At 37.0% G+C, this 144,179-nt stretch overlaps 2 protein-coding genes across 7 annotated transcripts; one reads left to right on the forward strand and one right to left on the reverse strand.

The window, feature by feature from the left end:
- Positions 1–8,158: 8,158 nt before the first annotated feature.
- Positions 8,159–62,604, forward strand: LOC149772762 (leucine-rich repeat-containing protein 34-like). 3 transcript variants are annotated; one of them, XM_089947327.1, is made up of 11 exons: positions 8,159–8,202; positions 12,259–12,384; positions 16,845–16,859; positions 21,885–22,074; positions 22,449–22,532; positions 27,784–27,912; positions 33,460–33,591; positions 42,215–42,333; positions 44,568–44,723; positions 55,852–55,978; positions 58,902–62,604. In XM_089947327.1, exons 2-11 carry the CDS (start codon positions 12,269–12,271, stop codon positions 59,130–59,132), a joined length of 1,299 nt encoding a protein of 432 aa, XP_089803453.1. In that variant the 5' UTR covers positions 8,159–8,202; positions 12,259–12,268; the 3' UTR covers positions 59,133–62,604. The 3 variants fall into 3 exon arrangements, with proteins under 3 accessions (XP_089803453.1, XP_089803456.1, XP_089803455.1); XM_089947329.1 differs by lacking the exon at positions 8,159–8,202 and adding an exon at positions 8,341–8,464; XM_089947330.1 differs by lacking the exon at positions 16,845–16,859.
- Positions 62,605–62,714: 110 nt separating this feature from the next.
- On the reverse strand, positions 62,715–79,089 carry LOC149772763 (uncharacterized). 4 transcript variants are annotated; one of them, XM_089947332.1, is made up of 5 exons: positions 78,949–79,089; positions 74,338–74,409; positions 71,001–71,100; positions 64,415–64,549; positions 62,715–63,188 (listed from the first exon to the last, which is right to left on the reverse strand). In XM_089947332.1, the coding sequence occupies exons 1-5, from the start codon at positions 78,988–78,990 to the stop codon at positions 62,731–62,733; spliced, it is 807 nt and encodes a 268-aa protein (XP_089803458.1). In that variant the 5' UTR covers positions 78,991–79,089; the 3' UTR covers positions 62,715–62,730. The 4 variants fall into 4 exon arrangements, with proteins under 4 accessions (XP_089803458.1, XP_089803457.1, XP_089803460.1 ...); XM_089947331.1 differs by having other exon boundaries at positions 71,001–71,103; positions 78,949–79,088; XM_089947334.1 differs by having other exon boundaries at positions 78,958–79,076.
- Between the last annotated feature and the right edge of the window lie 65,090 nt (positions 79,090–144,179).

Here is a 144,179-nt window from a genome sequence, read left to right on the forward strand (position 1 = left end):
TTCCTTTGAACTGAAAAATGTCAGGAGGCTTTTGACAAGTTGAAAGCCATACTTAAAAGCGCGCCTGTTCTTACAGCTCCAAATTTCAGCCAATCTTTTAAACTGTCTGTTGGTGAAAGTGGTGTTGGGGTTGGAGCAGTTTTGATTCAAGAAGACGAAAGTGATATTGATCATCCAGTGTGCTATTTTTCCAAGAAATTAAATAAGCACCAAAGGAATAATTCAACAATCGAAAAGGAATGTTTGCCTTTAATATTGACATTACAACATTTTGAAGTTTACCTTAGTTCAGCTCCTTCCTCGATTGTTGTATTTAGTGACCATAAACCCCTTACTTTCATCGGCAAGATGAAACATAAAAATCAAAGACTACTAAGGTCGAGTTTATTGTTACATGAATATAATCTTGACATCAGGCACATCAAGGGAAAATATAATTAAATAGCAGATGCACTTTCCCTTGTATAGAAATGTATTATTTCAAATACACTGTTTGTAATTCATAAGAGTAGTACTTATGTTTTTCTTAAAACTCGCGTAATAATCTATGGGAAAAAGAAAACTTTATCATATAAATCTTTCTTTTATATGGAGGAAGGTGTAACGTATATTTGATTTAATCATGTTTTTAATTTAATTGTTTGTCAGTTTTAAATTTTTGTTCTATTATAATGTAAATTTATTCACTGGAGATGATATAGTTCAAGAAAATTGGTTGACCTGAATCATTCTTTTCATAAACCTCTGGTGTTGATCTAAATTCTGACCTAGATTCAAAATTAGTAAACAAAGTTCTATTTTATTTTAAAATGATTGGTTGTTCTCAAGGTCATTATGGTACTATGTGGGTTAAGAAGTAAACACTTTTTTTTATTCTGGGAATAAAATCATTGGTCTAATCGAGACCATATTCTGTGTATGTGATATAAACATGATCATGTGCCCCCTCCCCCCCCCCATCTGATTTCGCAACTTGGGGGAAGTTCGAAACTGCGTCTTATGATACAGTATAATCTTTGTTTTGAGAGATTTCTTAGTTTGGGGGCTTTTTACACTGATGTCAATTTAGTTTGTTGTAGCCAGATTTTAAGTTATAAGTTTCTTCAGAACAGTTGGATTTCAAAAGGATTAATTCTTTATTCTCTGGAAATATTTTGAGGAGTGCTCACACAGAAATTTTGGAAAGACATTGCTTACAAATTTATTTTGTATGTCAAACACCGGAGTGCCATTATTTGTAATTCTACAAGGAACTGTAGATAAGCACAGTACTGACTACAAGCATACGTCATCGTCATCCATCTTGGATTTTCCATCAGGATTCGAACTTGAAATTATTAGAACATTTATTACTAGGACTTTTGCAATTTAATTCGTGGATTATTCTTAGATTTTTTGGACATGATTCTTGAAACCGTAAGTTCTTTTTTTCTTCATTTTTACAGAATGTTCCAGGGAAAAAATTATTTGTTAAATTTTACAAAGATTGTTGTTTTCACTCTTTCTGTGTAACTGTTTATTCGAGCTTAAACACGTAACATAGAAATTGGGGGCACGTCTGGGAAATTTTAATTTTGGCTAAAATATTTCAGAAAACTTTGTGTTTTTTAAAATTTGAATTCCTCTAGTTTTTGAAATCTTTAGTGAGATCGACAAGCGTTTTCTAAAATGGTATAAAAAGTGGAAATCTTTCTTTCAAATCCTACCCAAGAACAATTAGAGCTTTTCAAAAAAGATGACATGATTCTACTTGCCAAAAACTAAGATCAATCTGAAGTAAAGGCTTCCTTAACGAAACAGGAAATAAGAAATATTTTGGTTCAGTATTTGGTAGAAAAAATGTTTTGTATAAAAGTTCTTTGGTTTCAGTGAGTAAGTCTGTACCATACTCTGACACAAAAATGAAGAAATTAGAATTAAAATACAAGATGGATATGAAGTTTAGGAAGCTGGGACTTCAGAAAAAAGAAAGAGAAAAACAAATGCAAAAACAGTTACAGTTGGAGCAAGAGAAAGAACAAATGAAATAACAAGCTGAAGAAAAAGAAAACGAAAGACAAATGCAAGAAAAACAATTGCAGTTACAATATGAGAGAGAGAGAGAGAGAGAGAGAGAGAGAGAGAGAGAGAGAGAGGAAGAGAGAAAGAAAAATAAATGCATTTGCAAGCAGAAGAGAAACAGGAAGAAAAAAAACAAATGCAGTTACATTAAAAGCAATTTTCCATCAGGATTCGAACTTGAAATTATTACGCCATTTATTACTAGGACTTCTGCGATTTAATTCGTGGATTATTCTTAGATTATTTTTGGATTTGATTCTTGAATCCGTGAGTTCTTATTTTTCTTTAGTTTTACAGAATTTTCCAGGAAAATAAATTATTTGTTAAATTTTAAAAAGCTTGTTGTTTTCACTCTTTCTGTTTTACTGTTTATTAAAGCCTAAACACGTAACAAAAGATATAGGTACAATCTGGATTTATTTATTAAAGATGTCACATTTTCTAGACGATTGCACAAGTTACCCTGTAAGTTTCGTTTCCTTTTAGGGAGTTTCTAAACATTTACTACCTGTATGTATCAGTACGGTTGCAGGGTGGGATTTTGTTGTTTCACATTCAGTATGAATACTACTTTCTGCATCACCTTACAACAAATGCACCTTTCTTTTTTCATCTAAGATCTTTGCCACATCTTTCCTGTATGTGCTCCAATCACTGGCCCTTACATGAAATGATCAAGTGTTACATTCCATGAGCTTTTTAAAATGGCTTAATTTCTCATCTGCAGTAGTTTAGTCTGTGCCAAGGTATTATTTTGAGTGGATAGGCTACATATCATGGACAATCTGTCTAAACGTTAGACTGGTATTGGTATTTTGGATAGGCTACCTACCATAGACCATCTGTCTAAACGTTAGACTGGTATATGTATTTTGGACAGGCTACCTATCATAGACCATCTGTCTAAACGTTAGACTGGTATACGTATTTTGGTTAGGCTACCTATCATAGACCATCTGTCTAAACGTTAGACTGGTATATGTATTTTGGACAGGCTACCTATCATAGACCATCTGTCTAAACGTTAGACTGGTATACGTATTTTGGTTAGGCTACCTATCATAGACCATCTGTCTAAACGTTAGACTGGTATATGTATTTTGGACAGGCTACCTATCATAGACCATCTGTCTAAACGTTAGACTGGTATACGTATTTTGATTAGGCTACCTATCATAGACCATCTGTCTAAACGTTAGACTAGTACTCGTATTTTGTATTTCTTTTTAAATTACAGTTTAGAACTACGTGAATAAATGATATTGCTGCAATATCTTGTTAGCTATGCTCGGGATGAATGTTTTATTTATATTTTTTAATTTTGTTTTGACACATTTTGTCTTTTTAATGTTCGTTGGGCTGACATTACTTTGCTACATTAGTCAGTAGATGAAAAATGAGAGGGAAATTTAAGATAAATTTCTTCATTAAATTTCATAATTAGGAAATTATATGCACCTCCTTTGTTCGGAGTCCGCGGCAAACAGATCATTCCATGAACCGATAAATCTTTTGGTGTTATTCGACCGAGGAACTGTCATTGCACCTGCCTCTGGGACAGTACCCGATTCTGGCCTTTCTATATATTGATATTTTTTAATTTTGTTTATGTTTTTTTTTTGGTTGTTTTTTTTTTTTTTTTTTTTGTTTATTTTTTTTTTTTTTTTTTTTTTTTTGCTTTTTTCGTTTTCAGATTGTGTTTTTCTCTAAATATATTTATTATTTTGGTGGGGGCAGCCTTCTCGACATTTGTATCCCTTTTGGCACTCTTGTTATAATGTATGTGTCTTCTATTAAATTAACCTTTGGTTTGCCTTTGTAATTTTGTCGTTTAGACACTGTTATATGGCTGTTATGCAATTTTTTGAGTTTCAAAGTGTGACTGCAGTGTTTATTTTTAAATTACATTTGACACTCTGTATAGCACTCCTTTTGCATCTGCCGATACATCTACTTTTAACCTTTGATTGCAGACCCATGCATTCTTTAATAGTTCATGCGGCAAGGGATTGAAAGCAAACATAACCTCTTACCTGTCATAAACAATTCTTAATATATGATTAAAAAGCTCTTATTAATAAAGTTTCAGCTATCCAAAAATATCGTCTTTGCAGCAGAAATTGAGGAAAGGGGGAACATTGTGTCATTGATGCCTCTTTTTTCATAATCAAAATCATGAGACGCATTTATTCAGTTATCTACATAAACATTTCTTGCTATGCAATATTCCTTCATAAGTGTAGATTATTATCATTATGTTTGATTAGAATATCGCCCCAATTATTGCACTACGTAGTTGGTATTTATGATTGTCAACACACAAAAACTGTACAAAATTGACGTTCAGTATAGATATCGGAGCGCTACTTGTTATAAGGATAGAAAACCAATCCACTGGAAGTGTTATAAAAACTAAAATACTAAATGTTTTTGATATGCAAACGTCGACTAAGGAGTGGATATGGATTAAATATTTTTCCATCATAAAATAAAATGTTTATTTTCATTATGACATTCTGTATTTGATTTCCGACTGACAAAATATCATAATGACTCTTTGTGCAAGGGTGTTTATAAATGAAAATAATAATAATAAAGTTCATGGTGAATTTGATAAAACCTGCATCATTCACTAATTTTATGACAGTGCATTGCGACAACATTCACCATTAAAAGATTTCACTGGGCAAGTGATGAATAAATTACATTGTTGAAATAAACCTGATCTAAAAACAGGATAATTGTGAAGTGGATTTGGAGATATTGAGAAATAATACCCTCTTACTCCAGAGAAAATAATTCCAGATGAAAATAATTTATCTCCCTTTGGACAGAACTGTTTTAATGGTTACAAATGCACCACACTAAATGTTTATAATATGTTGTGTATACTGAAGAAAAACAAAACAAGTATATTATAGGGAAGGTTAAACATAGTTTTGCATTTAGAAGTGGAATTAATGAAAATATACAAAACTGTCTTGTTCAAATAGTAACCTCGGCATTGAACTGAATACGAGGTTCAGATAAATTACAACAAATGAATATTGATAAAGACTTCCACACATTATTGAATAATGATAAGTTCCGCTATGGAAAACCTCAGAAACTGGACTAAAGAGAAAATGTTCAGAAAAATTAAAATGTCAAAAGATCTATCGTTCGCCAGCAGAACAATTATTGGAAATGACTCGGTGAAAGTCGGTATGACAAGCAGCAAAGATCGAGAACGACAAATGTATAACTGGTAAATTCGCAATACTCAAACTATCCAAATGGTTGAAGCATGGTGTCTGCTACTACAAGCTAAAGCCAAATTATGGAGAAAATATAAAACTTGTGATGATATATCAGATTCTCCGTATCTCAGCATTAAATGAGACAATTTGTTATTATTAAATCACAGTAGTAAGTACAAACAAGACCTGTACACTATCAAAAGGAAAACTAAAATCTAGTCTTGTTCAAAGCCTGTACTTTGTGTTTTGCTTAAAACGCAAACATCTCTCCATATCATTTCGTCTGCAATAACATGGTTTCTTCAAACACTGTTTCCATTATTTCAAACAATGTTTCCATCACTTTTGTAGTCGCTATACAAGATAAAGAAAAGACCCGAAAAAATAAGAGCAAACAAAAAAGCCAAACAGGTAAATTCTTTAAAATTTTATAATACAGACATCAACTTTAATACGATCACCCATATTTCAGGACGTTTGTGAATAAAATCTAGTCTAGTTAGAATAGATGCTTTCTTTTTTATGTCATTCCGATTCCCTCAGTCATCAAGTAGAAACAAAATATTAGTTATCTGGTACATATTAATGAGAAACTCTAAGCACTATATGTCACGATCACCTTTTCATCTTTGAGTACCAACTTTCCGTCATGACACTATTTAAAACGTTTGACAGATGAGAGCCATGTAGTTAAGAAAAACGAAGTGCACTAAATCTCTAATTCCCACAATTAGTTAGACATTGAATGATCCTATCATAAAATGGGTTTTTTGTAGATCCACTTTTGCATGCCTAACCTGATTTAATCTGATTGTTTAGAACATTATAGAATTTGCGAGCACTAACAGTTACATCTATGTCAATTTGAAAGTGCATATATTGCTGGACACCGATAAATGTAAGACCATTACCATTCAATTTGTCAGCATGCTTACTAACTGGATCAATCCAGATGCAATAAATGTCAATAGTTTAACACGTATATTACCAATGTATGTGTGTACTCATCGAAATAACTACTGTGTGCAGTATGGTGCCAAGATACTAGACACCACTATAAACTGCCAAACTGCAGACATCGTAGCGATATGACTAAAAGATTGTTAAAGCTACGTTAAAAATCCAAATCACACTCACACATCACAATTTGTTTCATTCCTTACTGACCACGTTATTTTGTTTGCTTCAGTATTGTTTTATTCAATAGTATCTCTAGATGTCATAAATATTTTAAAAAATATTATTTATTTAATTGTTTGTCAATATTGTTTTTAGCGTTTGCAAATTTTCATGCGGTCTTTAGCATCCGAGCATCTGATCGCATTATCAGAAATGACAGTAGGATGTTCGTCATCATAAACCTTTTTTTCTATCTAGTTTTTACTCATTTAATCTTACTTTTCATCCATTTTTCTTGTATAATCATATGCTGTCTATTAGGGTCTCGGGATATTGATGTTAGGATTTAACCCAATTTTAAACGAGTGATTGAATTTCTCTGAAGTAGTGGTGCATCCTGCAGTCAATTTCATGACCATGTTATTTACTATTAAAACAAATAAGGTCACCAACAATACAGTCTAGCTTTCCTTTTGAGTCTGATGTGTCCTGTTAGGATTTCATGACTGTGTGTTCATGTGTGTCACAACCATGCTGACCCAATACACGTAGATACATTAGCTTCTTAACATTGATGATTTTAAAAAATGTGTAATACATGTCATATTTTCCACATGTGAACCAAAGATAAAATTACATTTGGTCTAATGATGTAAACTTGCATTAACTATAATTCTTAAGCTAACAGAAATAAGTATGTCTGTATAGTAGTTTCTTCTTTGTCTATTGTACAAATAATTACCTCGAATGCTAATGTTGTCTTTTTCTTAATAGTATATAATCCATAAGTATATTTACGTTAGTAAGCCTTTAACACAACAGCAGATGGAGGCTCCCCAAAACTTGATGATCAGTTTGATTTTTTTCTGGTCCATTTTGGGCATTTTGGGGGTTGTTTTGTTGTATTGTTTTTTATACTTGCGGCATCGCCAGTAAAAATGCAGTATACTTTAAATGTTTTTAAATGCCATTGTTATTTATTTGCGTTCAGTGTCATCTGGAAAAGGTATTATACATTCGGACTGCAGTTTTCACATATGGATTTGACTAGTTTTGGTATTACACTAAAGAAGTCATACAATCAGATTCAACCATCAATACCGCCCACTTTAAATTTGTTTTTCTTTAAATTTAATGTCACATTGCGATTTGTATCTTTCCGAAGAGTCATTGTTTTAAATTATCAAGTGTAATTATCACAATGTTTAATGGTTTGCATGCAATGTCAGTTTTGATATAGTATATTTCTATTTCAATAATTTCGTTTCATGTTTGAAAGTTATCACGTTTAAGGCATTATGGTGAGTTGCAGAGATATAGTAAAGTGGTATATTTGTTAGCTGTATAACATTTATTGGAAATATAATGTTAACATTTATCCTATCTAATATTTAGAGAAATCCTTCAGAATCTAAAAGAGGGATATATGATAAAACCTGAGAAACCGTGTTTAAAAAGATTGGAACAACCATTATTCGAATCTTGAAATACTGCAATTTAGGTATTGAAGAAATACAAATTCTTGCAAATTAGTCACTCTACTAAACAACACTTTAGAAGAAAAACGTAACATAATATCTCTCTCTCTCTCTCTCTCTCTCTCTCTCTCTCTCTCTCTCTCTCTCTCTCTCTCTTGTGCAAGTCCCGGCATCGGTATTCTATGTCAATATTTGACCAATATTACGCTATTGACTGGTTTTCTGTCTATCAATCTTCCAAGAGAAAAAAAAGTAGATAAAGGACACCAGTCTACATCGGTGACAAGTTGTTGTAGCAACAAGCGGTAATAATTTTATTTTCAAATTTTAGTTTTATGGATTTATATAACTTTTCTTTTTAAAATTATAAGACATAACGAGTGAGGTTAACTTCATTGTTGAATCAAAATGAAAATCTTGTTTAAACTGTATTTCAGTCCGGAAATTTGTTGGTAGATCACCCCGCCACTTTTTTAGTTGGAACGATTTATTCGTACTGCAGCCGTGTCGGCTACTGGATTTTACAAAAGTCACATCTTTTCTGTACCCATTGTAGCACTGTGAAAGGTGAATACATGTGGACGAAATCTTTAAATGGCCTTGCATCATCAAATCATATAGTGACACACGGGCTTGTTACAAATGAAATTATGAAATTACATCGGTAATAGATACTGTAAAGGGATTGATATTGTTACAGGTTTGAACCCCCCATTCCTTTCCTCCATCAACCGTTCCTATTTATTGCTTATGTAATGAGTGCCAGTGAAATAAAGGAGTGTAACATGGTACCAGTTTTAACTACAGTGATTTTCAAAATTGGCATTAAAGGTGCTCAGGATCGTGGAAGAAAAGACTAAACGTATAATTTTCTGATAATGTTAGTTTAAAAATATGAAAACTTAACTTGATCGGGTAATTATGCAACTGCTGTGTGGATTTTGCCAGTCCAATAAATCAACCCCCAAACATGTAATGACACTAAAGGATGATTTGGGGACCTTATATTGCCCATCAGTAACATTCAGGGTTTGGGGCTGATTTATCAGACTAGGACTAGGCTTTTTATTCAGATTGCCCATCAGTAACATTCAGGGTTTGGGGCTGATTTATCAGACTAGGACTAGGCTTTTTATTCAGATTGCCCATCAGTAACATTCAGGGTTTGGGGCTGATTTATCAGACTAGGACTAGGCTTTTTATTCAGATTGCCCATCAGTAACATTCAGGGTTTGGGGCTGATTTATCAGACTAGGACTAGGCTTTTTATTCAGATTGCCCATCAGTAACATTCAGGGTTTGGGGCTGATTTATCAGACTAGGACTAGGCTTTTTATTCAGATTGCCCATCAGTAACATTCAGGGTTTGGGGCTGATTTATTAGACTAGAATTATGCTTTTTATTCCCACAATTACTACACAGCCATGCAAATACTCCTCATGTATCAAGCACTTGCCACTGTTATAAATAACTTTATATACATGGTGGCAGTGCAAGGTAAGTCTTGTGAATAGTCACATCGAGTCCAGTGGCCATGCAAAAGGATTTGGCATTTTAGCTATTTTGATGCATTTCCTAAGCTTTTGTTGGGTTTCATAAGCGCATTGAAAACTGAGACATAAGTACAGTGGATTGAGACGAAGAAAATATATCGTTTATTTTGGTTGCTTTGTGCATGTAGATCTAGCAGATTAAGAAAAGGTTGGTAATATCTCATACTGTCCAGCATATATGGTACAGACCCTTTAGTCTGATTCTCTGTCAATAAATCTAACATCAAGCAGTAATATTTTGCAGAAAAGCAGAAAAAAGGCCTGAATGTATTTTTTAGAAAGGAGAAATGTTAAATTTAAAAGAAGTTCAAAGTAAAAGGAGACAACAAAGATAACAGATTTTAAAAGCTCAAAAGATTTGATGGCTTGAAATGAACAGTGTTATAAGCATAAAGTTTATATTTGCCTGTTTTGATTGTGTTTTTCCTGTCTAGTTTCTTTACACAAATGTACTTCCATTTGCTAATTAATTTCAAAGGTCTAACTCAGAGGTCTTAGAAATGCTTAATGACATGTATTTGGATGTAAATTTCTTTTCTGGGACAAAGAAGATTATGTACACAGGAGCCCTCGGTACGCACACAATATCTTTTTGTGGCAAATTCAGTATGGTTTGCCAGTCTTGCTTCAACCACCTGCTGAGTGAGAAAATATGTTTATCAATTGATCATTTCAGCTGTGCTGATATTTACAATGAAAGATTAATTCAGTGGCTGAAAGATCCACAGATCTACATGTTGTCTTTATAATAGTACATCAAAATAATATGACACAATAGCTAGGTGGCAAGTTCAAAGACCTTGACTAGCTACTGAGTGGTGAGAAAATGTGCAGATATTTACAGTGGCTGAATTCAGAGGCAGAAAGACCCAGAGATGTACATGAGGTCATTATAAGAGTACATCAGGTGAACAACTTTAGCTTTCATTATCTTGTGCATATGACCTCAAAATCAAGGCATGTCAAGACTTAGACAAAATGCTGTTTGCAAATTTGGATAAGTATTTTGGGGTTAGGGTAAATTGATGAAGATTATTATGAGATTCAGAAGAGTGCTAAATTTACTAAAACTGTTGGTTAGAATGGAAATGTTGCTGAGTGTAAGAAAGTGTGTGATGCCTGGCTTAGTGTTTGGAAAAAGGCCTTTCCTTGAATTGACAAAATTCATTCTGATTCTAATGGACAAACAAGAGCTATATGTCAGTGGTGTAAAGAACTTGGAAAATTAAACTCAATGACAACTACTGGTTCTTCTCATCTGGACATTTAGCCACTTCAAGTATGCACAGTATACTTATTGGAAGGAACTGCAACTTTTGCTGGTGGGACTCCTAATTTTACCTAAATAGGAATCCTGGCCTCCTAATTGTAAAAGTCTAGCAGCTTTTTAACTATTAAGTAAGGAGCAAAACAAACAGGAACAATTAGCTCATCCAGTCTTTACTGATTTTATACAATCTGTACTGATTATATGTAGCGTGTACTGATCATATGTAGTGTGTACTGATTATATGCAGATAACTAAATGTTTATACAGTATTAATATCTAGAATATGGAGTCAGGCTCAGGCTGTATTATCCCGACACTTTTCCAAACTTGCTGTTTTAGTCTCATGCCCACAAGTGATTGAAATTCTTTAAGATCACAAATGTATATATCCCACAGAAAGTTTTTTTTACAGTAGTACTAGGAAATGCAATGAATTCCAGAGAGGCAGGATCACATTATGCCCAATTTTTGTTCAGAAAAGGTTTAGGAACATTTATGATGAACAATAGGATGATAATTATTGTAGCATGTAAACTAAACACAGGGTTCATAGGGTCTTTGAAGGTCTTTGATAGTCTGTGAAAAATGATGTAGCATTTTCAAGGCCTTGAAAAGTTGGGAAAATCGAGCAGATTACCCTGAGGTCTTTAAAAATCTTTGAAAATTGAAACAAATTCAAACATTTTAATATCTTTCCATAATCACAAATAAAATTGTCCAAGGTTGTTAGATTCGGATGTAGTCATGTTTTTCTAATTTCTTTCTTTTGATGACCTGTTCAGTTTCATTTCATCTTTAAACAATATTGTAGTATTTTTTATTCATTTTTTTTCTCATATAACATAATTTGTGTACAAAATGTTAGCAAAAATAGGTCTTTAAAATCTAAGTTTGTGGCCTTTGAAAGTTTTGAAAAAGTCTTTGAATTTATCATTCAGAATTCTGTATGAACCCTGTAAACATGTTTCTAAATCCTTCAAATATTCACATAAAGCAGTAAAAAATACAATTATGTAAGATAAAAAACAGTTTTTTTCTTCTGATATCAGTTATTAAAAAATCAGTGCATTTAATACATAGTGTGATACAGATTCATAAATACATGGAATTTTTTTTTATTATTCTCAAAATTAGACACCCGTCATGCTGGTTTTAAAAAAACGTGCCAAATATATGTCAAAACCAGGTTTAAAATTTGCATTAACAACTAGGTCAATGTTTTCTAATACATTTTTTAATTATTATACTTATCTGACAGTCGGTTCATGACGGCAGTTAGAAATGTCCTGATCACAGTCCCTTGCTTCTTATATGGCTCAATGTTTGAAATTTAAATCAAAACATGGACTTTTCTCAAAATTTATATCAGCACAGTTGCCAAACATGTTTGCTGAAATCAAGATAATTTAGATATAATCCGTTTTTAGATGGTTCATTTTCAGCATGAAGCTTTTCATTATTTTTTATTCTGTGTGTCTGTGTGTGTGTGTGTGTGTATATATAGCATGTATAATTGAAAAATACATTGTATCTGCAGACATCTCAAAATGACAGACATCCTGACTACAGAGATACGTTATGAGTCTGTGTGTGCTGAACTGGAGGTGCCTAGAAATCCATACATCATCAAGATGCTTCAGAAAGAGAAAGAGGAAACTATTTTGTAAGATTACTACTGTGTGGATACACTTAGAGAGCAACAACAATGAAAGCTTTTCACAGTCTATTCTTAGTTGCAGAGTATTGGCAGAGTTGTGCCTTAATAATATAACAATATTCATTATTGGAATATTAATAATATAATAATATTAATAATGATAACCATCAATCTGAAAATAGATATAGCATGGAAATAGATATAGCATGGAAATAGATTTAGCATGGAAATAGATATAGCATGGAAATAGATATAGCATGGAAATAGATTTAGCATGGAAATAGGTCAATTTATTCTGAATGACCATGATCTTGATGGCTTGAATATCACAAAACATTTTTGGTAAAAAAATAGAAATTAATGCAACAACGCTGACAAAATCACACAAAAATGAGAAATAAAGATTTTGAACAAGTTCTTATTTTAAATTAAATGTACAAAACTTGTGGTGAAATTCGGTATTTTATGACCCTTAGTGTTTAATATTAAATATAATAAATAATAATATTAAATGTATTCAGTCATAAATTTTATTTTGAAAGTAGCACAGATTTACAGTTGTATTTATCAAATGAATAACTACAGATTTTATTCACTGAAGCCGCAGTATAATGTGATCACTCTCAAACACTTTTGGATGCCATGGACATAATGCATTTGTGGTAAAAGCATTATGATGCTATTTGTGATGCCATGTTGTGTTATTATATGATAAATATTGAAAGAAAATATCATGGATTTATTAACTGGAACAACATAGTACTGTTGTACGATAAATATATTAAATACAAAAATGTAAAGGTAAGTCATATAAGGTATATTATAAGTCAGTATGACTCTTGTTTTGCTTTGAAGTGTTGTGCCAAAGTGTGCATGAACATTTTCAATCAGATTACAAATTTTTAAATATATTATCCCCATCAATCAGAAGCATGGCTTTTTATTAGGTCTTTTTTAAGCATCTGTATGTCAAAATGTTATCAGTCTGTCAGTGATTATTCTACAAGGGAATGGATACTGCAAACTTTGTGTTAAAAGAAAAGTTCAGTTTGAATTCAAGATCCATAAATATTGCGATGGAGCCTACATTTATAGGTATTATGCTCTGGATGGTACATCAGACACAAAAATAGATTGTGTTGATTTTTAAGATTTTTGGTATTTTTACTCTTTAAAAAAAAATTAATAATGTCATATAAAATAATATGGGTTTGCATAAGGCTACTGGTTATCAAGATAGTTCATTTGTATTTATTCAGATGCTATACATCTAGTCAGTAAAAATGTTCATTTTCATTTTTAGTATTTTATTAGGTTCTGTTTTTGGATCATTGTGTTTAACCTTTGATTTTTTTATCAAGATGATCAACAGTGAATAATATTAATTTTTATTTCAACTTGGTTATCTAAAATGAACTGAGAAAGTATTTAGATATTTTAAACAATTGGTTGCAGTGACATATTTCAATGAATAATTGCATTAAGTGACTCTGTGAAATGAATCCAAATTATTATCAATCTAAATGACAAAAGTTGATGATGGAATAACAGTCTTCTGATTTGTAAAGAAGGGTGTTACTACCGTGTTATATTTATTAAACCCTAAAAGTATTAGAACTATTGAATCTGACATACCATAAATAATTGCTTATAATTCAGTTCTAACTGCAAACTACACAGACCCAGATATGTCATTGCATAATGCAACAACAGTTTTGGATTTTTGTACTTTGTTCAGAGTAATCAGTCAAACAATCAGCATAGACCCTGATTGTTGGTACATAATGCATTGGCAGTTGATGTTCTATGTTGTTTGCAGTTGGACTAAACTTAAAAACAACTTTATTAGATAAATATTTATTATAAGCAGATTGGAAATTGACATGTCTCTATTTTTGCATTATTTCTCAAATATGGCTTAACATCATTTCTTTGCCAGACAGTTGAAGAATTTGTTAATAAAAGATTCTGTACATAAATGTTGCTCATCTGGTACATTAATTTCATTACAAGTAGGCAATGTTAATTTCATAGCTAGTTGGCAATGTTAATTTTATAGCAAGTAGGCAATGTTAATTTCATAGCTAGTTGGTACTGTTAATTTCATTGCAAGTAATTAATGTCAATTTCATAGCTAGTTGGCAATGTTAATTTCATAGCAAGTAGGCAATGTTAATTTCATAGCTTGTTGGCACTGCTAATTTCATTGTAAGTAATTAATGTTAATTTCATTGCTAGTAGGCAATATTAATTTCACATCAAGTAGACAATATCAATTTCATAGCAAGTAGGCAATGTTGATTTCATTGCTAGTAGGCACTGTAATTTGCAAGTAGGCAATGTTAATTTCATAGCAAGTAATCAATTTCATTGCAATTTGGCAATGTTAATTTCATAGCAAGTAGACAATGTTAATTTATTAGCTACTTGGCAATGTTAATTTCATGACAAGTAATCAATGTAAATTTTATTGAAAGTTGTCAATGTTAATTTCATAGCTAGTTGGCACAGTTAATTTCATTGCAAGTAATCAAGTTGGCAATATTAATTTCATAACAAGCAGGCAATGTTAATTTGATGGCAAGTTGGCTGTCGTAATTTCATCAAACTGAAAAACCACAAATATAGTACATTTACAATTTATAATGTCTTATGTGACAGTTATATTTATATGACAGTCATGTTTGTGTCAGTTATGTGTATTTGACAGTTATGTTTATCTGACAGTCATGTTTATATTTTTTTAGTGCTTTGGACTTTGTTGGATAAACAAGTGTAGGCTGTAGTTGAAAATAGCATTTTTTGTTTAATTTTGTTGCCATTAACATCACTCACAAAATGTATTTTTAAATCCTTCTTGCTTGTTTAATTTTCAAAATGTAAATGGTAAAAATAAAATTATTCATGGTTTTGTGGAGAAAGATCACACGATCATATTGTTAACTCTTTCAGTACCAAATATTGTAAATAGGGTAGATCAATCTGTCTATAACTTGCATAAAGGCCCTTCAAACTTTAGTAAGCAACTCCAAAAGTATCATCCAATTCTCTAACTCAAAATAATTTTGTTGAAATGTTTTTAAAATTTTGAACAATTTGTTTGGATAAACAGAAAAGTAAACATACCATCCTGCAAGTTTTGCATTACACTATGGCAAAAACGTTCCAGTGTATTTTGCTTCAGAGCTTTGTTCAAGCTTTTTAAGTTTAGCAAGTCAACATCAAGTCAGAAAAGTGTCTTTATATCAAAAATTCTGTATTCATTGGTGCATGATTTATTAATTATATATTTAGTTCTGATATATATGATATATAAAATTTTATGATTTAAAAAAAATTAATTTGCAAATTTGCATAAGAAAAATGTTCTCTATGAAAATTGTTTGTGAACAAAATTAGTGATTTTTATGAACTGATGTGAACATATACTTAGAGAATACTATAAACTAGAGACATACTAGTCTTGTCCAGTAAAAATGAGTAAAGATATAAAATATTGTCCTGCAATATTGATTAAAGACATGATAATATTGTACAGTAATGCTGATTACAGACATGATAATATTGTACAGTAATGTTGATTAAAGACATGATAGTATTGTACAGTAATGCTGATTAAAGACTTGGTAATATTGTACAGTAATGCTGACTAAAGACATGGTAATATTGTACAGTAATGCTGATTAAAGACATGATAATATTGTACAGTAATGCTGATTAAAGACATGGTAATATTGTCCAGTAATACTGAGTAAGTATCATGATAATATTTTACAGTAATCCTGAGTTTTATTTCCATAATTTTGGCTAAATCAGTATTGTTGTCCAGGGATAATGTCGAAAGTGTGAGGTTGTTGTTGTCCAGAGATAATGTCATCAATGTAAGGTTGTTGTTGTCCAGGGATAATGTCATCAGTGTAAGTTTGTTGTTGTCCAGGGATAATGTAAACAGTATAAAGTTGTTGTTGTCCAGGGATAATGTCATCAGTGTATGTTTGTTGTTGTCCAGGGATAATATAAACAGTATAAAGTTGTTGTTGTCCAGGGATAATGTCATCAGTGTAAGTTTGTTGTTGTCCAGGGATAATGTAAACAGTATAATGTTGTTGTTGTCCAGGGATAATGTCATCAGTGTAAGATTGTTGTTGTCCAGGGATAATGTAAACAGTGTAAGGTTTTTGTTGTCCAGGGATAATGTCATCAATGTCAATTTGTTTAAAGTCAAATACACATTATCTTTTATTGAGCTACAAGTGTTTTTATGTATATGCAGTACAATATCTAAAAACAAGGTGTCACAGACAAATAATGTTTGCAATACTGTGGGATTTCAGTTTTGGTTTACTAGCTAGTTTTGCTTGCAGAAAAATAATTGCTATTGTTTTGTGCTAGTCCATCAATGTCTTTTTTTCCATTCCCCTGCATATACTGGTGTTGTGTTGTTGCTGCACTTGGCACATGCACAGGTGGCAAAAGACACGGTAAGTATTAAGTTTTATTATATATAATATAAATGCTTTTTATGTTAAAAATTTCATCAGAGCATAGTTATTCAATTTGAGATTACAAAATGTATGTTTTTGAAATGAAAAATCATTATAATAGTCTTTCAATATTTCTGTAAGGGTTGACTAAATTTATTTTAATTGCGTTTGTATCAATTGTTTGTGTGTTCTAAAAGCTTTCACTGTGATGTATGCTAATCATTATTATATATGTTAATTCTAATTTCAATGGATGAAACTTTTTAACAGTAGGATACTTTTTAACATATAAGCATGTAATTTTAATTTTCTAACATGTAATTTAAATCATGCTATCATGTCTGCCTCAAGTCTCAGAATTATCCTTGTTATTGTTGTGATTTCGTAAATGTCTACATCTTGCAAGTACTGTCATTAAGTTGCTGAATATACTTGTTTATGAATCACATCCAGCTGCATTAACATTGACCTAGATCTGCTCTCACATAATGTACCAGCAGATCAGGGTCTATTTTGTTTGATCTGCTGATTACTGCTAACAAACTGCAATGATCCAGATCTGCCAGCACATTATGCAACAGCAGATCTGGGTCTGTGCAGTTTGCATTTGGACTTATAAACGACTATATATGGTATTAAGTCCTGCTTTGGTTCATATTTTAAAATCAGCAAATTGTTAATAAGATGATAAATCATTGAAGTGCAGAAAAGGGGATTTTTTCACTACTTACTTTATGCTTTTAACACGTTTTGTTATAGGGTATGACTGATACATGGGTATGAACTATTTATGTCAATGAAATTTTCGCTTTTACCAGTATGGCACAGTTGTTTGGAATATTTGTATGCACATTGTTATGATTGGAGAAAAAGAAGATACAACACACCGGATTAATTCACACTTAATTTATCATGTTTTTGACTGGTTATAAGTTGTTTTTATTATCCTACGTAGGAAAACATTTAATGGTGGAATCTCTCTGACTCGGGATTTGTTTTCATCTTAGACCTCAATAAATGTTAGTGAATTTTGGAAACATTATTAGAAAAAGTAAACACTAATCTTTTCAATTTAAAATATCTGTAAATATAAAACATTCCTCATCTCTTATATTAAGCTTATTTAAGGAATTGTAAACTGTGACTAAAGATAAATCATGTCAGCAATTATAAAGGAAGAATGATAAACGGCTTGATATTATAACATGCTTTTCAGTAGAGTGAACTCTTGATGTTCAGAGAAGAGCTCGGACAACAAGTGCTCAGCGTCATTACTAATTAATCTTACAAGATATATCCACAATGCTTCTGCTTATATATGTCATTATATACTCTGAATTAAAAAATGTAGTCAGCTAATGTGAAGTAAGGATTATTAGAATGATATCATAGCAATACATACTTTCCAAAAGTATGATAAGTTATAGCCAACCTTAAATGAACAAGTGTTATGGACAAATCTGCACTTTATTTCATTCCGTCTGCAAGTAAATATTTAAATGGAGAATAGAAAGTACTTGAAGCTCAGATTTACACCTTAGATTTTATCAGAAAATCTCATTCTGTGAATATTTTGTAATGTTTTATTTTTTAGGGGAGAAATGATAGATTTCTGCCACCTATGTTGTATCACAGACTGATACAACATTATTTGTACACATATCGGCTTGATGGGCTTTTCATTTTTTGAATGTCTCTAACCGGTAGATTGGTGCTGTTTTATGTTTTGCTGTATTGGTTGTCTTTCTAGCATGCAGTTTACAGACAACACCGACCTATCATCATCTGTTCGTATGCCATTCTCATCCTTGACAAGATAATAAAAAGTTATTTCCAAACAGACTACCTGTTTGGTGTCAGTGATTTTTATTCAACCTTTTAGGCATTTCAGCCTGCTCCATTTGATCAGGTGCAGGACTCATCTACTGGTCAATATTCTCTTTGTTTTACAATGCATGCACACTTTTAAAATATTTTATTGCCAATTTGAAGTCTTCTCTAATATTTGGAACGTGTTATGGTGTTGTTCAAAGTGGAAGAAATAAATAGTATAGTTTAATCATGCAAGTAAAATCTTGTCTAGAACAAGTCCAATTATGGAAGTGGAGATCACTAACAACCAGATCCTTCACGTTTTACTTCCTGCAGATTTAAAACAAAATTGCTGTTGATAAAGACACCCTTTTCTATGAGTGACAAAGAAATTATTAACAACACACCAAAGTCTTCTACTGATTAACAAGAAAACTCTAACACATGTGGTTTGGAATCTGCCCCCTTTTCAGTTCTATGCTAATTGTTTTTTTATCCCATCAGCATATTCTGCCACTGATTACATACATTAGCATAAAAGGAGAATTTCTTGACTTGTTCCTCATGTACAATTTAAGTATTTTACAGATCATTTAAAAGCTACTTTTGAGTGAAGTTTCTCTATTTTTGTGTATCGATTTAGACTGAGTTTGGATGTCAGTACTTCTGGTGACTGACACACAGTGATTAACTTACAGTTTCTTTGATTTGTGGTTATTTGTTTTACTTGGGAGTTAACAAACAATAACCACAAATCAGAATTGAATGTAATATATTTCACCACATGACAGTGTAGCCCTAATGTTCAGCACATGTAAGCAAAATGTAGAGCAACAGCAAAACTTCCTGTAAAAGTGGTTATTAAATGAGTCAGTAAGTACTTAAAACATACATGGTAAACAAATGTGGAATACCAGTATATTCTTTATGTTGATATATGTTATCAGTGATTGAACATGCTAATGGAATAAACTAATCAGGAAAGGGTGGGCAGATTTCAAACCATGCGAGTTAGACACCTTGTGTTTCTTTTGTTTACTATTTTGTAAAATGTGAGCAGGTCTTGTCAATAGTTTATCTTTGTTGCTGATATATATAACTACATGTGCTTGCTACAGCCGTCTCACTAGAATTCTCAATTTAAACAATAAAAAGATAAATAACTAATATTTATTCCTGACTGCTGTAGATTAAAGTAACTTGTATTATGTAAGTATCATTTTGTATCAATTCTTGAAATGATATGAGTATCAATGGGGGGAAAACTTCATCAGTTTATCAGTTAATCATTTCATCCCTATTATTTATAAACGATATTGACCTTTTAGAGCAAGATTTGAAATTTAAAACTGAAATAAAAGGGAAAAAGGTATGCAAGCCTTTCTTATGGACAAAATGTATTTCAAGTTATCGTTATGTAGGAATATGCAGCATTATAATTCTTGTTATTATAGTTTACTACATTTGTATGGGAAAATATGAACCAGCTATATTGTTTTATGGCTTTATGGTCTTAAACTAAGCAACAGAAACAGAGTGAAACCTGGAATTTAAGCAAATTTCAACTATTAATTTATTTCCCTACAATAAAAAGTGAAAATTCAAATTTTCAGTTTTGTGAATTAATAAATCCTAAATAATCCTTAGTGTTCTATCATGTGTCTAAAAATATAGAATGATCTAAATGAATTCCAAAAGTCCTGAATGTTCTGATGTTGCAAGAGCCTTTATTGTCCTGATGTACCACAATGATACAATCTAGATCGTCTTTGAAATAGTTCTAAATAAACCTCAAGTATAGTTTTTGCCCAAAGTGTCAGGGAGCACTTTGTAATTCCTGAATAAATAATTTAAGTAAATAATTTCAATCAAATTGTAACAGAAAAAAATAAATATTTATTGATTTAGAAAATATTGTTTTTGAAGCATTATTTATTAAATAATGAAAATGAAAAACTAATGAAAGCAAACTAGTTTAATTTCTACTTATTCCATTGAAAAAAAGGCCATAAAGACAAATCCAGTCAAGTATTCACATTTGCATGGCACTGTGACTTGGTAGTGTTTGGTGGGATATAACACAATACAGTTTGGAGTAAATGTATGCAGTTCCAATGGTGTTGAATTATTAGAGGAAAAAAAATGAGTATGCAATAAAATAGATAAGAGAACTGAAGACATGCTTTATGAACTGACAATATTAATGGAATTCAGTTACTACAGTAACTGATGAATTTGCAGTTTGAGGCAACCAAATATAAATTAAAGATTTCAGAAATATGAATGAAATGTTTGCTGCAGTTTTGTCTTAAATTAACCATTGAATACATAGACAAACTATGCCTGTATAGAAGTTGTAGCTTTTAGCTTTATTTGCTTCCATTGCTAATTTTCATCATGTCCAGATGCAGCTGTTATAGTGGATGATAAATTATAGAAAAAGAAATTTATTAAATAGCATTGGAGATGGATTTTATTTTGCTCTCAGGTGGAAGATTTTCTAGAATTAGTTTTTTCACCTTCTGTTTATCTAATGTATATAGAACTTTTTATAAAAAAATTTACTTCTTTTAAAAAAAAAATTTTTTTATTATTTTAAAATTTTAAAAATACTGTAAGGCAGTTAATAATATAAAATTACTTACTGATGATCAAATTCATTGCTTACAATAGAAGAAAACAGTCACTGGAGTCAAAGAAAATAAAAAAGTTAGATTCAGATGTTTTATGGTTGTGGAGGAATTGTATTATTACTAAGATAATCGTTGTCTTTCCTTGGTAAGTGTGGTGAGACATGTCTTACCTGTGTAAGTGGGGTAAGACATGTCTTACCTGTTTAAATGTACTGAGACATGGTATAACTCTTCCAGTAGCAAAGCAGCAGTATCATTATGAAAATTTTATTAGTTCTTGCTGCAGTTTTTCAATTTAGATATACTTGTGGGTTGGGGGATGGGGTGGAATACATCATTGCACAGATGCAGAACACTTATTTATTTTAAGACTGCATATTATATTTAACTTTTACAGAATATTTGGTAATTTTCTAAATCTAAATCTCTTAAGGTAAAAATTAGGATCAAACTATAATGATATAATAAACCTAATTTATAATCAACATACATGCAGAATGTGCAAAGAAATCACAGAATTTGTAACATGATGGAGACATTCTAGTGTTGAATCTAATAAACATTTTTTGTTAATCAGTGATGCAAAAGACAGGATGCACCTGTACCTGGCAGGAAACAATCATCTACTGACAGACAAGCGTCTGGATGACAGTGACTGTGAGGTCATGTACAGATGGCTGCAGAACAATGTTTATGTGGAGAGCATTGACTTACGCTATAATAATATAACTGACAAGGGACTGGCTTTTATTGCCAAACTCCTGGAGGTGAGGACTTTGATATCTACCTATATTACAATTGTTGGATAATTTAAGTATATGTAGTTGGATTTATACTTTATTCTGTTACATGCATATCAGTGTAGCATAACAAAAAACAAAAGGAAAAACCAAAAATAGAATAGTGCCAAATGTTGAATATTGAATTCCCTTTTCAAATACTATCAACTCAAAGTGGGAGATCTCAAAAGATTAAATATCTCCAGTTCACTCTTAGTTCAATATTTGTATTCCAAAGTCAGCTATGGAAACAAAATGCACTGTTTATTGGCCTACAAGTTAAGGCATATTTAGAATGTCACTAATAATAATGGTAATTATTAATTTGTTTACTACATTGTGGATTTCTTTTTCTTTTTCAGGAAAATACAGAGCTGAAGGAATTGAATTTAATGTGCAATGAGATTGGAGAAGATGGAGCTAAGGTCCTAGCTAAGAGTCTTGAGGTAAGAGCACAATTTGAATTTTTTCAAGAAATTGCATAATAAACTCTTTGGAAAATGGTCCTGTATATAGTGAATTTTTTTGCATTCATTTTCTTTCTATCAAGTACACTATTTAAATATAACAAAATAATTCATACAATTGAAAAGTATATTTTAAAATGTGTTCTGCTTACCTGTTAAATTTGTAACTCTCATTTTTAATCTCCTGTAAGTATTTATTTGTTTACCAAACACAGATTTCTACAGTTAATCTTGCACATAATGGACACTAGTTGGTTTTAGGTACAAAAAATATGCAATATTTGTTTATTCTTATGTCAAACTCAAACCATGAAATTATTGTAGTTAATATGTTGAATTATTACTTATGACACAAATCATGATGCTTGGTTGAAAGAATCACTTGTACATAATTATGTGGAAATGAAGCTATTGTACTTGCAACATGACATAAAACCTGCTCATTTCACTTATGAATGCTAAATAGTGATTTACCACACACACACACACACACACACACACACACACACACACACACATATATATATATATATAGATAGATATATAGATAGATAGATAATTATGCACTTTGAACTCAAGTCCAGTTGCAAACTGCACAGATCCATATGTGCTGTTACATAATGCACCAGGGGCCCCGAGTGGCCGAGTGGTCTAAAGCGCTCTCCGTTACGGATCACTGCCATCTCACCTCTGTCTGCATGGGTTCGAGTCTCGGATTCGGCTAATGTGGGTATGTGAGAAAGCTTGCCAGTAGCTTCTCGTGGGTCGGTGGTTCTTTCCGGGGTTTTCCCAGGTTCTTCCTCCACCATTAATACTGGCCGCCATGTATAGCCTATCGTGTGCTGAAAAATGGCGTTAAACCCTACAACAATAACAATAACATAATGCACCAGCAGATTTGGGTCTGAATAGTTTCTTCAGAGTAATCAATAGAATAAACAACATAGATCCTGATGTGCCAGTTCATTACATGACAGCAGACCAGGGTCTTTCTTGTAGTGCAGTCAGACTTGACTTATAATTGCGTATATACCTTACTGGTAAGTATAGGTAACTGCAGTGTTTTCTCACACCAGGGAAATTGAAAACTTTTCATTGAAGACTATGCAGTATTGGTGCAGCATGATGCATTTGAAATGCATGTTAAGTTGTTGGTTTTTATAATGTTGTTGATTGAGATGCATGTTCAGGTGTTGTTGGTTTTATGATCTTGTTGATTGAGATACAATTTCAGGTGTTGTTGGTTTTATAATCGTGTTGATTGAGATACATGTTCAGGTGTTGTTGGTTTTATGATCTTGTTGATTGAGATACAATTTCAGGTGTTGTTGGTTTTATAATCGTGTTGATTGAGATACATGTTCAGGTGTTGTTGGTTTTATAATCGTGTCGATTGAGATACATGTTCAGGTGTTGTTGGTTTTATAATCGTGTCGATTGAGATACATGTTCAGGTGTTGTTGGTTTTATAATCGTGTTGATTGAGATACATGTTCAGGTGTTGTTGGTTTTATAATTGTGTTGATTGAGATACATGTTCAGGTGTTGTTGGTTTTATGATCTTGTTGATTGAGATACAATTTCAGGTGTTGTTGGTTTTATAATCGTGTTGATTGAGATACATGTTCAGGTGTTGTTGGTTTTATAATCGTGTCGATTGAGATACATGTTCATGTGTTGTTGGTTTTATAATCGTGTCGATTGAGATACATGTTTAGGTGTTGTTGGTTTTATAATCGTGTTGATTGAGATACATGTTCAGGTGTTGTTGGTTTTATAATTGTGTTGATTGAGATACATGTTCAGGTGTTGTTGGTTTTATAATCGTGTTGATTGAGATACATGTTTAGGTGTTGTTGGTTTTATAATCGTGTTGATTGAGATACATGTTTAGGTGTTGTTGGTTTTATAATTGTGTTGATTGAGATACATGTTCAGGTGTTGTTGGTTTTATAATCGTGTTGATTGAGATACATGTTTAGGTGTTGTTGGTTTTATAATTGTGTTGATTGAGATACGTGTTCAGGTGTTGTTGGTTTTATGATCGTGTTGATTGAGATACATGTTTAGGTGTTGTTGGTTTTATAATTGTGTTGATTGAGATACATGTTCAGGTGTTGTTGGTTTTATAATCGTGTTGATTGAGATACATGTTTAGGTGTTGTTGGTTTTATAATCGTGTTGATTGAGATACATGTTCAGGTGTTGTTGGTTTTATAATCGTGTTGATTGAGATACATGTTTAGGTGTTGTTGGTTTTATAATTGTGTTGATTGAGATACATGTTTAGGTGTTGTTGGTTTTATAATTGTGTTGATTGAGATACATGTTCAGGTGTTGTTGGTTTTATAATCGTGTTGATTGAGATACATGTTTAGGTGTTGTTGGTTTTATAATCGTGTTGATTGAGATACATGTTCAGGTGTTGTTGGTTTTATAATCGTGTTGATTGAGATACATGTTTAGGTGTTGTTGGTTTTATAATCGTGTTGATTGAGATACATGTTCAGGTGTTGTTGGTTTTATAATCGTGTTGATTGAGATACATGTTCAGGTGTTGTTGGTTTTATAATCGTGTTGATTGAGATACATGTTCAGGTGTTGTTGGTTTTATAATCGTGTTGATTGAGATACATGTTTAGGTGTTGTTGGTTTTATAATCGTGTTGATTGAGATACATGTTCAGGTGTTGTTGGTTTTATAATCGTGTTGATTGAGATACATGTTCAGGTGTTGTTGGTTTTATAATTGTGTTGACTGAGATACACGTTCAGTTGTTGGTTTTATAATCGTGTTGATTGAGATACATGTTCAGGTGTTGTTGGTTTTATGATCTTATCATCAAGATGAATCAGCACATATAAAAAGCTTCTGAAAAATGAACTGTTCGAATGTCTTTGGTGGTCTACAGTTTCATATTTGCATAGGGTTAAAATTTTAAGGAGAAAGAATTTCTCCAGGTGTCCTCACTGGTTGTACTGGCTATTTAAAATAAACCTGTATATCTTAGGTACTGTTTAAAGAACCTTTAATTCCCTTTATTTTTGTGTCTGATTGATGAATGTAATATATGTTATAGATTATACACCTTGGCCTTACTCCAGATGTGCACCTTTCAAAAAGCTGCTAGCTCAACTTAGTCATTTTCACTTCCTGGACTTCAGAGGTAAATTGTGTAAAAAAAGAGCTGGTAATTTTTTTACATTTTATGTATTTGGTAATTCATCCATTGCACTTTCAGAAGCTGGTGTTGTCTAGCTGGGCAGAATTCATTTTCCCTATTTTAATAGGTGTTAAAGATAGTGTACTTTAGACTAATTCAGGCTGATTTTTGTGGCCCAAGGGAGCAGTCATTTTAGTTAGCATTGTGCTTAGATCATGTACAATTTCCATAAGTACAATATCCAAAGAAATGTCACCCACATTACATCAAAGTAGCATAGAGGTATGCCAACATTCTCTCCACTGTGTGTTTCAAATGCAAACAACGTTGTCTAACATACGTCACTCACTCAAAAGTACATAATAACTGGTGAGTGCCCCCTTAATGAGCACATTGGTATTATTATTGGATGATTTAATTTTGATTGTATGACTGAAAACTTTAAGTCGCAAGCATCAAAACAGTCCTTTTGAATAATTCTCCAGTATTCCCCCCCCCACCTCAACAATATTCATTTGTGTTAGAGTCTCGCACAAGCCCAGTCCCTCCTCCCCCTTATGATGAAAAGTTAGCTATTTTAAAAATGCACATTACATTTTGTCAACATAGCAACTAATTCTAAACTGAAAGACAGGAAGATGAAACTTGCCAGAATAATTCCTGAGATGTTGCCGATAAATTGTACAGTTTGAAAAGGGATGGAACAGATGTGGTTGATGAAGGTCAAAGGTTAAAATATTTGCTTATCATTTAATATGGAAGAAAGTGAATTTGCTTGGTCTTCATTTTTTTTTATAAATTTCATTGGACATAAATGAAAAGAAACATTTTCACTATATATTTCTTTGTCTTAATGAAACAGGTTTAAATTTAATTTGACTTTATTCCTATATTCTAAGATTTCTAATTTCCCCATAATTAAGGTCACTACTCACACAATACTGCCTCAAGGCATATTATGTAAACAAGTGCAAAATAAGTATAATTAACTTATTTTCATGGATAAAATGTACATTTTTTCAGAACATCATACACAATGATATAAAAATAAGAAAAATAATTGCATAAATTTTCATCTTTGTATTACTTTCATGCTCTACAGTTTTGTATTTTAAAGAAAAAGAATTTCCCCAGGTGTCCTCACTGGTTGTACTGGCTATTTTAAAAAAAAAATTTATCTTAGGTATTGTTCAAATAACCTTTAATTCCCTTTAGTTTGGTGTATTATTGATAGGTGTAATATGGGTTATCAAGTATACAGCTCAGCATTACTCCATATGTGCACCTTTCAAAAAACTGCTAGCTCCACTTGGTCATTTTCACTTCCTGGACTTCAGAGGTAAATTGTATAAAAAAAGAGCTGATAACATTTTTCACTGTCCACATTTTATATATTTGGTAATTCATCCATTGCACTTTCAGAAGAAAAAGTTGATGTTGTCTCGTTGGGCAAAATTCATTTTCTCTATTTTAATAAATGTTAAAGATAGTGTACATTAGACCAATTCAGGCTGACTTTTTAAGCCCAAGGGAGCAGCCAATTTAATTAGACTTGTGCTTAGATCATGTACAATTTACAATATCCAAAGAAATGTCAGCCATTTTACATCAAAGTAGCATAGAGGTATGCCAACATGCTCTCCACTGTGTATGTTTCAAATGCAAACAACTTCACCTTACATACATCGCACTCCGGAATCGGCCAATGTGGGTATATGAGAAAGCTTGCCAGTAGCTTCTCGAGGGTCAGTGGTTCTTTCCAGGAATTTCCCAGGTTCTTCCTCCACCATTAATACTTGCTGCCATGTATAGCCTATCATGTGCTGAAAAATGGTGTTAAACCCTACAACAACAACAACAACATACATCACTCTCTCAAAAGTACATAATAGCTGCTGAGCATAATAACTGGTAATAATTCACAAAGGGCAATCACTCTAAAAAGGGTAATCACTCCTAAAGGGTTATCACATTGAAAACAAAAACAAAACATTTCTATCACCATGATCCTTTGTTTGTGATAGCTCGAACTCAGTAACTTGTCATACCCACTGCTTTCAATTGTAGTTTAATGAGGGCCTGAAGTCTTTGAAAATGAATGGCAATAAGATTGGTAACAAAGGAGGAATGTACTTTGCTCAGATGCTACTGGTCAATGCATATCTACAAGAGCTGGACCTTGGTGACTGTGACCTGGTAAGTATAGATGCTGTACCATTATTATAATGTTTTCTTCTAAATTATCAGTCGGACTCCAATTCCATTTATTCTGAAAGTGAAAGCACTACAACATTAGATATGCAGTAATGATGAATGGGATTGCTTAATTGTTTTCTTCATAATTTGTTTATTTAACTTTGGTTATTCTGCTTATGCCAAAAATTTACCTGTTTAACAGTTTAACAGATATTTTTTTTCTAAGGCAAAGGTTGCAGCATACAGTTTTTGATGAAGTAAAAAATATGAAGAATACAATATAGGGTTTTTCAATGAATTTGACTCCATGCAGAGATGTCCTCTCTGTAAGAAATATATTTAAAAAATCTGCATGGGACTCCAAACGTTTTTGATAAGTGTTACATAGATCACACTGGATGGGACTCCAAACTTGTTTGATAAGTGTTGCATAGATCACACTGGATGGGACTCCAAACTTTTTGATAAGTGTTGCATAGATCACACTGGATGGGACTCCAAACTTTTTGATAAGTGTTGCATAGATCACACTGGATGGGACTCCAAACTTTTTGATAAGTGTTGCATAGATCACACTGGATGGGACTCCAAACTTTTTTGATAAATGTTGCATAGATCACACTGGATGGGACTCCAAACTTTTTTGATAAGTGTTGCATAGATCACACTGGATGGGACTCCAAACTTTTTTGATAAGTGTTACATAGATCACACTGAATGGGACTCCAAACCTTTTTGATAAGTGTTGCACAGATCACACTGAAGCTCTTAATGTAATGCTTTCCAGCTATACTTACTTATAAGTCTGTCTAGAAACAATATAGACCCTGATCTGTTGGCACAGTATAAAATGGCATATCAGGGTCTGTATTGGTTGTTCGACTGATTAATCCTAACTGTGCAGACCGAGATCTGCTGCCCCATTATGCAGTGGCAGATCTGGGAATGTGCAGTTCCCATGTAGACTTGACATATAAGCACCTAGAGCCAGAGCTCTTGTTAGTCAAATAGGAATCTTATGATACAGTTATATAATGTTGCTTTCTCCACTGTTCTTATAGGCATACATACATCTTATGTGACATACAGGTACTGCACAAATGTAAATATTTATCTCAACAAAATGTGAACTAACTCAGAAATAGTGTGGTCAGCTGGCATATATTCTAACCTTGCATGATTATAAGATGTGATTATCAATGACGTTAAGATCAGTATGGCCATTACAGGCGTTAAGATCAGTATGGCCATTACAGGTGTTAAGATCAGTATGGTCATTACAGGTGTTAAGATCAGTATGACCATTACAGGTGTTAAGATCAGTATGGCCATACAAGTGTTAAGATCAGTATGGCCATTACAGGTGTTAAGATCAGTAAGGCCAATACAGGTGTTAAGATCAATAAGGCCATTACAGGTGTTAAGATCAGTATGGCCATACAAGTGTTAAGATCAATATGGCCATTATAGGTGTTAAGATCAATAAGGCCATTACAGGTGTTAAGATCAGTATGGCCATTACAGGTGTTAAGATCAGTATGACCATTACAGGTGTTAAGATCAGTATGGCCATACAAGTGTTAAGATCAATATGGCCATTACAGGTGTTAAGATCAGTAAGGCCATTACAGGTGTTAAGATCAGTATGGCCATTACAGGTGTTAAGATCAGAATGGCCATTACAGGTGTTAAGATCAGTATAGCCATCACAGGTGCTATGGTCAATAAGGCCATTACAGGCATTAAGATCAGTATGGCCATTACAGGTGTTAAGATCAGTAAGGCCATTACAAGTGTTAAGATCAGTATGGCCATTACAGGTGTTAAGATCAGTATGACCATCACAGGTGCTATGATCAATAAGGCCATTACAGGTGTTAAGATCAGTATGGCCATTACAGGTGTTAGTTTGGCCATTACAGGTGTTAAGATCAGTATGGTCATTACAGGTGTTAAGATCGGTATGGTCATTACAGGTGTTAAGATCAGTATGGCCATACAAGTGTTAAGATCAGTATGGCCATTACAGGTGTTAAGATCAGTAAGGCCATTACAGGTGTTGAGATCAGTAAGGCCATTACAGGTGTTAAGATCAGTATGGCCATCACAGGTGGTATGATCAATAAGGCCATTACAGGTGTTAAGATCAGTATGGCCATTACAGGTGTTAAGATCAATAAGGCCATTACAGGTGTTAAGATCAGTATGGCCATACAAGTGTTAAGATCAATATGGCCATTACAGGTGTTAAGATCAATAAGGCCATTACAGGTGTTAAGATCAGTATGGCCATTACAGGTGTTAAGATCAGTATGACCATTACAGGTGTTAAGATCAGTATGGCAATACAAGTGTTAAGATCAATATGGCCATTACAGGTGTTAAGATCAGTAAGGCCATTACAGGTGTTAAGATCAGTATGGCCATTACAGGTGTTAAGATCAGAATGGCCATTACAGGTGTTAAGATCAGTATGGCCATCACAGGTGCTATGATCAATAAGGCCATTACAGGCATTAAGATCAGTATGGCCATTACAGGTGTTAAGATCAGTAAGGCCATTACAAGTGTTAAGATCAGTATGGCCATTACAGGTGTTAAGATCATTATGACCATCACAGGTGCTATGATCAATAAGGCCATTACAGGTGTTAAGATCAGTATGGCCATTACAGGTGCTATGATCAATAAGGCTATTACAGCTGCACACATAATGCAACCTTGCTGTTCATCACTGAGATTTTCTGTTTACATCAGCTCCCCTTTTGATAAAAGTTTACATGCACTTAAGTTATTGAACAATTTGCCCTTCATGATAAATGGAATCTTTCTTTTTCATTCAGTTTTCACCTCTTTTTCATGTCAAGACTTGTTTATTTGCTTGCAAAGTTGATTTTTAAAATGAATGTAAATTGGCAGTATTTCGATAAGCCACTTAAGTTTATATTTGCATCCAAACATGGACATTCCTTAACAAATTTATATAATACGTCACAGATTACTTACTTTTCATGACAAGCCTAAAGTTGAAAAACTTTCATCTTGCTGTGTGGTCCATTTTCAGTCTTTATACTACAATTTTGAGTTGGAAGTTGTGTAATGAATTTTCACACATCAGCTATATTTTCTGTTAAAACAAATTAGTGTATCAACTTGTTATTTTTACAGTTTTTCTTGGTAAGCAGGCTCAGACTATAGTTGGACACTAGGTAGTAATTTTAAACTTGGTTGTGACAAAGTGTTCTTTTACAATTATGTAGGGTACACATTATTGGAAACTTGTGCAATGTTGGACTTAGAACCTTGCTGGAGATAATGAATATCCACACACACCCTTGTCACAAAATAGAAGTACGTACACTGTTGTATGTGGAAGCAAATGCCCATCCACATTCTCCTTGTAACAAACTTGGAAGTATGTACACAGTGTTGTATGTGGAAGCAAATGCTAATCCACACTCCCCTTGTCACAAAATAGAAGTATGTACACAGCGTTTTATGCAGAAGCAAATGCTAATCCACACTCCTCTTGTCACAAAATAGAAGTATGTACACAGTGTTGTATGCAGAAGCAAATGCTAATCCACACTCCCCTTGTCACATAATAGAAGTATGTACACCGTGTTATATGTGGAAGCAAATGCCAATTCTCACTTTCCTTGTCACAAACTTGGATGTATATATAGTGTTGGACTTAAAACTTTGTTGGATCCATTGCTTATCCACATACCCATTGTCACAAATTTTGTCATGATTTACTTGAACCTGAGAACCTCCACCAATTGTTTCTCTGTCACATGCAAGTGTGTATCTTCAACGATGTAGTGTATTGCAAAGTTTGCTGTTTGTGATATATTTTTGAAATATCTCTTGCATTACTTATGTAACAGAGACTTCTCCTTGAGTCCAATTCTGTGGCATGGTTTGTCTTTTTAAAATGTATTTATGTGTTTGTCATTTAGTTCTCATCAAGATTGTTAAGATCAGCAATCCAATCCAACTGTCATTATGCTGTATCATACATGTCTTGGGGCAGGTTACAACCACGGACTTTGGCAAGTGGGGTGGGAAGCTTGTGTTTTCCAAAAATATTACCTGCATCCTTTGACCCTTCTTCTCTTTCTAAAAACTGAATACATTTTGTCTCTGTAAACTTCCCGTTGCTTATTTTGGCTCATCCAATTCTGCTGATGACATTGCTAGGGGACTTTTAAAAAAATTGTCTGTCTTTCTTTGTTTGAATTTCCTAAATGAAAGCTGTAACGGGTTGACAGGGAATTGGCTTAGCATTATTACCCATTAAGATTCAGAGCTAAGTTTTGGAAATCAAATAGCATTTAAATTTCTACAATTTTAATTTTTTTAATATGGCCTAGTTTTTATGCTCCTTATGCTAGACTTTGCTTGATGTGAATCTCAATAATTATGTATTTACTGGAACAAAATGAGTGACAGCTTTCTGTTTTGAGCATTTTTCTCAATAAACTGAGGTCCAAACTGTAATCAGTCACTAGGTCAGTACACTAGTCACTAGGTCATTACACTAGTCACTAGGTCAGTACACTAGAATGCTTTCTCATGTCACAATTTTTTTAAAAATTTTGGTTATGACTTAGTCTGAGTTTATTAGTTTTAAAGAAATATTTGCAATATTGGACTTGTGACCTTGCTAAAACCAGTACATTCACACTTTCCTAAAAACAAACAATGTTATAGTTTAAGAAACATGAAGAACATTAGACTATTTGCACTGGTGCCATTATTGTCCTTGTCACTTAGATGTGGGTGTAATTCATTGGTTCCTTTTCTTGTAAGTTAATTTTTTTACTCAGACAAAGAGATTGATCAGCTTGAAATGTTGGGAAACTTTTTTGTAAGTGCACCATTTTCATTTTTTTATACATAATATAGTAACATCACTTTCTACAGGATTTTCACATGGGTGTGGATTCCCACCTCTGCCATTTTCATGGGGAGGTGGGACAGTTTTCAAGGGATAAATTTCTTATCTGAGAACAAACTCTATAAATAGACCTCTTACAGTATATTTCAACAAACATATTTGTGATAACTTTTAATGACTATAAAACATAAACTTGCTTATCTTCATTTTCAGAACAGTAGTGGAGATTGTCTTGTGACAATAGCATTATGTGATAGGAGATATATTGCCACTGACTACCAGAAACGTCATTTTCGCCATTGCACAACCTTGCCATGTGCAGTTGGTAAAAATATGCTCTGAATAACCAGATGATCAAGGAAAACATCTGGTTGCTTGGTTACAAAAAGCATCTGGTTGCTTGGTTACAGAAAGCATCTGGTTGCTTGGTTGCAAAAAGTCACTTAGTAAGCAACTGATTATGGTAGTTGAAGTCATGCACTTATATAATCATATTGATTGTTAATAATAATGAATTTTACAGGTTTTGTTATGCTCAGTGCAGATACTTTATTTATATTTACATATTGGGCATTAAATTTGAGGGTGCATTTGCACAAATTGCATGTCCTGCAGACCTTACATATTTTTGTCTCCTTCTTCAGAAAATTGAGAGTATAATAGCTTTGTGTACCATCCTTCTCCAAAACACCTCCATTAAGGTACTGAATGTCAACCGACCTATTCTCTTCACACATCAGGAGGAGACAACAGTGCATTTTGCCAAGATGTTGAAGGTAAAATTCATTTATAATGATGTAAGGGCTCATTGTTTTAGAATGAATCTACGAATGTCTAGTATTGCAAGTCATGGTTGTCCCAGGATTCTGGAACAATCTAGATGCAAAGTAGATTTTTCTGGGTGTCCAGTAAATTTTACTCTTTTTGTTCTCAGGATTACTGTAATCAAAATTATTTATCAACTCTGAATTTGTCTATGGTTTTTGCAATGAAGCTATCATTTACTTTTCTGTGTTTATGATATAATATACATGTGTATGTGTCTGTGTATATGTTTATGTGTATGTATATGTAATATGTGTGTATGATTTCAAAAGTCTTTGTCAGAAGAGACAACTTAAGTAAAAATCTTAACAGATACAATTAAGATTTATTTTTTATCAGCATTGTAATTTTTGTTGTTTAAATTTTCATTGAATTAAAATAAGTGATGCATCACTTTAGGTAATTATAATTTCAGTATGAGTTTGCACAGTAATTCTTTGAGACCTAAAATTGTATAACAAATAAACCAAGATAAACCACAAAGGAATACCATATGATTATTTACTTAACAAAATGATCATCATTCCTGCATATTGTAAATGTGTTACAAGTCAGCACAATAATTCATTTGAGCTCTTCAGTATAATAGTAATCAATGGGAATAACACAAGTTAGTCACAACTGCATTCAGTACTTTTAATTCATCAGAGTTGGTAGTAGTTACTGTGATTGCTTAATCAGATAATGAGTACCTGCTGTGGATTAGTGTGGCTTTTTACTAATAATCACCCAACATTTAGCTATGGTTTATACAAAGATAATTTGGACACCTTGCTGTACATCTAGGTACACAGTGGCCTAATTCAACAATCAAATATTTGTTACCGGAAAATAAATAAAATGTTCTTATCATATTTAAAATTATAATTTTTGTAAGAAATATTTTTCAGTTGCCTGACCATTGAGAAACAAGGTTGCCTGGCATTAATTTTTATCTGACCCTGTATTGTTTTAGCCATGCATAGATATTGTTATGTATATCTTAATTATGTTACTTTTTTCCATGATTGTAGATTGTAAGATGATGGTCATTTATAAACAGGATGTTTGCATGCCTATTTCCATCATTGTAGGTTATAAATAGGTTGTTTATGAGCTTAGAATGCTCTAGAGACAAAATTGGTTTACAGTTTGATCGGAATTTTCCATGGGAATGACTCACAACTAGCTCAAACGAAAATGTATAATAGGGACTCGGTAAACAAATTATTTCCTGTTTTTAAGATCAGTATGTGGAATCAAAATATTCATTGGAATTACCAAGTGTTCATTGACTTTGGGTTAACAAATTATTGGATATATTGTGAACTCATTGAAAGACATTATAGATTACATCATTGTGGTGTCTCAGAACATTCAAGACTAATTAAATTGTTTTGGAACATTCTGTACTTTTGGATTTGTGATGGGACATTTATGACTATTTGTGATTTAATTCACAATACTGCAAGTTTTTCTTTAAGTTTCATTTTGTAACTAACAGAAATAAATTGTTTGTTGATTTGACTAAACTTGTTCATTTCACTTCTTTCTGCTACATAGTTTAAGACCTAGAATGATAGCAATATATAATTATTATGACTTTATGATCTTAAAATAAGTAATAGAAAAGAGTGAGTCACAACAAGATTAAGTTTGTAAAATTCAACAAATAATTTATTTCCATTGAATACAAAGTGAAAATTTAATATAAAAAAACTTACTGTATTGCAATTTAAATCCAAATAATCTTAGAATTACTAATGCACGTCCTAATGAATAAAGTTCTGAATAATCTTTGGTGGTATTCCAGATAATTTCCAGTGCTGAAGATGTTGATTTGCTTGTAGTGGCAGTAGTCTCTAATGAACTAATGTACTAATGGCATGATGGTACTGATGTGATATAATCCACGGTTTCCTTGTTTGAATTCACTATAATTCCCAGTTAATATCTCTTTCCAAGAATGTTATGAGCACTTTGTATTTCCAGAGATTAATAAATAATTTCACCCAAATTTAAAATTGAATACAACAACAAAAATTATTTCTGCTCAGATATTATCGCAGGAATAAATAATTTTCCAGTGAAAAAGATTATATAAAAAACTAAGACATAAAAGAATAAACCGGATGAGGGCTAAAAGTTCATTTCTAAAAAAATCTTTGTTATAATTAGAAGGTCTGTTACTCAAGTTATAATAAAGAACATAGTAAACACAAATATCCTTGACTCAGAACAATATAAATGTTTACATCCATTGATAATGATCCTAATATTAGATCCACTCTCATTGAGAAATTATTACCTCTGTATTAGTCATTTACAGAATTATAAAGCAAATAATTTTGGTCAGGAAAACAATGAACTTGATTTTGGACAAGGTTAGCTACAAGGTACAATTTTATATAAGCCATAGCATGTAATAATAAAAGCTAACAAACAGTGCAAATAAAATATACATAACATAATATAAACCAAAGTGTTTTTTATGTTAAAGGAATAATACACTAAGATCCATGACAACTTTGCCTAAATCAGTGGGTTTTAATAAAAGTTTTAGGTTGATGGACTCATAGTGCTATTTTAATAATAATAATAATGATAATAATAATGAGGACTTTGTATAGTGCCTAATCTTTAGAAGCTCTAAGCACTTTACAACATTAGACAACATCTAAAACATGAAAAAACATATATGATGATACGATTAGGAAATTAGGAAAAATAACACGTGCTGAAAATATTTAAGGTAGGAAACATTGTTAAGTTTGTTCTTGCAGTCGAAATAGGTGAGTTTTAAGAGCACTCTTGAATGAGATCACTGTGTCTTTGTGTCTAAGTTCATTAGGCAATTCATTCCACGTTGCTGGGCCCTGGTATGCAAAAGAACGTTGTACATATGACTTTGTTTTCATAGTGGGAATAATGAATATACGATTGTCAGAAGAGGAGTGTAAGTATCTTACTGGTGTGTACACATGGGTCAGGTCATATAGATATGTTCGACTGGAGTCTGTCAGTGAAACGTAGCACAGAAAACAAACTTTGTGTTTGATTCTGGATCAAATGGATAGCCAGTTTAGGGTGCAGAGCAGGGGGAGGTGTGCTGTGATCATGGTACTCTAAGTATGATCCGAGCAGCAATGTTTTGAAGTTTCTGGAGTATATATTGAGATGAACCAGACAGAATTGAGTTACAATAGTCCAGTCTTGAAAGTACTAATGAACACACAAGTGTTTTAATGGCATCAGCTGAAAGATATTTGCAAATTGAGCTGATGCGTCTCAGCTCAAGATATGCAGCCTTGCATATGTTCATGATATGTTGGTGCAGTGTGAGAGTACTGTCCAGAGTAACACCTAGGTTTCGTACTGATTGTGTGAATTTAATGTTGTTGTTGCTGATATTTATTGTTTGAGGTAAAGGATGTGAATAAGAAAGTCTTTGTGTTGTGATCAGAATGGCTTCAGTTTTATCATCATTCATCTGCAGCATGTTGGATGTCATCCACCTCGGATGCGGGTGGTCTTGGGTTTGATCCCTGGCCGAGTCATACCAAAGACTTATACAGATGATACTAACAGCTGCTTTGATTGGTGCTCAGCATTAGGAGGTTAGCGTTAGGACTGGTCAGCCTGGTTTCAGGATAATGTGACTGAGTGGGACATTATGCTACATGTCTGCAGCATGATGCCTCATTGCTAGACATCACTATAAACTGCCACACTGCAGACATCATAGCAATATGACCGAAAAATTGTTAAAGCTACATTAAAAAAATCCAAATCACAAATCGCATGTCATCCATGATTTCACATCAGAAATGCACTTCTCTACACCTTGGATGGTAGCATAAACTTCAGTCGGGTGGCTAGATTTGTATATTTGGGTGTCATCTATGACACTTGAGAGCAGCTGAGTGTATAGATGGAAGTGAACAGGTCCAAGAACAGACCCCTGTGGAACACCACAACGTAGATCAACTGGTTAGGTGACACAATTTGTGTCCTGTTGACCAAGCAGGACTTGATCCACAGTAAGGCTGTATAAGTATGATGAATGCCAAGTAGATGCTAGAGATGGTGAAGTAATATATCATGGTTTATTGTGTAAAATGCTGCAGACAAATCAATGAGGGTGGGGACTATAAGCTTTCCACTATCCAAAGCAGAGAGAAGGTCATTAAATACTTTCAGAAGAGTAGTTTCAGTACTGTGGCAAGGTGGATATGCAGATTGTACATTGCTAAAAAGATTGTTTAAATTCAGATGAGATACAAGTTGGGATAGAACAACTTTCTCTAAGATTTTTTATATGAATGAGAGATTAGAAATTGGGCAGTAGTTCTTTAAATCATCATAGTCAAATATGGTTTCTTCAGCAGTGGCTTTACAATGGCAGTTTCAAAAAATGATGGGAATTCCCTTGATGAGAGAGAGGTATTAATAACATCAGTTAGTGAAGGCAATACTGGATCTAAGCACTCAAGCAGCAGTGATGTTGGATTTGGATCAAGTTCACATGACTTTGGTGCACTCTTCATCACGGTTGTATGTACTAAATCTAGAGACAGGTTTAAATGATGCTAATGGTTGCTGCTGAAATTCTGTATCACAAATGTATGGTGACAACGACTCAATTGAAATTGTGTTATCAAGCTTATCTCTAATGGTTTGTCCTTAGTCCTGGAAGAAATTTGCAAACAGATCGGGCAGGTCAACTGGAGAGAAGGTAGTTGGAAGTGGTGTACATTTGTTCGTTGACATTGGCTTGCTAGTAATCTCGAAGAGCTCTTTGCAGCTGGAACTTTCTGTGATCTTCGTACTGTGGTGGGCTGATTTCGCAGCATGGACTATGTGACGTTCTTCTTAGCGGCTTCATAGATTTGCTTATGAATAGTGAGTCTGGAGTCTTAGCTTTATGGCGGTCTCTTTTAGCAATGCGAAGCTGGTCCCTAACACTGCTTTACCATGGAGAACACTTGAACTGATACTCTGCGCTTGGTTGGTGGGCCATTTTTGTCAAGCAATGAATGAAGGCAGTTACAGAGTTGTTTTGCTGTAGGAGGAAAGCAAGTTGTTAGGTTTGCTTGGATGTCATGCATTAGTTTGGTTCTGTTTATCATACTGAGGTTTCTCTTAGTAGCAAATAAAGGTGGAAGGTTTGGGACTTATACGTCAAGATGGCATATCATGCAGAGGTGATTTGATGCAAGTTCGCGGGATACAAGGGAAGACCTTAGAATATTATCATCAGATCTGTGAAGAATCCAGTCTAAAATGTGTCCATCTTTATGGGTGGGTTGGTTAACTGACTGAGGTTGAAAACATGAATGGTATCTAGGAGTTTCGATGTGTATGGGTTTCCAGGACAGTCAAAGTGAAAGCTGAAATCACCAAGAATAATCAGGTCGCCACCTATCAAATTTCCATACTCCAGGAGATTCGGAAACTGCTCCAAAAAGAGAGATTCAGTCAGCTTGGTTTTTGTACTAGGAGGATGGCAGTAGAGGCAGAAAAAATGGACTGTTTCAGTGTGAGTGTGGTTTGGACTAGTTCAAACGATGTGAGGTAGAAATTGAAGGTTGTGGAGTCGTTAACACATTTGATGATGGAGTTCTTTGCAATGAGAGCAATTCCACCTACGCGAGAGTGGCAGGGGAACGACTTGATGGAGTAACCAGTGGGTGTTAGATCTGCGCACTTGGGCTCATGGCCTGATGTTTTTAGCCATTTCTGTCAGGAAAAAGACAATATTCTGATCGTTGATAAAATGAACTATTTCTGTGCACTTTTCCGGTGGTCGTATTGATTGGGCATTGAATAATGCAATATGCAGTGGTATCTCTTGGATAGTTGACACAAAGGTTGAAGATTTAATAGGGATTTGAATTAGGTTATCTAAATTAACGGCCAAATTTTTAAATTGTTGAGCCAGAAAGGGAGAAAGTGAAATAACTGGAATTCTTCTTGTTATTTAGCACTAATTATTTTGTCAAACAAACAAAAAGGGACTTGCACAAAAGGTCTTTGCCTTATATTCTCAAAGATTTCTGAGTACCTAATTTCAGCTCGGGCTCAGTTGAAAATTCACAAATTTAATTTCTGTATAAGAATTTCCAGAATTTCTAAACTCATTTACTCTTGATGCTGTCCACATAACATGCTTAAGTTCAGCAGCATAGTTAAATCATAGTTAAATCTGATGTTTTGAAACTACAGACCTCATCTGGAATGAACCATATACAGTCATCTATACATTTGCATGTATACAATCATCTACAATATTTTAATTACATGTGTAAAATCATCTACAATATTCTAATTGCATGAGTACAATCATGTACAATATTTTAATTACATGTGTAAATTCATCTACAATATTTTAATTGCATGTGTACAATCATCTACAAAATTTAATTGCATGAGTAAAATCATCTGCAATATTTTAATTGCATGTGTACATTCATCTACAATATTTTAATTGCATGTTTATAATCATCTACAGTATTTTAATTGCATGAGTACAATCATCTGCAGTATTTTAATTGCATGTGTACAATCATCTACAATATTTTCATTGCATGTGTACAATCATCTACAATATTTTAATTGCATGTGTATAATCATCAACAAATATTTTTATTGCATGTGTACAATCATCTACATTTATATTTTAATTGCATGTGTATAATCATCAACAAATATTTTTATTGCATGTGTACAACCATCTACAATATTTTAATTGCATGTGTACATTCATCTACAATATTTAATTGCATGTTTATAATCATCTACAAAATTTAATTGCATGAGTACAATCATCTGCAATATTTTAATTGCATGTGTACATTCATCTACAATATTTTAATTGCATGTTTATAATCATCTACAATATTTTAATTGCATGTTTTTAATCATCTGCAATATTTTAATTGCATGAATACAATCATCTGCAATATTTTAATTGCATGTGTACAATCATCTACAATATTTTAATTGCATGTGTACAATCATCTACAATATTTTAATTGCATGTGTATAATCATCAACAAATATTTTTATTGCATGTGTACAATCATCTACATTTATATTTTAATTGCATGTGTTTAATCATCTACAGTATTTTAATTGCATGTGTACAATCGGCTACAAGTATTTTAATTGTTTGTGTGGAAAGTTGCTCCTTCCAGTGTCAGAAATTTGAAGCTGGAATAGGCTGTTGTTAGCTCAACTGTATGATCAATGCTGTATGACATAACTGATATGATGTCACTGGGAGAGATTGGTTGTGAATTTTGTCTCATTAATTAATGACAAAAATATTCTGATACAATTTCAAACATCATAATCCATAAAAGAAAATGATAAATTAAAGTCATTTATATTATCTGAGACCATGGGAAATCTGTAGCAATTTATGACCTTCTATAAATCGGCTCTCTATTTTGGATGGTCAGTGTAACCCATGGTGTCATACTTTTCCATGTTCTTTTCTATTTAATATGGAAAATTATTGACAGGGTACTTTTCCATGTTCTTTTCTATTTAATATGGAAAATTAGTGACAGGGTACTTTTCCATGTACTTTTCTATTTAATACGGAAAATTAGTGACAGGGTACTTTTCCATGTACTTTTTTATTTAATATGGAAAATTAGTGGCAGGGTACTTTTCCATGTTCTTTTCTATTTAAAATGGAAAATTAGTGACAGGGTACTTTTCCATGTACTTTTCTATTTAATATGGAAAATTAGTAACATGGTACTTTTCCATGTACTTTTCTATTTAATATGGAAAATTAGTGACATGGTACTTTTCCATGTACTTTTCTATTTAATATGGAAAATTAGTGACAGGGTACTTTTCCATGTACTTTTCTATTTAATATGAAAAATTAGTGACAGGGCACTTTTCCATGTTCTTTTCTTTGTAAAAGGCTGTACTTGCAGATAGATATCAGCCACAGGTAGCAAATCAATTGCATACTATCCATCATATTTTTAAGTGGAATGTGACTGCTTTGTCCCTTAAATAAGTAAAAATATCATTTTTTTTAAAAGTTACATACTCCAGTGTTCACAAGCCACCATCCATAACGTTACATACAAACTGATTTGGTGGGTTTTTTTTGACACTCTTTCACTTGCTGTTGTCTTTTTGCATTTGGAAAACAAAATGGGTAACATGGTTATTTTCAGTCTTATTATGTCATGAAATTGGGTATTATGTAAAAAAAATTATGAGGACTGATGCACTTGATTAAAAAACACTTTTCTTCTTAAAGCAGCAACTACTAGCATGTCACCTTGTCAGTGATCTGTATTGTGCCTAATATGTATCGAGGTGATGAAATCAGCAATTATCAACATGCATACAAATTTGAGCAAATCCAGTAATAAAATTAACTTTGGTGAAATGATACAGATTTTCAGGTGATAAGAATCATTATCATACTCTTGTTTGCCAATATTAGCATACTCAGTTCTGAATTATCCAGCAATGGGAAGTATCAAATGTGAACTATTTACAATGAGAGCAAAATACAGTGATTTTCAATATGTGAAAATACATCCTGTGTTCCTCATGTAGGTGAACACCTCTCTTCTGGAGCTGCATCTACAGAAGTATGACATGAGGGACTTTGGTGCCACGAGACTGGCAGAGTGTCTGATGGAAAACTTCACACTTCAGTACCTGGATCTTAGCTGGTAATGACAAGCCTATACCATGTTATCTCCCCTGCTCAGGAATCAGACAATGCTTTGTACTTTAACATTTCTAATAACTAAACCCTTGTTATAAATTTTCAATTGTAGCGTGATATTGGTTTGATAAAGTTTTAGTAGTTTGTCTGTTGGTATATGTTGCTAATTGTATTGCGTATTATGCTGTCATGAATATCCATACATGTACATACTCAGGAGGGTATAACATTTAGTAAATTATGAGCTACTTTGACATAAAAAGCTGTTTTTGGGTGGTCTGTTTTGGAATTCTTGCCCAAATGCCAAGTACATGTTTTTGTATGTTCCCTTAAATGTGCTCATCCTTAGCAACTGAAGTTGATCTCGGAACAAAATGCAAGGAGCATCAACACTCAGAATGTTTTGCATCTTTGTTTTTGTCCATTCCCACTACAGAGTTGATGTGAGTTCTCAACATGAGAACAGGTTTCTTGATGATTCTCAAATGTTTTTCCTGATGGTTCTCAAACGTTTTTCTTGATGGTTCTTAAGCATTTTTCTTGAATGGTTCTCAAATGTTTTTCTTGATGGTTCTCAAATGTTTTTCTTGATGGTTCTCAAGCATTTTTCTTGATGGTTCTCAAACGTTTTTCTTGATGGTTCTCAAGCATTTTTCTTCAAGGTTCTCAAACGTTTTTCTTGATGGTTCTCAAGCATTTTTCTTCAAGGTTCTCAAGCGCTTTTCCTGATGGTTCTCAAACGATTTTCTTGATGGTTCTCAAACGTTTTTCTTGATGGTTCTCAAGCAAGGTTCTTAATGGCTCTCAAACAAAGTTCTTAACATAGTAAAAGAAGAAACATGAGAACATTGTTCTCATATCTTCATCAAGGACACCCAGTGTTTCATGCTCTGATGATATCTGATGTTTATAATCCAAAATCTCATTATGTGACTTCTGGTCATGAAACTTGACTAATAAATAATGGCCAACTTTTCTTGATTCAGATGTATGCAGGTAGGCTAGTTGTTCAAGCTGCTTTGCTAATGTTCTGATTTTAAAAGTTTTGATTGAAGTTTGAAGACTTTTACACCCTAAGATGTCAATACATGCAATGATTTATGTCACTGAATAAAAAGTCATGTTTGCTTTTTAAATACCAGAGCAGCACTCTTACCAATATGAATCTTGGATTCTGTTTGAGACACTTTAGATAAATCAGTATAATAGGTATGAATTTGAGACTTGGGATCCTCAGGATAGATCAGTATTAAAGTGGAGTATGAATCATAGATTTTACATGAGACACTCAAGATAAATCAGTTTGAAAACAGAATGAATTTTAGATATTTTGGGAGACACAAGATAAATCAACTGTAGTTAACATGTTATGGAACAAAGAAATGCCTAATCACTGAAAAATTTAACAATTTACTCCATTTTGGTAAATATTTCGATGAAAAGAAATATAACGTGACCAAACAAATTGGTTTCTGATATATTCTTACAATCAACATCTGGGGGCCCCGAGTGGCCGAGTGGTCTAACGCGCTCTCCGTTACGGATCACTGCCATCTCACCTCTGTCTGTGTGGGTTTGAGTCTCAGATTCAGCCAATGTGGGTATGTGAGAAAGCTTGTCAGTAGCTTCTTGTGGGTCAGTGGTTCTTTCTGGGATTTTCCCGGGTTCTTCATCCACCATTAATACTGGCCGCCATGTATAGCCTGTCGTGTGCTGAAAAATGGCATTAAACCCAACAACAACAACAACAATCAACATCTGAGCTCATTTTCTGCTCTCAGACATATAAAAAGATGATTGCAAACTGTTCTTGTTTTCTCATATTTACTTATGAATGAAACAGTGAAAAATGAAGAAAAAGTAAAATAGAACCACTGGTGCTTTTGATCAGAGATTATCATTTTAATTTCTGTGATTGATGTAAAAACTGTCATTTGGATTTATAATGATTCCTGCCTAGAAGATCAGGCATCCCAATACAGTGAAACATTGATAATTCTAACCACCATTCGGATGAAAATATATGGTCAGGATAGATAGAGACTGAAAAGAATAGGTCATCTATTTAAGACTAAAGTTCAGACTGTGCAAATTCTGTGATACTTGTTAAAATATTCCAGTCAGGATTTGGATTTTAAAAAATGTGACTGCTATTTCTTTTTAAGATGCGTTCTCTGTCAGTTTAATATCCATTGAATTTGCATTATTTCACATTGATTTTATCTTGATATTCCTTAGCAACAGAATCACTCGTGATGGAGCCAAAGAGCTTGCAAAGGTGCTGAAGAAGAACACAGCCCTAAAAACACTGGACCTGGGTTATAACAGACTGGAGGATGATGGAGCTATGCATATAGCCGATGCAATAGGTGCTTTCAATTCTAACTTAGAATGGTAAGCAGAACTATTATTTTGGGACACATTTTCAGATACACAGTACGCAGTCTTTTGAGTTTTGCATGCCGAACTTGAACCATTAGACTAAGTGCAGTCTTAATTGTTAACAAATCTAAGCTTTACAAATTTGGTTTATTCAGTTTTAAATTCTTTATAAGATGTTGATATTTTGTATTGTGAGATACCCCCTGTGGGCTTGTGAATGTAGAGTGGGCTTGATGTATTCATGAGATGCAGATATTGGAAGTAACATGTATACTGTGGGTTGCATCCCATCTCAGTGGAGATAATGATCCTGGAAGTTTGCAGAAGGGAGCCAGGTTATTGCCACTCCAATGCAACACTACTTTGGCCTTGACTTCAGCTAGACAGGTGGTCAGAATAGCCCAGTTTGATCAGTCGGCTTGTCATGCCAAGCATTAGGGACACAATCCATCCTATCTTCAGTTTCTATGTGTCTCTTTACCTTTAAAAGTTACCATTTTGTTCTGTTGTAAACTTTACAGAAAACATGGCCTCTGAAGGCGACAGCAAGGTTCAATCAAGTGTGGATTCAACTTTACTTAAGTCTATCACTCTATTTAGTCCTGCTATCAAAAATGAAATAATTCAGTGTAAATCTCTTTCTCCTTGTTGGGCTCCAAGGCAGGTGGGGAGAAAGGGTGATGCAAAAATGTACTTCCATTAAGAGAAATCACACCACCAAACAAACAATAAATAGTGAGAGACCTGATCTTAAACAGATATGGAACAAATGACAGAGATTTGGATGAAGAAACTTATCAAAGTCTAGGTATGGCTGGAAAACCAGATTGTTAATAAATTCATTTCAGTCCAATTTCTTATCAAGTGCTGCTGTAAAACTCACTTAGATAATCTACTCAGCTCAAAACAGTTTGTTCAGATACCCATAAAGGTATCTTTGTAAAAACAATATACATTTGTGATGGTTCTTATAACTTAGGTTTTACATAGCTGCAGTGGGTCCAGGATGCTTTGTAATTTTATATCTCGGAATATCTGCAAAGTAAAATGACAAGTTCATTATTGTTTCAGACTGCTACAGCACATGGAAAAAGTTGTAAAGGCATACAGCTGTGTTTTAATGGATCAGGATTAATAACAACTTGTAAAACTGTTTTTTTTTAAAAAAGATAAATTATTACAGTTATAGCTGCTTTAAGTATAAGATTTCATTAATACAGGGGGGCCCCCGTGTGGCCAAGTGGTCTAAAGCGCTCTCTGTTACAGATCACTGCCATCTCACCTCTGTCTGCATGGGTTCGAGTCTCAGATTCGGCCAATGTGGGTATGTGAGAAAGCTTGCCAGTAGCTCCTCGTGGGTCGGTGGTTCTTTCCGGGGTTTTTCCGGGTTCTTCCTCCACCATTAATACTGGCCACCATGTATAGCCTATCCTGTGCTGAAAAATGGCGTTAAACCCTACAACGACAACAACAATCATAAATACAGAATAAAACCAAGTGCTATTGCAGAGTCTTAGCATGGTCATGGAATAAAAGTGCTATTGTAGAGTCTTAGCATGGTCATAGAATAAAAGTGCTATTGTAGAGTCTTAGCATGGTCATGGAATAAAAGTGCTATTGCAGAGTCTTAGCATGGTCATGGAATAAAAGTGCTATTGCAGAGTCTTAGCATGGTCATGGAATAAAAGTGCTATTGCAGAGTTTTAGCATGGTCATGGAATAAAAGTGCTATTCCAGAGTCTTAGCATGGTCATGGAATAAAAGTGCTATTGCAGAGTTTTAGCATGGTCATGGAATAAAAGTGCTATTCCAGAGTCTTAGCATGGTCATGGAATAAAAGTGCTATTGTAGAGTCTTAGCATGGTCATGGAATAAAAGTGCTATTGTAGAGTATTAGCATGGTCATGGAATAAAAGTGCTAATCATTATAGATAAAATGGTAAATCCTATTATATTTATTTCTTCTCCAAAATCATTAGAGTTTGATGTAAAGTCCATTAATCCAGGAATATGATTTTTTTATCTTGTTCCTTTAATTTCTTGGGCTTCAGCTAGTTAGTATATGAGTATATGGGTGTGAAAAAGCGTCAAGCAAATAATGTAAGCAGTTTCTGTTGATGTAGTATTTAATTTACAAAACTAATCTAATAATGAATCCAGAATTAAATAACTCTCTTCAGTGATGTAACTACCGATCCGATTTAGTCCTATTTTCAATCTGAATCAGAGATATACAAAAACACATCTGCACAAATTTAATTTTGGTATCCAAACCTGGCATAACGATTTAAATTGAGCAAAGTTGATTTTATTGAAGTGATAGCAGAATACAAAGATTTAAATAACAAATTCTAAGCAATTAATTAGCAAAAAATAAAACTAACAGTTAGTCCTGATGAAATGACAAAGTCTTGTGCACCATTTTTCAAAAAGTAATAGAAATAAGTAAGAGAGATGCTTTTCCTCTATAAATTGTATTTTTTATAGACTAAAAAGAACATGGCAATGTGATCATTTACCAAATATACTTCTGTATTGCATAATGCACAAAGAGCTCAGAGTCTGTTTTTTCTACTGGTTACACCTCGCAAACAACATCAACTCATATCTGCAGGTGCATTATGTGATGGCAGATCAGGTTCTTTGCAGTGTGCAGTTTGAGAGCTCTGTAGCAAGAAATCCATCATGTTATTGCTGACTTGACTGGTTTGTGGACCCAATCACAATGTCAAAATGCTGTTATAGTGACAGCTACTGTCTGCTGACACACACTGTAAAATTATTCTTCAGTTATTATGTGAATGATAGGTAATACTGTTCTCTTTTGTCCATAACAACAACCATATCCATCACCACAACCAGTCAGATAAAACAGAATTATGTGAGGGTGGCATTCTCCATCCCAATCCCCCAACTAAGAAACCCTAAAGACAACAAAATCAATTTGTGCAAAACCTTGAATTGATTACCATCAGCTGACTTCATGGGCTTCTTGCTGAAGCTCATTTCTTTATATCAGCATCGACATAAATCTGGTATTTCAGTCACAAATTCTGGAAAATTAAATCAGCCTGATATTAAAAATCTGTACATCCTGACAAATCATGCATATCTGTTAAGAGTGGATTCATCCTTCATGCCACTGGGCATATAAGAGCTGTAGTTTTAAGCTAAAAGAGACATTTTTAAATTTGTGCATGAGGAAGGCAGGGCTTAAACAATTTTCATTTTGCTACATGTCTCTACGACGCGAATTGTAACCTTTACTCATATGGGATTGATTTAACTAAATCTACATTCTGACATTATCAGATTCAAAATCTGTTTAAAAATTTGTACTCATTTGGTTGGATAGATATCTTAAATTACTTGCCCCTGTGCCACTATGTAAATACAAGTAGATATGAGGAATTTTGTTGTTGATAACACACTCAAAGAAACTAATTTAATAGTCAGAAAGTAATTATATCACCCTTAAATGAGACTCTAGTTTTATCATCAGGAAATAAACTTATCTTTCCAGAAAAAGATGTTGATTTTATGATACAAAAGTTATGATATCAGCCACAAAAGAGACTGTAATTTTATAGTTTGAAAGTAATTATATCATTGCAGAAACAGACTTCAGTTTTTTTGTCAGAAAATAATGATATTGCCCTAGAAACAGACTTTACTTTTACCGTCAGAAAGTAATGATATCATCTTAGATTGAGACTAGTTTTATAATCAGGAAGTAATATCAACCTAGAAATAGAAATGATTATTATGGTCAGGATAAAATGATATCACACATAAAAGATAGAGAGTAAATGAATAGCTGGTGTTTTTTCAATACCCATTTAATGACAAATTTCTGATTAACTGAATCGTCATTAATCAGAAATGTATAAGTCTGAATGTCTCAGTATCTAAACAGTAATTACTAAGAATATATTTCCTTTATTGTTATTTGAAGTGAATAGTTGGTCTGGATTCCTCATGTTTACAAGCAACTTATTTGGGAATAAATATGTTGTAAATTGGTATGCCGCTATACAGAGAATATCCCACAAAATTTCTAAATCTTTTATAAGTTTAAAATGTGCATGAATTTGACCTAAACTTTTGTATACAGGCATGGAAATATAATTTGTATGCAGGCATGGAAATATAATTTGTATGCAGGGATGGAAATATAATTTGTATACAGGCATGGAAATATAATTTGTATACAGGCATGGAAATATAGTTTGTATGCAGGCATGGAAATATAATTTGTATACAGGCATGGAAATATAATTTGTATGCAGGCATGGAAATATAATTTGTATGCAGGCATGGAAATATAATTTGTATACAGGCATGGAAATATAATTTGTATGCAGGCATGGAAATATAATGCATCAATGTTGTTTGTCATGCAGTTTAGATAACTAACAAGGCTTTCATTTCAAAATGACCTATTCCAAACAATTTAAGATAAAAAATTTGTATAACAAGTGTATAAGGACTTTAAAATCTAATTAGTTGATATATCTGTGCAAAAAAAAAAAAATCGCAATTTTTTGTGGTGATGTTTATTTGTGCAATGATGCTAGCAAGCTTGACAGAATGGACAAACAAATGTATGCTACGCATGTAACACTAAAATCAGGATATCCCCTATGCAAGCAGCTGGGATATTCATTAAGTGGCCAACAAAGTTAATCACACAGGTCATATATAATGAATACATGTATGACATTCAAAATCACACGTGTCATATATAATGAATACAAACATGACATTCAAAATCACACGTGTCATATATAATGAATACAAGTATGACATTCAAAATCACATGGGTCATATATAACAAATACAAGCATGACATTCAAAATCACACGTGTCATATATAATGAATACAAGCATGACATTTTAAAATCACACAGGTCATATGTAATGAATACAAGTATGACATTCAAAATCACACGGGTCATATATAATGAATACAAGTATGACATTCAAAATCACACAGGTCATATATAATGAATACAAGCATGACATTCAAAATCACACGGGTCATATGTAATGAATACAAGTATGACATTTTAAAATCACACAGGTCATATGTAATGAATACAAGTATGACATTCAAAATCACACGGGTCATATATAATGAATACAAGTATGACATTCAAAATCACACAGGTCATATATAATGAATACAAGCATGACATTCAAAATCACACGGGTGATATGTAATGAATACAAGTATGACATTTTAAAATCACACAGGTCATATGTAATGAATACAAGTATGACATTCAAAATCACACAGGTCATATATAATGAATACAAGTATGACATTCAAAATCACACGTGTCATATGTAATGAATACAAGTATGACATTTTAAAATCACACAGGTCATATGTAATGAATACAAGTATGACATTCAAAATCACACGTGTCATATATAATGAATACAAACATGACATTCAAAATCACACGTGTCATATATAATGAATACAAGTATGACATTCAAAATCACACGTGTCATATGTAATGAATACAAGTATGACATTCAAAATCACACAGGTCATATATAATGAATACAAGCATGACATTTTAAAATCACACAGGTCATATATAATGAATACATGTATGACATTCAAAATCACACGTGTCATATATAATGAATACAAACATGACATTCAAAATCACACATGTCATATATAATGAATACAAGTATGACATTCAAAATCACACGTGTCATATATAATGAATACAAGTATGACATTCAAAATCACACGTGTCATATGTAATGAATACAAGTATGACATTCAAAATCACACAGGTCATATATAATGAATACAAGCATGACATTCAAAATCACACAGGTCATATATAATGAATACAAGCATGACATTCAAAATCACACAGGTCATATATAATGAATACAAGCATGACATTCAAAATCACACGTGTCATATGTAATGAATACAAGTATGACATTCAAAATCACACGGGTCATATATAATGAATACAAGCATGACATTCAAAATCACACGGGTCATATATAATGAATACAAGCATGACATTCAAAATCACACAGGTCATATATAATGAATACAAGTATGACATTCAAAATCACACAGGTCATATATAATGAATACATGTATGACATTCAAAATCACACGTGTCATATATAATGAATACAAACATGACATTCAAAATCACACGTGTCATATATAATGAATACAAGTATGACATTCAAAATCACACGTGTCATATATAATGAATACAAGTATGACATTCAAAATCACACGTGTCATATGTAATGAATACAAGTATGACATTCAAAATCACACAGGTCATATATAATGAATACAAGCATGACATTCAAAATCACACAGGTCATATATAATGAATACAAGCATGACATTCAAAATCACACGGGTCATATATAATGAATACAAGCATGACATTCAAAATCACACGTGTCATATATAATGAATACAAGTATGACATTCAAAATCACACGTGTCATATATAATGAATACAAACATGACATTCAAAATCACACAGGTCATACATAATGAATACAAGCATGACATTCAAAATCACACAGGTCGTATATGAATACAAGCATGACATTCAAAATCACACAGGTCATATATAATGAATACAAGCATGACATTCAAAATCACACGGGTCATATATAATGAATACAAGCATGACATTCAAAATCACACGTGTCATATATAATGAATACAAGTATGACATTCAAAATCACACGTGTCATATATAATGAATACAAACATGACATTCAAAATCACACGTGTCATATATAATGAATACAAGTATGACATTCAAAATCACACGTGTCATATATAATGAATACAAGCATGACATTCAAAATCACACAGGTCATATATAATGAATACATGTATGACATTCAAAATCACACGGGTCATATATAATGAATACAAGCATGACATTCAAAATCACACAGGTCATATATAATGAATACATGTATGACATTCAAAATCACACGGGTCATATATAATGAATACAGGCATGACATTCAAAATCACACAGGTCATATATAATGAATACATGTATGACATTCAAAATCACACAGGTCATATGTAATGAATACAAGTATGACATTCAAAATCACACGGGTCATATATAATGAATACAAGTATGACATTCAAAATCACACAGGTCATATATAATGAATACAAGTATGACATTCAAAATCACACAGGTCATATATAATGAATACAAGCATGACATTCAAAATCACACGGGTCATATATAATGAATACAAGCATGACATTCAAAATCACACAGGTCATATATAATGAATACAAGCATGACATTCAAAATCACACGGGTCATATATAATGAATACAAGCATGACATTCAAAATCACACAGGTCATATATAATGAATACAAACATGACATTCAAAATCACACGTGTCATATATAATGAATACAAGTATGACATTCAAAATCACACGTGTCATATATAATGAATACAAGCATGACATTCAAAATCACACGTGTCATATAATGAATACAAACATGACATTCAAAATCACACGTGTCATATATAATGAATACAAACATGACATTCAAAATCACACGTGTCATATGTAATGAATACAAGTATGACATTCAAAATCACACGTGTCATATATAATGAATACAAGTATGACATTCAAAATCACACGTGTCATATATAATGAATACAAGCATGACATTCAAAATCACACGTGTCATATATAATGAATACAAACATGACATTCAAAATCACACGTGTCATATATAATGAATACAAGTATGACATTCAAAATCACACGTGTCATATGTAATGAATACAAGTATGACATTCAAAATCACACAGGTCATATATAATGAATACAAGTATGACATTCAAAATCACACAGGTCATATATAATGAATACAAGCATGACATTCAAAATCACACAGGTCATATATAATGAATACAAGCATGACATTCAAAATCACACGGGTCATATATAATGAATACAAGCATGACATTCAAAATCACACAGGTCATATATAATGAATACAAGCATGACATTCAAAATCACACGGGTCATATATAATGAATACAAGCATGACATTCAAAATCACACGTGTCATATATAATGAATACAAGCATGACATTCAAAATCACACGGGTCATATATAATAAATACAAGTATGACATTCAAAATCACACAGGTCATATATAATGAATACAAGCATGACATTCAAAATCACACGGGTCATATATAATGAATACAAGCATGACATTCAAAATCACACGTGTCATATATAATGAATACAAGCATGACATTCAAAATCACACGTGTCATATATAATGAATACAAGCATGACATTCAAAATCACACGTGTCATATATAATGAATACAAGTATGACATTCAAAATCACACGTGTCATATATAATGAATACAAGTATGACATTCAAAATCACACGTGTCATATGTAATGAATACAAGTATGACATTCAAAATCACACAGGTCATATATAATGAATACAAGCATGACATTCAAAATCACACAGGTCATATATAATGAATACAAGCATGACATTCAAAATCACACCGGTCATATGTAATGAATACAAGTATGACATTCAAAATCACACAGGTCATATATAATGAATACAAGCATGACATTCAAAATCACACAGGTCATATATAATGAATACAAGCATGACATTCAAAATCACACGGGTCATATATATTGAATACAAGCATGACATTCAAAATCACACAGGTCATATATAATGAATACAAGTATGACATTCAAAATCACACAGGTCATATATAATGAATACATGTATGACATTCAAAATCACACGTGTCATATATAATGAATACAAACATGACATTCAAAATCACACGTGTCATATATAATGAATACAAGTATGACATTCAAAATCACACGTGTCATATATAATGAATACAAGTATGACATTCAAAATCACACGTGTCATATGTAATGAATACAAGTATGACATTCAAAATCACACGTGTCATATATAATGAATACAAGCATGACATTTAAAATCACACAGGTCATATATAATGAATACAAGCATGACATTCAAAATCACACAGGTCATATATAATGAATACAAGCATGACATTCAAAATCACACGTGTCATCTATAATGAATACATGTATGACATTCAAAATCACACAGGTCATATATAATGAATACAAGCATGACATTCAAAATCACACGGGTCATATGTAATGAATACAAGTATGACATTTTAAAATCACACAGGTCATATGTAATGAATACAAGCATGACAATCAAAATCACACGGGTCATATAAAATACAAGCATGACATTCAAAATCACACAGGTCATATATAACGAATACAAGCATGACATTCAAAATCACACAGGTCATATATAATAAATACAAGCATGACATTCAAAATCACACAGGTCATATATAATAAATACAAGCATGACATTCAAAATCACACAGGTCATACATAATGAATACAAGCATGACATTCAAAATCACACAGGTCGTATATGAATACAAGCATGACATTCAAAATTTCACATGCTTACAGTAACACATTTTTGTTCATTTGGTTTTAGTAAAGAAAAAAACAAGTCTGGGTACTAAAAGTACTAAAAGTTTATCTGAATTTAAAAAAAAGATAAATCTTGAAATCAACTGAATACGTAATACAATACAAATTTCATTGATATGCATTGACTGGTTTTGCAGCAGTCATGGAAACTAGCTCAAGAGAAATAAATAGACCTTTATATCCTCAAGACACAATTTATCTTTGTAAATGCAATTAAGAAACTTTATGATCTACCACTGGAGCAGATCTTGGACTTTCTGGGGTAATATGATTTATATAACAACTTGTGTCCATATATTTAAGGATTTTATGGATTTATTTCTCTTTTATCCTATATAACTTTTGCAGAGTTTTAACATCTTTCCTTTTTGTCTTATGTAGTTTCCTGTGACTTTTCCATCCCATTTCATACAGCTTGACATTTATCTCATTTACCCCCACAAAAACAATGTCAAAATAGCTATAGTGGGGTGGAAAAGGTCAAAGGACACTTGGACTATTTTTTGTAGTACTTTATGTTGATTTGGAAGGCTTTATTTTTTATTTTATTTTTTAAATTCTTAATCATAAATGTTTTTTACACATTAGTGTATGGTCAGTATGCTGCCAAGGTTTTGTTAATCCTTATATATACATACATGCATACATACATACATATATACACTAAGGTATTTATACTCATTTTTCATTTTTGTTTCAGGGTTTTAAATCTGTTCACACTGCTGAGTCTTAAAATGTTTGTCTGATTGAAAACTTTGCATCTCTTTTTTTTTTATATCGTGTTCATGTATTTTAACTTAAATTTTTTGTCTGACATGTGAATGAAGAAAACAATTTATACTCACTTTAAAGTAGAGTCCAGCTGCACACAAAAATATTCCCTGATCCTCAAGTTGATCAGGGTCTGTGTTGTACTGATTACTGAGATGCAGATCGATAATTGTAGTATGTGACAGCAGATCTCAGTATGCAGTTGAACTTGATTTACTGGTGAGTACAGATGGCATGCAGTAAATTCCATTTTGTCATTACCTTCATTGGCAAAATATCACATTTCAAAAGCAGACATCATGGATCCTGTTTGGCAGTCAAAGTTGCCACAGAAAGCAGTACCATATATGCCTGGGTATAAGTATAGTATAAATGCAAACTGTACAGACTTAGATCTGCCATCGCATAATGTTATTTTAGATTTGTTAGGAATAGTCAGTAGAACAAACAACAAAGACTCTGATCTGATGATTCATTACGCTATGGTTTATCAGGGTCTATATTGTCTGCAGTTGGACTGGCTCAGCTTTTAAGCAAGTACATACAATTCCTTTGTCAACCTGGCATGAAGGTTCACATTTTTGGATGGAAGGAAAAAGGATTCTGTCATAATTTATATTCGTCTTCCAGATAGTCTCCACAATTTTAAATATCGTGATATTATTGTGAAAAATAAAATAAAAACAATGCTAAAATTCAAGGTAAACTTAGTGACTGTGTATTCATACAAGCATATTTATTTTGTAGCCTTGTTGTAAAAAGTAATAACATTAATGGCAAGGGGCTGTGTGCTTTAGCTGATGCACTGAAGTCCAACTCAACCCTTACATCCATCTACATCTGGGGTAACAATCTGGAGGAGTCGGCTTGTATTGTAAGTATTAGGTCATCAGCACAGTCAAGGATTTAGTATCACCATTATATACCCATTGAATCTTCAAGCCCATGCACAGCATCAGATTTCCATTTATTGATTAATACAGCTTTCCATTTGGTTTACTTTTATGCCCCCATCATATTATTGTATATAGCATATAGTGTTACCTACTTTGAAACCACACAATAACATGTTTAACGTTCACAAAGCAGTCATGTTATGTAATTTATCATGCAGTATCCAAACAGGTCAGTTAACTGAAGAAATTGAATAAATCAGACATCGGAAGTTTCTTTTTTAAAAAAAAAACTTGTTTTATGAATTGAGGAAGTATGTGCCTCAACCATCTCTGGGAGTAAACCAATCAGTTTCATAGGTTGAGGGAGAAGCAGCTATGTGGCAATAACTAAATCTGCCTGACAATTTGGGTGAAAAATTTATTTCAACGTTGGCCGTTGTTTTAGTACACAGGTCTGAATGGAGATTGAGCAGGCATTAATTTTATTATTGTCGCATAACTTGGTAATTAAACTAATTGATTTATAAATTTGTGTGAGAAATGTTTTAGACCATTCTTTGGTGCTTGGTTGTGTATGATAGATGATTGAGCAAACATCGTTTGGCTATTGTATTTCATGGATTGTGCAATAATTTTACACAATACATTGCAGACAAACAGAAAGAAGATTTAATAACTTCATTGCTTATGGTTTTGTAATAATTATATCAGCAATTATCAGCTTTTTTGAGGAGCTAATGCCTTTAAAACAGTAAGCTAAAGGCAGTGATGACATTTTGTTTTCTTCAAAAGTATAACATCATGACAAATTATTCAATCAAAGTCTAGTTCATTTTAGCACTAGGACCTTGCAGTACTACCAGAAATCAGCGATTTATTGAGAAGTTTATTGGTGATCATGTGACTTCATACAAACCCATTAAAACTTTACGTCATTGAAAGAACATTTAGTGAAAATGAAATTAATAAAACATGGCTTAAGATTTTATATACAGCTTTAGGATGATTTGTTTTTTTAATGAGTAAGAGTTTGAAAATATTTCATATTTCCTGCCTTGGTTTTTAACTTTTGTATTCTGTAAATCACTAAACAATAAAGAGCCTGCAATTTTACAACATTTAGTGAGTAATTTTACTCATAGGAAAATTTAGTAAGGAAAAGATAGTGTGTATGCTATAAAGGCAGATGTCAACCCAAACAGTTCTGGAACTGGGATCAGGTAATGAAAGCCACTGTGCAGACATCACCTCATAGGGTTTTGGAACTGGGGTCAGACATTGAAAGCCACTGTGCAGACGTCAACTCATGGTTCTGGAAGTGGGGTTAGAAATTAAAAACCACTGTGCAGATGTCCACTATACAGTTCTGAAACGGGGGTTAGAAATTAAAAACCACTGTGCAGATGTCAACCCATACATTTCTAAAACTGGGGTTAGAAATTAAAAACCACTGTGCAGACACCCACTCATACAGTTCTGAAACTGGGATTAGAAATTAAAAACCACTGTGCAGATGTCAACCCATACATTTCTAAAACTGGGGTTAGAAATTAAAAACCACTGTGCAGACGTCCACTCATACAGTTCTGAAACTGGGATTAGAAATTAAAAACCACTGTGCAGATGTCAACCCATACATTTCTAAAACTGGGGTTAGAAATTAAAAACCACTGTGCAGATGTCCACTCATACAGTTCTGAAACTGGGGATAGAAATTTAAAACCACTGTGCAGATGTCAACCCATACAGATTAGGATATGGATTTAGATATTAAAAACTACTGTGCAGATGTCAACCAATGCAGTTTGGGAACTGGGATACATGTTAAAAGTTACTGTGAAGATGTCAATTCATAAAAGCGACTGTGCAGATGTCAAACCTTATGGTTCAGAAACTGGATTGATATTAAAAACCACATTGCAACTGTCAACCCATACAGTTTAGGATATGGATTTAGATATTAAAAACCACATTGCAACTGTCAACCCATATGATTCTGGTACTGTGGTAGATATTAAAAGCCAATGTGCAAATATCAACCCATAGGGTTCTTGAACTTGGGGAAGATATTAAAAGCCACTGCAAATATCAACCCATAGTCTTGAACATGGGGAAGATATTAAAAGTCAATGTGCATCTATCTACCCAAACAATGCTGAAACTGATGTGAGATATTAAAAGACACCATGAAGGTATCCACTCACAGTTCTAAGGCACTTTTGTTTATGAAGTCACATAACTTGGTAAGTAATTGCATAATAATAAGTACTGCAGCCATCAATGAATAGAAGGTCACTGTTACCAGTATATCATAGTTCAGTGATATATGCTTACCTTTATACTTGGTTTCATTGTACTTAGATGTGTCAATCACTGGTTCAAAGAACCAATCAATCTATGAAGATTGATCCCCTACTGAAAAAATGGATTGATATTAATGATTTTTAGTCTTTTATACCAATTTTGGCAGTTTTCCATGTCCTAATTATATGTTACTTTGTATTGAACTTGGAAAAGTATTAATTATAATAACATTTTTGACAAGAAAATTTTCTAAATAAATGGAAAACATTTTCAGTTTAAAGATAGGTTACATTATGTCTTGAACTTTGTTGCAACTAAAGTTTTCTACACCATAACATCCACAATTGTTTGCTAAAACAAATTCACACGTGACAAAAATATGATTTAGGTAAATGTATTAAACCATTGTAAAATATAATCAGGTCTTTCATCAGAAACCATAACCAACTTTTCATTTTAGAAAATTGCAGCATTCAATTTCTTTATGAAATAAATTTGTTAAATTTGTATTTTGCTCTTTAAAGATATCAAATTAAATATGAACAAGAAGCCGTTTCTACTGTTTGCAGTACATGGTGTTTGATCTCTACTTTCCAGGCCTTTGCAAGCCTCTTGAAGACAGGCAGGATAAAGAAATTGAGCACTGATGTTCAACCCTACGAGGTAGATGGAGTTACATACCTGTCTGAACTGACAACTGCACCTCAAAGGCATTACTACTGGGCTCCAAACTATGGGGATGACATTCCTGGCTGGCAGGAAAGGGGAGACAATCCTCGTGGTTCGGATGTTAGGATGTTCAAAGATCCAAAAATGTTTATGTCATAAATATCACATTGAATATTTCTAAGCCTTCATATATTATGAGATAAAACTGCACATATTCATTTTAAGGAGATAAATCTGTTGAAATTCTAGAACAAAAATATATATATGAGCTGGACTTCCATATGAATACAAGCAAGATATTCTCTTTCGTGAATGTAGTTTAAATTGTGTAATTTCTTTACGACAATGCCGAAATCAAAGAGCAGAATTTTCACACAGATTTATCATATATACATGTTTACAAGTCCAACTGCAAACTAAAAAACCCCATCTGCCATTGAAAAATGCACTAGCAAATCTGGGTCTATGCAGATTGTTAGTAGTGGTCCATATTACAAACAAAATAAACCCTGATCTGCCACCAATTATGTACAGGCTCTTCAGAGTCAAGGGTGTCTGCAGTTGTATTCCATGTATAATTGAGTATGTGCTGTAACTGAACTAAATGTTTTCAGACTTGTATTTTGTAACAAAAACCTTCGAGAAGATGAATTACCATGACAAATATACCAGACTTTCAAGTCAGTGCATTAAAACTGGCACATCTTTGTACCAAAGAATTCTTTAGACAGACCTGCCAACTGTCCCAGATTTACATGTTTAAAGAAAGAAAAATATTTCATAGCAAAACCACATATTTTTAGCACATCTCATGTTTGGTCAGTAATTTTCAATTATTTTCAGTCAAATCTGCATGGTGGATATTCATTTCTGGTACTAACAGCCACGAATTTGAAGTTAATTTGAAGTGTTTGGTTTTCTCTGTCTTTGGTTTATTATAATTGATAGTGGGACTTGTAATTTTGAAAAGTCAGTCGCTACCTCAAAAACACCGCATGAAACCCTGTCCCTGATCCAGTTTTCATTTAGTTGGCAGGTCTGCTTGTACTACAAAACAAGGCAATGTAATCTACTGGATAACTATACAACTGCTGTAAAACGGAGTTATAAATGTTCTGTATGATACATGAAGCCCACAAGCCAGGTTTTTAAAGTTATAGTGTGAAAATATAAATTTCCAATTGGCATGCTAGGTAAATGTTAAGTGATGTGAATTTCCAATAATATACAATTGAAGAAGAGTTTATTTCTTTATAGAATATTGAGATTGCGAGCGTAATATATACATGCATGTTGTGTTTGTCTTTGTATGTAAATCTTCCAGTGACTCCGAAATGATGCACACCTGATTTTTCAATCTGTTAAATGATTGCTTAGTCATTACATCCTGCAAATTAACCATGCTGGTGAAATATAATATACATTACACTTTTGCCGATATATGTACATTCCATTTATAAATTATTGTTCTTTTTTACAAGAGGTAATTAATAAAAGAGAAGTTTATTTATGCATATATATTCTAGCCATCTTTACCTACCCGTCATATTAAAAAAGCATATCTGAATGATTTAAGTTGATTTTAGTTTATGCCTATTTCAGTGTTTGCATGTCATGTCTCCTGCCTTTTTGCAAGGAAAGGAGATGAGATCCAGATTTCTGTCCATCCTTCCTCTCACCACTTATCATTACTCTACAACTTTCAAGCCATTCAAGATTAAGGGAAAAAAATGTGTTGTAATCACCCATCATCATTCAAAGGTGTGTCATGTATGACATTGGGGGTCTTTTCTATAAGGTCACTGCTCATTATATTCCCTCACACTTTATTATCCTCTTGATAACTTTAAACTGCCATTTCAGATTAAGGAACACTACTTTGGATACTTATACATCATCATTAAAAGGTGTTTGCAAACCGCATTGGGTGTCTTATCTTTTAGGTCAAAGTAACAGCTAAATATTACAAGTTTCCCCCACATACATTTCTGCACTATGCCTATAAAGCCATTTAATATTCAGGGATAAAACTTTGGGCATGTATTGCATTTTCATCAGAAGGCGTGTCATAAACAACATTGGGAATAATACCTTAAAGATGAAGGTCATGGTTCAACATTTTAAGATTTTATTTATATGTTCCATTTATTTTCCACTGCTTTAAATTTATGCATATTTATACATCCTCATTATAAGATGTGCAAGTACCACACTGAATCCCATCTTAAAGTGAAGGTCACCGCAGTATTTCAAGTACCACACTGAATCCTACCTTAAAAGGAAGGTCACCTCAGTATTTTAGGTTTTACATCACTTTACATTCTACTCCATTACATTACAGCTGTATAGGGGATGCAACATGGTGTACTTAATATATGTTATCATTGAAAGATGTGTTGTGCACAATAATTGTGGGGGGGCCCTGAGTGGCCGAGTGGTCTAAAGCGCTATCCATTACGGATCACTGCCATCTCACCTCTGTCTGCGTAGGTTCGAGTCTCGGATTCGGCCAATGTGGGTTTATGAGAAAGCTTGCCAGTAGCTTCTCGAGGGTCGGTGGTTCTTCCCGTGGTTTTCCCGGTTCTTCCTCCACCATTAATACTGGCCGCCATGTATAGCCTATCGTGTGCTGAAAAATGGCATTAAACCCTACAACAAGAACAAGAACAATAATTGTGGTTATACCAAGATCAAGTTAATATTTAGTTTTCCATCACAGTCTCCTTTCTGCACTCTAGTTTTAAAATCCTTTCAGCTGTAGAGATGAAACTTGGTATACTTGTACAGAATCATTAGAAACTGTTTTGTGCACCACAATATAAATTTTTTATTTTTTTTGCATAGTTCTCACGGGTCAGGATATTCCTGTCTTCTGTATAAACTGAACACTCGTCTGAGACAAAGATATGGAACTTGGCATACATGGACATCATCATTAGCTAGTGTCAAAGTTGAGGATTAATATATTAAGGTTTTCTTCATACCCTCCTTTCCATAACTTCAGCAACATTGGAGATTAAGGGATGAAACTTGATATATTTGTCACGTACCACATCAGGGATCCTATATTTAAGGTCAAGGTCATAGGCCAATAATTTAGGTTGCACTTTTTCCTTCTGCTCTCACCTATCTAACATAAACCATTGATTATGAGCCGTATAAAATATATTAATGAAATTCGTTGCACTTTTGTATATTGGCACTAGAAGTATTGCATTCCATATTTAGGGTGTAATTTTCGAAAGGTCATTGGATTTTTTTTCACGGTTTCTTTTATTTCTGATTTTTATCTTTAAAGTTGTTGGATGTTAAGGGATGGACCATTACACACTTATTTTTGTCTGTTTAATAGCATATTATGTTTTGCATTCAAGATTTCATCTTCAAGGTCAAGGTCATAATATTTTAACCTCTTTATTTGCATTAATGTTTGTCCAGTAAGTCTACAGCTCTGTCAAAAGTTTCAAAGCCTGGTTTTGACAGTTTATCACTTTTTTTGAGGGGGAGCAAAACTTCACAGAACTTGCTAGTTTTCTAATGAGGTATATGGTATAGATGTATCATGTACATATGCTGAAGATTGAAATGAGATAACACTTAAATATTTAAAATAAATTATGCTTATTCTCAATATGTTTTAGTTGTGTATTTAAATCGTTAATGTACTATAGATACAGGGAAGAGTATGCAGATCTCAGTGTACTTCATTAGCAAAATTGTAAGAAAAAATAGAGGAAAAAATTCTTTTAACATTTTATCATGCATTACCATCATGTAAAGAAAATCCAAATCGAAAAGAATTATCACTTTTTTTAAATTTGAAGAAATCGGTAACAGTACACTCATGTCCTGGATTATCAGTACCAGTGATAGGAACAATACTGTGACCATCTCCACCCATCACATCAAATCCAAATCTTAATTCTTTTTTGGAGATTCCCATGTCCAGCATTTTAGCACTGACATGGTTTGAATTGCATGAGCTCGCTTTGCCTGAGTCGAGTATTTCAGCATTGACATGGTTGGAGTTGCTGGTGCCTCCTTGGTCAGAATCAGCAGAATCTCTGTCAGCATATCTTGCGTCTCCTTTTTGTAAAATTGTTGTCTCTGAAATCAAATCTTTGTCCCTTGTAACAGCATGTAAACTCCTCCTAACTAACCGAGTCTTGACAGTTGACTGATTGAATCCTGATGCCATCTTCACTTTCATTACACCTTAAAAGGAAGTATTCAACTTACAGATTTCATAATGGGACATTGTACAAGAAAAACAGTTTGTCGCATGGCTAAATTTGTCTTAGTGCATCTGCTGTGTATGTATTTCTGTTTTTGTCTATATAGATCTGTTTTTAAGATCTTTTAATGGCAATGATGGCAACAGAGCCTGCAGCGCATCATTGTCCAATGTTTTTTAAATAAGTAATTCATTTACTGCTCTGACATTCTGCTTTCTCGATTTCCTGGTTACACAGATGTACATGCTAATACATCACAGCCAATCAATAAAATTCTTGTACACAGGTGTGCATGCTAATACATCACCGTCAATTAATGAAACTCTTGTAAAATGATTAAACTGCTTGTTGAAATGATCAAAAAAGAATTGCTACATTTTACATTCCTTTATAAATATATATTTAGATATATTTAGATAGAAATATTTCAACATACTTTTGCTAAACAAAAAATGACAGTAATCTGGTTTGCCATGAACTGTAGATATATTTTAATTTATGTTGATTAATGACAGCCAGCAGCTTCATCTTCTGTTGGCAATATTCTAGAAACAAATGTAACTGGTTTTCATTCAAATAGTTTTTCAAAGGATGAAACTGTTGCGCAAATGAAAAGCATGTATAAAAAATAACATTTATCAACTGATGTTAAGTTTCACTGGAAATGATAACATGTCAGGCCACTGCTCGTCTCCAGACAAATTTGGCCTATCCAGGACAACTACTTTTTGCATGTGCTGCTTATGAAACAAAAAGAACATTTTAAAAAAGTATACAAAATAAGTTAAGGGGCAGTTGATGCAAAATTGCCAACTCAGACTTGTATCTATTCATTATAACTTTTTTCACTGATCTGAATTATTTAAGTAAAAGAAAATGGTGATAATAATGCTGTCAAAGACTTGACAATGGGAAAAAAAGACTGAGGTAGTCATAATTTGTAAGTAAATGCAAATAATTATAAGTCACTCCCATAAGGTTTCTGCAGAATGGAAAAAAGAGATATTAATACCAAACTATACAATGTATTGCTATTATTATAACAACAACAGAAATAGGTTATTTAGTGTCAGGTCAAAATGAAGGTTCATTGCTCAGGGACTCATTATAGTAGTTAACCCAGGCTGATGCAATAGTAGGATTTCAACCACTGAGCCACTGTGGCTTCTTGTAGGTTTCATATAATAATTGCTTTTTTATGCTCACTTGCAGCACTTTTCTGCTCCTGAACTTTCATCTTGCTTCTGTAATCCCCAAATGTATTTCTCATAGCTTGCCTTTTCTTGACCAATGGTGCTTTGGGGTTTGTTAGTATTCTCAAGATCTTCACTGCCTCCGTTGCTGTAAAGAAAGCAAAAGAAGAAAAAAATGGCACTTTGTTTCAAATGTATAATAACTACAGTATACTGTATAATCACATTTAAGGTCGAACTCATCTTGGCAAATGTTTTACATTGTGATCACTTTGGAGTCCATGTGCATGTGTGTACACTTGTAAACAATCTAGAATAAAGTCAATGATAAAGCTTCTTATTTTCAAGTTAAATAAAAGCTGAGGTGTTGACAAAAAGGGAATTTCTTTAAATATTTATATCTGTGACTATCAAGCCAGAGGTTTTTTTTCCTCTAGGTAGTGTGGTTTGTTATGGTTCATTGTGGTTTTCATCATTTCCATCAGAAAAATCATTCTAAGCCACCACAATGTAAAATTCCTTGGTCAAGGCAGTAAAACCATTTTTCTTAAGCGCAGTCATAAAAAGAATATTGAGATTAAGTTGACCTCAGATTGCCTGTACAAATTAAAATGAAATAAAAGGCATGGAAATTTTAATGGGTCATGCATCCTGGGCTAGATAAAATATTAAATCTTGTCTCAATCTGCATGAACCTTGTTTCTTCTTTAAATACGTTACTCCATCATAATACTTACTACTACCTCGCAAATCCAGCCCTCCGAGGGAAAAAATGTTAAGCTAAAAAGCTAAAAGTTATCTATACAGTCACCTAGGCAACAGTCAGGCAGTGATCTCCCCTTGGTACAGGAATTGGCACCAAATCCCAAGAATACCCCACTTACTACTTCCGCTTGTGCCAAGAAGCATGCTCTCATTACAAGAGACCTTGCAAAAACCAGAATCTAATTGGAAGAAATACCATTACAAATTGGAGGAGTCTTTTCACTTCTAAGACAAGTATACTCATTCAATATTTCCAATTTTTTTCTCTTCCTATGCCAACAAAGTTCTGCCTTTACAATTTTCTAACACTCTGTCCTCATCACACATTTAGGTACTTGAAGGGTAGCCTATGCAACTTTACATTAAGTATGGCTATAATTATATTATGTTCATGCAAGTCTCTAGTGTTTGTAGAAACCTCTAAGTATATGTGTACTTCAATTAAAAATGGGTACATACAGGTGTTTTTTATACCAAGGCTAACTTAGCATCCAGGCGCCTAGATTCAATGATTTTACTTGTACAGGCCATCCTTGAGCCTTGCAACAGGTAGTATTATAAAATTATATTATGCATGGACATTTCATTCCTTTATTAGCTTGTCTGCTATCACTAAATTCCAGGTAAAACATATGGTATAGCTTGGCACCACACCCTGTGTTCAAAGCCAGGTGCACTGAACTGACATGAATCATTAAGCATTCATACAGGTAGCATTGTGAATTGATCTGAAATATATATTGACTCTTACCTGCCCTTATTAGGTCATCTGCTAGCACTAATTCATAGATATATATGTGAAACTTTATTGATTTTACCTGATTAGAATATCACTGAACCTTTTCCTACATGTAAAATTGTCTCCTAATGGATATCTGTGGCACCTACTTTGTAAGTACCTAAAATGGATGCTTCAGTTCCTTTATGTGTCGTTTTATTGTTTGTAATATTGAAACTATTCTATATTACTGTATTGCTTCCACTCCGTTCAGAAACGTACAGGTAAGCTTTCTATGCATGGATCTCTCAGTCATGTCATGCTCATTCATGTTACTACAGGTGACACTGAGTAATGTTTATCTATATAGGCAATTCATTGGCCTTATTATGGGTAAGTTGTAACTAGAATTGAAATTATGCCTTCCTGTTCATACATGTAACTACTATAGGAGACACTCCAGTGATTCTTCTGTATAAATAGCCAAATTCACACACCCACGGGTTATTTTGGCTAGAATTGTTTATTTAGCATCCACTTTCTAAATATTCATAGCTGTTCTCTAATCTATATGTACAGGTCACATGTGCCCCTTTATAGGTAGTTATCTTTGTGATAAACTGCATGGATACTCGGGGGTCCTCAATGGCCGAGTGGTCTAAAGCACTCTCCGTTACGGATCATTGCCATCTCACCTCTGTCTGCGTGGGTTCTAGTCTTGGGTTCGGCCAATATGGGTATGTGAGAAAGCCTTCCAGTAGCTTCTCGTGAGTCGGTGGTTCTTTCTGGGGCTTTCCCGGGTTCTTCCACCAACAATAATGGCTGCCATGTAAAGCCTATCTTGTGCTGAAAAATGGCATTAAAATCTACAACAACAGCAAATCATAGATACTCACTTACTCACACTGCAGGACCCTCTTTATAATATGTGTATAGGGGGTCTTCGCTGTTTTTTGTCTTGCAGATTTGGGCCATCGACTAGAACAGTTGGACAACCACTCAACATGCGTAGTTTCTCTGGTTGTCACACCGTGACTACTTGTCGGACTAGCATATTATCGACAGAAGTCAAACATAAAGTGAGGGACAAATACATCTAACTACACATGGGCAGTGAGACAGAGAGAAGCAACAAGCATATCAAAATTCTGGACTTGATACATGGATCTAACATCCCATACACCATCTCAACCTCAAGAACTGGACACTGTCATGCCAGCCTAGATGGTCATGCTACTCCGTGACGGGCTTGCCCATATTAACTCTGATCATAATGGGCCAATGCCACAATTTGATTACACGTACTTCCAAGCTCTTCATAAATAGACATTTCCTACGAATGACTCACAGTCTATCTTACCACATGGTATTTGAAACCCTTCTGGCATATGATGTCCATTTTGGGTCCTCAGTTTTCTAGAGATGTTTCTTCACCTGCCTCAAGCCTCTGGCATCCAAGAGACTCCTTAGCGACATGTTAGAAGTAATGGGTTCCAACTCATAAGTGTTGCAAGGGTGGTGGGCCACTATCATCAACATTCTTCTCCAACTTTGCAAACAGAGACTTCTCTACCTTCCTCTATACATGAAAATACTGGCATTCAAGTTCCCTCATTGTTACTAGCTCTTACTTCAATAAGCAAATCTCCACCTGACATATCTAAACTGAAGTCTCCCGCCCATTCCCATCAGACTTCTGACAATGATCACTATGTATGCAAACATGGGGCAAGCAAGTCACATACCTTCTCAGACTGACATGGGACATGGGAATGTGGCTCACTTAGAATCATTGTTAATATGTCCACATCACCAGATAAATCTGGTTTTGTGAAGTCTGTCATTGGTGGCTGGCAAACCTATACAAGAACAAAGTTCTCATTATGCCCAATAACTTCACTGTGGTGATTGATCTCAAACAAAAAAAGTGGAACAAGTACCCGGACCTTTTTAAGTCATATCCTCAACAACAATCCAAGTTTCAGTCTGGCATCTCCTAGGCTAAGAAATATATTGACAAGCTGAAGCAAACTCATGATGGATTTGTACTATGACAAGCTGTAGTAAACTCAAGATGGATTTGTACTATGACAAACCATAGCAAACTCATTATGGATTTGTGCTATGACAAGCTGTAGTAAACTCAAGATGGATTTGTACTATGACAAGCTGAAGCAAACTCAAGATGGATTTGTACAATGACAAGCTGTAGTAAACTCACGATGGATTTGTACTATGACAAGCTGTAGCAAACTCATAAAGGATTTGTACTATGACAAGCTGTAGTAAACTCATTATGATTTGTACTATGACAAGCTGCAGTAAACTCAAGATGGATTTGTACTATGACAAGCTGAAGCAAACTCATGATGGATTTGTACAATGACAAGCTGTAGTAAACTCAAGATGGATTTGTACTACGACAAGCTGTAGCAAATTCATCATGGTTTGTACTGTGACAAGCTGAAGCAAACTCATGATGGATTTGTACTGTGACATGCTGAAGCAAACTCATAAAGGATTTGTACTATGACAAGCTGCAGTAAACTCAAGATGGATTTGTACAGTGAAAGGTGCAGTAAACTCAAGATGGATTTGTGCTGTGACAAGCTGAAGCAAACTCATGATGGATTTGTACTATGACAAGCTGTAGTAAACTCAAGATGGATTTGTACTATGACAAGCTGTAGCAAATTCATCATGGTTTGTACTGTGACAAGCTGAAGCAAACTCATGATGGATTTGTACTGTGACATGCTGAAGCAAACTCATAAAGGATTTGTACTATGACAAGCTGCAGTAAACTCAAGATGGATTTGTACTGTGACAAGCTGAAGCAAACTCATGATGGACTTGTACTATGACAAGCTGTAGTAAACTCATGATGGATTTGTATTATGACAAACCATAGCCAACTCATTATGGATTTGTACTATGACAAGATGTAGTAAACTCAAGATGGATTTGTACTATGACAAGCTGTAGTAAACTCAAGAATGATTTGTACTGTGACAAGCTGAAGCAAACTCATCATGATTTGTACCATGACAAGCTGAAGCAAACTCATGATGGATTTGTACTATGACAAGCTGTAGTAAACTCAAGAATGATTTGTACCATGACAAGCTGAAGCAAACTCATGATGGATTTGTACTATGACAAGCTGTAGTAAACTCATGATGGATTTGTACTATGACAAACCATAGCAAACTCATTAGGATGGAATTGTTTCAATGACAAGATGTAGCAAACTCATTAGGATGGATTTGGACTATGACAAGATGTAGCAAACTCATTAGGATGGATTTGTACAATGACAAGATGTAGCAAACTCATTAGGATAGATTTGTACAATGACAAGATGTAGCAGACTCATTAGGATGGATTTGTACAATGACAAGATGTAGCAAACTCATTAGGATGGATTTGTACAATGACAAGATGTAGCAAACTCATTAGGATGGATTTGTACAATGACAAGATGTAGCAAACTCATTAGGATGGATTTGGACTATGACAAGATGTAGCAAACTCATTAGGATAGATTTGTACAATGACAAGATGTAGCAGACTCATTAGGATGGATTTGTACAATGACAAGATGTAGCAAACTCATTAGGATAGATTTGTACAATGACAAGATGTAGCAAACTCATTAGGATGGATTTGTACAATGACAAGATGTAGCAAACTCATTAGGATGGATTTGTACAATGACAAGATGTAGCAAACTCATTAGGATGGATTTGGACTATGACAAGATGTAGCAAACTCATTAGGATAGATTTGTACAATGACAAGATGTAGCAAACTCATTAGGATGGATTTGTACAATGACAAGATGTAGCAAACTCATTAGGATGGATTTGTACAATGACAAGATGTAGCAAACTCATTAGGATGGATTTGTACAATGACAAGATGTAGCAAACTCATTAGGATGGATTTGGACTATGACAAGATATAGCAAACTCATTAGGATGGATTTGTACAATGACAAGATGTAGCAAACTCATTAGGATGGATCTGTACAATGACAAGATGTAGCAAACTCATTAGGATGGATTTGTACAATGACAAGATGTAGCAAACTCATTAGGATGGATTTGGACTATGACAAGATGTAGCAAACTCATTAGGATGGAATTGTACAATGACAAGATGTAGCAAACTCATTAGGATGGATTTGGACTGTGACAAGATGTAGCAAATTCATTAGGATGGATTTGTACAATGACAAGATGTAGCAAACTCATTAGGATGGATTTGTACAATGACAAGATGTAGCAAACTCATTAGGATGGATTTGTACAATGACAAGATGTAGCAAACTCATTAGGATGGATTTGTACAATGACAAGATGTAGCAAACTCATTAGGATGGATTTGTACAATGACAAGATGTAGCAAACTCATTAGGATGGATTTGTATAATGACAAGATGTAGCAAACTCATTAGGATGGATTTGTATAATGACAAGATGTAGCAAACTCATTAGGATAGATTTGTACAATGACAAGATGTAGCAAACTCATTAGGATGGATTTGTACAATGACAAGATGTAGCAAACTCATTAGGATGGATTTGGACTATGACAAGATGTAGTAAAATCATTAGGTTGAATTTGGACTATGACAAGATGTAGTAAAGTCACACTGACTTTGTATTATGACAAAATTTAGCAAACATGATGGATTTTTAACAACGATAAGCTGTACCAAAACATTTCTTCATGGTAAATAAAACATTAAGGAGAATCCTTTGAGGAACTCAATAATTAGTCATCACTGAAAAATACAAATCAAGTAAACAAATGAAAGAAAGAAAAGAATCACTGAACATGGTCTGGTGATGTATTATAAAGTAACAATCATACATTAGATTTTGTTCTGTGAAATGGGCTGCTACTGTACAAGAAAACATATTCATTTATTTTTATTAACAATGTATGTAAAGACTTTCATGCTTTTATCATCAATGGGTTTCAATTGATCATGTGGTTAATATAAAATGAAACCAAAAAAGCATATGGTGAAAAACACATTAAGTTTAAAGATGGACATGACACTTTGGGTATATAGCCTTATAACAGGGTTAGCTAACAATTAAATCACCTTGTCTGGAATCAGGTCGCTGTGTCTCTAGTCCTAATTCCAGTTGTTCCACACACCAGCTCAGTTCCTGCTCAAACCTCTCTTCCTCTGGTAACTGCTGCTGCTAAGGACAAAAATGCAAAAACACATTTTAGTCAACAATTGAGAAATAAGGTACAGTGTATGACAATTTACTATGAACAACCAACGTATCAAAAGGCTGACAGATCCATCAGCTCAATGTTTGCTTCATACAGTCCAATTTTAAACAATGAAACAAAATGACAATCTTTACAAAGAATTACTTAAATTTCTTGTTTTGATTTTGAATGGTTGAATTTATAATATGGATACGGTTCAACTAATATAAATCTATGGAAATAAGAGTTAAATATATCCTTTTACATATGGAGCAAGTCACTGGTACTTTTCAGAGAGACTTGTTTGCAAGCTGTGAGAATCACTGTCAGCCACCTGCCATTGTTGTGATACTGTAATAGCATCTGGCATTGCTTGTTCACAGTAAATCAGTGTTCACTATGTAGTATGAACTATTCCAAGCTACTATTCCTTCTGCCAACCAAAGTGGTCTCTAAAGACAGATGATCTCTCATTAAAGGTCCTGTGGCAAATCCCATGCAAAACATTGCTGATTTATGCACGAAAAATATAGTTTTCATGTCATGATATTCCAAAACAAGCAAAATGTTACTGTATCCAGAATCTACAGTTGTTAGAATACCAGAAATTATACCATTACCTTTGGGTTTCACCAAAATAATTGCTCTGAGAACAAATTTTCAATATACCATATGTACCCACTTTTAATTCAAGTCCACTTGCAAATAACATAGACACTGATTTGCCATCAAATAATGCAGTTTTTGCTACTATCAGAAATTATGTTTTACTGAATCTTAGCTTATATATTTATAATACTTCAATTAGCTACCTACCTACCTATCTCAAAGGTGAGATCATAACTCCATGTACTATGCTGCCAATCTCTCTATGATGCCAATTTTGTCTGTGGACCTTGTCAAGTTTATACTTTGATTACATATGCCACAGTTTGCACCAGACAACTTGCTAAAAGCAGGTTAGGGTTGTAACCTTATAAAATCAACCAGACTCCTGCTAAGAATTTTGGTCCTTGAATCCTTTTCAAGATTCCTAATGGAATCTAGATGTATGTAAGACATGTATGAATGGGGTGAGGATGGGTCAGGAAGTTTTGGAACATATATTTTTGGACAGTTTGGAACTCTCCTTATAATTATTGGATACCAGTAACAGAAAAACCCATATCGATGTTAATACAGTAAAACCTGTTATGAGAGACCGACCCTTCTGCCAAAAAAATGGTCTCTCAAGAGAGGTGGTCCCTCATAACAGGTTAATACAAAAAGACATTTCCAAGGTCCTGTTTCAAAACAATTTAAAGAAAAATAACCATAACCAGTGTACATATAGTCTATTCTGTATTAACTGTTCTTGCTAAAATACTGTATGCATTCATCTTATAACAAAATTATACAGAAAAAAAGATATACTTCTAGCAATAAACATGAAATTACATTTACATCTGAAAATCACATGGACGTGTATTAGCAAATTAAATCATTTCTAATTAACCCCTTTTCTTTATAGCACCCTAAATTTGTTTTACCAACATTTAAACCACTATTTTGCAAGTGATTGGCTCTTTTTCACTTCTTCCAGTTTTATTAATTCTTTTCTCCAGCATTAAATTTTTTCATGGTTTACTTGGAGGTTCTTCCATTGTTATTAAGGTACTAGGTGTTAACATTATGAGTCCTCAGTTATAATATCAACCGTAAAGATGGTTTTGACTAGGCTTTAGGAAAATATTACAAAGCCATACATGTTCACTGCATATCAAACAATGAATGAAATAAAAATAAACCACAGTCTCATCCAGAAACAGAATCATTTACTAAGAGACAAAAGTCAAAGGCTTAATTCAAAGAAGGCATACAGGGATTAACTCTACAGTATAAACAAAGTGTGCAACCTGGTCACACCAACTTGAATATAAGACTGCTCTATGACTGGGATGTACTCACTGTGACATCAGGGGTAAAAAAAAACACACAAAAAGAACATGACGAGCCTTTAACACTATCAATCGAAACCCTCAAATGATTCTTACTTGCTGGTTTAATAGACAAAGAACTTTTTCACCTCCTAGTAATACGGATTAACTCTAAAGACAAACAATATACGCAACCACTACCAGCACTACAATGGCAAATTCTCTACATGCAAACTAGCCTGGTTTATGGACTGTACCATCTTTCACTATATATAAACCAGTAGCCAGAATTATCTTGACTATTCAAGTGATCATTGTTACAAATGATTACATAAAGGTCTCTGTCCTTGAGATACAATCGTTCATAGCGCTGGATACTTGGTCTTACTCATATATATCGGCAGTAGCTACAATGGTCCCACTACAGTAAGACTGGGAACCAAACTAAGTTCTGGATGAAATACTCTACAGGTACGCTGGTCAGGTTTACAATAGAAAATATGAAATACTATAAGCATTCCTACAAATTTCAGATACCGCTAACCATTTCCGAATGTATCGGAATAAGTAGTGCACGTGACCTCAAAATCTGAGTGATACTAAATCATGTTGAGACTTAGACAAAATTACATTCGTAAATTTGTACAAGTATTTTGAGCTTAAAGGGCAAACTTACAAAGATTGTAATGAGATTCAAAATAGTGCTAAAGCTGCCAGAATTTATCGTTCGGATAGGACAGTAGCTAAGTGTAAGAAAGTGTGTGATGCCTAGCTTAGTGTTTGGAATAAGTCCTTCCTTGGATTGACAAAATTCAGTATCACTGATGGACTAACAAGTTGCATTTCATAAAAGTTGGGATGGCAGGGGCTTATTATTTGAGCATACAAATGCAAGGGAAGTCCCAAGGCCATCCATTGTAGATTTCTGGATGACCTGGAGATCTCAGGCATTTAATGCTAATATCAGATACCCTGGGGTGTACATAATGTTATAACCAACATGAATATTAGATACCCTGGGGTGTACATAATGTTATAACCATCATGAATCCCAAACATCCTTTGCATTAAGTTCAGGGTATAATGTGATTCTAAGTATCCTGGTACACTGACAAATTTAATTCATTCTATCAAACATCACATAACAACAATATATTTCACATTCAAAATTAACATTATAATTGCAAATCATGTATGGTAAAGCTGGTTTGTGAAAAAGGCAATATTTTTGCTCATAATAACGGACATCATATTTCTGAGAAATAAAGGCATACAAGTTTCAGCACAAGTTACATGACTTACCTCCCCTTCTTTGGTAGCTCCATTTTTTACTTCACCTGCATTATCACATCTGTTACTGACCACTTCTGGATTCTAAATATAAAAAGTTTAATTTACTTTCCTGGCCATGCAAAGACAACACCATTTATCTCTCAGTTCCAGGACCACTTCTCCATTGATTCAATGCTTCTTACCTTATATACCTGCTTGCAAGTCAAGTCCAACTGCAAACTAAACAGTAGAACAAACAAGATAAGCAGTATTTTGTTTTTGTTCTTTGGTTTCTATTTTTAAAATTTTTATCAGGTTCATACTCCCTTCATGTTACACTACAACCGTAAGGCTAGTTTCCTTTCTGGATTCTTAAATTATTGGTGAACTTCATAAACATTCATTATTTTTCAACCTTTGATGTGCAACTGCTCTGTGCTGTAATAATCCTTTTGATATGTGTATTTGTTAAGGACTGGCCTTTCCTTTGTCAAATGTCCGAGTAATAGAGACAAAATAAAATACTGGTTGTTAAATATAGTTTCAAAAAATAAAAAGAAACTTTATAGTAAATTGTGTTCCTCTGAAAGTACTTACCAAATTACATTAACATTAGAAACACCTTCTGCTACCTCCAGAATGCCGCCATTCCATACACTCGAAAAGTCTATAAGGTTTATAGACAAAGGGAAGTAACTCTAACATTAGCTCCCCTTACCCCCACCAGACAGCACCGCATATACCAGATATCAACAGTTTTAACCTGAGCACTGTTTGAGACAGGATATCAATGATTTGACAATTTTATTAGTCACGCCGAGAAAGCTTTGATTACTTTTATAACTTATGCATCATCACCAATTTAATCTAACACTGTTCCAACAAGACATGGCATCATTCACTGGCCAAACAATTGCAAGTGTTTACATTCACATTCAACAGAATTCACTTTCAACTCATGTGAGAGTAGCCTTCAAAAACCAATTGATACACAGGTGTTCTGTTCTGACAATGATTAATATTAAAAAAGTGAGTGTTCTGAAGCGTTTAATGTTATGGTAGTCCTTTTCTCAGGATAATTACAATGATAAGGACTAACTGTTAATTAGTTACACTGGCCTCCTGTCTTGTTGACAAGTCTAGCCTTTAGCTATTTTGGAGATCGGCAACAGCTGACCAACATATGTACATGGGGAGTGTTCCAATGAAAAATTAGGTATGCTAATGGAAGAAATGTTTTTTTTCTTTAATTGAACACATATTTAACTTGGAAGTGCAATACCTTGTAAACCCTGTGTATATCTAAGTAGATATATACATGAAACAAAATGACAAACTTCAGTACAAAATTGGTATCAAAATAACCCTGAAAAATAACAATGCAAAACGTGATGAAGACCAGAACTAATACAGATCCATTAATCAGTTATTGACCTGAATATTTAAGCATGCAAAATATCAAAAAGAACTCCTTGCATTATTCTTATTTTGGGGTGAGGTACCTTCCACAGATGCATCAGCAATTTTAAAAAAAAGTTCAAAAACCAATGGATACACAGGTGTTCTGTTCTGACAATGATTAATATTAAAAAAGTGAGTGTTCTGAAGAGTTTAATGTTATGGATCAAAAGAAGAATGATTTTACTTATCTTCCATATACAAAGGTCAATCAATATAAATTTATTATCACTAGCAAGTGGTCAACAGTTTGACACTACCTGAGAAGAAAATTCCATACCAAATAGTGCCTCACACAATTAGTGTCCCATACCAGTAATATCAAAAGAAAAAAAATGGAGAATCTACTTTTTGGTCTAGAAAGGCTTGTGAAACAAACCAGATATAGGGATGGGAAAATATGAATAGGTGTTTTCTGAGAAATACTGCATGACCTTTGGGAGTTGAGTATTAGTCCCAAAAAATTAGTTCATATTTTCCATTAAAAATGCAGGATTTGTTTTCCTACCTAAGGCATAATAATAAAGGAATACACTACAAGAAACAAAGTAATTGAATTTATGCTGTATTTCAAAACAAATACACAACCAAATATTCATCAATACACAGTAATAATATCAATGTGTACACTGCACCGACCTATGACCTTTGCATTTTGTCACATGCTCGACATTAGTTTCTAAAATATTCTCATTCTGTTAAAGTTAAACTTGAAATTTAAAGTCATATTTTGAATCAACGCGAATTGAAAAAACTTTTGCAGTTGGTCTGTAATAGATGGATTTTGTTATCTGTTGATCCAACTCTATTCTGCTTTTCCGCTTATGATGGACTGGATATTCAGTCAATTCAGTGCTGTAAGGAGATTGTGATTTCATTAGGAAATGTAGAAATTACAGTGTACAGGTTTCCATGACATGGGAAATGTCATTTGGATTTGCAAAACTAACAAAGTATATTTTGAGGAAATTCAAGATGCATAAATGTAAATATATTTATTATCATTCTTACTACCAACTCAAGAAGGTATATGTTTATGCCCTGTCACTTGCACGCTCACTGTTGGAGGGACCCCAGCTATACAGTCAGTGTGTCTTCTATTACTAGCCTAACACTGTATCAAAATAGTTAAACAGGGAAAACTGCAAAGCAGCTGTTGTGTGACAATCCATTTAGCCAGCAGAAATAATACTTTTTCATCATCTTTGCTTATTTAGTCTGAAACTCTTCAGTTGCACTTTCTCCTCAAATTTAGTGTTTTGACTGACTAGTAAAACACTACATCTCTGTTAGATACGCGATAGCCCTTGGCCTCAATATGCTTTTCTTTGCAATTTTTACATACTCAAGAGCATTGGTCAGTCTGAACCATTCTACTGGCAAAAAGCTGCAAATATTTCTTTTAAATAATTGTTTAAATGATCAGAATGGTATTTTAAATTACTGCGTGTCTCACGTTTGTTGTTGACATTGCAAATATCATGTTCATTTATTTGCTTGTTTGACAGTTTCATTTGTTACTCAATGAACATGTCCAAATCATTAACTTTTATCATCTCTAATTTCAAATGGACAAAACAGCTTGTTTAGTTCATTGACAAATAAATTTTATAAACCAATAGTTAAATCTTATACTGAATGAGCAAACATTGTTTGTTTACAGAGTAATTCCTATTATTATATGCTCATATTTTTCTCCATTATCTTTACATTGTCAGAATCGTGCAATATTTTACAATATTGCACACCTTCGTATTGCATTCATGTGCATAAAGGAACTACTTTCTATTGTAAACAAACAAACGACAAAGATGCCAATACTTTTGATTTGTAAACAAATCATGTACACTCGCGTAGTAGGCGCTTTACATTTTGGTTGATGAAAATATACTTTCTTAGTTCTGCAAATCCGAATTACATAAGCCATGTCATGAGTTTTCAAGCCTGATTACACATTTAGAAATTGTACTGAAATTTTGACTATATTCCAAGTGCATTTACATCATCCTTACTGCACTCAAAATGAAATAAACATTAAATTCAATAGCGTCTTTTTGATAATTGCAATTGAAAGACTTCATATTTTTCCACATTTTGATTTGAAATAGTCAATGACAGAACAAACACGTGCAGATGTCAACACGCTTCTATGCGCTGCTTCAATCCGATGTATTTCATGTACAATTTGCACAGAAGAATCCAGTCCATAATCACGAAATTTCATAGAATCAATGAAAATACCAAAATCTATTCATTCCAGATCAAATGTAAAACTTGTTGCAATGCGCATTCATTCACAATATGACTCCAAATTTCAATTTTAACTGGACAAAAATGCCATTTTCTTTCGAAACTTGTGTCTAGCGTGCAACAAGTTCAAATTTATCTGGGTGGAGTAATGTGCACATTAACAATGTTGTTTTTGTGTAATGATGAATCTGCGCTTGTGTATTTAGTTTGGAATACAGCATACATTTATTTACGTTGTTTCTTGTAGTGTATTTTGTTTATATAATTATGCCTTAGGAAGAATAAGAAAATGAGCATATAATAAAAAGGTTCCTGCATTTGTATGGGAAAATATGAACTCGTTTTGTCATATTTTTCCATACAAATGCAGTAACCTATAAATACACCATACTATATTTAGGCAGTGTTGTGCAGTATGACAAAATTTGGAAAAACACTGCACAATTCTGACAATGTAAAGTTGATGAGGAAAAAAATGAGCATGTAGTCAAGTCGAAGTATTGAAATCTAAAAAACTAACATATATGACAGAAACGGCACATGAGGAAGTATTAATATAAATTCAGTTAATACAATGATTTCTTTTTTAAGCCTAATTACCAACACTACTTTTCCACGAATAAAACTGTCAGCCATTAAACAGAATTTACTTTTTGCATGCGAATATTTTAATTTGTCCTTATTACATGATCTCAATTCCAAACCATGTCAATTAATTAATTAATGCTACACTATTAATTCTATTTAATTTTTGTTCTTATTATTATTATATAATTTTTCTCGGAGCCATGTTTCAATTTTAATTACGAAAATAGGCGCCACCTCAAAATAAGATCGATATCACTCAATCATTCAAAGCATTGCTGTAACGGATACATGCTATTAATCAATAATGACTTTTGATTTCAATAAACGACTGTTTATGATGCAAACCTTCTTTACCCTTTGATTTGCACCTTTGTGTATTTTGCTCATGGCCAATCAGTGTTAGACGACTGTGGATTACGGTGCAACAGATGAACGAATTAGGGTTATGAGAAAGATATGGTATACACTAATATCGTCAATGCAAAACCGCTGAAATATGGCTGCGGATTAAGGTGATCTCTCTCTCTCTCTCTCTCTCACACACACAAATCAGTTTATTTGGTACCGAATATTTATAAATTGTTCCATTCATTTATGACGCACACTGCTAAACCATATTTCCTAATATAAAGTCTATATTACTTTTGTATTTTTTTTTCTGTTTCTTTTTTTAATGCTTGCTGTTCTTTGTATTTTGTTGGCATTCCCTAACGCCGTTACTTCTATAGTGATTCAATATATGATTTCAATAAGATTTAAGCTGCTGTTCTCTAAACAGTGTAAAATAAGAAAAAGTCAGTCATATAATGTGTACTGCACAGAACTACCAAATTTTCTGACACGTGTGTAAGTATATACAGTTTTATATTTATGCAAGATCAATACTCTATTACTACTACTACTACTACTACTACTACTACTACTACTACTATTGCTGCTACTTTATCCTTGTTTCTGTATATGTTGCTATTTTGATAATAATAATAATAATAATAATAATAATAATAATAATAATAAAAGTAATTAAATAGTGTTTATTTGTAATACAGGCCACTGGCCCGTGATACATATCCATACATACATAAAAGTAATCATTATTGCATTTTTCGATCTGCATGGGATATAAGTTTATATTGCACAGTAATCACACAAACGAATTAAAGGGGGACCTTAAAACCTCTGTGAAGCAAGTTTTGTAATATTGATATAGAGTCTTATGAAGTAGGGGTTGTTGATAAAATGGTTACTCTAATCTTTAAGGCTTTTATAGTAAACAGTGCTAAATTAGTCATCAGAATTTTACTAGCATCATTTGGTATAAAAGACCTCAGTTTTCTAAAGTTGTATTTTTTACACAAAGGTGGGTAAATATTTTCTTCGTATTTCTTCATATAGAAGACAAGCAGTAATGAAATGGTATTCATTTTTTATGTTACTGTTAAAAAGTTGACAGTCATCCTCATGGCAAATACTTTCATATCTTCCCGTGTTACCTCTGATTGGCAGGTTCCCCATTCTAAGCATAGTGCTTATATATATATATATATATATATATATATATATATATATATATATATATATATATATATATATATATATATATATATATATATATATATATAATCGCTATTTCCCAACAATTCCAGATATTTTTGACAAGTAAATTCTAATTTCAAGGGCAGTCTTTCCATAGACTTAATCTCATCCTGCAGCTTTTGCCTAAAATATCTTAACATCTCTGGCTGAACAATCTAAGAAATGTATTTTCAGCATTTACGCACTGAGTACACCAAACATTGCCAAATCCAAATGTAAATAGAAGCTTTTTAACATTGTTAGCCTAGCAGTCACAATCCCCCCCACCACACACACACACACATCTTGACTGTAAATCGTAGCATTGTTTAGGATATCTGTCTTCTGGCAGTTTTATAATTCTTAGCCAATATTTCAAAACAGGTTTATATTTTATACGCTGCATACTAATTTTTCCTAATTCGTTATATAAGAATGTCTTTGGAGTAGACTTAGATGTACCAAGAATATATTTCCAAAATTACAAATGAGCTTTTTCAATATCATTGGCATCGTAAACCCCCCAAACCTCAGCCGGACAATTAAGGATGGCAGCTATGTTTGCATCAAACTGACAAAGTAATCTAGTTACGGGTAATTTGCCAAATTTTCAAAGACTTTGCTTTAATATATGCATAGCCTTCAGCGCCTGCAAGGATGGAGTTTTCTGGCACATATACCAATAGTTTGTTTTTGAAGAAAATATGCATCATAAATACTCATAATATGATTCAATCTTTTCCTCCGTATGTCCATAGTACCACGTTTCGTAACTTCTGAGATAGCCACCTCTGCGAAATACAACCACTCTTGTTTACCACTCCTGTTTTTCACTTTTAGCTTCCACTTTAGGCAATATTTACGCAACCTATTTAGCATATTTTGCAATTAGTGAGCAGTGTCAGCAAAGGTAATTAAATCGTCTGCATATAACTGTAAAAATAGTTCTAAGATATCTGCAGACACTCCTTTGCTTCCTTCAGGGTATCAAATCGTTATAAAAAAAATAATACAGTAAAGGCTTTAAAATACAACCTTGTCGTACGCCACATGGCAATTAAATACATCAGTAATACGATTGTTGGCATGCTTTTACATCATTATAAACTGTCCTAACGATTCTTAACATTTTTCCACTAATATTTTCACTAACTAGCTTTTGTTACAGCAAACGTCTCTCTATCCTTTCAATGGCTTATCCATGGCCAATAAATACTGCATAGAATCTACCCATACGTTTTCTTAAATATTCACAAATTAATGTATATAATATAAATATATTCTCTGCTGTAGAATACCCCGCTCTAAATCCTGCTTGCTCTTTGCCCAGTAACTCGTTTTCCTCCACCCATTCATTTATCTTTTTATTTAAAATCGATGTAAACAATTTATCTTTTAATTTAAAATCGATGTAAACACTTTGCTTAATACAGGTAGTAGACAAATACCTATGTAATTGGAGGATTCATTTGCATCCCCTTATTTCAAAACTGGTATGATGATAGCAGTTGACCAATATTCCGGATAATATCCATTATCGAATAGTTTATTAAATAATATTGTTCATATTTGTGCTATTATGTTGCCGGTACATATAAAGAAGTCAATGGATAACGCATCTATTCCACCAGCTATGTCATGTTTCAGTTTACTCATTGCTGAGCTTCAGTGACTGTCCTATCTTCTGTGTAACTATTTTTTAAGTGGGTTAATAACACCTTTATGTTTGATAAACTCTGACTTTGTACCAGTATAGCTATTAAAATCACCTGCAATTATCATCTTATGGTTAGCATATTCCATTTTTAGGTGGGTTAAATCATTTTCAACCACTGCATATAACATATTCTTCTGAATGAATAGAGGAGTATTCAGGTGGCAAATAGACAAAACCAAAAATTAAGTTCCACTTCAGTATGCTGGCATTAGATGAAACAAATAAGCAAACAATATTTTTTGAGGCATTTTTGTCTCTTTATATACTAAAATCCTTGAAGAGGAGCTCAAGAAAAAAAAACGAGACTCCCCTGATTTTCTTTTAGCTGATTTTCATTTTATTCTTACGATATCTAAATTTTGTAACTACTAATATGAAACTGCTCGATAGCCTCTGACCAAGTTTTAACAAAGCATGGTATATTAAATTTTTCAACATAGTTTAATAAATTCAGACCTGTCTTCTCTTGAAAGTTTCTCACTTAAGCCAGATATATTCCATACCAAGCAACCTAACACATAATTAGAACCGTTCTCCTCATACACATTTTTTAGGCCTCTCCTATAGTCCTATCTTGTGTCATTTCTAACCTCATCAAATACAAGCAAGTAACGGTCTATTATTAGGTTGTCATACTTGTAGAAAGGGTGTTTTCCTTGTTCTACGCCGTTTTTCAAAGTCGGCTAGAAGTTGGTATGAGCTTTTCTCACTTTGAATGGAAAATCTTCAGCTACGCGTACGTTATTTGGCCTGCTAGCCGCCGCTGTATCTTCATTCTCAGACGTGGTCCTCGTGTTTGCTTCACGGGCTTATTTCCTTGTTTCTCTACTGAGCTACTCGACACTTTCTATTTGCCTTTATAATTTGAGATTTGACAATCACGGGTCTTGGGTTTTCTTTTGATCTCAGCCGATGGGCTCTTTCAACGTCTATCCTCTCTGAATATTCTTATGTTCTAGGACATTCCGTGGGTCATGGACAAGTTAAACCTATATATACTAAAGTCAAGGCTATCTCTGAATTCCATGTGCCTGTTAATAAAAAGCTACGGATGCGATTTTAGGTATGAGTGGATACTATTGGAAATTTTGTTCCAGTTTTTTTTTTTATAATTGCTGAACCTCTGACAAATTTATTGAGTAAGAAAAACAAGTTATTTTGGACTGAAAAATGTCAGGAGGCGTTTGACAAGTTACAAGCCATACTTAAAAGCGAGCCAGTTTTTATAGTTCCATATTTCAGCCAATCATTTAAATTGTCTATTGATGCATGTGATGTTGGGGCTGGAGCGGTTTTGATTCAAGAAGATGAAAATGGTATTGATCATCCAGTGTGCTATTCTTCTAAGAAATTAAATAAGCACCAAAGAAATTATTAAAAAATCGAGAAGGAATGTTTGACTTTGATATTGGCATTACAACATTTTGAAGTTTACATTAGTTCAGCTCCTTCTTCGATTATTGTGTTTAGTGACCACAACCCCCTTACTTTCATCGGAAAGATGAAAAATAAAACTCTAAGACTACGAAGGTAGAGTTTTTATTACAGGAATATGATATTGATATCAAGCACATCAAGAGAAAAGATAATTTAATAGCAGATGCACTTTCCCGTGTATAACAATGTATTATTTCATGTAACTGTGTGTAATTTATGAGAGTTCTTTTTAATCTCATATATAATTAATATATGGTAAAAAGAAAGCTTTATTATATAAATCTTTCTTTTTCATTATGGGAGAAGTGTTATGTATATTTGATTTAATTTATATTTGATATAATTTAATTGTCTGTAAGTTTGAAAATAATTTTATTTTTAATTTCTTTACATGTAAAAGTAATGTAATTTTGTTTACTAGGAATTTGATAATTTCCAGACATTAGTTTGACCTGACTGTTAGTCGTAAAAATCCGAATTTTGTATATTTTGCTGACACAGTTCCTGACCTTGATTGAGAATCCAGTGAACGTTATTTAAAATTCTTTCTTAAGGTGTGAATGTTGATAGTAAAATCGAGGTTGACTGGGACTACGTGACTTTAGACCTAAACACTTCTACGGTGTTCTCGAAATTCTGGAGAGTTGACCCTCATCCGGGAATCTGTTTTGCGTCTCAAGTTACTGTGTAACCTTTGGCTATAGAGAAATTAGTCAGTCTAAACACTGTGACTTAAAGGTGTTCTTCTTGATGTGACCAGTTTGTAATTATATTTTAATTTTTATTCAGATTGTTTGGATTCTAAAAGATAATTATTTTTCCTGGAAATATTTAAGAGCTCATACAAAATTCTTGGACAAAGACATGTATTTAAATTTTATTCGGAAATTCAAACATCGGACTAGTATTGTCTGTGGAATAGAAAAGAACTGTAGACACTAAATCACCATGCCGACTACAGAATACGTCATCGCCTTCCATTTTGGATTTTTCGTCGGGACTCGAACTCAAGTTTCATTAGAACATTTCATTACTAGGACTTCTAAAGTTTAGTTCCTGATTATTCTTGGATTATGTTTGGATTTGACTCTTAAAACCGTAAGTTCTATTTTTTTCTTCATCTTGGATGGTGTTTGTGCCAGGGAAATAAATGAATTGGTTATATTTTTCAAAGCTTGTTGTTTTCACTCTTTCTTTTGTTACTGTTTATTATTTTAAACACCTAACGTAAGACTTGATGCCATGTATAAAATATGACTTACTAGTAACTTTATGCCATGTATAAAATATGACTTGCATGTAAATTGATGTCATGTATAAAATATCACTTACTTGTAACTTGATGCCATGCATAAAATATGACTTACTTGTAACCTGATGTCATGTATAAAATATGACTTCATAGTAACGACTTCCTAGTAAATAGATGCCAAGTATAAAATATGACTTACTTGTAACTTGATGCCGTGTATTGTTTTCAAAGGTTTTGATGTGCATTTTAGATGTTTCTTCTTTCCTCGTTATACATTCGAACTAGCTAAAGTCCGAATTCTATTATTTCTCGAGGAAATCTCGGAAGTTCGAAAATCTAAGAACCTTAGTCATTAGAGAACCTCACTTACCCCTGAAGAGAGGCGTGATAGCAGTGTGATTCACTGCTGAAATGCTATCTGAAGTGTGTGAGTTCGAATTCAGCCATCGGATCTGCCCACACTGTTTGCCGTGGCGTGTGAAGGCAAGATATTTCACTCAACTCATCGCATCAGGATGTAACCTTAATGTGTTGCAATCCAGTAATTACCAAATCAAAAGTTATACTAGAAAGACAGAACAAAAGTACTCACTTGTAAAGTACTACTGTACTGTATTCTCAAACATGACTGTAAGTCGACTTCAAATATTTGTCAGAACAGACTAATGCAATTCTATAGAAGTTCTAGCTCAAGCATTCGCACACCCACGTCTTTTTCCAAATTATAGATTTAAGAGCGCTTAATAAACATCAAATAAATAAATAAATAAAATAAATAAATAAATAAATAAATAGTTACACGTAATAGGTTCTCATTCCGAGCGAATCAAACACCTGCGTTAAAGTGGCTTGGTAGTCCATGTTTTGACATATTTCCGACTGTCTCAGCATAAGAATCGTAGACAAATGAATGGTTTTTCAACGCGTAAAAACTACAATATTTGTTTCTCTAATCACACAAGGACCACACATTTAGAATCCCTAACTGCACATTTGTACGATTCCTTAGTAAGACTTTCGAAGCCGAATATATTAGTACTGCACGCCACAGAATATAAAACAAGACCCAAACACGTAATACAAAAATTTATGCATATTTCAAGTTACTGAACACGTATATCTAAAAATATCCAGAGAATTCCCTACGCTAAGAAACTGGGGGTCCAATTTACGAATTGTCTCGTGAATTCTGTACATTACGACGCTTGCTCCTATAAATTGGATAATTACTCGGGTTGATATATATCTTCCAATCACCGACTCCCCATAATCAGCAAAATAATCACTACAGTATAACGAAGCTATAAACGGAAACGTAAATGCAAATAGAACCCTCCGAAGGTTTGCTACAAAATAAAGAAAGAAGGAGTGTATGTGTGTGTGATTTGGATTTTTAGGATTCAAGTTACTAATTCAGTTTCCATGGTAAACCTATGCAAACACCATGATATTGAAAGTTCAATAACTTTGAATTCTGGGCGCTCGTAATCAAACCTATATTTATCAGCATAGGTGCATCCTTGATCAAAGCTTCTGTGCAGAGAAAAGGACATGAGCTGCGGCATTTTCAGTACCTAGATGTATTTGAAACATGTGCTTTCAATTCCGCACCAAACAGTCAGGTTGTAATTTCAGTGATGAGAGTTCAAGATACAAGACTGTTACAGGACTGACATTTTACCAGTAAAACAATGGTTCTATTTTTCAGTCACAACGGGGATAAACTCTCAAAAGATTTATTTTACTAAAATCTTTCATTATCAACCAATCCTTGCCAGCCAAACCCAAATAAATTATATCTTGTCTTAACCCATTTCCAATTTCCACATTAGTTCCCATTTTCCATACCATTAGTACCGTTAGTTCTTTAACGTATCTTTTACAATGTTTTAATCATATCGCTACTATGTCTGCAGTGTGACAGTTTATAGTGATGTCTAGCTCAGGCGGATCATGCGGCAGGCACGTGGCATCAAGTCCCACCCAGTCACATTATCCTGACACCAGACCGACCAGTCATAAAAATAACCACTTATTCCTCAGCTGTAAGTATCATTTTTATCAGTCTTTCATATGACACGGTGGAGTCACACACACACACACACACACACACAAATATATATATATATATATATATATATATATATATATATATATATATATATATATATATACACAAATACAAACTATAAATACATACATATCTATACATCTATCTATCTATATATCTATGTGTGTGTGTGTGTGTTTGTGTGTGTGAAGGTATCTCAGCGTATCAGATATCTATTTGCCATACGTGAAGGTATCCCAACGTATCAGACGCACGGTAATTATGAGATATTAAAAGAGGAAAGTCAAATAAACTTCACTTAGATCAATATAGAACACTGCACTGAAAGTCGAGTTTTGTATAGCCTAGAGAAGAGTAATGGTCTAATAAAACTAAATTTATGAATGACAAATTATGTTTCGTGCAATAAAAATCTGATTGTATTTGTGTTATTGCTAACAACGGGGCATATTTCATTAGCTGTATTATCCATTCGTCTCTAATTAAAACTTGATATGTGCTAAAAATAATCCAGAATAAGATCATGGAAAACCATCCCCTGTGGCTACGCTAAAACAAAATAATTGCATGCCGCGATTTATATCCGAGAACTGTTTCAGTTCTTAAGAGCCACTTTCCGCTTGATGGAAGAAATTTTATAACTTTCAAGAACTATTGAAGCTTTCTCAGCTTATACTACTCAATTAGATTCTATCTAATATTCTACTAGATGTAACAAGATAACCGGGTTGGATATCAGATTTGCAATAAAACACTTCTGATGGTGGTACAAATACAATGTTTAATGATGAATGGCTTGAATGAGACAATAATTATGAGTAACACGTGCGTGTATAAGATCCAAATATTGGACAAATTAATATAATCCACACGAAACTAATAATGCAGCAAATGTAAATACAGATAAGCGACCTTAAACAGTTCAAGGACAAAGGTGAATGATTCACAGCAATTGAACACGACCTAAAAAAAAGTATGATTTGCTCAAATAGTAAAAAATGTGGTACTTTACTCATATACCAAAATGTATTAACACAAATAGTGAAAAATGAAGTATTTTACTCAAATACTAAAATGATGAAAACAAAGGGACATATTTACAAAATATCTTTACAATCCCAAATCACTGGGTATTACAAACCCCCAAATTAGCTCACGGCTAAGAGATTACATGCATGGAGTTACACACACCGTCACCAGCACACTTGGCTACCAGTCACACTGGTCAATCAAGCAGTGAGTAGTCCAGGTAGTCACCGACTACCATTTAGTTCCTTGGTCAATCAATCAACGCCTACCGATCGATCAGCAACGCTCGATCACCTGCTACTTGACTAGTAACACTGTTCACTTTGCTCTACGGCTGCTACGGTTCATCTTTAAAGCTGCTCTGGTCAACTTATATGGTTAACACTACAGCTGCTACCTCGTCAACTCTGATCAGCTAAAAATACATCTAACACCATGCAATATACATGACACGGGCATATACGATAAAACGTAGTGACGTTTTATACGCTAAGCTATACAGATTACATTAGCAGCACAACATTACAAAACAATAAATATGTTCAGAAGTGAACCTACCCGTGCCCGATAAGAATCCTACGGTACTAAGCGTATCTTAAAAATGCAACTTTATATTTCTAATATAAATCTCTCGCTAAGTCACAAAAATAATAGAAAGTATTTGCATTATACTACATAAGCCGAACCTACATAGCACATATACAAATACAAACTTGGTAGCACAATACTTATAACTTATACATAAGAAATTAATAAATAACTCACATACCTCTACAGCTGAAGATGTGCAAATCCTTAAAGTAGATGTTGACACCTCTTAGCCCCATCCCAGCACATATAACTGGTTAGAGTTTAGAAGTGACATCCTGGTTTTTTGAAAATATTAAGTTGTGCGGTGTTTCATTTTCCACCCATTTAGTGTAGGTGTTAAAATAAAATAATAATAAATACATAAAGTAATTGAAACTCCATCAGGGTTACTCTCTATTTTATTCACCAAACTGCTAAGTTTTACGTTATCCCGATAAAGCTTAGGTAGTCATACTCTCTTCCATTGCCTGTGCTTGTAATGTGCCTAATTTCTAACCACTCTCGCTTAGAACGTAGGAAACTACTAACTTCCCTTATGATATTAAGTCCAAGGGAGGGGTTCCTTTCCTTCTTTTTTTTTTTCGTTGCTCATGTTATTAGTGACTCTGCCAGAGTTGTTGTGTCCTTATGTTGTGCATTAGTGTGTTGTGCTGTAGTAGCTCCCCTTTAGATGTAAGGACGGCTACATCAAATGTATTGTAGCTGTTTGTTCTTATCTAAACCTAGTGTATAAAAATGAAATTTGAAAAAGTAAAGTATTTAAAGCCGAAAATAAAATATTTAATGTTAAAAATAATGAAGTATCTAAGTGCTTTGTGTTTTGTTTAGTGAGTACGTGTGTTGCGTATTGTTATTAGTGTTTCAGTTTTTCTATATGCCTTAGCATATTGTGATATAATTGTGTTCAGTCTTCTTGTTCCACGTTGGTGAAATTCTCGATCACGCGGACGTGATGGAAAACACTGTGTTAAGTCGTTTTACATTATCAGTTCTTGGTTGTATGTTGAGATGCCACAATTTTAGAGGGGAGAGTCATTCCCTTCTAAAATTTTAAAATGTATTCAAACTATTTAGGTTAGTTATCATTAAAAGACTATTAATCAATAAGTGTTGCTTTGGTAAATTGAAAGTAATTCAACCGAGCTGAGTTATAAATAGCCATTAGTTTGCAGTAAATTCCAAGTTGTAATAGTATTTTTATCAGATTCCACAGTGTTTAAAATAAGAAAAAATTAACCTTATGGCTTTTGAAAGTAATTCATCAAACTCTTCGTCTAACAGGTTCTTTTCTTTAGTTTGTTTTGCTGACTATCCGGCTCCTCCTTTATTGTGCGTTTTCTGGAGGTTGCTCCGTTACAGAGTCTGTGCTAAGCGGGGTATACTTCATACGAAGTACCAGGGAATCCATTTAGTGATTCCATTTTTTAAGAAATTTCTTATCTATGTGCATCCTTCATATTTGTGCGTCCAAGTCCATTTCCTTTCCTGGTCTGGAACATTTCTTATCTCGAAAACATTAGTATATATCAGAGTCATTGTTCATTTCGATTTATGTTCCTTTTGGTTGAGTTGTTTATTTGTTTTGTGGCCTATTCCTTGTTGAAGTTACTAGCAAATCAATCTGAAACACAACTTGCTGACGCGACTGGCTTTGGTGGGAAAGATCTCCCTCCTCTGCCTGACATTATGTCTGCCGTGGTAGATACAGATTTAATCTTTGTTAGAATGCCATATAAATAGTCCAAATTTCTGGATCAAAGTCCATTTCTGTTCTCGTGTTCTTGTCATGATATATATATATATATATATATATATATATATATATATATATATATATATATATATATATATATATATATATATATAATCCATGTCGAATCACTCTCATATGTTGAAGTCCTTGTTCTTTTCCATTTCTGTTCCGTGGTTTGATTTGTTTGTTGTTTTGTGGGTTTTCCCTCGTTGGAGGTACTAGTGATCCAGTTCTTATCCACAACGCAAACACACTGGACATGGCTGGAAAAGATCCTAAGATTTCCTCCATTGCTTCTGCCAGACATGTTCTTGTATTGCTCACTGACAAGACGTTTCGTAATGTGTAAATTTAGTCTTAGTGTGATACATTTATTCACAGACGATGCCGCCATACATCGTCTTTGCGCTGGAAGTATTCAGTTCTTCCCATCGAAAGCACTTAGCACGAGTGGCAAAACATGAACCAAACTCACTGTTTCGAAATATTGTACAATATACATAAACCACCCTCGGGTATCGTTGTACACAAAACACGAGTACATGTATGTAATAACTTAAAGGATTTATACAATTCCATGGCACTTGATTCGACTATTCCATTAGATTCGACTGCCAAAGTGTGTTTGATTACTACAGTAGAGAATCCCTAGATAAGACACATTATTTCAATAGCCTTTTTGTGTTGCAGTGCCATAGGTACATCAAACTATATTTTGTTTCGAATCGGCGATTTGTGGTTTTGAGGGTTTAACGGCATTGTTTAGCACAAGATAATATGATAGGCTATATAGGACTTCTTTTTGCTGAGGAAGAACCACCGATCCACGCGAAGCCACTGACAAGCATTTTCACATACACACGTTGGCTAAATCGAGACTCGAACTCACACATATAGAGATGGACTGAGAGTGCTCTGTAAGATCACTGGGGCCCGTCTAAATCGGTCGAAGGAACATACCTGGTTAATCGATGATAGGTCACAATTTTGAGGATTTATAGCGATATGGGGAAATGTACTGCTAAGCAAGTCCATTGGTTTAACATGTGGGACTGACTCTTTGGGGACAAATGGGAATTTAACACGGGCATGGTACCATGGTCTCTAAAGGAAAGTTTAACATAGCGGGGTTTTCTGGCTTCAAAATGAACCTTATGTTGAAAATATCCATATGTTTGACATATACGTTGACTGAACAATACTTACGTTTAAATATGCCCCATATGTAACAGTCTGTAAAATGTGTCCATCTTTCAGTTCCTAGATATATAATGTGTAGATATATTTGCATGTGGGTAATTAGCAAGGTCAGAGGGCTGGGCAACGGAAGGGAGATACGTGGTATAAAGGTAGGTAAGTATGTAGGTGTGGTGGTCAATAAATAGATAGTAAAGTCATCAGTCAAATAGGAGATTTAGTCCATCCATCATGACAATCGGACTCGGGACGTCTGTATGTCTGAGAGAGAGAGAGAGAGAGAGAGAGAGATGTGGCCAGCAGCAGCAGTTACGACATTCGCTATGGCAACTCAGATAACAAACAAGGCTTAAAGCCGTTGCAGATGAAGTTGTCAAGTCCTAAATGTCTTTTTTTTCTTCAAAAGACAGAAAGTCCCATTTTATGGTCCACCTAGATCTCTTGGAAAACATATACTATTCGGATGATTGCCGAATGAAACAAATGTGTGTGTGTGTGTGTGTGTGTGTGTTTAGACATCGTATTCATACTTGTTTAACAAGTCAACATTGAGAGGCGTTTCCATTTGATATATTCTAGTGAACAAGAATCACATAAAAAATTTCGAAAACACATACAATTCTACGTTTTTTTCTTTCTTTTTCTGTCTTTCTTTTTCGAGTTATATTTCTTTTAAAGGGATTATTCAGCTGATTCTTCTGCAACTATTGCTTTAAATGTATTTACTGGAAGTGGGTTCTTTTTTTATTTCTTCTGCATCTGAAGTTCCTTCCTTGTTGAAGCTTTGGTTTACTTTCTTGTGACATATTGTAGGCTGATGTCAGTTTTTGGCTATTATGACATCCGTCTTTACGTTTGTTTCTATTATCTATTGTCTTGGGGAATTCTTTAAGCTGACGTTGCTGATGTTCTTGAACCCATTGTCCTTTCTTTTCACAATCGTCAGATTTTCTGATGCTTCATGTTTCATTATGCACAAATCTACTTATAGTTATTTCGTAGTTAAGAGCACCTCGGATAATGTTAATACGTATGATGTAAAATTACGACTATAGACTAAATTTTGTACAAAGAAACTGCCTGTCTGTTGTTTAAATGTTACGCAACAAACCGTCCGTGGTTAGATTCAAAGGGAATTCTACAACCAAGCCGTCCAGGTAGGGCCTCTTTTGATTGTTTTTGCAATCAGTCAATGATGTCATGAATGGCTTGAAAACAAATCTCGGGCTTTGGTAAACGGAAACCCGAGACTAACAGGTATGTGTTAATTTACCCCTGGGCAGCTTTCAAAGAGATCAGACCGTATCCAATCGAAACTGAGATATTCAAATCTAGGGCATAGTCTCAATAAGCAATTTGTTCGGACTACGTCCATTTTCCCATCAGTACATGTGCGAACGTCGCCAGATGTTGATCATAGAGAAGTTGCGAGGTATTAGACTGTACTCCGAGTAGCCGACTTGTGCACTCGTTAAAATTCGGGAAGGAATTCTAGTGAAATTCTTAGTTTGGATTCCGAACAAAGTTTCTTGAGGTAACAGTAGTTAAAGGGGATACTTTACGGACAATGGGAATTAGCATTACAGGGACCCCTGGGTCAGATTACGGACAATGGAAATTTAACATGGCGAAAAATCGTGGGTCAGATTACGGACAAGGGGAATTAACATGGGAATAAATCGTGGGTCACTTTACGGACAAGGGGAATTTAACATGGCAATAAATCGTGGGACAATCTACGGACAAGGGGAATTTAACATGGGTTTTTTTTTAAATTTTAAAAAAAAAATTTTTTTAAAAAAGGGGTAGGCAATTCAAAGACTATCTCTTTTCGAGAAATATGGCTGGCCCTGAAAAGGGCCTTTGGGTTTTCTTCTAATTTCTTCTTTTCCTCCACCAAGTTCTTATTTTATCTCCTACACTCTTCTTCTCTTTCTTTTTTTTCTTCTCCTCTTCTTTCTTCTCTTCCTCCTCTTCTTTCTTCTTCTTTTCATTTTCTTCTTCTTTTTCAATTTTTTCGTTCCAATTGCGTATTCTTATTCTTTCCTCTTCATCCTCCTTCTCCTCCTTGATCTCTTTCATTACACCACTAATCTTGTCCTTTGCTTTCCTTAAGTTATTAATTTCCATCTTCACACGATGGGGACTATAGGAATAATGGTCTTCAACCAGTCTTAATAGCATCTGTTCCATTATTCCTAAGTTGTCTAAAACGTCTTGCAAGGTTTGTATTTTGTCCATTTGGTTTGACGCCATCTTCTTTGTATTCTTTGCAGAATGGTTTGAACAACTAATACTGTGGGTTCTTATACGAAAAGCGCGAACGTGAAGGAAAACATCCCCCTAAAACATAAAATGGATCTTACCTAGATCATGACCCAACATCGCGCCGACGTGAAGGAAAACATCCCCCTACTTTCTCATTTCATATAATATAACCCTAACTATACTCTCCACATTTGCTAAGAAACCCATAATCTACTATTCACACAAACATACCTGAGCTCTTACAAACACATACACTTCCACTATTAATAAAGAGTTAGTGTTTATTTTCACACTACTCTACCTACACACATTGGCAAATTAATAGTTATTTCTTTTCTAGAGTATTGGGTAGCCCTGAAAAGGGCTGTTTTGTTTGGAACTTCATGGACACCTGGTTAATGGTGGCACCTTCCAGGCCTGGCGCCACATACACATCTTATCCCCCAGTTACATTTTACCTTTTGGGGGGAGAGAGCAGAGGCAAGATATGTCGCTTCAGAATCCCAATTTTCACTCTCTGGGATTCTGAAATTTTTTCTTCTCTCCTTTTCCTCCTCCTCTTCTTTATATCTTCTTTCCTCCTCTTCTTTTTTTCTTCTTTCCTCCTCTCTTATCCTTCCCTCCTCGACAATGGCTTCAGCGGCCAGTTCATTTAATATGCGCCTGGCATATTCCAGATGCACATGAAGTTCCAACAGTTTCTCCAGTCTCGTGTTCATTTTTGGTGTTGATCAATCAACAAGGGTAGCTGGACTGCCGAACGAGTTTCAATTTATACTGAAAGCGCGGACGTGAAGGAAAACATCCCCTAAAAACATAAAATTCATCTTACCTAGATCATGACCAAGAAACAACAACAACGCGCGGACCTAAAAGAAACACTCGCTCACTTTTTTATGCTACCCATCACTTCAATAGACTATCCACATTATCACTTACAAACACAATCACACAAACACACAAACTCATACCCTCACATTTTTTAAGAAAGAGTTAGTGTTTATTTTCACACTACTCTACCTACACACATTGGCAAATGGATCGTTATTTCTTTTCTAGAGTATTGGGTAGCCCTGAAAAGGGCTATTTTTTGTTGTTTTTTTTTGCTATGGCATTCTTTTTTAGTTTCTAAGAATGCGATGTCCTCTGAGGATAGACTTTCTGGCGATAGGTCTGCTTCTTCGAAAAGAGAAGAAGAACTCTTTCGTGTCGATACGGCAATCGACAAAGCCTCTGTCAGCTTCAGGTTGCTGCTGCTGTTGCTGTTGTTGCTGCTGTTGCTGCTGTCTCTGAAGTCTGTACTTCTCTGTCCATTCTTCTTTCTCCCTGTTCATTTCTTCTCTGAAGAGCTCTTCTATCAGGTCTTCAGTGATTTTTAACATTCTCACATTCTCTATTTCTTCTGGCTTCGGTATCAGACTGTGTCTGACCCTATGCAAATTCACGTAGGCTTCGTTGAGCTTAGCTAGTTTGGAGCACATCTTCTTAGGAGGATGAGTCGACAATGGATGGTTAGACTGGGAACAAACCGGTTCTTAAAGTTAAAGCGCGGACGTGAAGGAAAACATCCCCCACACGGTTTTTCGAGCCGCAACATTCATGAGAGGGATAGTAAGAAATGAAAGAGCATCAATCCAACATTCTTCTAGCTAAACAAAAGACAAAGACATTTTTTCAAAGCACAACATTTTTTTTATTCAAAAATCACTTAACACTAAACAACAACATTTTTAACAATAATCCAACACTATAACATCAAACAATTTTTTTCAAATTACAAACATTTTTTCTCAATATACAATCTACTTTAAACAAGGCTGACAACGTTGTGAATGAAATCGTGATTTCCACTGTTGGAAATCATTAGGCCATTGATGGACACTACGTTTCCTAGCTTGAGACAAAAGATAAGCATAATGGTCACAAAACCATCGATCTACTTTCACATCGTTTCTAGCAGAAGAACGAGGATCGAAATGAGTCACTAAATGTTCTAAGGAATAGCCCAGGCTGCGATGATGCAGAAAATACACACAGTACTGTCCACACACCAAGGAATCTGTGCCTTGTAATTTCACATTATTGAATCGGGTGGTTTGAGCATTTCTTTTCATAAAGTCGATGATATCGTCTTCCAAAGGGGGCAATCCGTACGAATCGAAATATTCCACACATCCTTCTTGAGGAAAGTAGACGGCTACCCAGTGGGTTCCTGGGAGATGACTGTCGTCCGTGTTGATCACGTAAGCTTGATGGTCTTTAGGTTTGCGATGAGGGAGTTCATCTTTAGCACAGACGACAGGATTCCAAGAAGCCGTATACGAACTGTGGTTCAAAAGGTAATGAAGTTCCCAGGTATCCATGTTTTTTTCTTCTTCACAGGTAATAATAAGTCGTCAATTCGATCCTGACTTTTTGCTTGAAAATGTCTGACGAATAAACGGTTATTCGTTCTGTTTCCTCACTCTGATTCAGGAGAGCTTCGATACGATGGATCTCTTGAGTGGTTAATGGTGGACAAGAATGTTCACGCAAGTCTTTATACCACTGGTGCAACACGTCTTTGTTCGAGATGAGACTCCAAGCTTCGTCCAGATACTCGTCCAATTTTTCTTCTTGACTTAACATTAGGCATTTATCGTGTTGAATTTGACTGGGATGATCGTTTTGACATCCATAACAATTTTTCTTGATCAATTCCGTCATTTTGTCGACCAAGTGTTTGGCAAAACAGGAGACTAAATGGGCTTCTTGTTCTGGCCATCTCGATTTCATCATGACAATTTCTTCGTCTTTGTCTTGGGATTCTCCTTCCACGGTCTCCTCACATTCCATCTCCAAACTTTCTCCACTAGGTAAAGAGGGATAACAGTCTTCCATGGTTTCTAATAATCTAGAATGACTTCTCTCAAACTGTTGATTTCTATGGTATTATCGAATTCTGCATACAGGATGACGTTCACTGTCTGTTTCAGTGTTTCTGCAAACTGAAGTTCCACACGAATCTGGCCAGATTTTATAGGGTGGAAATGTCCTTCGTCGCTGCCTTGGTCTGGAGTGAAATCGAAAGCCCACAAAGCATAGCCTCCTGCATAATCTTCGTACTCAATGCCGTGACTGGTGTTGGTTCCTAACTGGCCGGTGGCTTCGTACAGGGACAAGTACGATCTCAAGTAATTCTTCGCATCACCAAAGTCAGGTTCGAAAGGTCGGGTACACAAGGTCTTGCCATCCCTACTGACTTCGATTTTCTTCACTAAAAAGTGTTGAAAGTTGAAAGGATTTTCTTTGATGGCTCCGTTGAAGGCTGAATTCGAGACCATACCAAGGATTAAACGCTTGGGTAGCTGTCCTTGAAACAGATGATCTTCGGTTATGGATTGCAGTCCAGCAGAAATGGTGAAGGTTTTCACTTCCACACGTCGGATCGGATACTTGGCGGTCGTTCTGCTCAACGTTTGACTGATGTCGTTACCTACTTTGGGTAACACTTCCACGCGTCGTACGTAGAGTTTGGCCTCCTGGATTATGCTTTTAGGAGCCTTAGCAGGATCAGCAGCCTGCAAATGGAAAGCGGCACTGCTGCGATTCAGTCTCAAGCGAACATTGACCCCGTTCAGCAAATATTTCTCTTGCAACCACATGTCCAAATGCAAACGATCCATCAGTTCTAAACTTTTCTTGTTTAAGATTTTTTCTTCTCTTGCCTCAAAGCCGGAATTGCTTCCATCTATTGTGTCGAACTTGCCCGCTACGTCAGGTACCCACAGCACACAGGCATTGAGATGACTATCCTTGGCATCTGTTCCGTACGTCAAGAGATTTTCCAAGTAGGCACGGTAAGGGTATGTATCCATGCTGCTGCTGACTAGTTTGTTATTCAAGTACAAATCCACTGAGCTGAACAAGGAATGCATGAAATTGTTGACGGGAGCTATTTCGTCAGCGTCATCTACTCCACCATTATCTTTTTCTAGAACTTTGACTTTCAAGTACAAGTAACTGCTATTCAGATCGATGTAATCTTCGGGCTGTCCCTTGATTTCGAACTCGATGGGAGCGGAATCGGTCAGTGAGGAGACGGGATGAAATTCCACCCATTGAGATTCTTGCATCGTCATCATGGTGGGGGGCATGGCAAACAGATCCAGTTCCGTCTTGGAACAGGCGCAAGACTCTCGGTGCATCATTTTGTTTTGTGTCTCAATAATCGAAAACGTCTAAGTCTCGAACGGTTCTTCTTTTCTTGGCCTTTCTCGCTTGAAGTCTGGTGAAAGGGTGTTTTCTTCTTCGTCGTCTCTTTCTGCCTTGTCCTTGCTGAATGCTTGACTCGGTAGCGTGCAGGGCATTTATAGGTGTCTCTCGTCGGCCCAAAATGTCTTTGCCCGTTTGCAGCAAGACATTTTTGCCTGCCCTCATGAAGGCTTCTTTAGGGTTTTGTTTGTCGATGATGACATTTTGGAGAAATTCTTTGCCTTGTGTCAGTGCTGCATCTTTCAAGGCGTGCAATCCTCGTGTCACCATCGGTTTCAACACCGGGGCCACAGAACGAAAGGCCGATTTTAACATGTCTCCTAAACCGTGTCCTCGCTGTCGAGCCACCCCTTGGTACACTGGATACATGACTTACTTACGAGTCGTGAGAGAACCGTTTTCGAAAATGGAGTTTCACCGTGACTTTTCCTTTGGTGAATGGAATATTTTGTCCCAAATCTCCTTTTATAGTAATGTTGACCGTGTCCAAATACGACTTGCTGACAGGTAAATAGTGAGGATGGACAAATTCGCGGTGGACGTGATAAGTGTTTCCACCTTCCTCGTCAGCGTTTGTGGCAGAATCCACTTTGAAAGGAATGACACGCAGTAACGGCACGGAGGTGTGTCCCACCACGTTGTATTCCACCACATCGGAGTACACGAAGATCAAATTCAGTCCTTGGTTCAGTTCTACCGGGAAACGAAAATACCTCGCAAAAATATCGTTGTCGGAAATGACTGGCAATTCGGGGCTTTTTTTTTGTTCTCCCATCTTCCTCAGCTCCGTGTCACCGCCCAATATGTCAAACAATTCAGGACAAAATATGAAAGACATGAATTTTTTGGACCCCTCAGAAAATTTCATCAGAAAGCGACGAGCTATTTTGTGGTATTCCAGGGTGACACTTTTTTGGACATTACTCAAAGCTTTCAGAAACACGCCATTAAACCTGGAGGCTATGGCGCTGACCAAATGATGACCACTGAAATAATAGCCTGGGAGAATGGACAAGTTGTAGGTCCACGTTTTAGTTTTGTCATCATAGGTTTTATTGGTATATGTGCTACTAGTCTTATCCAACTCCTCTTGCAATTGTTTGTCATGAACTTCCACCTTAAACCAATTTTGCTGGGCAATGATATTTTGGACTTGGGTTGGGTGAATCATTTCCACTAAAGCCACTTCCCAATGGGCTTCGTGATCTAAGGGGATGGCTTGAGGTAATTTGGCCGTGTAACAGCACAACGTGTTGTTGGGAAACACCTCAATGGAACTGTCACTGGGTAAGGTTAAGTAAAATTGATTTTGGTGACTCATAATTCCAGAGTTCTGTGGCTGTCCGAGGGAATATTAGTGGATGTCACAGGCGTGTCTCCGCCCAAAATGGGGTTCTGGTTGTGGTTGTTGTTGGAGTGGTGACTGGCACTGGCACTGGACACAACGTTCCCGTTTGAGGAGAATTTCAGGGAGGGATTGGGAAGCAGGTAACCGATGCAACTGCTCAATAAAATGGTCCACAATTGTTTGTCTCCTTGTTGCAAACTCAAATTGGCAATGGCTGCCCCGATGACACAATACACCACGAAGATTTGGCAGAAAAAGACGATTTGCGTTTTAGGCACACGTTCTCCGCACCACACCCACAAAGGTTGTTTTTGTAAATCTTGCACAGAAGAACTAGGGGAAGAAGGACTGGTCGACGTAGCTGCGTCTGATGTGTGAAAGGGCATGATGGTCACTTCTTCTTTTTATAGTCGATGACTTGCGATGCGTCGATCCAAGAATCGAAACTGGGTGGATATCCTTTCCAACGTACTTTGACTTCTTTGACACGTCGTTTGCCCACTTTACGGGTTCTGCGTTCGAGAATGCTTTCGATGTCGTACACGTCGTCTTCTTTTTTGGTGACACGTTGTAACTCGGGCAAATAAAACGTTCCTTTGAGCACTTCTCCGTTCATGTCTTCCAATTTATAGACGGCAGGATGACGGCCATGTACTCGTCCAGTGACGCGAAACAGTTCGGTCGTCCAGTTAGGTAAGTAACCTTTGTCGAAAGTGCGTTTGGTTTTGCCAATGCGCACCCAATCTCCTACGGTCAACTCTCCACTTTTCGTAGGGACAGCCCTCGTCGGGGACGTACCGAACAGGCGCTCGAACACCAGCACTTCGTTGTCGGGAGTCACGTCTTGCGGGGCACGTCCGATGCTTCGATGGTAAGATTGGTTGTACGCTTGCACCAGGTGCGGTAAGATGTCGATGTACTTCAGAGTGTGGTGATGCGTAAAATATTTCCACATGCGTTCTTTCAAAGTGCGTTGAAAACGTTCCACGATGCTGGCTTTGGTTTCGGGATTCTCGGTGGTAAAAAATGAATGTCACGTTTCTTTAATTCTTTTTGGAAAGCTTGGTACAGAAATTCGGTGCCTTTGTCCGTTTGCCATCGAAGAGGGCGACGACCGCTTTGTTTCAACACCCGTTGCAGGGCTCGCACTAACTCGCTGCTCGATTTGGAAGTCAAAGGCACGACCCAGGCAAATTTGGAAAAGACGTCGATGACACAAAACAAATATTTGTAGCCGCGATTGTAGCTGGCCAAATGAGAGACATCGGCTAAATCGGCTTGCCATTGATGATCGATGCCTTCCACTCGGGTGCGACTTCTGGCAAACTTTCGTCGAATGGGTTTGTGCAAAGTGTAGGTAGCTTGTTCTTGTAACCATCGTTGCACTTGAGGTAAACGGACACTTTTCAGTCGCGTTTTGGGAGCACGATACAATTTTTGAACTCCTGCGTAACCTGCAGGATGGGAGGGATCGTAGTAAATGCTGGCTAAGACTTTTTCCATTTTTTATTTTGTGTTGATGTGTTAATAAGTCACCCACTCTTCGGTGATGCTACTTTGGGTGGGTCGAAAGGGTGGTTTGGAAACGGATTTACGTGTCCGATGGGCTACGGGAGTAGAAGTCGAAGGTAGTGGTGGTGGTGGAGGTGGCAATGGAATGGCTTTGGTTTTCTTTTCTTTTTTCGCTTCTGGTTTCCCTTCTTTCTTTTTCACTTCTGTCGAAGGAGGTGTGGACATCATCTTTTTAACCCAAGCTTTCATTTCTTCTCGTTGGGGTGTGGGGGACGGGGTCAACAAGGATGCTGCAATCTTACTAGAAATGGGAGCTGCTGACGGTGTTTGAAACACTTCGCGCGTCTCTTCTTCCTCAGGTCTTTGTGGGGTAGCATCTCTGGTGACGGTTGGGGATGACAGTAGTGGTGGTGGTGGTGGTAATGATGGTGCTGGACTTTTCATCAAGGTCTTAAAATCTTTTAGAGTGGGTAAAGCTGTTTCGTCTAAAGCTTTCTGGTGAAAGAGTTGCAGTCTTTGCAAGAGTTGACCGTACTTTTGCGATTTTTCTGTTTCGGACAAATCTTGGCGATCCATCAAGGATTGCAATTCGTGTTGTAACTGGGACATCTCGCTCAAATTGGGATTGGGAGGTAAATGCGGGGTGCGTTGTTCTTGCCACCGATGGTATTCCATCCATCGTTTGTAAGGCACTAAAGCTAGTTTTCGTCCTTCCATGGGGTTGTCAGGGGTCGATTCTGAGATCTTGGGACTTCCGAGGGCCTTTTTATCTTGCTCCCACCAGTCCTCCCAACATGGTTCCCAAGACTCCTTTCAATATGGGGCCTAACAAGAGAGGTAAAATGCCTCCACGTTGGACCAACATCTTCTTTTTTTGACGAATGGGAATTTTCTTTTGAACCATTTTCCGAAGAACGTGACGATGTTTGCCTAAGCATTGTTTCTGGTGTTTGGACAAAGGGATCGTGCCTTTCAAGACGTTCAAACAACATTCGCACACGGTATCGATGACCTCTTTGGAGGTCGTTTGAATGAGTTTTTTTCGTAGGGGTGGAGAAGCTTTGGACAGGACAGATAACATGTCCCCATGTTTGGCTAAACGTGGTGGCAGTCCTTTCCTTTTCTTTCCTTGGGGTTTTCTGGAGGGTGACATCTTTGAGTCTTTAGGAGCACCGAAAAAACACTGATACCCTACTCGGTCACAGGTCTTTTTTATACTGGAACGCGTCGCCATTGATTGTCTTTACGTCGTATCAGTTTGAGGACAGGCATGACACGTCGTGCAGGGGTACGTAACGGACTAAATCGAGCCAGTTCTTGCTTGGACAAATCCAGTAAACTTTGTAACATGCCCGATCTTTCTTGGACTTTGATTTTGGGAGAAGGTACTTTGTGAGCAGCAGCCACTGCCGCTAAATTGGAAGGTCCTGCCACTGGGGAAGTTCTTTTGGGGGTCATCAACGGAGAAGTTCTTGGTGTAATCAACGTCTCCAAGTACTCTTCAGTTCCTGGTGACATCAACGGAGAAGTGGACAAACGTGAGGCTGTCGGAGACGCTGTGGCAGGTCGTGGTTTGCGAGTGTAAGGCTGCGTCCTGGCCGCAGTGCCTCTCTTGCGACTAGTTTTCTTCTGTGGACTTTTCTTTTTCTGGGGACTTTTTCTCTGTTTCTTTTTCTGGGGGCTTCTTTTCTTTTTTCGGGGTGGTGTCTGGTAAGAGGAGGGTCCCGCCACTGGAGAAGTTCTTCTCTTTGGGGACCTGGTCTTTTTCTTCTTGGGGCTTCGTTGAACTTTTGTCTTAGGGATAACTTTGGGGGCATTAGGATCCCATCTTAAGAGTGAGCGAATGATGACCCCTCCTAGAGTACCGCTCCCTCCAGGTTTCAAAATGATTTGTTTTTTGGTTTGAGTGTCGATGCGGGGATCGGCCAGTTGGACCAAAGCGACTTTGTTTCGATCGAAAAAGCGTTGGGTTTGATGAGGAATCTGAATGATTCCTTGGAGTAATTGACGTGCCGTCACCGTGAACCATCGTAAGACTTCTTTGAGGCTAGCTTCTAAGACACGAGCTCGTGTTTGTGGATCTTTTTCTCGACTGATGCCATACAAGGCACGAATCAATTTGACGGGAAGATGCGACTGAAGGGACGTCATGTTCGCACTGAGTGTGAGACAGACGAAAAAGGGTCTGAGGTTTTTATAGATTTTTTTCATGGGGAGTGAAATGAAGTCGAGGACGGAGACGTGTACAGGACAGGCCCTCCGTCTTGGTACCAGTGGTGAAACAAGTGGGTACGAAATCGCAAATCCTCGGGAGTGGTAGGTTTCAAATCGACGAGTAAATAGGCGTGTGGCGTTTGAGTGGCATCGTCGTACGCCTGAGTCAACCAAGGCGTTCCTAACTGTTTGGCTAAGACTTGCACTTGCGATTTATCTCGAGGGCTTTTAAACAAGACCACGTAATGCGCATTGAGACTGATGGTGCGATGGGCTTTACTTTGTTGAAACAAATTTTGGGTGATGTAAACGACACTGGCATTACGGTGATGCCCTTTACGCGTGAACCACAGTTTAATTTCTTCTTCGTCTTCTCCTAACATGTCGTCGAAAATGACCAAATGGGTTAGACGGGAGTCAGAGACGATGCCGTCGTCTTCTTTAGGAATGCCTTCCACAAACACGATGGAATCGCCTTGACTTTCTCGCAAAAGGCTGTACGCCGATTGCCACTCTTTGTAACACCACACGATCCGTTGAGGGGGCCAATCGATCAAATGATGTTTATGCTCGATCAAACGTTTGACGAATTCGGTTTTGCCTGAACCGCTAGGTCCAGCAATGAGCATGTTAAAGGGATGGCGAAGATACAAAGCCTCCCAACTGGCACGATCTAAGTGTTCGTCGATGACTTTGACAGTAGAGGAAGAGGGAGCAGAGACAGCAGAGGTAGCCATGGTGTGAGAAATGTCACTTGTGACACGAAAAACAAACAAGACAAGAGTTTATATACTTTTTTCAGAACACGTTTATTGAATGTTTCAAATATGAACACGAAAGACAAAAATACATACAACCCAAATAGTGATGTACAGGAATATAAAACACAGCAAAGCGATCAAAGTGGAATATAAACAAGTGTCTGTACAACATGTTTTGGTTAACCAAGATGTCCTAGGGACAGTGTGTAATGTTCTTACAGTCTCTACATGAGGTATTGTCACACAAGTGTCCTCCCGGAATGACCTTTCAGGAATGTCCATGACAGTCCTGTCCTGAAGCGAGTGGTTGTTCTCGGTGACGGGTTCTTCTGGCACCGTCACTAACACAGGTTGAAAAGTAACTTTTTTCCTTGAACAACTCTTGTGCATACTGGGCCACTTCTTGGGTCCAAACCTCAAAACCCCCCTTTTTCCAGTCACGAACATCTGTCCAATGAGGGTGTAAGTCACAAGCTACACACACATCGTCATACACGTCTTGGGTAGCTAAAAGTTGACGAATCTTTTTTTCCTGTTGAGGTCGAGAAGTATCCAGATGAAACCGCAAGGCTTTGAGCAAAAGGAGTTTTTCGTGACCATTTAAGGCCATGGAGGTGGTAAGTACTGATCGTAAAGAGTCCACAAAGAATCGGCTGGTAAACGAAATCCCAGAAAACAAGTCACTAAGACACACACCACTTGTCGTCCCAAATTGAATGGATACAGTTCTTGTAATAATCGATGGTAATGATCCACGGTTTGAATATGGTCATTGAGTTCCTTCCACGGAATCTGTTGGATGACATGTGACATAAGTCGTGGCATGGCAGCCTGTTTTTATAGTCTCTTTGTTTCGGAAACAATACACGTACTTTCTAGCCAGAGATCTTCGTTCTCCAGTAGGGAATCTAAATCTTGCATACTGTAACCGAAACTTCAGAGTTCGTTTAGAAGTTTCCTCTTCCTCTAAGTAGATTCCACGTAAAATATGTTGATAATCCTTTAACTTGTCTTCCTCAATGTATTGCTGTAGGTGAATCTCGAAGTAACCAAAATAATGAACATTTCGATCATTCACTAACTCAAAGTGTTGAACAAGGTCTGACCACTGAAACAATTTCTGACGAATCAGTTCTCTTATACCATTCAGGTACCAGTGGTTAAAGATCTGGTGACGTAACGGATGCAATTGTTCTTTACGTTTGACTTGTATTTTCACCAGCTCTCGGTAAATGCGTTCTCTCAACTCCACAGGCAAAGCACGAATGTTCTCTAGCAAAGTATCCATGAATAGGTCATACTAAATCCTCTTTGGTCTGACACAAGAAATGTACTCTTTGCACAAACATGGTTTCACTTCAGTGTCGAATTTAAATCGTTGAGTCACTAATCTACACATTACAATTCGTTCAGAAGTTTCCTCTTTCACCAAGTTGACATTGTGTTCAAGATGTTGGTAATTCGTTAACTCTTCCTCTGGAATTCGATGCAGTACGTTTACAATGTAGTAGATAAAATCGTCAATACCAAACCATTCCTTTTTATAACCAGGAGGTCGTTGATCAATGTCTGTCCAATGGAACACTTTCAATTGAATCAGTCCTTGTATAGCCTTCAGGTACCAGTGGTTCAAACACCGGTGACGTATCGGATGCAATTGTTCTTTACGTTTCACTTGTATTTTGACCAGTTCTCGATAAATGCGTTCTCTCAACTCCACAGGCAAAGCACGAATGTTCTCTTGTAAAGTATCCATGAACAGATTATTATGGTAAGAAGTTACTTCAATGTCTCGGTCCCACTAAGGGTAAGTAATGACAATTCGGTGACCATCGAGCATGTTCTACGTAGGCCGAATCTTGCGGTTCCCAGTGGTGAAGTGACACACCGCAACTGAAGCACTTGACTTTATCTCCTTCGCCCAAGTAGAAAAATCCGGCTCTGGCTAATTCTTCGGGGGTCGGTCCTCCCAGATACTTAGGCCATTTTCCTTTGAACGATTGAAGACGATTTTCAAAGTCGCAGTATTCCGACAAACGCACAGGGAACGAATATTCGTCTTTCACAGGTTCGTTTCGATGAGGGTTGAGTGACATGGGTAGGAGTTTGCTCAGGGCTGGATGACATCCGTAGGGGGGTAGACGTGAAGGTGAACATTCCCCTTTAAAACGAAACCCAGTAAAATGTCCAAGAGGACGAGCGGCATCACTTTCGCATCCCACAGGTTTGACACGCACAGCATCACTTTCCATGATAGGGGTAGGGGCACTAAAGTTCCCATGATGCTTTACGGCATCCCTCAGGTCACAAGGTACAGCATCGTACCCATCGCAAGGCTCACAATCGCATTCCACTTCCGAAGCCTCACACTTGAATTGTGCCCTTCTAAACAACTTGTTCTGTGTTTCTCTGAAAGTATTCATCTTGTTCGCTCAGTCTTGGTAGTCACAATGAACTATCGATTTTGCCTAGGGTTCCTTTTTATATACAGACCAATACCGACGTGACCGTACGGTAAGGTGAAATGATTGGGAAGTCGAACTCGCTTCTGGTATACAATTTGATAGATTTTTTCCAAGGGTCGACTGACGATGTGGTGAGTGGGTAAACGTACAATCTTGTTCGGTTGGTGAGTAGTCACTTTAAAGTTTCCATCCTCTCCCGATTGCAAGGCTTCTTTCAATACCCCAAAGTTGACCACTCGACTGGTACGATAATTCAGAGTCAGTCCTTTCACTTTGCACGTCGTGTGCACTTCTCCTTGTTTGTCCCGGTATTCGTAGCCGTAATTTTTGGGACCGCCACTGACGAAACTTAAAATCTTGTCGTCGGGATGCTCGTCTGTCCAGGCTCCTAAACGGTCTCCTTCGATGTTAGGGTGATGTTGAATCGGGTGATGGATGTAAATGCAACTGTCCGTGTCAAAGTACAGGACGCGTTCCCCTAACAGTTCTAAAGCCTCGTACAATTTTAAGCGAGCATGGGCTGTCACGTAAGCCGCAATGATGACATTTCCAAAAGGGTCGTCTTGTACAAAGTCCAGATCTTCTTCGTAATTGACCAAGATCAAATCCTCTCGAACGACGTCCACGTGTTTCATGTATTTGGTTTTGTCGTGAATCATCTGGAAGTAGCGGGAAGGTTCTGTCAAATATTCTGTCTTGGGTAAACACGGTCGTTGTGCCATTTTACCCCACAAGCAATTTAACATCACTTTGGCAAACGATCGCCTGCCTTCGTTTTTCTCGATGTGGTCTAAAGTGATGCCTTCTTGTTCGTAGTATTTCTCTTTGAATTGTATTTGGTCTTCGGGAGTGTGACACCAGGAAGGATAGCCGCTGGCTTCTTGTTTCAGTTTCAAAAAGGCATCCACGTAGTCAGCGAAAATGCCTTTCTGAGTAGGGTCACCCTTGTGGTACTGTTGTGTCTTGGGAAAGTGGCAAATTTCGTACACTTCTAACAGTTGGTATCCCATGTCCAGAGCTTTGAACAATTCTACGCTGACCCAGGTTCCCGTCAAGGCCCGTTCTTCCTGGCTGTGCTGACAAGGTTGGTCTTGGTTGCACGTTTCGGCACAAGTACGGCACAAGGGAAACATCAGTTTGCCTTGACAATGGTGAGGTAAGACGGGATGGTATAGGTTCGTGGGAGGCAAAACTTTGCACTTGATCAAGCCTTCGTATTGTCGAATGTTTTTCAGGTCGATGTGTTCCGTCAGCAATTGCGGGTGCCCTACAGGAAAGCGACAATATTTGCACACGTAGGGATACAGCGAACACACGTCCAAGTATTTGATTTCTTCTCCTTTCTCTTCCTCGGCTTGGTACAGCAAACAGGTGGCATTGGTCCTTCCTCCGTACAAACTATCCCTCGGGTTCAGCGGGTCCATGAACTGGTAACTTTCCACGAGGCGTTTAAACTCGGGATCGGTTTTCAAACGGTGATCGTACTCGTGTTCCCACATTTCCACCACTTGGTATCCTTGCTGTTCTAACTTTAGGCGTCGCTGACAAGTGTCCTGGTACAAGTCTTCCATGGTTCGTTGCAAAAACTGATTTTTAGTGTCACGGTCAGGGTAACAGACGGGACATCCGTGAAATAAGCAACCGTTAAACTCGTACACGATCTTGGGGTTTTCTAAGTCCCAGCCATCGACCGAAGACGTTCCGATGGTTTTTTCGCCCCCTCCGTTGCGGGCATGCTGAATCCACTTGTCTTCCTTGTCGCACAAGTAATGTAACCAACGTAGGGCTTTGACCGAGTATTGACGTTTGACAAAGTGGGTCGTTTGAGGGCTGATGACAGCCACGGTGTTTTCAGGCATGAATCGTTGTCGATACACTAGGGAACACGCTTTGGCAATGGTGCAAGCTTCTTTCAAAGGATCGACCCCTCCGTGTTCCATGAACAGTTCTCGAAATTTTCCACAGCAACGTCGTAAAATGTCCACGTCGGAACGACAATACTTTAGCATTTCTTCCTGAAAGTCGAAAGGGTCCGAGGCGTGAATCTGGTACCAAGCGTAGAAAGCTTCTCGTTGTTCGGTACGCATGTTGTCGGGGTCGTAATAGTGAGCCTCAGGTAAATGGGGTAGAACGGAGTGTTGATTGGCTTCCGTATTGAAAAAGTGTGGAAAGTACCCTTTAGCCATTTCTGTCATTCCAAACGTTTTAGGCATTCGACTCAAAGGCATGGCCAAATAGCTCATCGAATCTTTAAACTGTACTTGTCCTACTTGCATGAAAATGATTTTGGCTCCGTTCAAAGTCACTTTAGGACGCTCGTTGCCTTGTTCCGTATAGTATCTGAGAAGAAACTGTCCATCGTATCCGGAGAAATTGTGAGCCATCACCGTGGCATGGCGATGACAATCTCCGTAACGTTCGATGTCCTCTTGGCTCCACGTCTTGTCGACGGGGTCTAAGACCCATTGGGCAAAATCGGCTAACGTGTTTGGTCCCCGAAAGATTTTTTCACGTCCTCCAGGAATCTTGCTACAGTGAGGGCAATGACTGAAGATAGGTTCTTGAATGCACTTCTCGCACGCTCGATGAGCCACGCAGAAATTAGGAATGTGAATGCCAGTCTCTTGCATGCATTCGAAATCGAAAAAGATGAAATTGCCTTTGTTCTTGTGACCATCCTTTTTCTCTGGTTGGGGTTGGTATTTTTGCACGTAACATTCGTGTTCCAAGTCCACGATGTGGTGACAAATGTGACATTTTTTCTTTCCTGAACATACGTGTACCTTGGTATTATTGGTACGTATGCCTTGTCCACACGCGGGGCACAATCTCAGGAGTTGACAAGCGCATTTCTTCTGTGAACCTTGCGTCTTCAAATGTTGTTGGTAACAGGTAGGGCTGACAAACGTGCGCAGACAAGTGGAACAAGGCACTGGTTCTTCGCTCAGACAGGGTGGAGAGGCCAAACATCCTGAGCATTTCCATCCACAATGTTTGTGTTGCTCTCGATTATTATAACCATAGTCACATTTCTCACAGTAATAACCGTATCCCAGGAATCCAGTGATACTGGTAATGGTATCGAAATGGTCATCGTGATGATAAACATGAATGTATTTTCCGTCCTTAAAGTCTTGGCCTCGAAACAACAGAGGCCCGCGCATTTCTTGAGGGTGCACTTTCAAGGTGTATCGTGGAGCTAGGACATCTTGCAATTTTTGCATCTCAGGAATGCCGCAGGGTGTGTCTTTGGGCAGTCCGGCTTGTTGTAACAGGAGTTCTGCTTCGTTTCGTTGTTTGGCTCGGTCGGAACGTTGAATAGTGTCCCAGGTTCTTTTCCATTCTACCGTGTCGTTCTTGTTGGCATAGGTTCGTCCCACCACGATGGCACGGGCTAAACACATCTGGTCATGAGAGTTGTTAATTCGGACGAGACTCTTTTTGGTGTTACGAAGGTCGTCCACCAATAACATCTTTTTGCGTCCTGTCCCTTGAGGAGGAGAGACGTGGGTCATGTCCAGTGTGGCTTTACCATCGGTGATGTCAAACTGATCATTAGATTGTTGTACGTGTTGAATCTTGTCCATGACTTTGGAAGCAGTCAATTCTGCAGGGGTGCTAAACTCGATCCAAACAGGGGATTTCAAACCGTCGTGTTGTATGGAAAGTCTCAAGCGATCGTCTTCTTTGGGTTGACATTGTCGCTTGAGTGCAGTGAGCAAAGAATCCCACACCTCGGTGATGAACACTTCTGCTTTCTCTAACGGCACTTCAGCCTTGAAATCTTTAAACTTCACCGTGTATTTGTAAGCCGTGGTTCTAAATTTTCTAGAGGAGCGCTTTTCCGTCTCTCGAATGGAATAGTACTTTCCAGGGTTAACTAAGGGTGGTGAACTTGGTTTAGAGGGTTCGGATTCTGGTTCACTCATGTCCTCTTCAAAATCACTGGCATGAATTTGTGCCAAGATTTCAGCCCTGGTACGAGGCGATAGATCACGTTTCTGCCTCTTACTTTCTTCTTCTTTCTTCTCGAATGAATGGGATCGTTTCATCTTGAAAGCAAAAAGTCAAATGACTCAAGTTCAAACACCATAAACTACTTTATAGTCATAGCAGACCAGCGTATATAAAAGGGTGTGTGTCTTGTCCTTTCACTATTCATTTCACTCTCAAGCCGAGCACAACGATGGAAGAGACTAACCAGATGGAACGTTTCGTCAGAGCTTTGCGAGGGGTCATTAGAAAATTCTCTTCAGACCAGCCTACGGACTACTCTCCTTCCTTTAGAGATAAAAGTCAAGATACTTGCTATATCTGTCAGAAGAAAGGGCATTGGTCTTCAGAGTGTCCAGACCGTCAAAAAAGAAAAAAAACAGGGGATAAAAAGGACAAAAGTCAAGATACCTGTTATTATTGTCAAGAAAAAGGACATTGGTCTCCAGATTGCCCCAAAAAGAAACAAGAGGAGTCAGAAGAAAAGAGGAATTCTTCAGAAGAAGAGAGGGATTCTTCTGAGGAAGAAAGAAGACAGGTGAAGAAAAAGAAACAGGAGAAAAAAAGAAGAAGGGATGAAAGCGAGGAGGAAGAAGAAGAGGAAAAGAGTGTGACGGTGAAGAAATTCAAAAAACCGAGAGACTAAACAAGGAGAAAAGAAGTAAATGAACTTTTTATTAAAGTGTTGTGATGTGAATTGTGAATTGGATTGTAAAAAATGGAGAAAAGAATAAATGAATGATATAAGGTAAGAGTCTTTGAGTTTTGATTTTAAAATAAGAAGCTACACTCACGCACTCATACACAGACACGTACTATAAGGGTAAAATGGGTGAGTTTTTTTTTGAGTTATTGGCAAATTGAAATTGTATTTCTTTTCGAGAAATGTGGGTGGCCCTGAAAAGGGCCTTTTTTCTTTATGGTGAGTTTAAGCAATCAATTTTAACTGCCTTAAGCCTTTGCCACGGCCAAGGCCTACTTCTGGACTGCGTAATGATGATAATGATTGGGTTGAAATCACTAAGGGTAGTACGGTAGGCTTAGTCACAGGGTTGACATGTTTGGCTCGGGAAGGTCGTATTCTCTTCGGTCGTGATAAAGAAGTCTGATACATTTGTTTCAGACTTCTTAACTCCGCTAAAATGTCCAACAGTACCGTGACCGTTTGATTTTCACCCTCTTGTTTCTTTGCTGCTACTTCTTCTTGCTGTTGTTTTTTTCTTACCTCTTCTTCTTGCTGTTGCTGTTGCTGTAGGAGAAAAGCCTGTTCCGCTTCCTTTTGTCGTTGTATAAATTTCTCCAATTCTTCTTTCTGTCTCTGTCTAAAATTCTCCACTTGCGGTAATGAAGAAGGTAACGAAGGTTCCGGAACAAATTCTTGCGAGGAGAGAAAATCCACAAAATCCCAATTCACCTCTTCTGAAAGTAAGTCCGGGTTCCCTTGGGCGGTCTCCCCTGCTGGTGCACCCCACTGGATCGTTTTCTGAGTTTCCGTCATGTTGAATCACTATCGCATAGATTGACTGCACACAAGCGCTAGCGAATCTATATTGACTACGTGACGTCACAGACTGCTCTCTTCGGATTGGATGCAGGCTGACTGAATTCTGTAACGCGTGTTCGGATTGGTGAATGAACTCAATCCGTTTCAATCCTTCCTGTCCCTATAAATAAGCGCCGTTCACTGCATTGATTCACCTATTCTCGGAGCCTCAACATGTGGACCGACGTTGAATCTTCAACCCTTGTGTCAACAATGATGTTCAGGACGGACATGCTCATGTATGTCCGATCCAAGTGGACCGTTGTCTACAGGACCAACAGCAGCCTGTGGATAAGAAGAGTCTATATAGAGAGACAAGGTTGCCTCAAGAGGACTCTGATGTATGGCCCTGCTGTAAGACGAAGTTTGAGGAAAAGAAGATGTCGCAAATGCCCTCTATGTTAAGGGCATATTAACATAAACCAAAGGCCCTTTTTAGGGCCAGCCATATTTCTCGAAAAGAGATAGTCTTTGAATTGCCTACCCCTTTTTTAAAAAAATTTTTTTTTTTAAATTTAAAAAAGAACCCATGTTAAATTCCCCTTGTCCGTAGATTGTCCCACGATTTATTGCCATGTTAAATTCCCCTTGTCCGTAAAGTGACCCACGATTTATTCCCATGTTAATTCCCCTTGTCCGTAATCTGACCCACGATTTTTCGCCATGTTAAATTTCCATTGTCCGTAATCTGACCCAGGGGTCCCTGTAATGCTAATTCCCATTGTCCGTAAAGTATCCCCTTTAACTACTGGTAACGTATCTTTTGCTCGAATTTGTTTTCCTTTCATACATAGGTGATATAACAATGATACATTATTATGTACATCTTATTTATTTGGAAATGGAATCTTCCATGTATAACTGAATTATGAACATATCGTAACGTGACATATTATTAACATGCAAGATTAACGTATACAGATTCTTGGATCGTGTAATTGACTTTGCTGCATCATAATGCATATCTGAATTTATTAGTGAATTGTACTGGAACTTGTAGTTGATTTATTAATAAATGAATATATAGATTTTGAATTATTCAGAGTAAGTCACTGTTGGACTTGTGTGCTCATTTAATTAGGTATTTGTATCTTTCTTCTAATTCATAGCGCAGGAAACGCATATGATTAATGCTGATGATGATAGTTTCTATATCGAGAAGTTAATAAATAGAAATGTATATGCATGTATTAGAAGTCGTTGCTAATAATGTTATTTTTATAGCACAATTATGATAGAACAAATCGTGTATGGAATAGTTAGATGCAAGTGCGGAGTTGACTTGGTGATTTATTCGCCTTTATTCTGATGAAAGGTCTGTGAGAGTGTGATTAATTCTCGTGATATTATAGCAAGGAGACACGATTACACATCTCTTCTAATTCCGAAGGAAACTTCCCGAGTGGGTGTGAAAGGCGACACCCGATTATTGGAGAGAGGGTAGACACGCCGAGAGCACGTGGGATATCTATTGTGACGTCAGTAGTTTGTGTGGAGGCGCAGTACCGGAAGGAAAACTGAGAGAGTACTGTAAGTGTCAGAAGGACAGATACGGAAGTTCCAGGAAAGCACGTAGTCAATAGTACAGGAAGTACCAAAAGAGAACAAGAGGCGTACATAGTAACAGAGACAACAATGAAGTGAAACACTCTTATATAAGACTTTGATTTAATGTGACGATAGTAATTTTCAACCGTGAATTGGTCATTGTTTGAGTCACGGAATTAAACTCTTTTATTTATTGAATACATGTACTCGGGTTTCGTTTTTTGTGTACAACGATGCCCGAGGGTGATTTATGTATACTGTGCCGTATTTCGAAGTTCGGTTCATCCCATGCCGCACGTGCGAAGTGCACTCGATGGGACGAACCGAATGCATACATTGCACAGTCTGTCTATAAATACCTCACCGTATGTACATTTCTTTACAATACGAAATAATCTTGTCAGCGGACAGTCTGCCTAAAGGTCTTGCACATCTTGAGCTGTCTGTGACCGGAGGATTTAACGTCTGTGACCGGAGGGTCTAATACCTGTGACCAGCTGTAGAGCTGTCTGTGACCGGAGGATCTATTGTCTGTGACCGGATGGTCTAATGCCTGTAACAAGCTGTAGAGCTGTCTGTGACCGGAGGGTCTATAGTCTGTGACCCGAGGGTATAATATCTGTGACCAGAGAGTCTGTGTCTGTGACCGGAGTGTCTCTATCAGTGACCGGAATGTCTAATGTGTGTGACCGGAGTGTCCGGAGTGTATAATGTCCGGGGTGTCCGGAATGTTTACTCTCATGTCCGGGGTGTCCGGAATGTCTGCTGTATGTGACCAGAGTGTCTGTGTCTGTGATTGGAGTGTCTAATGTCAAGTGTCCGGGGTGTCCGATGTGTCCGGAGGGTCTAATGTCCGGAGTGTCCGGAATGTCTACTGTCTAATATCCGGGGTGTCCAGAATGTCTGCTGTCTGTGACTGGAGTGTCTAATTCCAGTGTCCGGAGTGTCATGAGCATCTAGTGTCCGGAGTGTCCGGAATGTCTACTGTATAATGTCTAATGTCCGGGGTGTTCAGAGTGTTCTAATGTTCGAAGTGTTCCGAGTGTCCGAAGTCTGAAGCAGCTGTGAAGCTGAACTGAAGCAGCCGTGGAGCTGAAACAGTGTACTGACGACGGAGTGTATCTCCGCACATGTAATTTGTTAGACGTGGCCTAATTTCGGGGTTCGTAAAACCCAGTGTATTTTTCGGGACTGTAAAGATAAGTTGTATATCTGTCCCTCTTTTTTGTATCACCATAATTTCGCTACCTGAGTGAATGCATTTTACTACATGAGTAAAATGTTACATCGTTTACTACCTGAGTAAACTATTTACATAGTTTCTTTGTCAAATCGTTATGAACCATTCACCTCTTGTCTTGAGATTTGATAAATTAATTTATTTGAATTTTTCATCATTAAGTCTGTGCGTTCTTATGTTAATCATATCCAATATTTGGATTATATATTTACGCACATTTTCGTAATTACTAGCTCATTTAAGTCATCCATTATTAAACACTGTATTCATATCATCGTCAAAAGTATTCTGTTGAAGAGGAAGGGGGAGGAAGATGAAGATGAAAGGAGAGAAAGAAGGGAGAGAAAGGGGAGGGGAGAGGAAGAGGGAAGGAATAGAAAGAAGGAAGAAGAAGGAAGAGAAAGAAGAAGGAAGGGGGAGGAAGAGGAAGGAAGAGGAATGAAGAAAGAGGGAGGAAGAGGAATGAAGAAAGGGGGGAAGAAAGAGGATGAGGAAGGAAGAGGGAGGAAGAGGAAGGAAGAGGGGAAGAGAGAGGAAGAAAGAGGGGAAGAGGGAGGAAGAGGAAGAAAGAGGGGAAGAGGGAGGAAGAGGAAGTAAGAAGGGGAAGAGGGAGGAGGAGGAAGAGAGAGAGGAGAAGAGGAAGAGTGAGGAAGAGAGAGAGAGGGCAAGAGGAAGAGCGAGGAAGAGAGAGAGAGAGGGGGTGAGGAAGAGAGAGAGGGGAAGAGGAAGAGTGAGGAAGAGAGAGAGGGGAAGAGGAAGAGTGAGGAAGAGAGAGAGAGGAAGAGGAAGAGTGAGGAAGAGAGTGAGGAAGAGGAAGAGAGTGAGGAAGAGGAAGAGTGAGGAAGAGAGAGAGAGGAAGAGGAAGAGTGAAGAGGAAGAGGACTGGAAGAGGGAGAGAGAGGAAGAGAGAGAGAAAAACTTTTATGCATTTTTTAAAATTATTTTTATGGCATCACTGTCATCTCACCCTTGTCCACGTGAGTGCGAGTCTCAGGGTCAGCCAGTGTGGGTTTATGAGGAATCATGCCTTTCGCTTCCCGTGGGTCAGTGGCGTCACTAGGGTTGGTGTCACGCAGCGCGGTAAGTCATGGTTTCACCCCATGGACCTCCTTCATAACAGACCATACATAATCCTTAGTAATGTCATTTAGGTGTTCCCCCCCCCCCTCTGATGGTGTCACCCGATGCGGTCCGCACGCCCCGTAACTCCCGAGTGACGCCGCTGCCGTGGATCAGTTGTTCTTACCGTGATTATACCGGTATCTTCCTCCACCATTTGCACTGGCCGACTTGTATAGCCGATCGTACTCTGTGATGCGATGACAAACTCTCGTAGTACCTGCAGTAAGTTAACAAACACACTTCCTTAAATACAAATACCAAACAATTTCAAACAAGAACAAATGTGGCAAGAAAGATGAGTCATGGTGACAAATACTCTCTTACAAACGCCCAGACATACAAACAAACTTATATGTTGTTGTTGTAGGGTTTAACGCCATTTTTCAGCACACGATAGGGTATACATGGCGGCCAGTATTAATAGTAGTGAAAGGGGCCACCATAGGGACAATGAGAATTAGCATTACAGACCCCCCCCCGGGCCACTATAGGGACTATGTAAATTTAACATGGGAAAAATTGCTGGGCCACTATAGGGACAATGGAATTTAACATGGGAATAGATTTTGGGCTTGTTTAGGGACAAGGGGAATTTAACATGGGAGAAAAAAACTACTTTAGGGACAAGGGAAATTAAATGGGAAATAGATTTTGGGCTTGTTTAGGGACAAGGGGAATTTAACATGGGAGAAAAAAACTACTTTAGGAACAAGGGGAATTTAACATGGGATTTTTTTTTTTAAAATTTAAAAAAGGGTAGGCAATTGAAAGTCAATCTCTTTTCGAGACCTATGAGTGGCCCTGAAAAGGGCCTTTGGGTTTATGTTAATGTATCCATTAACATAAAGGGCACCGCATTGGTCTTCTTCTTGTCCTTAGGCTGCGTCTCACTGTAGGACCGTAAATCAGGACTCTTTTGAGGCATCCTTGTCTTTCTACGTAGATCCTACGTATCCACAGACTGGTGTCTGTCCTGTGGACAACTGTCCACTTGGATCGGACATACATAGGTATGTCCGTCCGGAACATCATCGAAGACACAAGCGTAGAAGATTGCACATCGGTCCACATCTTGAGGCGCCGAGAACAGGTGAATCAATGCAGTGAACTGCGCTTATTTATAGGTAGAGGAAGGATTGAAACGGATTGAGTTCATTGACCAATCCAAACACGCGTTACAAAATTAAGTCAGTCCGCATCCAATCCGAAGAGAACAGTCTGTGACGTCACGTGGTCTATATAGATTCGCTAGCGCCTGTGCGGTGTCAATCCATGCGACAGTGAATCAACATGACGGAAACTCAGAAAATGATTCATTGGGGTACACCAGCAGTGGAGACCACCCAAGGGAACCCGGACTTACTTTCAGAAGAGGTGAATTGGGATTTTGTGGATTTTCTTACCTCGCAAGAATTTGTTCCGGAACCTTCGTCACTTTCATTACCACACGTGGAGAATTTTAGACAGAGACAGAAAGAAGAATTGGAGAAATTTATACAACGACAAAAGGAAGCGGAACAAGCTTTTCTTTTACAGCAACAACAGCAAGAAGAGGTAAGAAGAAAACAACAACAACAACAACAACAAGCAGCAGCAAAGAAACAAGAGGGTGAAAATCAAACGGTCACGGTACTGTTAGACATTTTAGCGGAGTTAAGAAGTCTGAAACAAATGTATCAGACTTCTTTATCACGACCGAAGAGAATACGACCTTCCCGAGCTAAACACGCCAACCCTGTGACTAAGCCTACCGTACCACCCTTAGTGATTTCAACCCAATCATCATCATCAGAAGTAGGCCTCGGCCGTGGCAAAGGCTTAAGGCAGTTAAAGTTGATTGCTTAAACTCACCCCTACACCAAAAACCAAAGGCCCTTTTCAGGGCCACCCACTTCTCTCGAAAAGAGATACACTTTCAATTGCCAATAACTCAAAAAAAAAAAACATTTTTACCCATATAGTACGTGTATATGAGTGCGTGAGTGTACGTTCTTATTTCAAAATCAAAACCCAAAGACACTTACCTTATATAACTAATGTATTCTTTTATCAATAGTTACAATCCAATTCAAAATTCACAACAGAGCACTTTAAAAAGTTCATACACTTCTTCTGTCTCACTGTTTAGTCTCTCTGTTTTATCAATTTCTTCACCGTCAGTCTTTTCCTCCTCTTCCCCCTCACTTTCTTCCCTTCTTCTTTTCTTCTCCTGTTTCTTTTTCTTTACCTGGCTGCTTTCTTCCTCTGAAGAATCCCTCTCTTCTGAAGAAGAATCCCTCTTTTCTTCTGACTCCTCTTGTTTCTTTTTTGGGCAATCTGGAGACCAATGTCCTTTTTCTTGACGATAATAAACAGGTATCTTGACTTTTGTCTTTTCTAGCCCCTTTTTTCTTTTTTGATAGTCTGGACACTCTTAAGACCAATGCCCTTTCTTCTGACAGATATAGCAAGTATCTTGACTTTTATCTCTAAAGGAAGGAGAGTAGTCCGTCGGATGGTCTGAAGAGAATTTTCTAATGACCCCTCCCAAAGCTCTGATGAAACGTTCCATCTGGGTAGTCTCTTCCATCGTTGTGCTCGGTTTGAGAGTGAAATGAATAGTGAAAGGACAAGACACACACCCTTTTATATACGGTGGTCTGCCATGACTATAAATTAGTCTATGGTGTTTAAACTTTAGTAATTTGACGTTTTGCACTCAAGATGAAACGATCCAATTCATTTGAGAAGAAAGAAGAAGAAAGTAAGAGGCAGAAACGTGATCTATCGCCTCGTACCAGAGCTGAAGTCCTGGCACAAATTCATGCCAGTGATTTTGAAGAGGACATGAGTGAACCAGAATCCAAACCCTCTAAACAAAGTTCGCCACCCTTAGTCAACCCTGAAAAATACTATTCCGTTCGAGAGACCGAAAAGCGCTCCTCTAGAAAATTTAGAACCACGGCTTACAAATACACGGTGAAGTTTAAAGATTTCAAGGCTGAAGTACCGTTAGAGAAAGCAAAAGGGTTCATCACCGGAGTGTGGGATTCTTTGCTCACCACACTCAAGCGACAGTGTCAACCCAAAGAAGACGATCGTTTGAGACTCTCCATACAACACGACGGTTTGAAATCCCCTGTTTGGATCGAGTTTAGCGCCCCTGCAGAATTGACCCCTTCCAAAGTCATGGACAAAATTCAACACGTACAACAATCCAATGACCAGTTTGACATCACCGATGGAAAAGCCACACTGGACATGACCCACGTCTCTCCTCCTCAAGGGACTGGACGCAAAAAGATGTTATTGGTGAACGAGCCTCGCAGCATTAAGCGTAGCCTTGTCCAAATTTACAACCCTCAAGACCAGATGTGTTTAGCCAGGGCTATCGTGGTGGGACGAACCTATGCCAACAAAAACGACACGGTAGAATGGAAAAGAGCCTGGGAGAATATTCGAAAATCGGACCGAGCCAAACAACGAAGTGAAGCAGAACTCCTGCTGCAACAAGCCGGACTGTCCAAAGACACACCCTGTGGCATTCCTGAGATGCAAAAATTGTAAGATGTCCTAGCTCCACGATACACCTTGAAAGTGTACCCTCAAGAAATGCGTGGGCCTCTGTTGTTTCGAGAGAAAGACTTTAAGGATGGAAAATACATTCATGTCTATTATCACGATGACCATTTCGATACCATTACCAGTATCACCGGATTCCTGGGATACAGATATTACTGTGAGGAATGTGACTATGGTTATAATAATCGAGAGCAACACAAGCATTGTGGATTGAAATGCTCAGGATGTTTGGCCTCTCAACCCTGTCTGAGCGAAGGACCAGTGCATTGTTCAACTTGTCTGCGCACGTTTGTCAGCCCTACCTGTTACCAACAACATTTGAAGACGCAAGGTTCACAGCAGAAATGTGCTTGTCAACTGCTGAGATTGTGCCCTACGTGTGGACAAGGCATACGTACCAATACTGCCAAGGCACACGTATGTTCAGGAAAGAAAAAATGTCACATTTGTCACCACATCGTGGACTTGGAACACCAATGCTACGTGCAAAAATACCAACCCCCACCAGAGAAAGAGGACGGTCACAAGAAGAAAGGCAATTTCATCTTTTTTGATTTCGAATGCATGCAAGAGACCGGTATTCACATTCCTAATTTCTGCGTGGCTCATCGAGCGTGCGAGAAGTGCATTCAGGAACCTATCTTCAGTCATTGCCCTCACTGCAGTAAGATTCCCGGAGGGCGTGAAAAAATCTTTCGAGGACCGAACACGTTAGCCGATTTTGCACAATGGGTCTTAGACCCCATCGACAAGACGTGGAGCCAAGAGGACATCGAACGTTACAGAGATTGCCATCGTCATGCCACGGTGATGGCTCACAATTTCTCCGGATACGATGGACAGTTTCTTTTGAGATGCTATACGGAACAAGGCACCGCGCGTCCTAAAGTGACTTTGAACGGAGCCAAAATCATTTTCATGCAAGTAGGACAAGTACAGTTTAAAGATTCGATGAATTACTTGGCCATGCCTTTGAGCCGAATGCCTAAAACGTTTGGAATGACAGAAATGGCTAAAGGGTACTTTCCACACTTTTTCAATACGGAAGCCAATCAACATGCCGTTCTACCCCATTTGCCTGAGGCTCACTATTACGACCCCGACAACATGCGTACCGAACAACGAGAAGCTTTCTACGCTTGGTACCAGGCTCACGCCTCCGACCCTTTCGACTTTCAGGAAGAAATGTTAAAGTATTGTCGTTCCGACGTGGACATTTTACGACGTTGCTGTGGAAAATTTCGAGAACTGTTCATGGAACACGGAGGGGTCGATCCTTTGAAAGAAGCTTGCACCATTGCCAAAGCGTGTTCCTTAGTGTACAGACAACGATTCATGCCTGAAAACACCGTGGCTGTCATCAGCCCTCAATCGACCAACTATGTCAAACGTCAATACTCGGTCAAAGCCCTACGTTGGTTACATTACTTGTGCGACAAGGAAGATAAATGGATTCAGCATGCCCGCAACGGAGGTGAAAAGACCATCGGAACGTATTCGGTAGATGGCTGGGACTTAGAAAATCCCAAGATCGTGTACAAGTTTAACGGTTGCTTATTTCACGGATGTCCCGTCTGTTACCCAGATCGTAGCACTAAAAATCAGTTTTTACAACGAACCATGGAAGACTTGTACCAGGACACTTGTCAGCGACGCCTAAAGTTAGAACAGGAAGGATACCAAGTGGTGGAAATGTGGGAACACGATTACGATCACTGGTTGAAAACCGATCCCGAGTTTAAACGCCTCGTGGAAAGTTACCGGTTCATGGACCTGCTGAACCCGAGGGATAGTTTGTACGGAGGAAGGACCAATGCCACCTGTTTGCTGTACCAAGCTGACGAAGAGAAAGGAGAAGAAATCAAATACTTGGACGTGTGTTCGCTGTATCCCTACGTGTGCAAATATTGTCGCTTTCCTGCAGGACACCCACAATTGTTCACGGAACACATCGACCTGAAAAACATTCGACAATACGAAGGCTTGATCAAGTGCAAAGTTTTGCCTCCCACGGACTTGTACCATCCCGTGTTACCTCACCATTGCCAAGGCAAACTGATGTTTCCTTTGTGTCGTACTTGTGCCGAAACGTGCAACCAAGATCAGCCTTGTCAGCACACCCAGGAAGAGCGGGCTTTGACGGGAACCTGGGTCAGCGTGGAATTGTTCAAAGCTATGGACATGGGATACCAACTGTTAGAAGTGTACGAAATTTGCCACTTTCCCAAGACAGAACAATACCACAAGGGTGACCCCAGTCAGAAAGGCATTTTCGCCGACTACGTGGATGCCTTTTTGAAACTGAAGCAAGAAGCCAGCGGCTATCCTTCCTGTTGTCACACTCCCGAAGACCAAAAGACATTCAAAGAGAAATACTATGAACAAGAAGGCATCACTTTAGATCACATCGAGAAAAACGAAGGTAGGCGATCGTTTGCCAAAGTGATGTTAAATTGCTTGTGGGGAAAAATGGCACAACGTCCGTGTTTACCCAAGACAGAATATTTGACCGAACCTTCCCGCTACTTTCAGATGATTCACGACAAAACCAAATTCATGAAATACGTGGACGAGGATTTGATCTTGGTCAATTACGAAGAAGATCTGGACTTTGTACAAGACGACCCCTTTGGAAATGTTATCATTGCGGCTTACGTGACAGCCCATGCTCGCTTAAAATTGTACGAAGCTTTAGAACTGTTAGGGGAACGCGTCCTGTACTTTGAAACGGACAGTTGCATTTACATCCATCACCCGAGTCAACAGCACCCTGACATCGAAGGAGACCGTTTAGGAGCCTGGACAGACGAGCATCCCAACGACAAGATTCTAAGTTTTGTCAGTGGCGGTCCAAAAAATTACGGCTACGAATACCGGGACCCACACGGAGAAGTGCACACGCAGTGTAAATTGAAAGGATTGACTCTGAATTATCGTACCAGTTGTGTGGTCAACTTTGGGGTATTGAAAGAAGCCTTGCAATCGGAAGAGGATGAACACTTTAAAGTGACCACCTATCAACCCAACAAGATTGTACGTTTACCCACTCATCACATCGTCAGTCGACCCTTGGAAAAAGTCTATCAAATCGTGTACCAGAAGCGAGTGCGACTGCCCAACCACTTTACTTTGCCGTATGGACATGTTGGTATAAAACATTGGTTGTAAGCCGATAGCCACCCATCAGAGGGATGACTTCGCCACAGCAAGAATCGAGTGAGAAACCCGATGAGAACTCCAAGTTCAAACCCTACCATTTTCCGGTTTTCTTGCCTGACTATTGTGATTGTGCCCGTCGATTGGACACGTTTCAAGCATGGCCTACGGATAGGAAAGGATTACCTTCTTCGCATATTTTAGCTAGAACAGGATTTGTCTACTTGGGACCTGAGTCAGGATTGGGATACGAAGTACAGTGTTTCGCTTGCGGACTGAAGTTACGAATGGATCTATGTATCTACAAAGATTCAGCTATTCTGGAACATACTCGATGGTCTCCGCACTGTCCTTACCTTTCTATGGCCTTTCCACCCATGACACTACGGTACAATGATGACGGCACCTTAGAGACGGTACCTTCCAAAACTAGACATAAAAAACATAAAAAAGGAACGATGTACAAGCTTGAGACTGCATTGCGACTAGTATAAAAAGGAACTCTAGGCAAGATCGATAGTTCATTGTGACTACCAAGACCAAGCGAACAAGATGAATACTTTCAGAGAAACACACAACAAGTTTAGAAAGGCACAATACAAGTGTGGGGCTTCTGAAGTGGAATGCGATTGTGAGCCTTGCGATGGGTACGATGCTGTACGTTGTGACCTTAGCGATGCCGTAAAGCATCATGGGAACTTTGTTCCACTACCCCTATCATGGAAAGTGATGCTGTGCGTGCCAAACCTGAGGGATGCGAAAGTGATGCCGTTCGTCCTCTTGGACACTTTACTGGGTTTCGTTTTAAAAGTGGATGTTCACCTTCACGTCTACCCCACCTACGGATGTCATCCAGCTCTGAGCAAACTCCTGTCCATGTCACCCAACCCTCATCGAAACGAACCCCCCTACGGATGTCATCCAGCTCTGACCAAACTCCTGTCCATGTCACCCAACCCTCATCGAAACGAACCTGTGAAGGACGAATATTCGTTTCCTGTGCGTTTGTCGGAATACTGTGACTTTGAAAATCGTCTTCAATCGTTCAAAGGAAAATGGCCTAAGTATCTGGGAGGACCGACCCCCGAAGAATCAGCCAGAGCCGGATTGTTCTACTTGGGCGAAGGAGATAAAGTCAAGTGCTTCAGTTGCGGTGTGTCACTTCACCACTGGGAACCACAAGATTCGGCCTACGTAGAACATGCTCGATGGTCACCGAATTGTCATTACTTACCCTTAGTGGGACCGAGACATTGAAGTAACTTACCATGTCGTTGACGAAGAAGAAACCAGATTGGTTAGGAGTCAAATGTTGGACATCACCGAGACCAGTATTTAAACTTCATTTCAAAAACGATATTGAATCATTACCTAAAGAACTGCAAGAGAAGATTTACAAAGAAGTTTGGCAGGGGTTTGCCAGAGTGAAATCTCAATGGGTCACTGTAGAACTTTTGTGTCGAGAAATTCATAAGAGGAAAGTGAAAAAAGTCAACCAGTGTGTTAGATTTCTTTGGGTCAAGGGTGCATTCATCCTATTATATCGCTTTAGACCGTTTACATCAAAAGAGTTCAGTGACATTCTTGGACGTTACCCTGAATGGCAGTGGTCAGAAATTACTCACTATGTGGATTACTTTTGCTCCAGGAGAAGATTGTGAATTGTACGGACTGACCTATTCATGGATACTTTACAAGAGAACATTAGTGCTTTGCCTGTGGAGTTGAGAGAACGCATTTACCGAGAGCTGGTCAAAATACAAGTCAAACGTAAAGAACAATTGCATCCGTTACGTCACCAGATCTTTAACCACTGGTACCTGAATGGTATAAGAGAACTGATTCGTCAGAAATGGTTTCAGTGGTCAGACCTTGTTCAATACTTCCAGGGCCCCGATGATCCGCGTGTTGATCATTTTGGTTACTTCGAGATTCACCTAGTGCAACGCATTGAGGAAGACAAGGTAAAGGATTACCGACATATTTCACGTGGAATCTACTTAGCGGAAGAGGAGACTAGTAAACGAACTCTGACGTTTCGGTTACAGTATGCAACATTTAAATTCCCCACTGGAAAACGAAGATCTCTGGCTAGAAAGTACGTGTATTGTTTCCGAAACAAAGAGACTATAAAACAGGCTGCTATGCCTCGACTTTTATCGCATGTAATTGAACAGATTCCGTGGAAGGAACTCAATGACCATATTCAAACCGTGGATCATTACCATCGATTATTACAAGAACTGTATCCATTCAATTTGGGTCGACAAGTGGTGTGTGTCTTAGTGACTTGTTTTCTGGGATTTCGTTTACCAGCCGATTCCTTGTGGACTCTTTACGAACAGTATTTACCACCCATTCAACATGAAAGTGGTGCCTTTAAATGTTCACGAGAGACTCCTTTTGCTCAAAGCCTTACGTTTCCATCTGGATACTTCTCGACCTCTACGGGAAAAAAAGATTCGTCAACTTTTAGCTACCCAAGACGTGTATGACGATGTGTGTGTAGCTTGTGACTTACACCTCCATTGGACAGATGTCCGTGCCTGGAAAAAATGGTATTTTGAGGCTTGGACCCAAGAAGTGGCCCAATATGCTCGAGAGTTGTGATCCTTCCTTTCAACGTCCAAAGAAAAAAGTTACTTTTCAACCTGTGTTAGTGACGGTGCCAGAAAAACCCGTCACCCAGGACAGGACTGTCGTGGACAGGCCTGAAAGACCCTTTCGGGAGGACACTTGTGTGACCTTACCCCCTATAGAACTGGTCAGAACTTTACCCAAAACATGTTGTACAGACACTTGTTTCTATTCCACGTTGATGGTCATCATGTGCCTTTTATCGTTGTACTTAAGCCTTTGGCTTTTATGTATTCTTGTCTTTCGTATTCATGTTTAAAACATTCAATAAACGTGTTCTGAAAAAAGTATATAAACTCTTGTCTTGTTTGTTTTCGTGTCACAAGTGACATTCCTGACACTATGGCTACTTCTGCTGTCTCTGCTCCCTCTTCCTCCACTGTCAAAGTCATCGACGAACACTTAGATCGTGCCAGTTGGGAGGCTTTGTATCTTCGCCATCCCTTTAACATGCTCATTGCCGGACGCAGCGGATCAGGCAAAACCGAATACGTCAATCGTTTGATCGAACATAAACATCATTTGATCGATCGACCACCTCAACGCATCCTGTGGTGTTACAAAGAGTGGCAATCGGCGTACAGCCTCTTGCGAGAAAGTCAAGGCGATTCCATCGTGTTTGTGGAAGGCATTCCTAAAGAAGACGACGGCATCGTCTCTGACTTCCGTCAAACACATTTGGTCATTTTCGACGACATGTTATGAGAAGACGAAGAAGAAATTAAACTGTGGTTCACGCGCAAAGGGCATCACCGTAATGCCAGTGTCGTTTACATCACCCAAAATTTGTTTCAACAAGCCCATCGCACCATCAGTCTCAATGCGCATTACGTGGTCTTGTTTAAAAGCCCTCGAGATAAATCGCAAGCGCAAGTCTTAGCCAAACAGTTAGGAACGCCTTGGCTGACTCAGGCGTACGACGATGCCACTCAAACTCCACACGCCTATTTACTCGTCGATTTGAAACCTACGACCCCCGATGATTTGCGATTTCGTACCCACTTGTTTCACCACTGGTGCCAAGACGGAGGGCCTGTCCTGTACACGTCTCCGTCCTCGACTTAATTTCATTCCACAAAAAAATCTATAAAAACCTCAGACACTTTTCGTCTGTCTCACACACATTTTGAACATGACGTCCCTTCAGTCGTATCTCACGTCAAATTGATTCGTGCCTTGTATGGCATCAGTAGAGAAAAAAATCCACAAACACGAGCTCATGTCTTAGAAGCTAGTCTCAAAGAAGTCTTACGATTGTTCACGGTGACGGCACGTCAATTACTCCAAGGAATCATTCAGATTCCTCATCAAACCAAACGCTTTTTTGATCAAAACAAAGTCGCTTTGACCCAACTGGCCGATCCCCGCATCGACACTCAAACCAAAAAACAAATCATTTTGAAACCTGGAGGGAGCGGTATTCTAGGAGGGGTCATCATTCGCTCTCTCTTAAGATGAGATCCTAATGCCCCCAAAGTTCTCCCCAAGCAAAAAGTCAAACGAAGCTCCAAGAAGAAGAAAAAGACCAGGTCCCCAAGGAGAACTTCTCCAGTGGCGGGACCCTCCTCTTACCAGACACCATCCCGGAAAAAGAAAAAAAGCCCCCAGAAAAAAAACAGAGAAAAAGTCCCCAGAAAAAGGAAAGTCCACAGAAGAAAACTAGTCGCAAGAGAGGCACTTCGGCCAGGACACAACCTTACACTCGCAAACCACGACCTGCCACGGCGGTGACTGCGTCTCCGGCAGCCTCACGTTCATCCACTTCTCCGTTGATGACACCAAGAACTGAAGAGTACTTGGAGACGTTGATCACACCAAGAACTTCTCCGTTGATGACCCCAAGAACTTCCCCAGTGCCGCAGGACCCTCCAATTTAGTGGCAGTGGCTGCTGCTCACAAAGTACCTTCTCCCAAAATCAAAGTCCAAGAAAGATCGGGTATGTTACAAAGTTTACTGGATTTGTCCAAGCAAGAACTGGCTCGATTTAGTCCGTTGCGTACCCCTGCACGACGTGTCATGCCTGTCCTGAAGTTGATACGACGTAAAGACAACCAGTGGCGACGCGTTCCAGTATAAAAAAGGCCTGTGACCAAGTCGGGGTATCAGTGTTTTTGGTGCTGAAGACTCAAAGATGTCAACTTCCAGAAAACATCCCTCTTCTAAACAGCCCCAAGGATAGAAAAGAAAAGGACTGCCTCCTCGTTTAGTCAAACATGGGGACATGTTATCTGTCCTGTCCAAAGCTTCTCCACCTCTACGAATAAAACTCATTCAATCAGCCTCCAAAGAGGTCATCGATACCGTGTGCGAATGTTGTTTGAACGTCTTGAAAGGCACGATCCCTTTGTCCAAACACCAGAAACAATGCTTAGGCAAACATCGTCACGTTCTTCGCCAAATGGTTCAAAAGAAAATTCCCCTTCGTCAAAAGAAGAAGATGTTGGTCCAACGTGGAAGCATTTTACCCCTCTTGTTAGGCCCCTTACTGAAAGGAGTCTTGGGAACCATGTTGGGAGGACTGGTGGGAGCAAGATAAAAAGGCCCTCGGAAGTCCCAAGATCTCAGAATCGACCCCTGACAACCCCATGGAAGGACGAAAACTAGCTTTAATGCCTTACAAACGATGGATGGAATACCATCGTTGGCAATAACAACGCACCCTGCATTTACGTCCCAATCCCAATTTGAGCGAGATGTCCCAGTTACAACACGAATTGCAGTCCTTGATGGATCGCCAAGATTTGTCCGAAACAGAAAAATCGCAAAAGTACGGTCAACTCTTGCAACGACTGCAACTCTTTCACCAGAAAGCTTTAGACGAAACAGCTCTACCCACTCTGAAAGATTTTAAGACCTTGATGAAAAGTCCAGCACCATCATCACTACCACCACCACCACCACCACCACTACTACCATCCCCAGGGGTCACCAGAGATGCTACCCAACGAAGACCTGAGGAAGAAGAGATGCGAGAAGTGTTTCAAACACCGTCAGCAGCTCCCATTTCAAGTAAGATTGCAGCATCCTTGTTGACCCCGTCCCCCACACCCCAACGAGAAGAAATGAAAGCTTGGGTTAAAAAGATGATGTCCACTCCTTCTTCGACAGAAGTGAAAAAGAAAGAAGGGAAACCAGAAGTGAAAAAAGAAAAGAAGACCAAAGCCATTCCACTGCCACCTCCACCACCACTACCTTCGACTTCTACTCCCGTAGCCCATCGGACACGTAAATCCGTTTCTAAACCACCCTTTCGACCCACCCAAAGTAGCATCAGCGAAGAGTGGGTGACTTATTAACACACAAACAAACACAAAAAATGGAAAAAGTCTTAGCCAGCATTTACTACGATCCCTCCCTTCCTGCAGGTTACGCAGGAGTTCAAAAATTGTATCGTGCTGCCAAAACTCGACTGAAAAGTCTCCGTTTACCTCAAGTGCAACGATGGTTACAAGAACAAGCTACCTACACTTTACACAAACCCATTCGACGCAAGTTTTCCAGAAGTCGCACCCGAGTGGAAGACATCGATCATCAATGGCAAGCCGATTTAGCCGATGTCTCTCATTTGGCCAGCTACAATCGTGGCTACAAATATTTGTTTTGTGTCATCGACGTCTTTTCCAAATTTACCTGGGTCGTACCCTTGACTTCCAAATCGAGCAGCGAGTTAGTGCGAGGCCTGCAACGAGTGTTGAAACAAAGCGGTCGTCACCCTCTTCGATGGCAAACGGACAAAGGTACCGAATTTCTGAACCAAGCTTTCCAAAAAGAATTACCACCGAGAATCCCGAAACCAAAGCCAGCATCGTGGAACGTTTTCAACGCACTTTGAAAGAACGCATGTGGAAATATTTTACGCATCACCACACTCTGAAGTACATCGACATCTTACCGCACCTGGTGCAAGCGTACAACCAATCTTACCATCGAAGCATCGGACGTGCCCCGCAAGAAGTGACTCCCGACAACGAAGTGCTGGTGTTTGAGCGCCTGTTTGGTACGTCCCCGACGAGGGCTGTCCCCAAGAAAAGTGGAGAGTTGACCGTAGGAGACTGGGTGCGCATTGGCAAAACCAAATGCACTTTCGACAAAGGTTACTTACCTAACTGGACGACCGAATTGTTTCGTGTCACTGGACGAGTGTATGGCCGTCATCCTGCCGTCTATATATTGGAAAACATGAACGGAGAAGTGCTCAAAGGAACGTTTTATTTGCCCGAGTTGCAACGTGTCACCAAAAAAGAAGACGACGTGTACGACATCGAAAGCATTCTCGAACGCAGAACCCGTAAAGTGGGCAAACGACGTGTCAGAGAAGTCAAAGTACGTTGGAAAGGATATCCACCCAGTTTTGATTCTTGGATCGACGCTTCGCAAGTCATCGACTATAAAAAGAAGTGACCATCATGCCCTTTCACACAGACGCAGCTACGTCGACCACTCCTTCACCCAGTTCTTCTGTGCAAGATTTACAAAAACAACCCTTGTGGGTGTGGTGTGGAGAACGTGTGCCTAAAACGCAAATCGTCTTTTTCTGCCAAATCTTCGTGGTGTATTGTGTCATCGGGGCAGCCATCGCCAATTTGAGTTTGCAACAAGGAGACAAACAATTGTGGACCATTTTATTGAGCAGTTGCATCGGTTACCTGTTTCATAATCCCTCCCTGAAATTCACCTCGAACGGGAACCACGGGAACCTAGTGTCCAGGGTCAGTGCCAGTCACCACTCCAACAACAACAACCCTATTTTGGGCGGAGACACACCTCTGACGTCCAGTAACCCCTCGGACAGCCACAGAACTCTGGAATTATGAGTCACCAAAACCAATTTTACTTAACCTTACCCAGTGACAGTTCCATGGAGGTGTTTCCCAAGAACACGTTGTGCTGTTACACGGCCAAATTACCTCAGGCCATCCCATTATATCACGAAGCCCATTGGGAAGTGGCTTTAGTGGAAATCATTCACCCGACCCAAGTCCTCAATATCCTTCCCAATCAAAATTTTTTTTTACGGTGGAAGTTCATGACGAGTCAATGCAAAAGTACTTGAATACCCATGTCAAATATGATCACAAAACCTATGATGACAAAACTCAAAAGTGGTCCTACCACTTGTTGATTCTCCCAGGCTACTATTTTAGTGGTCAACATTTGGTCAGCACCATTACCTCCAGATTTAATGTCGTGTTTCTGAAAGCTTTGGAAAGTGTCAAAAAAGTGTCACCATGGAGTACCACAAAGCAGCTCATCGCTTCATGATGAAATCTGACGGGAGTAAAATCCTGTCCATTTTATTTTGTCGTAAATTGTTTGACATGTTGGGCGGAGACATGGACCTGAGAATGACCATGCTCAAGAAAACCGAATTACCAATCATTTACGACAACGAGTCTTTTAGCAAGTTATTTCGTGCCCCGGTAGAACTGAACCAAGGACTGAATTTGATGTTTGTGTACTCCGATGTGGTGGAGTATAACGTGGTGGGACACACCTCTGTGCCGTTACTGCGTGTCATTCCTTTCAAAGTGGATTCTGCCACGAGCGCTGACGAGGAAGGTGGAAACACTTACCACGTTCACCGCGAATTTGTACATCCTCACTATTTGCCTGTCAGCAAGTCGTATTTGGACACGGTCAACATTGCTATAAAAGGAGATCTGGGACAAAATATTCCATTCACCAAAGGAAAAGTCACGGTGAAACTCCATTTTCGAAAACGGTTCTCTCACGACTCGTAAGTCATGTATCCAGTGTACCGAGGGGTTGCTCGACAGCGAGGACACGATTTAGGAGATATGTTAAAATCGGCTTTTCGTTCGGTGGCTCCGGTGTTGAAACCGATGGTGACACGAGGATTGCACGCCTTGAAAGATGCGGCACTGACACAAGGCCAAGAATTTCTCGAAAATGTCATCATCGACAAACAAAACCCTAAAGAAGCTTTCATGAGGGCAGGCAAAAATGTCTTGCTGCAAACGGGTAAAGACGTTTGGGCCGACGAGAAACACCTATAAATGCCCTGCACGCTACCGAGTCAGGCATTCAGCAAGGACAAGGCAGAAAGAGACGACGAAGAAAACACCCTTTCACCAGACTTCACACGTCTAAAGCTAGAAAGACAAAGAAAAGAAGAACCGTTCGAGACTTAGACGTTTTCGATTATTGAGAAAGAACAAAAAAAAAGTGATGCACCGAGAGTCTTGCGCTTGTTCCAAGTCGGAACTGGATCTGTTTGCCATGCCGCCCACCATAATGACCATGCAAGAATCCCAATGGGTGGAATTTCACCATGTCTCCTCTTTGACGGATTCTGCTCCCATCGAGTTTGAAATCAAAGGACAGCCCGAAGATTACATCGATCTGAATAGCAGTTACCTGTACTTGAAAGTCAAAGTGATCAAATCGGACAACACCAATCCTGGAGCCAATGATAGAGTAGCTCCTGTCAACAATTTCATGCATTCCTTGTTAAGTGAAGTGGACTTGTACTTGAATAACAAACTGGTCAGCAGCAGCATGGATACTTACCCATATCGTGCCTACCTGGAAAATCTCTTGACGTACGGAAAAGAAGCCAAGAATACTCATCTGGATGCTTGCGTGGTATGGAAACTTGACAGGACAGGCACGTTTAACGACACAGCCCTCACAACAGATGACGAACCTCACAATGTGGGGTTTAACACACGTAGAAATAAAATTCTGCAAGGGCGAAGTTTAGAACTGATGGATCGTTTGCATTTGGACATGTGGTTACAAGAAAAGTATTTGCTGAACGGAGTGGATGTCCGTCTGAGACTGAATCGTAGCAGTGCCGCTTTCCATTTGATGGCCCATGCCAATGAATACAAAACTTTCATTCAAGAAGCCCGACTTTACGTGCGTCGTGTGGAAGTGTTACCTAAAGTAGGAAACGACGTCAGTCAGACGTTGAGCAGAACGACCGCCAAGTATCCGATACGACGCGTAGAAGTGAAAACGTTCACCATTCCTGTTGGACAGTGATCCATGATCGAAGATCATCTGTTCCAAGGACAGTTACCCAAACGTTTGATCGTTGGTATCGTCAGGAATTCAGCTTTCAATGGATTTCACAACGAAAATCATTTTGAGTTTCGACACTTTGGTGTGTCCAAGATCGAAGTCAGTCGCGACGGCAAGACCTTGTGTACCCGACCCTTTGAGCCTAACTTTACCCAGAACAATTACTTGAGATCGTACTTGTCCCTGTACGAAGCCACGGGACAGTTAGGAACCAACACCAGTCATGGCATTACGTGCGAGGATTATGCAGGAGGCTATGGTTTGTGGGCTTTTGATTTCACTCCAGACCAAGGCAGCGACGAGGGACATTTCCACCCTATAAAATCCGGCCAGATTCGTGTGGAAATTCAGTTTTCAAACCGAGACCCTGCTGATAAAACGTTGAACGTCATCCTGTATGCATAATTCGACAATACGATAGAAATCAACAGTTTAAGAGAAGTCATTCTAGATTATTAGAAGCCATGGAAGACTGTTATCCCTCTTTACCTAGTGGAGAAACTTTGGACATGGAATGTGAGGAGATCGTGGAAGAATCCCAAGACAAAGACGAAGAAGTGATCATGATGAAGTCAAGATGGCCAGAACAAGAAGCCCATTTAGTCTCCTGTTTTGCCAAACACTTGGTCGAAAAAATGACGAAATTGATCAAGAAAGATTGCTATGGATGTCAAAACGATCATCCCGGTCAAATTCAACACGATAAATGCCTGATGCTGAGTCAAGAAGAAAAATTGAACGAGTATCTGGACGAAGCTTGGAGTCTCATCTCGGACTAAGTCGTGTTGCATCAGTGGTATAAAGACTTGCGTCAACATTCTTGTCCACCATTAACCACTCAAGAGATCCATCGTATCGAAGCTCTCCCAAATCAGAGTGAGGAGACGAAACGAAGAAACGGTTATTTGTCAGACATTTTCAAGCAAAAAGTCAGGATCGAATTGATGACTTATTATTACCTGTGAAGAAGAAGAAAAAAACCACACAAAAAATGGATACCTGGGAACTTTATTATCTTTTGAACCACAGTTCGTATACGGCTTCTTGGAATCCTGTCGTCTGTGATAAAGATGAACTCCCTCATCGCAAACCTCAAGACCATCTAGTTGATGTGATCAACACGGACGACAGTCATCTCCCAGGAACCCACTGGGTAGCCGTTTACTTTCGTCAAGAAGGATGTGTGGAATATTTCGATTCGTACGGATTGCCCCCTTTGGAAGACGATATCATTGACTTTATGAGAAGAAATGCTCAGACCACCCGTTTCAATAATGTGAAATTACAAGGCACAGATTCCTTGGTGTGTGGACAATATTGTGTGTATTTTCTGCATCATCGCAGCCTGGGCTATTCCTTAGAACATTTAGTGACTCATTTTGATCCTCGTTCTTCTTCTAGAAACGATGTCAAAGTAGATCGATGGTTTTGTGACCATTATGCTTATCTTTTGTCTCAAGCTAGGAAACTTAGTGTCCATCAATGGCCTAATGACTTCCAACAGTGGAAATCACAATTTCATTCACAACGTTGTCAGCCCTGGTTAAAGTAGAGTGTTAATTGAAAAAATGTTTCTGATTTGAAAAAAAGTTTGATGTTATATTGTTGGATTATTGTTAAAAAAAAATGTTAGAGTTGTTTGTCAGTGTTAAGTGATTTTGAATAAAAAAAATGTTGTGTTTTGAAAAAAAATGCCTTTGTCTTCTATTTGGCTATAGGAATTTTGATTCATGCTCTTTGACTTCTCTCTATCCCTCTCATGACACTCATTGAACGTTGCGGCTCGAAAACCGTGTAGGGATGTTTTCCTTCACGTCCGCGCTTTGACTTTAAGAACCGGGGTAGTTTCCAGTCTAACCATCCATTGTCGACTCATCCTCCTACGAAGATGTGCTCCAAACTAGCTAAGCTAAACGAAGCCTACGTGAATTTGCATAGGGTCAGACACAGTCTGATACCGAAGCCAGAAGAGATAGAGAATGTGAGAATGTTAAAAGTCCCTGAAGACCTGATAGAAGAGCTCTTCAGAGAAGAAGTGAACAGGGAGAAAGAAGAATGTACAGAGAAGTACAGACTTCAGAGACAGCAGCAACAGCAACAACAACAGCAGCAGCAGCAGCAGCAACCTGAACCTGACAGAGGCTTTGTCGATTGTCGTATCGACACCAAAGAGTTCTTCTTCTCTTTCCGAAGAAGCAGACCTATCGTCAGAAAGTCTATCCTCAGAGGACGTCACATTCTTAGAAACTAAAAGATTGCCATAGCAAACAAAAAAACAGCCCTTTTCAGGGCTACCCAATACTCTAGAAAATAAATAACAATCGATTTGACAATGTGTATATGTAGAGTAGTGTGGATATAAACACTGACTCTTTTTTATAGTGTGAGTGTATGTGTTAGTGTGGATAGTAGATCATGATCATTTTTTTTTTTTTTTTGCTGTTTGACGTGCGTGGAGAGTAAATTTGGAGTTTGATTGGATTGCTTTGAGAATGTGAATAGTATATTTTTTGTTTAATAAATTTTTTTTAGAATAGTGATGGACAGTATAAAATAGTGAGTGAGTTTCTTTTACGTTCGCGCGTTGTTTGGTCATGATCTAGGTAAGATCAATTTTGTTTTAGGAGATGTTTTCCTTCACGTCCGCGCTTTTAGTATAAATTGAAAATCGCTGGGCAGTCTAGCTACCCTGTTCATTTGTTAACAAGACAATGAATACCAGAATTGTAAAGCTTCTAGAACTCCAGATGCACCTGGAATATGCCATTGTCGAAGAGGGAAGGATGAAAGAGGAGGAGGAAAGAAGAAAAAAAGAAGAGGACGAAAAGGAGAGAAGAAATTTCAGAATCCCAGAGACAGAAAATTGGGATTCTGAAACCACTTATCCCGCCTCTGCACTCCCAAGAAAAAAGGTAAAAGGAGACTGGGGAAGAAGGTGTGTGTGTGGTGCCAGGCCTGGAAGGTGCCATCATTAACCAGGTGTCACTGGAGTTCAAAAAAAAAAGCCCTTTTCAGGGCTACCCAAACCTTTAGAAAAGAAATAACAATCGATTTGCCAATGTGTGTATGTAGAGTAGTGTGAATATAAACACTGACTCTTTTTTTCTTGTGTGTATGTGTGTGTGTGTGTGTGTGTGTGTGTTTTTGTTTGTAAGCGCTGACGTAGGTTTGTGTGGATAGTAGATTTGGGTTTCATTTTAATGATTTGCGTGGGTAAATAGTAGATTAGGGGTTTGTTTATTGCTGTTTCACGTATGTGGATAGTAGATCATATGAAATGAGAAAAGATGGGGATGTTTTCCTTCACGTCCGCTCGTTTTAAGTGATAATCTAGGTAAGATCAATTTTGTTTTGGGGGGATGTTTTCCATCACGTCCGCGCTTTCACTATAAGAACCCACAGTATTCGTCGTTCAAACCATTCTACAAAGAATAAAAAAGAAGATGGCTTCAAACCAACTTGATAAAATGAAAACATTGCAAGACGTCCTGGACAATTTGGGTATGATGGAGCAAATGTTGGTTAACATAAACGAGGATCACTATTCTTATAGTCCCCATCGTGTGAAGATGGAGATAAACAATTTAAGAAAAGTAAAGGAAATGATCAGTGCTCTGATGAAAGAAATAAAGGAGGAGAAGGAGGATGAAGAGGAAAGGATAAGGATAAGAGTATGGAACGAGAAAATTGAAAAGGAAGAAGAAAATGAGAAGAGGAAGAAAGAAGACGAGGAGAAGCAGAAAGAAGACAAAAAGAAGGAAGAAAAGAAAGTAAAGAAGAGAAAGAGTGTAGGACAGAAAATAAGAAGCTGGTGGAGAAATAGAAGAAATTAAAAGAAGAAGACGAAACCCAAAGGCCCTTTTCAGGGCCACTCATAGGTCTCGAAAAGAGATTGACTTTCAATTGCCTACCCTTTTTAAAAAAAATTTTAAAAAAATCCCATGTTAAATTCCCCTTGTCCCTAAAGTAGTTTTTTTTCTCCCATGTTAAATTCCCCTTGTCCCTAAACAAGCCCAAAATCTATTCCCATGTTAAATTCCATTGTCCCTATAGTGGCCCAGCAATTTTTCCCATGTTAAATTTACATAGTCCCTATAGTGGCCCGGGGGGGGGTCTGTAATTCTAATTCCCATTGTCCCTATGGTGGCCCCTTTCACTACTATTAATGGTGGAGGAAGAACCCGGGAAAACCCCGGAAAGAACCACCGACCCACGAGAAGCTACTGGCAAGCTTTCTCACATACGCACATTGGCTGAATCCGAGACTCGAACCCACGCAGACAGAGGTGAGATGGCAGTGATCCGTAACGGAGAGCGCTTTAGACCACTCGGCCACTCGGGGCCCCAAACTTATATGTAGCAAACGGTCAGATCTGGGCCTGTGCCGTTTGATGCTGGGCTATTCTCAAAGGTGGTTATGTACTGTAAAAGGAAAGCGCTCAGATGACTAATCTGACATTATTTCTGTCAAAGTGCAGTGCATTAATCTTAAATGAATGGCTAACGAAAACAATTACATATTCAAATATATATAGACAGATGGAACTGAATATAAATTTACCTCTTAAAGTACCGTCACTAATGTAAACGCTGATGTACACGGGTGTAGAAACCAATTACATTTTACCAAAAGCGGACCAAGCACATGCATATCATAACTGACTGCATCGTTTTTGAAACAGTACAGTATACAACTTTGGTTTATTTGAAAACGCCAAAATTGGCATTTGTGTTTTCTTGAATTCTATGTTGTAGCACGACTTGCTGTGACCATGACATGTCTCATCCAAAGCTATAAATAAACTAGGTTAATTGCCCATCGTAGGACTGAAATAAAAGAGGTAAAAACAAAATAAATACATTACAAATTGGGATAGGAGAGTTTAAAAATACGTTTGAAGAAAAAATATAGAAAAAATGTATTAAACAAAATTTTGGATGCTGCCACGAGTTTGGAACATGCGACCTCTTGTTTGGCAGCCAGACACAGACCAATGTGGGTGTTTCTGTGTGAGAAATATGTTTTTTGTTAGATACTCATTTTATTCAGATGAGCCTTAGGTATCTTCTGATTGGGTTTACCTACCATTTGACAAGTATGACAAGATCTGCAGTAGTTACAAACATCCCTTATAATTTTTAGCCAATAGAAGTGATTCAGGATTTTGTGATAAGTCTTTTTAATCCCTAAATGACCAACCAAAGAAGTTTCATGGACCAGACTAGGAATTTCATGTCTGTACGATTTTGGAACCACAGTTTGATAGGTCACTGATCACTCGTTAGCAGCAGGTACCTCAGGAGGTCTCCATTGTCTCATAAGAATTCGATTTTTAATGAGATAACAGACAGGTACTTCAATGACTTCGGTTTCACTAATGACGCTTTGAAACAAACAGGAGATCTCGTTATCTTTTTCTTGTTCGACGACAACTGATTGTCGTTTATGACACTGTTTAGAATACAGAGAATGAGTAGTTAAAAGAGGATCACTGTGACAAATACTTTTTGATTGATCCAAACAATTAGTGAAGTGAACACATCAAAAGGAATAACTAATACATGTGTCAGCTAAATTAATACATTCCATATCAACATCATTCTCAAGAGATTTCTTTCGTTGCCTAGTAATAAATGAATACCTTCAACGGGTAAAGAAACACTATCCCAACTGTCACAGTTCCTGAGACTAAGTCTAATAACAAATTTGCACAATGGAGAGGAATATTAACAGAACCGCACTATACTCCCTGAATAGGAACACTCTCATTAAAAGAAAACTTCTCAGAAAAAAGACAGAGTTCCTTATAAAGACTCTGAGAAGCTTCTGTGTCCATTAAAATTTTAATAGGGATTGGATTGGCTGAATCAGCCAAGCGTGATAAACAACGCTTCGACATGAGTGGTTCATAAATCTCCATAATACAATCAGACTAGGGTTTATTAGAACCAACACATGTATTGCTTTCAATACATGATCGTCACCTTGACGTCTTAGAAAAAAAAGTCTATTTGGAATAGGAGTAGTTAAGTGGGGCACCCTAGCCTCAATGGGAATTAGCATTACAGGACCCCTTGGGCAAACCTAGCCTCAATGGAAATTTAACATGGGGAAAAATCGTGGGCAAACCTAGCCTCAAGGGGAATTTAACATGGGAAAAAGTCTTGGGCCACTCTAGCCTCAAGGGGAATTGAACATGGGAAAAAGTCTTGGGCCACTCTAGCATCAAGGGGAATTGAACATGGAAAAAAGTCTTGGGCCACTCTACCCTCAAGGGGAATTGAACATGAGAATAGAGTGTGGGTCTGTCTAGGGACAAGGGGAATTGAACATGGGATATTTTTAAAAATAAAATAAAAAATAAAAAAATGGGGTAGGCAATTGAAAGTCGATCTCTTTTCGAGAGATGTGGGTGGCCCTGAAAAGGGCCTTTGGGTTTCTTCTTCTTCTTCTTCTTCTTCTTCTTCTTCTTCTTCTTCTTCTTCTAACACCTCCACTTCTTCAACCATCTTCTCACTTTTGTCACTATTCCTCTCTTCTTTTTCTTCTTTTCTGGCATCCAGTCAAGATGGCCTAGAGCTCTAAACTTTTCCTGAACTTTGATCCAATTTTGATTCAGCCTCTCAAACTCTGTCTGTTTCTTTTTGTTTTCCTCATCCTTTCTTTCTTTACATCCATCTCTCCTTTATTTTCTCCACTTCTTCCTCCATTACTTTTCTCATCAGATCTTCCCCTTTCTTCATCTTTTCCAACCCCCATTTTACATTCCTCCACTCTGTCCAGTACAATATCTTTTCTAGGAAACACCGGACTTGGATGACATGATCCAGTGCTTCCTTCAAACTTCCCACTCTGACATAAGGTGGGTCAATGAAGCCTCTTGACTTATTGACTTCTTCTTCTATCATTCCTGCTATGATATCTCTGGCTGCCTTTAGATCTTGAACTTGACTGTTTACCAAGTCTTTCATATCTCCATACCTCCATTCCTTTTCTATTCTTTCCACCACATATTCTACATCCATTATCCAAACATAGATGTCTCTCAATGATTAAATAACACTGATACTTGAGTCATTTTGTCTCAGTTATTCCGTAGAATGATGCGAACGACGAACATTGTGGGTTCTTATAGTTAAAACGCGGACGTGATGGAAAACATCCTCTTAAAGCCCAAAAATTATATTACCTAGATCATCACTTAAAACGCGCGGACGTGAAGGAAAACATTCCCTACTTTTCTCATCTCATATGATCTACTATCCACATACGTGAAGCAGCAATAAACAAACCCAAAAGAGTCAGTGTTTATATTCACACTACTCTACATACACACATTGGCAAATCGATTACTATATATTTTCTAGAGATTGGGGTAGCCCTGAAAAGGGCTGTTTTTTTTAACTCCAGATGCACCTATCTAATGCTGGCACCTTCCTGGTCTGGCACCATACACGCATCTTCGACTCCAGTCTCCTTGCCAATTCACCCTTGTTGCTGTAAGCGCAGAGGCGGGTTGAGTGGCTTCACTATTCCAATCTTCTGTCTCTGGAATAGTGAAGACTTCCCTTTCTCTTCTTCTATTTCTTATTCTAGGATGAATCGGCATCCTTACCTCCTGTTGTAAATGTGGTGCAGCTACAGGTTGGGGAGATGTCTTTGCCTCAGGTGTCACCTTGCACACAGGGTTCATCATAGGGTGACACCTGATCTCTCTCTTTCTTTCCTCCTCTTCTTTCATTTTTCTCTCTTCCTCCTCTTGTTCTATCCTGGCTTCTTCCACAAGGGCCTCCGCAGCCAGCTCGTTCAGGAGGCATCTGGCATATTCCAGGTACATCTGGAGTTCAAAAAGTTTTTCAAGTCGGCTACTCATTTTTATTGTTGATCAATCAACAAGGGCAGCTAGACTGCCGAGCGATTTTTAATTTATAGTGAAAGCGCGGACGTGATGGAAAACATCTCCCTAAAATAAAATTGTTAGTTAGTTAGTTAGTTGGATTATAGTGGTTTTCGTTCTTTTGAACATGTACCACTTTTTTATTCACGCACTGCGTGATTTTTAATTACTCCTGGGGGAAGGAAAAGGAGCCTCATCCCCCAGGCTTTTATGTACTCAAAGAGTACTTTTTAATTTAGCCACTCAGGTGTAGGACTAACTAGTCCTTAACAACCTGACTGAAAGGCTAATAGACATGAGTGGGAATAGTCACACCACACACTCGTGTTTCTTAGTTGGATTGAAATGCCCCAGGTGTCAAACCAAGCAGTATGTGACTCCCGCCACGATTGGTCGGCAGCGATGAGGTCACATTAGGACACCCGGTCTTGTGGCATTGACGAAGTGGCCCGCTTTTTTGATATCATCAATTGCCTTTCCCAGTCCGATATTCCGGTAGACAGAGCCTTCCTTTTTTCCACTCTGTTTAGGTGGTGCAGGTTCATCAGCTTCATCGCCGCTGGATGATGATACTTCCAGGGCCGCTGCCAGCGTGGAAGTTTCAAATTCTTCAGTGTCTTCTGCCAACATTGCCTGGATTTGGCTGAGTATGTTAGTAGAAATAGCTGTGGAAGCTTGATTTAAAAGTTCAGCCAGATGTTGTTTAAGAGACAAGGAGACGGTTAGGAGTATTTTTTTTTTTTTTTTTTATTCATCAATTCCTTATTTATTTTGATTCCCTATCTTATTGGTTTGGAATGAAAACTTGTTTTTATGGTTGTTTGTATGTTATTATGGAGTCCTGTTTTAATTAATTCCTATTTTCCTATTTTAATTTTTTGTGGCCCTAATTGGTTTTTATTATTCGGGGTATGAACGGCTGTGTCAATTTGTGAACCTACGAGACCTAGCAGGCCGTCATAATTCCCAAACAGTGATTTTGTAATATTCGTCCTTAACTGGTTTTTATTATTCGGGCTATGAACGGCTGTGTCAGTCTGTGAACCCACGAGACCGAGCCGGCCGTCATAATTCCCAAACAGTGATTTGTTATATTTTTAACTGGTCTTTGATTTACTTTCTTAGATTTTTTTGAGTAGATTGGATTCGTGTATAAAACTTATGATATTTTTGAATGTTAGATTAAAATAAAATTGATATTACCTAGATCATGACCAAACAACGCGCGGACCTAAAAGAAACACTCACTCACTTTTTTATACTGCCCATTACTAATTTAAAAATTTTCATTAATCACTTCAATATACTATTCACATACGCAAAGCAATTCAATCAAACCCCAAATCTACTCTCCACGCACGTCAAACAGCAAAAAAATAATAAAAAAATATGATCATCATCTACTATCCACACAAACACATACACTCACACCACAAAAGACTCAGTGTTTATATTCACACTACTCTACATACACACATTGGCAAATCGATTGTTATTTCTTTTCTAGAGTATTGGGTAGCCCTGAAAAGGGCTGTTTTTTTGTTTGCTATGGCAATCTTTTAGTTTCTAAGAATGCGACGTCCTCTGAGGATAGACTTTCTGACGATAGGTCTGCTTCTTCGGAAAGAGAAGAAGAACTCTTTGTGTCGATACGACAATCGACAAAGCCTCTGTCAGGTTCAGGTTGCTGCTGCTGCTGCTGCTGTTGTTGTTGCTGTTGCTGCTGTCTCTGAAGTCTGTACTTCTCTGTCCATTCTTCTTTCTCCCTGTTCACTTCTTCTCTGAAGAGTTTACTATCAGGTCTTCAGGGACTTTTAGCATTCTCACATTTTCTATGTCTTCAGGTTTCGGTATCAGACTGTGTCTGACCCTATGCAAATTCACGTAGGCTTCGTTTAGCTTAGCTAGTTTGGAGCACATCTTCGTAGGAGGATGAGTCGACAATGGATGGTTAGACTAGAAACAACCCCGGTTCTTAAAGTCAAAGCGCGGACGTGAAGGAAAACATCCCCACACGGTTTTCGAGCCGGAACGATCAATGAGTGTCATGAGAGAGATAGAAAGAAGTCAAAGAGCATGAATCAACATTCTGATAGCCAAACAAAAGACAAAGGCATTTTTTTCAAAAACACAACATCTTTTATTCAAAAATCACTTAACACTAACCAACAACTCTAACATCTTTTTAACAATAATCCAACAATATAACATCAAACAATTTTTTCAAATCTCAAACATTTTTTTCAATTAACACTCTACTTTAAACAGGGTTGACAACGTTGTGAATGAAATTGTGATTTCCACTGTTGGAAGTCATTAGGCCATTGATGGACACTAAGTTTCCTAGCTAGAGACAAAAGATAAGCATAATGGTCACAAAACCACTGATCTACTTTCACATCATTTCTAGAAGAAGAACGAGGATCAAAATGAGTCACTAAATGTTCTAAGGAATAGCCCAGGCTACGATGATACAGAAAATACACACAATATTGTCCACACACTAAGGAATCTGTGCCTTGTAATTTCACATTATTGAATCGGGTGGTCTGAGCATTTCTTCTCATAAAGTCAATGATATCGTCTTCCAAAGGAGGCAATCCGTACGAATCGAAATATTCCACACATCCTTCTTGAGGAAAGTAGACGGCTACCCAGTGGGTTCCTGGGAGATGACTGTCGTCCGTGTTGATCACATAAGCTAGATGGTCTTGAGGTTTGCGATGAGGGAGTTCATCTTTATCACAGACGACAGGATTCCAAGAAGCCGTGTACGAACTGTGGTTCAAAAGGTAATAAAGTTCCCAGGTATCCATTGATTTGTGTTGTTTTTTTCTTCACAGATAATGATAAGTCATCAATTCGATCCTGACTTTTTGCTTGAAAATGTCTGACAAGTAAAAGGCGTTTGGCTCCGACTTCTTATTCTGGTCAAAGAGAGATTCGATGCGACGGCGCTCCAGAGACATTAATGGAGGAGAAGAATGTTTATCCAAGCCTTTATACCACTCGTTCAACACGAATTCTATTTCGATGACACCCCAAGCTTTGTCCAGATATTCATCGAATTTTTCTTCTTGGCTCAACATCAGACATTTGTCGTGTTGAATTTGACTGGGATGATCGTTGTGACATCCATAGCACTCTTCCTTGATCAATTCTTTCATTACATCTGTCAGGAATGTCGCAAAACAGGAGACTAAATGGGCTTCTTGTTCTGGCCATCTTGACTTCATCATGATAACTTCTTCGTCTTGGGATTCTTCTTCTTCTTCTTCCATGGTCTCCTCACATTCCATCTCCAAAGTTTCTCCACTAGGTAAAGAGGGATAACAGTCTTCCATGGCTTCTAATAGTCTCGAATGACTTCTCTCAAACTGTTGATTTCTATGGTATTATCGAATTCTGCATACAGGATGACGTTCACTGTCTCTGGCAGAGGATTTGCAAACTGAAGTTCCACACGCATCTGGCCAGATTTTATAGGATGGAAATGTCCCTCGTCGCTGCCCTGGTCAGGAGTGAAATCGAAAGCCCACAAAGCATAGCCTCCTGCGTAATCCTCGTACGTAATGCCGTGACTGGTGTTGGTCCCTAACTGTCCGGTGGCTTCGTACAGGGACAAGTACGATCTCAAGTAATTCTTCTTGGTAAAGTCAGGTTCGAAAGGTCTGGTACACAAGGTCTTGCCATCACGACTGACTTCGATTTTCTTAACGTCGAAGTGTTGAAAGTGGAAAGGATTTTCAGTGAAGGCTCCGTTGAAGGCTGAATTCTCGACCATGCCAAGGATTAAACGCTTGGGTAACTGTCCTTGAAACAGATGATCTTCGATCATGGAATGATGGCTAGCGGGAATGGTGAACGTTTTCACTTCCACACGTCGTATGGGATACATGGCGGTCGTTCTGCTCAACGTCTGACTGATGTCGTTTCCCACTTTAGGTAACACTTCCACGCGTCGTACGTGGAGTTTGGCCTCCTCGATATTGCTTTTGGGATTGACACCAGCACTATCAGCCAACAAATGGAAAGCGGTACTGCTACGATTCAGTCTCAAGCGGACATTTACACCGTTCAGCAAATATTTCTCTTGCAACCACATGTCTAAATGCAAACGATCCATCAGTTCTAGACCTGTCCATTTAATATTTTGTCTCTTCGTTCTACAAATCCCGCATTGTGTGGTGTTTTGCTTGAATCAGGTTCGGTTTCGTTAAACTCGCCCGCATCGTCAGGTTCCCATAACACGCAGGCATTGAGATGGGTGTTCCTGGCGTCTATTCCGTACGTCAAGAGATTTTCCAGGTAGGCACGGTAAGGGTAAGTATCCATGCTGCTGCTGACCAGTTTGTTATTCAAGTACAAGTCCACTGAGCTGAACAA

This window comes from Sinohyriopsis cumingii, unplaced genomic scaffold, assembly GCF_028554795.1.
Source record: "Sinohyriopsis cumingii isolate HCF-2022 unplaced genomic scaffold, ASM2855479v2 utg001176l, whole genome shotgun sequence".
NCBI classification, from domain to species: domain Eukaryota; kingdom Metazoa; phylum Mollusca; class Bivalvia; order Unionida; family Unionidae; genus Sinohyriopsis; species Sinohyriopsis cumingii.

Excerpts from the sequence above, each read along its gene's own strand:
- LOC149772762 (XM_089947327.1), top strand. The coding sequence starts at position 12,269 with ATGACAGACATCCTGACTACAGAGATACGTTATGAGTCTGTGTGTGCT. Across the intron at positions 22,075-22,448 it reads TTATTGCCAAACTCCTGGAG|GAAAATACAGAGCTGAAGGA; the intron begins GTGAGGACTTTG and ends TTTCTTTTTCAG. Across the intron at positions 33,592-42,214 it reads ATTTTGCCAAGATGTTGAAG|GTGAACACCTCTCTTCTGGA; the intron begins GTAAAATTCATT and ends TTCCTCATGTAG.
- LOC149772763 (XM_089947331.1), bottom strand. The coding sequence starts at position 78,990 with ATGAGCAAAATACACAAAGGTGCAAATCAAAGGGTAAAGAAG. Across the intron at positions 71,104-74,337 it reads GAGCTACCAAAGAAGGGGAG|CAGCAGCAGTTACCAGAGGA; the intron begins GTAAGTCATGTA and ends TTTTGTCCTTAG. Across the intron at positions 64,550-71,000 it reads GCGACCTGATTCCAGACAAG|CAACGGAGGCAGTGAAGATC; the intron begins GTGATTTAATTG and ends CTTTCTTTACAG.